The sequence below is a fragment of the Pan troglodytes genome, chromosome X (assembly GCF_028858775.2).
Source record: "Pan troglodytes isolate AG18354 chromosome X, NHGRI_mPanTro3-v2.0_pri, whole genome shotgun sequence".
Taxonomy (NCBI): Eukaryota; Metazoa; Chordata; class Mammalia; order Primates; family Hominidae; genus Pan; species Pan troglodytes.
The window spans coordinates 56,738,138-56,882,316 of NC_072421.2; the positions used below are offsets into that span (position 1 = coordinate 56,738,138).

Below are 144,179 nucleotides of genomic sequence, written 5' to 3' on the forward strand. Positions count from 1 at the left end.
GCTTGAAACCGGGTGGCAGAGGTTGCAGTGAGCCGAGATCGCGCTATTGCACGCCAGCCTGGGCAACAAGAGCAAAACTCCGTCTCAAAAAAAAAAAAAATGTATATATATATAGAAGATAACATTGATAAAATCCGTCTATACTTTGGCTTAGGCAAAGAATTCATGACCAAGAATCCAAAAGCAAATGTGACAAAAGCAAAGATAAATAGGTTGGACTAAATACAAAGATAATAGGTGGGACTATTAAAACAAAAGCCAAGATAATAGGTGGGACTATTAAACTAAAGAGCCTCTGCACAGCAAAAGGAAGAGCGAACAGAGTAGACAGACAACCCACAGAGTGGGAGGCAGTCTTCACAATCTATGCATCTGACAATGGACTAATACCCAGAATCTACAATGAACTCAAACAAATCAGTAAGAAGAAATAACAAAAAATCCCATCAAAAAGTGGGCTGAGGACACGAATAGACAATTCTCGAAAGAAGATATACAAATGGCCAACAAACATATAAAAAACTGCTCAACATCACTAATGATCAGGGAAATGCAAGTCAAAACCACAATGCAATACCACCTTATTCCCGCAGGAATGGCCATAATCAAAAAATCAAAAAAATAATAGATGTTGGTGTGGATGCCATGGAAAGGAACACTTCTACAATGCTGGAGGGAATGTAAACTAGTATAAACACTATGAAAAACAGTGTGAAGATTCCTGAAAGAACTAATAGAAGAACTACAATTCGATCCAGCAATCCTCCCACTACTGCATATCTACCCAGAGGAAAAGTCATTATACGAAAAAGATACTTGCATATGCAAGTGTATAGCAGCACAATTCACAATTGCAAAACTATGGAACCAGCCCAAATGCCCATCACACGAGAGGATAACAAAATTGTTATACATATATATATATATGTGTGTGTGTAACAATATTGTTATATTGTTATATATACATATAACAATATATGTATATATACATATATAACATATATGCACATATATACACATATATAACATATATATACACATATATGTATATACACATATACACATATATGTATATGTACATATATATGTGTATATACATATACACATATGTATAAATATATACATATACGTATATGTATAAATATATACATATATGTATAAATATATACATATATGTATAAATATATACATATATGTATAATATATGTATAAATATATACATATATGTATAATATATGTATAAATATATACATATATGTATAATATATGTATAAATATATACATATATGTATAATATATGTATAAATATATACATATATGTATAATATATGTATAAATATATACATATATGTATAATATATGTATAAATATATACATATATGTATAATATATGTATAATATATGTATACATATATGTATAATATATGTATAATATATGTATACATATATGTATAATATATGTATAATATATGTATACATATATGTATAATATATGTATAAATATATACATATATGTATACATATATGTATACATATATGTATACATGTATACATATATGTATACATGTATACATATATGTATAAATATATACACATATATATAACAATTTTCTTATATATGTATAACAAAATTGTTATATATATGTATAACAATATATGTATAACAATATGTTATATATATAACAATATATGTATTGTTATATATGTGTGTGTGTGTGTGTGTGTGTGTATATATATATATATATATATGATTGAATACTACTCAGCCTTAAAAACAAATGAATTAATGGCATTCGCAGCAACCTGGACGGAACTGGACAGTATTATTCTAAGTGAAATAACTCAGGAATGGAAAACAAAGCATCGTATGTTTTCACTCATAAGTGGGATCTAAGATATGAGGACGCAAAGGCATCAGAATGATAAAATAGACTTTGAGGACTCAGGGAACGGGTGGGAGGGGCATGAGGGATAAAAGACTACAAACTGGGTTCAGTGTATACTGCTCGAGTGATGGGTGCACCAAAATCTCACGAATCACCACTAAAGCACTTACTCATGTAACTAAATACCACCTGTTCCCCAAAAAACCTATAGAAATAAAAAAATTTAAAAATTAAAAAAATTTTAAAAAGAAAAGCTAATTTTCAAAAGAAATCAAATTAATCACCCAACTTCTCAATTTAAAAAACTAAATGAAAACCATTGACTATCACTCAGAGGTGGGTTTAGTTTTATTTTCTATTGTCATCTTTTGATCATTGTAAATTATGAGAGTTGGATCTGTAGCACTTCTCAAATTGGCCTCTATGTTCCTCCAACCTAACAGTGCCCTCTTCTGGCTTCATGATTCACATTCAGCTGGTTCACTGATGTTGAAAAAAAAAGATGATGGAAAAAAAACCTGTTTTGAAACCTGGAATAATAAAGGCTTTAGATCTCCTTTTTAATATAATGAAAACAAACAAAATTCCAGTTGCAAGTATAATGGTGGTTTCCAGCAGCTGGAAGGAGGGTAAAATGGAGAGTTGTTTGATAGGTATGGAAAAGTTCTCGAGATTGGTTGTACAACAATGAGAATATACTTTACCTTATTGAACTGTACACTTAAAAAATGTTAAGATGGTAAAGTTTATGTTATGTATGCTTTACCACAAAGCATATAAACAAATAAATAAATAAATCTAATTGTGGTATAAATAGTCAATGTTGATAGAAGCAACTCTATGTTGGGACTGTTTTCACCTCAAGTCAAATGTTTACCGTAAATTAAACCTAGCTGGAGTTGATAAAATTTTTAATTCCTGTTACTTTACTAACGAGGCACATATTTCTCTTAATTTGCTAAAACTATAGCTATAGAACGACTTAACTGCAACTCTTAATGTCTTTAGTCTTGAAGATTTAGAGACCTATGTTAAAAGACTGTGAAATTGTTACTTCATTTACTTGAATAAATAATAAAATATTCTTCAGTTTCTAAAAATAAAGACTCCAAAGTTTGACTTGTATATCTGAGTGGAAGGCATAACATTTCACTGAGATGAAAGAAAAAAAAACTAGGAAAGGAGCAAATTTGGTGGATTAAGGATAGACCAATGGTTCTCAACTGGGGACAACTGTGTACCCGAGGCGACATCTGGCAATGTTTGGAAATCTTTTTGGTTATCACAACTCGAGGAGTAGGGAGTAGTACTGGCATATAGTTGGTAGAGGCTTAGCTTAGGACATTGCTAAACGGTAAACTCTACAAAGATTGATTTGGCCTCAAATGTCAATAGCACCAAGATTGAGAAACTCTGGGTTAGAATCTTCTTCGCTGACTTTGACCACTCTTTCTCAGCCTTTGCAGCAGACTTCTTTTCTTCTATCTGTCTCTAATTACTCAATATTCTGTTTTTAGCTCAATTATCTTTTCTTTAGATTTTCTCTTGGGGATATAATCCATTCCCTTGTCTTTAACTATCACCTCTATGTTGCTGTCTCCCACATCAGTATGTCTAGTTCCAACTACTCTTCTAGCTCTAAAATACTGCCTCTCTCAATGCCTCCCTCACATCTTTTCATTAAGCTACAGCTACATCTGACTTTTCTGTCTTTATTAGTAGCATTTGGCACAAAACCACGGGGTCATTTATTTCCCAAATATTTACTGAGTACCTAATTTGTGTAAAGGGCTATGCTGGTTACTTGGAGGAAGGTAGAAGGGTGGAGATAAGAGATAGTTATAGTAGTAAATGCTTTACATGTATTATCCCTGGTTATGGAAACACCTTTGCAAGGAAAAAATTATGGCCTGGAAACCAAAGTTCCAAGAATTTAAATAATTACTCAAAGAGCTCAGAGCTTGTAAACAGCAGAGTTTAACAGGAACTTCTACTTTGGCATTAAGGACTAAGCTCTCTCCATTTAAAAAAACAAAAAAACAAACAAAAAGCACTGAGAACAAAGCTGAAGAAGTGTGATCTAGTTTGTCCATAGCTAAAGGGAGATGGATGTGTAGGCTATTTTAATAATGAAGGTCTAAGAAGTTCCAGAAGCCTTTTCTTCTGAGACACGTGGTACTTTCTTCTGGTTACCATAAATCATAGAATATAACATATCATCACTGGTAAGATGGGTCATTATTTTCCATACCTACAAGAAAGAAAAAAAAAGCTGCCAACTAAAGTATAGTGTACCATCAATTGTTAGGTCGCAGAGATTTCCTAGATATTCAAATTTGGGGAAAAACATAATAAGCCTTCAAAAATTACAAATTTGCTTAAAAATAAAGAAAAAATGATCTTAGATTCTATGACATACGGTGAATTCATTTTCCACATTCAATTTCCATGGTTAGTGCTAGTGTGCTATTCTGCACTCTAGTCAACTTACATGTTTGCATATTGCTTTTTAAATGTTTGTAGCTAGTTTCACAGCTCTGTGATGTGCATCTGCAGCTGGCTTGTAAAGCTCTTCAATAATTTATTTGGTTACCGCCCACCCCCGCGTCCCTCCCACACATATAAGCCATTCAGAGTTTACCACTTAAAGGTAAACTTGAATTTCTTCTCATCTTAAAATTGCATAAATTATATTAAATTCTCAATAAATTTATTTACATTTAGTGGGGGTGGGGCGCGATGGAAAAACACTATATTAAATAACGACATCGGTTTTTAACACCCATCCTAATAGAAACATTAAAATAGAATGGGGTAGGGAGGAGGGGTGGAGGCGGAGAAGGGATGTACGTCTCAGGATACAGGAAATACGGTAAGAGCGAAACAGGAGGAAGCCAGCTCTGTGCCTGGAGGGGACTCGCCGCCATCTCAGGTCTCTTGGCTTTGCCAGGGCCCACCGGAGAAAACTGACGACCCGTTTCTGTAATCCTTATGGGAGACCAACCTTGTGCCTCCGGGAGATCCACTCTCCCACCTGGAAACGCACGGGAAGCCAAGCCTCCAAAAAAGCGCTGCCTCCTCGCTCCGCGTTGGGATTATCCGGAAGGAACTCCCAACGGAGGTAGTACCACTCTACCCTCCGCACCTCCTCCTGCATCAGCCGGCCTGAAGTCGCACCCTCCTCCTCCGGAGAAGTAGAGAAATAAATTTCTCCCACCCTAAACCAGGTCAGATTCTTTCTCATCTAGGACATCTAGGCTCTTTGAAACTTATTTATGCATTCTCACAAATTTCCTTCCCCTTTTCCCTGTTCTTTCCATGATTTCAAAATAGAAAAAATAACATGCAGGGATTAAGCAGCTCTTTCACAAAATATGCTTGAATGAAATGATGGATATTTAACGACATTAAATAATTATTTGTAATATTTTAGATGAAATAATTGTAGTTATATTTTCTAAGAAATAGACTTGAATCTTTTGATTTGCTTGAAAGTAAGTCATTGGTGCCAAGGTGGAGGGAAAGTGTAATAAAAATGCTCATGAGTTGATAATTTAAAGCTGGGTGATGTATATGTAGGGATTTATTATATTATTCTCTCTACTTTTGCGTGCATTGGAAAATTTTTTTATTAAAAAAAAAGGCTGGTTCAAGGCCAATAAAAAGCATCTGTTGAAGGCCAGCCTTCAGAAGTGTATGTCTTTCTCTGTGTAAGGCAGGAGAGTTGAATTTTTTTTTTTAAAGCTACAATGTGATAGTCAAATCCAAGTGCCATAATGTTTGCTTGTTCAAGGTATTCAGGAAGGGTGGAGGATGGACCAAGTCACAGCCTGGTAGTAATCATGAGCCATCAAAAAGGAGGAGTAGGGGGGCGGACGCGGTGGCTCACGCCTATTATCCTAGCACTTTGGGATGCCGAGGTGAGCAGATCAGGTCAGGAATTCGAGACCAGCCTGGCCAACACGGTGAAACCCCGTCTCTACTAAAGTTACAAAAATTAGCCAGGCGTGATGGTGGACGCCTGTAATCTCAGCAACTCGGGAGGCTAAGGCAGGACAATCATTTGAACCTGGAAGGCAGAGGTTGCAGTGAGCCGAGATCGCGCCATTGCTCTCCAGCCTGGGCGACAATAGCAAAAAACTACGTCTCAAAAAAAAGGAAGGAGGAACTTTGGGTGGGCCTTAAAGGTTGAGTGACATCTGCCATGTGGAGGGGCAGGGAATGCTTTTCAGGCCGAGGGTTTCCAGAGAAAAGGCAGAATTCTTCTGGAAACAGCTTGGCTATAATTTTGAATCTACAAGAAGGACTAGGAGGTGAAGATAAAGTGCTTCAGGGCCTTAAATGTTATGCTGAGCATATACTTCATTCCAATATCCATCAAGTGCTACTATTTGTATTTTAAGATTCCTATTCTTACTATCAGAAAAGGAATCTCTGATATTTAGATGAACTTTATAGAATGCAAATTATAAAACTGAATCTGACCCAAGTTTTATAGATCCTTTTAATTCAAAGGAGAGAAGCATCTTTTCTTCATTCGTGCAGTAAACCTTTATGAAGCCCTTGCAATGGGTAGGAATTATTCTGAGAGCTGTAGGGGATGGATGGCCAAGGCATAGTGCCTAGTACATAATAGGAGTGAAACAGATATTTCAATAAATAAATCAATGAATGATGGGACAACATTGGTGACCAAAGAAGTTTTAGACATTGGGTTTGGTGGTAATGCACAGAAAAAAAAATAGAAATCTATTTTACTTGAAAGCATCTCCCTGTCATTCCATACAGCTTTACTTCTCACATGTTTACCTCTATTCAAAGGGGTAGTGGAGTGGAAGGTTGCAGGGAGTAGGGAGAAAATTGCTCAGATAGAAAACAAAAGAGCAGTCGGGCGCAGTGGCTCACGCCTGTAATCCCAGCACTTTGTGACGCTGAGGTGGGCAGATCACCTAAGGTCAGGAGTTCGAGACCAGCCTGGCCAATATGGCGAAACCCCATCTCTACTAAAAGTAAAAAAAAAAAAAAAAAAAAAATAGCCGGTCATGGTGTTATATGCCTATAATCCCAGCTACTCGGGACGCTGAGTTAGGAGAATCGCTTGAATCCAGGAGGCAGAGATTGCAGTGAGCCGAGATCATGCCACTGCACTCCAGCCTGGGCGACAGAGCGGGACTCGGTGTAAAAAATAAATAAATAAATAATTTTTAAAAATAAAAAGGAAAAAGAAAAGAAAACAAAAGAACAAAACAATAAGTGCGGTAGCTACATAATTTCCCCTCCAAGTGATTCAAATCACTGATAATTGTAATAATAGCCAATATTTACTAAAGATTTATGTGCCAATTTTCTAAAGGGCTTTGCATGTTATAATTTATTTAATCACAACTCTACTAGAGAAGTTTGTATAGGCCAAGGGAAGTTGTATGACTTGCCACAAGTTACACAGCAAGAGGTGGCTGAGCTGAGCTTTGAACCCAGAACACCTGATTCCAGAGTTTATGCTCTAAACTTCTATATAATACATCCCTTCTAATACTATGTATACAACTGTTTTATAGGAATAAATCATCGAAATAGAGGTATGGGAAGGATAATGATTTGAGGAGACCAAGGGACAAAGAGATGGACAAAAACAGAAAAAATGATGCCACAATATTTTTTACTATTTTTCAGTCTTTGAGCGATTGCAGTATGACTCCATTTCCCTGGTGCATTCATATAATAGTTCACCTGGTGAAAACAATGAAGATTATTTACAATGCTACCCTGCTTTTTCTGGTATCCTGAACCTGGAAGTTGTGCTTTTTAAGGTAATCTCTTTACCAAAAATTATTAAGAGGAGGAAGAGAAAAAAAAGAGTTGGTTTTGACACATTAAAAAGTAGCCAAACAAAACTCAAAAAGATAGCAGCAAATGATAAAATTGAAACTATATTCTACATTATATGAAAACATATTCATAATAATAGTGTAATCTGAAGAAATGTTTTGTTAGATTCACTTGTACTTATAGTTTCTATTATTACTGTGAAATATATCATCTTTTTAACTACATTTTCTAATTGTTTCTAGTAAATGGGAACATGATTGATATTTTTGTATATTTATTTTATATGCTGGAGCCTTCTTAAATTCTGTTTATTCTAATAATGTATAGATTTTCTTGGATTATCTGTTAATTAATTATATTTTGAATAATGACAGTTTCTTTACAATATTTCTTTACCTTGTATTACTGTGCTAGCTAGGATCTTCAGTACAAAGAGGAACAACAGCATTGGTAGAGGATTTCCTTATTTTGTTCCTAAATTCTACAAAAGTTTCACCTTTTTTAGTAGATTGTCTTTCTCAAGTTAAGGAACTTTCTTAATGTTCCTAGTTTGCTGAGAGGTTTTATTACAAATATTATGAAGTTTTTTCCCGTCTATATGTACTGCCACTTTCATATCCTTTCTTCACCATTAATATCACAGTGTGACCATGTGATAAATTACAATAATCAATTTTCTAATGTATTTCTTGCTTTTGCTTTCATCGAGCCTCGTCATTGGATATTTGGTTCCTATTTTAATCATTTTGACTTTTATTTTTATATTGAACTTTCTTCTACTTTCCTTTTGTTGTTCTTTTTCTAATTTATTGAGTTGAATCTTTAGCATCTTAATTTTCAATGTTCTTCTGTAAAATAAGAATTTAGAACTATAAATTTTCTTCTACCACTTTAGAAATATTTCACAGACTTTTATATATAGTATTTTTATCATTCAATATTTATTATTTTTAAATTTCTCTTATGATTTTTTTGACCCATGGTTTGTTTTTTTTCAATTTCTAATCATATGGGATTCCTTTTTTAAAAAATTATATTATGAAATCATTATTCCCATTCTAGTTTAACTTTATCTTATTTTTCTTTTTAAATTTTTTTTTTACATCTATAGACTTTATTAGATGTTCTTTATACAGTCATCTGGTATGTATAAAGAGTGAACAATCATATAAAAGGAAATATGGTCATAACTGATTGAATTAATAAAATCCTGAAACTAAATAACTCATAATTCATTGCACAACATATATTAGATTTCATTAGATCAGTATATAGCTTAGTAGTAAATTCTCCTGATGGCCATAAACCTCTAAGGTGTTGTCATCCTGAAAAATGAAGGAGGGGAGGGAGTTGGTGGGGTGCAGAATGGAGAAACCTTCCATAGTGCTGGTGTGATGTACCCTAAGTTGTAAAGTTATAGGGCATCGCCACCTAGTGGCAGAATTTCATGCCTTGTTCTAATTAAGGGACTTTCCTTGTTTTCCAAAGAGCAATGTGTCTTGTTCACTTTCTAACCATCCCTCTCTGATGCTGTCCTTCCTAAAATCCATGCCTCCTCCCCTACAGTGTAAACCCATCTGCTTTTCATCCGTCAAGCTGTCAAGGATTTGGTTATGACAATTTTTATGTTCACCTAACTTTTTAGTTCCAAGTACTTCGGTTATTTTCAAAGCTACACACAGGATGCCCATATTTTTATAACTCCATCTTATTTGTGAAGGATTATTACTTTGTGCTTTGGCCTAGTTTTTATTCTTACTGCTCAATCTTTTCATAAGTTAAAGTTATTGCAGAGTTAATGCTTTAAAAGGCAGTCCTTAGAGTAAATAGCTAAATGAAATCATTACCAAAATGTACACTTTGGATTTATTAAGATTCTAGAATTTAAAAACAGGAAAAGGTGCCATTAGTGAAAATTCCATCACTAACATTTTGGTACCACTCGTAGAGCATCACATAAATATTCAGACCGTGATAACTCAGTGCAGGAATGTTATTAAGTATGTCCATGCAATCTGGAACTAGGACCAGAGTTGGCAATTGGGGGTCTGAAGGCCCAACATCCCTTACGCTGCTTCCTACACCTTGACAACAGGAAGGCTGAGTGATACTAGGTAGTGCACTACAACAGTGAACATAAGCCAGCCATCTGTTTTTTGCAAAGTATAGTAAAATAGAAAAACAGAACATAGACCACTTCAGAGCAAACAAACATATCCTTCTTCAAGATGTAGGAAAACCATATATTCAAAACCAATCTCAAACTTTAAACAATAAAAGATATCAAACATTTTAAACTGTACAAAGCAAATTAGCAAGATTTTAATGTTGGCAGTTTTAAAATATCACCCATCCAAAACACAAAACAGGGAGATAACCAAGTCTTAGCTCCATCCTAATCAAAGCTGTCATGCAGATCCAGTTCCACTCTTCTCATCTCCAGCAGGTACTTCACTCAAGGAGGTAACACCCAAGGGGAGTAGATGGACCAAAAACAAGAGTGCCACATAGAAGGAAGAGAGGGGACCTTGGACTTTAGCTACTAGTTAGCTATTCAACTTTGATGATATTCAGTGTTTTCCCAAGTTATTTTTTCTCGCTTCTCATCACATAATTTACATTATGCATACTATGTGCCAGAGACAGTTAGTGTTTGACATGTAGTCAGTTAATTTTCACAACTGTGTAAAGTTGGTTTCTATCATTAGCTCTATCTTAGGGCCAAAGAAACTGAAGCACGGAGAGGTTAAATTGTATTCCTAAAGCACTACACAGTGAGCAAATAGATTCAGACCTGTGCAGTCTAACCCAGAATTAGCTCTGAATCACTCTACCATTCTGTCTACAGGACAACAAGCCTGTGTGTTTCAGGCACTTTCATGGTGATTTTTCACACAGGACAGCTTTTGATAATAGAAAGGCCCTCTCTTTCAAATGAAAGGACTTCACTGATGGATTAACAAATTCTCACCTTTTCACCTATGTGAGCCAAATACTAGATCTACTTTCTTAGTCTGCATAACAAGCAGGACGATAACCATAATTTATAATGAACACAAAACATTGATATAGTGTTCAAAGAACTTTTGCACACTTGGTCTCGTTTGGAAAAATGAAGTAATCTGGAAACATAGAATAGGCATACACTGTGACTTTAGGAAGAACTCTCACAAAATCAGAGGTTGCCCTATGTAATATCACACTTTTTACCTTGAGCAGGTGGATAGCCTGGGAGTTCTTGTTATACCTCAATCTTGGTCCATTCTATTTGTTCCCCTGTCCTTCAGCAGTGCCCTTAGGCTTGCTTTAAACATTAACAGCATTCATAAGCATGGTTTCTAGGGTCAGAGCCCAGCCTCCCTCCACCCACCCGGCTCCCTACACACCTTGACAGTGCTCTTTGAGATGCCTCAGTTCTAGTCTCCTTGTAATTGTGCACAGTAGATGTCTGAACAAATAGACCAGAGTCCTGCAAAAGTGATCTTGAAATCACAATTAAAAGAGACTTTGGAGAGATCTACTCAGGAAAATTTTCTGAATAGACAAATGCTTTTAAAGGGGGTTCTAGACAGTCCGTCTTCTCTGCCTCCTTCTGCGAAGTAGGGCTACACTAAAACCTTGTCACAATGTGACCTGAGCAAAACCATTATCAAGTGATTTAGTTGTCTTGAACCAGACAAAAGAAAATTGACATGATTTCAAGATAGGTTTAGAAAAATAATCTGACTAGCAAAAAAAAAAAAAAAAAAATGGGGGGTGGTTCCTAGGGAATTTGAGACTTGATATTTTAGCAAAAATTTAAAGATGCTCTTTATGATACACACATTTCTCATTGCTTTACAAATTTTAAATGTAACACAAATTTGTTTTTCACACTGTTTTGTTAGTTGAGGTAAGGCATTCCTGCCACACACAGCAATGACTCATCCTGGAAAACCAGGGAGGCTGCATATCCTACTGTTCCTTCTCTACTAGCTGTGGCTCCACACTCTCACCTCCACCAAAGAAAGCATTTCAGAATTTAGGGGTGGAAATGATGACAACATTGAATACTTCTATTTTTTTCTTTTTTTTGAGACAGAGCCACTGTCGCTCAGGCTGAAGTGCAGTGGCGCTATCTAGGCCCACTGCAGCCTCCGCCCCCCGGGGTCAAGCAATTCTCCTGCCGCAGCCTCCCAAACAGCTGGGACCACTGGTGCCCGCCACCATGCCCGGCCAATTTTCCGCATCCCTAGTAGAGACGGGGTTTCACCATGTTGGTCAGGCTGGTCTCGAATTCCTGACCTCAGGAGATCTGCCCGCCTCGGCCTCCCAAAGCGCTGGGACCACAGGCGTGAGCCACCGCGCTCGGCCAATGATTCTAATTTATATTTTTAAAAATTACCTTATAATCTTAAAACTTTTAACTGATTAGTATCCAACCCTTAAACTTTATAACAATCATTTCCAAAGTGGAAAAGTCACTGGGATATGGGGAAAAGTATGATTTGTCTTTGTACTTCTATTTTTCTAATGTCTACTTTTCGTTTTCTAGTCTACATGTTAGCACAGGAGTATATGTATTACTTAAGTATACCTATGTTGGAGTGCATACAGAATTTCTTTTTAAATGACAGGATGCAAAATCAAATCTATTTGGATAGCAGTGAAGAGGCTGTTTTTCAATCCTGGCAAACTAGGGGGTGCATACCCCCTTTTTTATTTAGTAGCTTCCATAAGGCTATAACTCATGGAAGTTACATCCTTACATAAACTGATGGGCTATCCAACCAGTGAGGAAGACTGATAAAGTGGCCTCTGAGCTCCAGGAAGTAGTTAAACACTACTAAAAACATCTTGAAAGTTTGGAAAAAAATTTAACAGTAAATGGATTCAGTAGTTATTCAGTATAAGGTTTGGAATAACTCCAGCCATTACAATAGACATTTATTTAAAGTAAAACATCTGCAGACCAAATAATTCTTAAAATTGTTTGTTTCAAGTTTAACCATCTTCATAACAGCTGCATCCACAGACTTCAACTACATGATTACTTCATTGCCCATTCTTCTCTTTCTTTTCTTTCCCGAGTAACCTCTTGCAGATACAGTTCAAGGTAGAAATTTTCCTCTTCATATTTGGTCCACTGCTCTTTAGGCAAGATCTGATGCTTCATGGTCAGGTCCAATGCACTCTTAATGTGACACATCCTGTCATTATAAAGGTTCTCAGGACGCCTTCTTATGGCTTCTTTTATGTCTTCATCCTCATATATTGTATCATCTCTCATTAACCCCAGTTTATTGAATCCTGCAGTATTGTAACACCATTTTCAAATACCATCCAGCCACTTGCCTGATGCTGAAATGGCCTGCTTGCCAGCCATTTTGACCTGCTTTAATTTTTTTTTAATCCTTCTTATAACAAGATACAAAAATTATACACTGGCTGCTCATCCCAACAGAATTTGGCAATATAAAACATTTTCTTTCATTAAATACATAGAAAAAGTGTGGTTATTGATATTTATTGATGTAGTTATTATTGAATTTTATGTTTGTGTTTTTAAAATTTTTATTTTTATTTAATTTCACACTTGAAAAACCAGGAATATTACAAAGAACTCCCAGAATGTCCTTTACCCAGATTCACCAATTAACATTTTATCACGTTTGCCTTATCATTCTGTTTTTCTCTTCCTCTCCTCCTTCTCCTATTTGACAGTAGTTTGCAAATATCATTCTCCTTTACCTCTTAATATGTCAGTGTGTATTTCCTCAGAATGATGATTTCCTCTTATACATCCTCAGTAAATGTGTCACAATCAAGAAATTTGACATTGTTTCAATATTATAATCTACGCCATATTCCAATGTTATCAGTTGTCCCAATAATGTCTTTTGTGGTTATTTTCTTTCCTTGGTCAAAGTGCTAATCCAAGATGATGCATTACATTTACTTGTCATGTCTCTTCAGTTTTTAATATGGAACAATTCCTTGACCTTTCTTTGTCTTTTATGTTTATAGAAAAACAAACTTAGTTTCTCTCATTATATTCTCATAACCCCACTTCTGACACTGATTGTGTGGAAAAAAAGTTTTTCTTTGGCTCTTGTACCACAGCAACCAACACAGAAAGCTTGTGATCAAATGTATTGGGATTTTTTCTCACCAACAGGCAAGCAAACAATTCTGCAGTGGACACCAGCTGGGTGTTCTCCAGTCCAATTCAATTCTGAAGCTATCTCCCTACAGAAAGTATCAGATCCCACAGATTGAGGGCTTAGTCCCACGAGACTGCCTCAACTTTAGACATCAGTTTCAAATCTGGGCCTCTGGAACTTTTAACTGACCAGCTTCAAGTTAGGGTTCCCGCAACCTCTCTCTTTAGGCTCAAATAATTTGCTAGAACAACACACAGAACTCAGGGAAACACTTACTTACATTTACCCATTTATTCATAAAGGATATTTTAAAGGCTACAAATAAACAGCCAGATGAAGAGATACATAGAGTGAGGTCTGGAAGGCTACTGAGCACAGGAGCTTCCATTCCTGTGGAGTTAGGGTGTGCCACCCTCCTGGCATGTGGATGAGTTATTTGTCACCTTTCTGAAATCCTCCACAAATTCAGCTGTACTTTGTCCTCTTGTGCTTTTTATGAAGACTTTATCTGATAGGCACTATTGAAGCATGAACAACCATGTAGAAATGTGACTGGACTAAAGGGTATGATCTAATACCAATAGACTTGGTGGAGAAACCCAGCAAGGCTTGTCTGTTCAGATTCTTCTTGGTTTCTCTGTGCAGCATTCCTTCCTCCTGGGTATGGGGCAGGACTCTTTCTGAAATGGGAGTCTTATGACCCACAGTCAAACTAGGTAGGTCAGAGAATTTCTTTACGACCAGCTCCAAGCCAGAAAGCTGGGTGAAGATTAGAGTATATTTTTAGTTTCTATGGCTTGCCTTTGGGAGAAAAAAAAGCAGGTAAAAGGAGGGCAGGAGAAAGTCAGAGAGAGATTCTGTTTTGTGAAGCCTAAAGTGCCCCACCATTATACATATATATGTGTGTTTGTGTATATATATATATATATAGAGAGAGAGAGAGAGAGAGAGAGAGAGAATGAGAGAAACTGTCTCTCACTTTTATTTCTCTGAAGCTGTTTCAAAGCTGCTTCAGGAACCAAAGACAAAAGACCAAATACTTTAACAAGAGATATGCTTATTGCTTTAGTCACTTAGGAAATAACAAGAGATTTGGGAGTTATAAGCCAGGAACCATGGACAAAAACCAATATATATATATCACAATATCACACATCGACAATTGACACTTGGGTAAATACAGGACACTTATTTCATAGATTGTCCTTTAATTTAAATTTGTGTGCCATTTCCCCATTATTCAGAGTACTCATATTAGCAAAAGCACCACAGAAGTAATGTATTGTTCTCAGGGCATCATAATGGTGGTACATGATGCTGGTTTGACCCTTTAGTAGTAAAGTTAACTTTGATTACTTGGTTAATGTGGTGAATAGTTGCTAGATTAATCCACTTTACAGTTATCATTTTCCTCTTTATAATTAATGATTTTGCTGGGGATACTTTGAGACTATGTAAATATCCTATTCCTCATTAAATTATCATCCACTGGTTTTCAAATCCATTGATAATTCTTGACTGAATCAGATATTGCTATGATGAATGCAAAATGGTAATTTTCAAACTCCATCATTTTTAGTACATTTATTAGTTTATATTCTACATCAAGGTAGAGCTTTTTCTCCATTTATTTGTTTATTAATTACCTTGGACACATAGATTTTTACTTTATTTTAAAAATACCCTATTGTTATTATTTATTTTAGTACCCAAATTGTCTCAGATTTAGTGACTGGCTGCCCATTCAAGTTGGCTCCCCTGTCTTTTGACATGTCTCATCATTCTTAAACACACTTTTTACTTACTTTAAAATTTTTTTACTTCCTTACTTTCAAGCTTGTCTTGTACTTCCTACCCCATTAATCATTTCTCTATAGACCTCTGTTATCTTTTATGGAGACAGTATTTAGAAACTAAGTCATTGTATGTAGCTGTTTTTTAGCTTAACATTTTGTCATTGTTTTCCATTTAAAAGACAATATTGCTTATGTGATAATGATTATTTAGTGTTTGTTGAAACTTGCTTTATGTCCTAGAGAACATGATCAACTAGTGTTTTATGTGTGCCTGGAAAGATTGTGTATCTAATTTTTGCGTGTAGTGTTCTGTTCATTAAATTTAACTGTGTTGTTTAAATCTTCTCTATTCCTAAGTTTTTTGTTTGCTGGACCTATCAGTTACCAAGAGAGTTAAAATCTCCCACTGTATTTGTGTATTTGTCAAATTCTTACACTTTTAACAATTTTTGCTTTGTATACTTGAGGCATTGTTAGTATGTACATACAAGTCTAGAATAGATACATATTTTACAATTTTAGGAACTCTTTTTATCTTTTTGAATGTAAAATTTTTTTGTTTGCTGGGTCTTTTTAATTTTGTAAAATCTTTCTGGGTACCTAGTAGTTGTATACATTTATGGGGTATATGAGATGTTTTGATACATGCAAAGTGTAATAATCACATCATGTACAATGGGGTATCCATCATTTCAAGCATTTATCCTTTGTGTTACAGACAATTTAATTATACAGTTATATTATTATTGACTATAGTCACCCTGCTGTCCTATCAAATAATAGGTCTTATTCATTCTTTTTGTATACCCATTAACCATCCCCACTCTCCCCCACCACCCATTACCCTTCCCAGCCTCTGGTAACCATCTTTCTACTCTCTATCTCCATGAGTTCAATTGTTTTGATTTTTAGATTCCACAAATAAGTGAGAACATGTGATGTTTGTCTTTCTGTGCCTGGCCCATTTCACTTAACATAATGATATCCAGTTCCATCCATGCTGTTGTAAATAACTAGATCTCATTCTTTTTTATGACTGATTAGTACTCCACTATGTATATATACCACATTTTCTTCGTTCATGTATCTGTTGATGAACCCTTAGGTTGCTTCTAAATCTTAGCTGTTGTAAGCAGTGCTGCAACAAACATGGGAGTGCAGATATCTCTTTGATAATACTGATTTCCTTTGTTTGGGGTATATACCCAGCAGTGGGATTGCTGGGTCATATGGTAGCTCAATTTTTAGTTTTTTGAGGAATCTTCAAATCGTTCTCCATTGTGGTTGTACTAATTTACATTCCCATCAACAGTGTACAAGCATTCCCTCTTCTCCGCATTCTTGCCAGCATTTGTTATTGCCTGTCACTTGGATATAAGCCATTTTAATTGAAGTGAGATAATATCCCATTGTAGTTTTGATTTGCATTTCCCTGATGATCAACTACAATGAGTACTTTTTCACATGCCTGTTTGCCATTTGTATATCTTCTTTTGAGAAAGGTCTATTCAAATCTTTGTCACAATTTTGATCAAATTATTAGATTTTTTCCTATTGAGTTGTTTGAGCTCCTTATATATTTTGGTTATTAATTTCTTGTCAAAAGTGTAGTTTGCAAATATTTTCTCCCATTGCACCTATACTTTGTAGACTGTTTGCTTTGCTGTGCAGAAGCTTTTTACTTGATGTGATCCCATTTGTTCATATTTGCTTTGATTGCCTTTGCTTGTGGGGTATTAATTAAGAAATTTTTGCCCAGATCAATGTCCTGGAGATTTTTCCCATATTTTCTTGTTGTAGTTTCATAGTTTGAGGTCTTTGACTTAAGTCTTTAATACATTTTGATTTGATTTTTGTGTATGGCAAAAGATAGCTATCTAGTTTCATTCTTCTGCATATGGATATCCAGTTTTCCCAGCACCAATTATTGAAGAGACTGTCTTTTCCATAGTGTATGTTCTTGGCACCTTTGTGGAAAATGAGTTTTTTAGGTGTGTGGATTTGTTTCTGGGTTCTCAGTTATCTTCCATTGGTCTATGTGTCTGTTTTTGTGACAATACCATGCTGTTTTGATTACTGTAGTTCTGTAGTATAATTTGAAGTCAGGTAATATGATTCCTCCAGTTTTGTTCTTTTTGCTTAGGATAGCTTTGGTTATTCTGGGTCTTTTGTGGCTCCATATAAATTTTAGGATTGTTTTTTCTATTTCTGTGAAGAATGTTTTTTGTATTTTTTAAGTATTGCATTGAACCTGTAGATTGCTTTTTGTGGCATGGACGTTTTAACAATATTGATTCTTTCAATTCATGAACATGGTCTATCTTTCCATTTTTTGGTGTCCTCTTCAATTTCTTTCATCAGTGTTCTACAGTTTTTATTAAAGAGATCTCCCACTTCTTTGGTTGAGTTAATTGCTAGGTATTTAATTTTATGTTTGGCTATTGTAAGTGGAATTACTTTTAAATTTCTTTTTCAGATTGCCCAATGTTGGCATGTGGAAATGCTACTGATTTTCGTATGTTGATTTTGTATCCTGCAACTTTACTGAATTTATCAGTTCTTATAGTTTTTGTGGAATCTTTATGCTTTTCCAAACACAAGATCAAATCCTCTGCAAACAATGGTAATTTGACTTCTTCCTTTCCAATTTGGATGCCCTTAATTTCTTTCTCTTGTCTGATTGCTCTAACTAGGACTTGCAGTATTATGTTGAATAACAGTGGTGACAATGGGCGTCCTTGTCATGTTTCAGATCTTAGAGGAAAAGCTTTCAGTTTTTCCCTATTTGGTATGATACTAGCTGTGGGTCTGTTATATATGGGTTTTATTATGTTGAGGTATGTTCCTTCTATACCCATTTTTGAAGGTTTTTATCATGACGGCATGTTGAACTTTATCCAATGCTTTTTCGGCATCAAGTGAAATGACCATATGGTTTTTGTCCTCCATTGTGTTGATACTATGTATCACCACTGTTGAACCATCCTTCCATCCCAGGGATAAATCCCACTTGGTCATGATGAATAATCTTTTTAATGTATTGTTGAATTTGATTTGCTAGTAGTGTGTTGAAGATGTTTGCATCAGTATTTATCAGAGATATTGGCCTGTTTTTTTTTTTTAATTTGTTTCTGTCTGATTTTGGTATCAGGCCTCATGGAATTAGTTTGGAAGTATCCCTTCCTCCTGTATTTTTCAGAATAGTTCAGGTAGGATTGATATTAGTTCTTCTTTAAATATTTGGTAGAATTCAGCAGTGATGCCATCGGGTCCCAGGCTTTTCTTTACTGGGAGACTTTTTATTATGGCTTTTTATTGGTCTTTTCAGGTTTTGGATTATCTTCATGGTTCAGTCTTGATATGTCATATGTGTAGAGGAGTTTCTCTATTTAGTCTAGATTTTCCACTTTATTGGCATATAGTTGTTCATAGTTGCCATTAATGATCCTTTGAATTTCTGCAGTATCAGTTGTAATGTCTCCTTTTTCATCTCTGGTTTTATTTATTTGGATCTTCCCTCTTTTTTTCTTAGTCTGGGTAAAGGTTTGTCGAATTTGTTTCACATTTCAAAACACCAACTTTTTATTTCATTTACTTATTTATTTTGTATTGTTTTCTTCATTCCAATTTCATTTATTTCTGCTCTGGTGTTTATTATTTCTTTTCTTCCTCTAATTTTGAGTTTAGTTTTCTCTTGCTTTTCTAGTTCTTTAAGATTCATTATTGGTTTCTTTATTTTAAGTTTTACTTTTTTTTTATTTAGGCACTAAATAACTAAACTTATATATAACTAAACTTTATAGCTATAAACTTCCCTCTTAGTACTGCTTTTGCTTTATCCCGTAGGTTTTTGTATGTTGTGTTTCCATTATCATTTGTTTCAAGAAATTTTTCAGTTTTCTTCTTGGTTTCTTCATTGACCCACTGCTTATTCAGGAACATACTGTTTAATTTCCAGGTATTTGTATAGTTTCCAAAATTCTTCTTGTTATTGATTTCTATTTTTATTCCATTGTGGTCAAAGATGCTTCATATTATTTCAATTTTTTTGAATGTTTTAAGACTTGTATTGTGACCTAACATATGGTCATGTGACCTAACATGGTGGCTTTAGAGAATGATCCATGTGCTGAGGAAAAGAATGTATATTCTGCAGCCGTTGGATGAAATGTTCTGTAAATATCTGTTAGGTCCATTTGGTCTACAGTACAGATTAAGTGTGATGTTTCTTTGTTGATTTTCTGTTTGGAAGACCTGCCCAATGTTTCCTTGCTGTTAACATAGCTACTCCACCTTTCCTTTTTTGGTGGTATTTCTTTTTCCATTGTTTTACTTATTCACTTTTTTTCTTTCTTTTATCTTTTACAAAATGTTCTGCCAAAAAATCAATGCATTGATTTGTTTGTTTCTGAATTTACCAATAGAATTTATAATTAGTATTAAGGATAAGCTTTATATATCCAAACATTATCTTTCTTTACTAATTTTTTATTTTATAGAATTTAAACTCTACAGAAAAGTCAAAAGATATCTTTCATGTATTGTAGTGCCATTCTTTTCCAAGGGAGATACATTCCAAAATCCCCAGTGGATGCCTGGTAACATGAAGAGTAATTAATCCTATATAAACTATGTTTTTTTCCTATACATACATATGTATGATAAAGTTAAATTTATAAGTTAGGCACAATACAAGATTAACAACAACAGTAATAAAATAGAACAATTATTACAATATTCATAGTTTATGGATAGAAGACTCATTCTTACCATAGGTCTTAGCAACTTCAACATATGATTTTTTTCTTCCCTTATTAAGTTGAAAACTTCCTCCTTTTCACTTAAAGGAAGCATTTTACAGCTTCTCTTTAGCATATGTGAACTGCCAGCATTATCATTCTTGCACTTTGGGGTTACTATTAAGTAAAATAAGGATTACGTGAACATAAGCACTGTGATACTGCAACAGTTTATTGGATAACCAAGATGGCTAGCAAGTGACTGATGGGCGGGTAAGGAATACAGCGTTGATGTGCTGGACAAAGGGATGATTCACATCTGGAGCAAACATGAGATTTCATCACACTACTCACAGTGGTGTGAAATTTAAAACTTATGAATCGTTTATGGAATTTTCCATTTACTGTTTTCAGACTGCAGTTAATCATGGGTAACTGAAACTGTGGATGAGGGGGGACCACTTTAGATTCATCAGTGCATCAATTTGGCTACATATGGCTTATCTCTTTTTCTAAATACTATATACATATATGTATATATACGTACACACATTTTTTTGCTGAGCCATTGGGAAGTAACTTGCAGATATCATGACACTTCAACCCTAAACACTAAATCATATATCTCTTAAGAACAATTAAATTACTATTACACCCAGAGAAATTTAACATTGATACAATACTATTATCTAATATACTATCCATATCAAGTTCTCACAATTTTCCTAACAATATCCTTTATAGCTTTTTATTTGTTTTGGTCCAGGATCCAGTCAAGGGTCATGCATTGTATTTAGTTGTCATGCTCCTTTTTAGTCTTTTTAAATCTAGAATAGCACCCTCCCTTTTTTTTCTTGTCCTTTTTTTGTGACGTTGCCATTTTTGATGAGTCCAGGTAGTTTTCCTCTGTATGTCTCACAGTATGAAATGTGTCTGATTGTTTTCCCATGATTAGTTTAAGCGTTTTTAGCAAGAAGACTACATGGGCGATGTTCTGTCCTTCTTAGGCACAAAATTCCAGTTTATCCCAAGAGCATAGATACCTTTGGGGATTTTACAGATAGCTAGGTGGGTATTTTTTACTTCCCCCTTAAGAAAGTTACTTTTCTGGACACAGGTCAAATTATGGTTTATAATTTGCACCATATTCCATGTCTAGGTTACCTGTTTACAGAAATGCTCAGCATGAAGAGGAGTTTGTATATCTGTTCTGCCATCACATTTTCCTACCTCAGAGCATTTACTTAGTCCGGTTGGTTGTCTGTCTGTGTATTCACAAACTTTCACAATCAACTCAATAGGGAATAAAGTTTTTTTTTTCAGCAGCTTCATGTGCAGTCTCCTTAAGTACTTTTTCCTATGACTTGGTCACTTTTCTCCCTCTCATTGTATAAAGACTTTCTCATACTACTCTATATTGATCATTTTTAAGAGGCAAATATGATATGATCGAGTTCCTCTCCTGTTATTCTTACCTCCTGACATGTTATCATAGCATCTGGGTCTTCTGTCTCTGGGAAGATAAGCCAGATTTTATTGCATGGATTCTGTATTAGTTTTATATTTCTACCATAACAAAATGATCACAAATTTAGAAATTTAAAAGAACATATTTATTATAGTTCTGGAGGCCAGAAGCCTGCTATGGGTCTCATCAGACCTGATGAGAAGTCAAGCTGTTGACTGGCTGCATTCCTTTCTAGAGGCTCTGGGGGGATATGTCCTGCTCATTTGGTTATTGGCAGAATTCCGTTCCTTGCCACTGTAGATCTGAGATCTGTAGATCTCAGTTCCTTGCCACTGTAGTTCTGTAGATCTGAGATCCCTTTCTTGCTGGCTATGAGCTAAGAGCTGTTCCTAGCTTCTAGAGGCCACCCAAATTCCTTAGATTGTCATCTCTTTTCTCCATCTTCAAAGCCAACCATGGCAAACTGAGTCCCTCTCATACTTAGAATTTCTCCATTTTCTTTTGTCATTACATCTTTCACTGACTCAGCTGAGGAAAGGTTCTCTGCTTTTAAAGATATATGCAATTAGAGTATGCCCACCCAAATAATTCAGAATATTCTCCCCCGTCTCAAGATCCTTAACTTAATCACATCAGTAAAGTTCCTTTTGCCTTATAAAATAACATAGTCATGGATTCTTGGAATTGTGGTGTGGACATCTTTGGGTGGCCATCATTTTGCCTACCACAGATTTTATTATAGCAGCAAGCCATAACCTGACACCGAGTGTGTGATTCATCCATTCTTTTATTCAACCAACACAAATATTAAAGAATGCCTATTAAATTGAGCATGTATTAAATTCCAGGCATTGTTTTATGTGCCAGGGTTACAAAAATATAACATCTAACTCACCAAGGAGTTCATAAACTGGTTTGGTAAGTTCTGTAGATAGAGATTGGCACAGAGTTCTATAAGAGAATACAAGAAGGCACATGAGCAAGACTAGAAGAGCCAGGAATGGCCTCCTGTATTGATCAATATCTAAGCTCAGTCTTTGAAATGAAATGAGGTACTAAGTAAGGATGGATGATTGTAGATGGGTAAAGAACTTCAAGCAGTGAGAAAATAATGACCAAAGTTACAGAACTCGAGGTAGGCTGGTTTTTGGAGGAGGTGAGATGTATGGTAGGTAGTTTTCCTGGAGTGGAGAGATGGAGCTAGATCAGCAAGCTGAAGCATAAACATGAAGACTTTGTGCACTACAAAGGCTCAAGATAGATCTGTAGGAAATGGGAAGTGACTGACAATCTTGAAAGAGAGTGCTGTGTTCACATTTATATTTTATATAGGTCATACTAGTGGCCATGTGGAGGATAGTATAGTAGAGCAAAATTGGGGTAAGAAGATCATTTAAGATGCTTGTATGAAAATCCCGACAAAAAGTGATGAAGGCTTGAACTCAGCCAATGGTAGTTGGGATGGAGCACAGATCAGTGGATTTGAGAAAGTTTTATGAAGTATTATTGATTAGATGGTGTATCAATCAGGGTTCAACCAGAGAAATAAAACCAGTAGGAGATATATATTAAGAAATGTATTATAAAGAATTGGCTTGTGGGGGCTGTGTAGGCAAGCCTGAAATCTGTGGAGTGGGCTTTCAGGAAGGACAGACTGGAACTCCTGGACATGGGCTGAAGCTGATGTCCTCAGGTTAAATTTATTCAGGGAGACCTTAGCTCTGGTCTTAAGGTCCATCAGCTGATTGAATCAGGTCTACCCAAATTATTTAGGATAATCTCCTTTACTTAAAGTTAACTGATTGTAGACAGTAATCACATCTACAAAATAGCTTCACAGCAAAACCTAGTTAAATTGAATAACCGAGGACTCTAGCCTAGCCAAATTGACACATCAAAAGACAATCACAGATGGGATGTCAAGGGAAACAGAATAATAGAGGGTAGTTCTCAAGTATGTGGCTTGAGTATTACATGAAATCACTAACTGAGTTATAGAATACAAGAAAAAGAGCAGGTTTTCAACATTTTCAGTAAGATACCTAGATGGAGGTTCCTGGCAAGCAGGTAAAGATCTGAGATTGCAAGAGAAGTGTTGTCCATATAAATATATTTAGATAACCATCAGCATAAAGGTGATAGATAAAACGAGGAGAGTAAATTAAATAATCTAGAAGAAGGTATATATAGAGAAAAGTTATGGATTGAGAAGGAAATTCTGGGGACCACTAACATTTAAGGATTATCTAGAGAAAGACGAACAGATAAAGGAGTAATAGGATGAGGGGAAAACCTGAAAAAGTCTGATACCGATTAAGAAAAATGTAGTGAACAGCAACATAATATACATTAGAGGGTTCAGTACTGAAAAATATTTATTAATTTGTAAATTAAGTTTATTGGTGAATTTAGCATTAACGGTTTCCGTGTTGTGAGAGCAGAGGCCAGATTACAGTGGGTTGAAGAGTTACTAGGAAGTGCCAAGTTGAGGGTAGCTGGCATACGAGATGGGATGAGAATGGAGGATAAAAATTGGACAATATTTTATAATTAAATGATAACTGTAAGAAGATTAAGACAAGGGAGTATTAAAAAATAATGGTAGGAACTTGCAGTTTTATTAACTTAAAGTAACAAGAAAAGGGGTAGAGACTGAAGATATAGGACATAAGAGAATTCAAAGTTACTGAGAAAGAAAAGAAATAGGCCTGGTTGTTAGAGAGGGTGCAGTGACAAGAGAAGGACTTGTTTTATTCTTTGGATAAGACTAGGGTATTGGTACTCAATGGAGGTAGTATAATCCTGAGAGGGTGATTGGAAAGTTTGTGAAGGGCATTTAAGATAATCATTATTGAAGTGCTTCCTGACATATTGTGGGCAGGGTCAGTATTGCTAAATAACCTGCAATATGCAAGACAGCCTGCACAATGAAATTTTCTATATCCCATACAACTTTTAAATATATCATCAGATTGAACACTTATTTTTGTTAATCTAGACCTTGAATTGAACTCCATTCTATATATATATATAAGCAAGTTTTTAATACACACTAACTTTTCCAGGAATGTAACTACCATGTAATCCAAGGTAAAAACCTTTGTTTTGTTCAGAATCTTATCAAGAATGTTTATCATTTTGGAAAATCGTGATACCTACAAAAACGCTGCTCTTGGATATTTGAAATCCAGATAACAACACACATGCATCAGTCAGTAATTATAGCTGCCACCTTTACAGGCATTCTCTGTATATTTTTTGCATACTTCATTGTCTTCTAGTGTTGTCATGTCCCCACATTTGCATCCTTGTTTTTTTTTTTTTTTTTTTGAGACAGGGTCTCACTCTGACACCCAGGCTCGAGTAGAGTGTCACAGTCCCATCTCACTGCAGCCTCGACCTCCCGGGTTCAAGCGATCCTCCTGCCTCAACCCCCCAAGTAGCTGGGACCACAGGCACATGCCGTCATGCCCAGCTAATTTTTGCGTTTGTTGTAGAAACGGGGTTTTGCCATGTTACCCAGGCTGGTCTCAAACTCCTGAGCTTAACTGATTGTCCGATTCAGCCTCCCAAAGTGCTAGGATTACAGGCATGAACCTCCATGCCTGGCTGCACATTTACGTCTTAAAATACATTATATTTTATTATAAATTACTTTCTTGTTATTTCTATTTCATATTATAGATGTTTTGAAATTTTTATCTTAATATAATAAAGTAAGCATTAAAATATTTAAGAAAGGGAGCCAGATAGAATTGGAAACCATTGGCACAGGAGAAATCAGATAAGAATGAGTGAAAATGCCGATGTTTTAAACAACAATGAAGAGATTTGTGAGAATGGCTAATGCATTATGCTTTGTGGAAGAGGTTACCATAGTTCTAATTCCCAAATCCAATGACTGGATTTTGGGTTTTATCTTGATCCTTCTGCAACGTTTAAAATTCTCTGCTTTCTTCCATTCTACAACATTCTTCTCTTCTAGTTCTCCTTTTACATATTTGGCCATTGTTTCTAACTATTTTTTTCTGAGTACCTCCTCAGCCTAGATCCTTAAATTGAGTGGTTCCTGAATCTTCCTATTTCAATCCTCACTTCTTCTTGGCAATCTCACCCACTGTCCTGGGTTAAATAAAAAATATATATGCAGACGACTTCCAAATCTGTATTTCTAGCACAAGCTTTATGCCAGGCTCAAACTCATGTAGTCACCTGCCTGCTCTTTCTGTGTGATTGCCTTATCACCTTAGACTGAATGTTACCAAAACTGAACTCTTCATCACCCCACCAGCAGCACCACAAACCTCTTTATTCTTTATTGTTTGTACTAGTACTTCTAAGGCAAAAACTAGAGTATATGTCATGTTTCTTCTCTCTTACCTCCACTTTTTAATCTGTCACCAAGTCATAATGGTTATTTCCTCAAAATATTCCATGATTTTTTCTTCTATCTTTCATTTCCAAAACTCTAGTCCCATTCCCCGGTTTGGACCCTCAACATTTTTCTCCTGAATGACAATAATAGTTTTCTAACTGATCTCCTGCCTCCAGTACTGTGTACTGACTCTTGGCACAGCCTTTAGAATAGCCTCTAAAATAAATATCTGATCACATTGCTCCCCTACTTAAAATCCTTTAATGATTTTTTGCTTCCTATGAAAATCCTTTAATGATTTCTTGCTTTCTATGATAATGTCTAAAGTCTTAGCATGACCTAAAAGATTCTGTATGGCATACCTCTTAATCAAGCCTTATCTGTTGCCACCAATTCCTACACCTCATCCCAAACTCACACAACTTTTTTTTTTTTTTGGATTTTATGTGCCACTAGGGTTTTCTTGAACATACTATTATTTCATGCAGATTTCTTTGTACATTTGACTCCCTCTAACATCTTTACACCCTTGTTTACCTAGTGAACTTCATTCTTCAAATTCCTGCTCATTTGTCATAGCCTCAATATTTTTTTTCCTCATCCTCTGTCTTCAGCCTCTAAAAATAATTGCTTCCTCTTTACTATTTCTGTGCCTGGTATTTGTCTATTATTGCACATGTCAAACAATAACTTGGTGAATGTACATTGAATTCTCAGTGTAGTACCTTTCCATCTGGTTGATTAGGAATTTTAAAAAGAATTACAATGCACAACAGAAGTTACTTCATTTGTTTCTAGGTTTTTGCTTTTTATTGTGGTATAAGTCATAGTAAAGTACATAAATCTTAAGTATATAGCTCAATGAATTTGTACATATACTTATATACTAGTGTAAACAACACCTAGATCAAAATATAAAACACTTCCAATACCCTAGAAAGCACATTTTTGTCCTTTTCAAGTTAACATTCACAAAAAGTAACCACTATTCTAACATCTGTCACCATTGATTAGTTTCGCATATTCTTGAACTTTATTTAAGTGGAATCACAGAATATGTACTCTTTTTAAAATTTTAACTATTATTTTACTTGTAGGGGCTACATACGCAGGTTTATTACATGGATGTATTGCACTGACATCCATTCCCTCCTGCCTCTAGTAATCTGCAGTGTTTATTGCTCCCAAGTTTATGTCCATATGTGTTCAATGTTTAGATCCCACTTATAAGTGAGAACATGTGGTATTAGGTTTTCTGTTTCTGCATTAATTCATTTAGGATTATGGACTCCAGCTCCATCCATATTGCTGCAGAGGACATAATTTCATTGTTTTCTGTGGCTGCATAGTATTCCATGGTGTACATGAAACACATTTTCTTCATCCAGTCTACCACTAATGGGCACCTAGGTTGATTTAATGTCTTTGCTATTGTGAATAGTACAGTAGTGAACATACGAGTGCTTGTGTCTTTTTGGTATAATGATCTATTTATTATCAGTTATGTATACAGTAATGGGATTGCTGGATCAATTGGTAGCTCTGTTTTAAAAATTTCTTTGAGAAATCTAAACTGCTTTCCACAGTGGCTGAACTAATTTACATTCACACCAGCAATGTATACGTGTTCCCATTGCTCCACAGCCTCACCAGTAGCTATTGTTTTTTGACTTTTTATAGTAGCCATCCTGATTGGTGTGAGATTTTTTTTATTGTGGTTTTGATTTGCACTTCACAAGACTGTACTCTTTTGTCAGATAGGTTTTTATTTGAAGCCTTATCAGTACCTTAGAACTCTGCTTCACCCTAATGATATCTGTGAGGAAAGAGATATTGAAACAGCTCTTGAGGGGATACTCCAAGAGGAAGGCAAGACTTCAACAACTCTTTTTATTTTTATTTTATTTATTTATTTTTTTGAGATGGAGTCTCACTCTGTTGCCCACTCTGGAGTGCAGTGGCAAGATCTCAGCTCACTGCAACCTCCACCTCCCAGGTTTAAGTGATTCTCCTGCCTCAGCCTCTGAGTAGCTGGGATTACAGGTGCACACCACTATGCCCAGATAATCTCTTGTATTTTTAGTAGAGACGGGGATTTCACCATGATGGCCAAGCTGGTTTCGAACTCCTGACCTCAAGTGATCCACCTGCCTCATCCTCCCAAATTGCTAGGATTACAGGCATGAGCCACCGTACCCAGCCAACAACTCTTGAATCATAAAAATCAGAAAGCCTATGATTATTTGGATGGGTGTCCTCACAGTGAAATATAATGTTTATCTAATGTGTTATCTACTTGAAGACAAAATGAAATATCCAGAAATTTGAAGAGACTGTGGAAGAAGAGATCTTAAACGTTTCCAAGAAAGAAAGGGTGTTAATTTGAAATTAACTCAGTTCTATTCAGTCAACACTTACTGAACACTTGCCGTGTTAGGCACTATATGAGACAAAGGGGACACCCAGATTACTAAACCATGCACCTGTTCTTGAAGACTACTCAGTCTAATGCTGGAGACAAGATCTTTCTGTAAGGAAGAAGCTAAAGCTAGGAAGCACAAAGGATGGATAGTGATCCCAGACACAGAAGGCTTCTTGGAAGATATAGGGCTTGAATTAAACTTACATTATAAATAGGAGGCATTCAGGTGAAGAAAGTTGGCAAGGTATTTAGTTTTCAGTCATGTGAATTTGAGGTACCTGTGAGACATTCAAGTGAAGATGTCCACTAGAATGTCAGAAGTATAGGCAAAGAATGCAGACTTGAATGGTAATCAGCATATAGGTGAGAGTTGTCATCATATAGATGAGAGTTGAAGCCATGGGAAAGTGTATATTGTGAGAAGAAAAAGTGGTCAAGAAGAAAATTTTGAAGAACACAAACATTGAAATGACTGGGAGAGGAAGTGGGTCCTGGAAAGGAAACTGAATTGACAAAAAAAAGTAAAAAAGGTAAGCAGAAAATGAGGATTCCTGAAACCTAAGGGAAGAAACTATCTCAAGAAAGAGGGTGTGGTTAACAGTGTCAAATATTTTTATAAGAGAAGGATTTAAAAGCATCCATTGGTGATGGGGACAGAAGGGAAGGAAAAAAAAAACATTGAGTCTATCAAAGGAGGTCCTGTATTAGTGACTTTGGTAAGAGAAGATTTATTGGCATAGAAGGGACAGAAAAAAGATTGTAGTGGATTGAAGAGTGCATGGAGGAGTGTGAGGAAGTGGGTGAAGATAGGGAAGACATTGCTTCCAGGAATTTGAGCTGTGATGAGTAGCAAAAGGGGAAGAAAGTTATAATAGGAGGGGAACAAGGTTAAAGGAACCATCTTTTAAGATGGAAAAGACTTAAACTTGTTTAAATGTCAGTAGGAAAGATCAAATAAAGAGGAATAGCTGAAGAGAGAGGAAAAAGTGAGTATAATGAATAGTTTGAAGGAAGTGAGATTATATGGGATCCAGAGCAGAGGTGGAAGAGTATGCCTTAGGAGAGGAGGAGAATTGAAGGGAGAAATAAACAGTTCCACAATAATAGTTGGAGACTTAAATACCTTACTTTCAATAATGGATAAGACATGTAAACACAAGATCAATAAAGCGATAGTGAACTTGAACAGCACTGTAAACCAGTAGATATATAACAGACTGTATAGACCTAACAGCACTGTCCCATAGACCTAACAGGCAAGTATAGAACACTTCATCTAACAACAGGAATATACACATTTTTCTCAAGTGCCATGGAACATTCTCCAGGATAGGCCATATATTAGGCCACAAAACAAGCTTCAATAAATTTAAAAAGATGAAAGTCATACAATATCTTCTACAATGACAATGGAAGGAATCTAAAAATCTATAACAGAGGAAAACTGGAAAATCATATAACATTTTTAATAAATGGTTCAAAGAAGAAATCTTAAGGGAAATTAGACAAAATTGTGAAATAAATGAAAATGAAAACATGCCAGAACTTAAGGGACACAGTAAGATCAGTGCTCAGAGGGAAATTTGTAGCTGTAAATGTCAACATTAGAAAAGCAGAAAGATCTTGAAACCTGACTCTACACCTAGAGGAACAAGAAAAATAATAGCAAAACAAACCCAAAACTAGAAGAAGGAAGGAAATAATAAAGATAAGAGTGGAGATAAACAAAACAGAGAATAGAAAAACAATAAAGGGAAAAACAAACCAAAAGTTGATTTTTTTGAAAATATCAACAAAATTGACAAAACGTTACCAAATACCTGAAATAATAAGTAAATCAGAAATGAGAATGGAGCCACATATCTACAACCATCTGATCTTTGACAAACCTAACAAAAACAAGAAATGGGGAAACAATTCCCTATTTAATAAATGGTGCTGGGAAAACTGGCTAGCCATATGTAGAAAACTGAAACTGGATCCCTTCCTTACACCTTATACAAAAGTTAATTCAAGATGGATTAAAGACTTAAATGTTAGACCTAAAACCATAAAAACCCTAGAAGAAAACCTAGGCAATACCATTCACGACATAGGCATGGGCAAGGACTTCATGTCTAAAACACCAAAAGCAATGGCAACAAAAGCCAAAATTGACAAATGGGATCTAACTAAACTAAAGAGATTCTGCACAGCAAAAGAAACTACCATCAGAGTGAACAGGCAACCTACAAAATGGGAGAAAATTTTTGCAATCTACTCATGTGACAACGGGCTAATATCCAGAATCTACAATGAACTCCAACAAATTTACAAGGAAAAAACAAACAACCCCATCAAAAAGTGGGCAAAGGATATGAACAGACACTTCTCAAAAGAAGACATTTATGCAGCCAAAAGACACATGAAAAAATGCTCATCATCACTGGCCATCAGAGAAATGCAAATCAAAACCACAATGAGATACCGTCTCACACCAGTTAGAATGGCAATCATTAAAAAGTCAGGAAATAACAGGTGCTGGAGAGGATGTGGAGAAATAGGAACACTTTTACACTGTTGGTGGGACTGTAAACTAGTTGAACCATTGTGGAAGTCAGTGTGGTGATTCCTCAGGGATCTAGAACTAGAAATACCATTTGACCCAGCCATCCCATTACTGGGTATATACCCAAAGGACTATAAATCATGCCGCTATAAAGACACATGCACATGTATGTTTATTGCAGCACTATTCACAATAACAAAGACTTGGAACCAACCCAAATGTCCAACAATGATAGACTGGATTAAGAAAATGTGGCACATATACACCATGGAATACTATGCAGCCATAAAAAATGATGAGTTCATGTCCTTTGTAGGGACATGGATGAAATTGGAAATCATCATTCTCAGTAAACTATCATAAGGACAAAAAACCAAACACTGCATGTTCTCACTCATAGATGGGAATTGAACAATGAGAACACATGGACACAGGAAGGGGAACATCACACTCTGGGGACTGTTGTGAGGTGGGGGCAGGGGGGAGGGATAGCATTACGAAATATACCTAATGCTAAATGACGAGTTAATGGGTGCAGCACACCAGCATGGCACATGTATACATATGTAACTAACCTGCGCATTGTGCACATGTACCCTAAAACTTGAAGTATAATAATAATAAAATAAATAAATAAATAAAAAAAAAATAAAATTGTTAAATTTATAATATATTAATTTATCCACAGCTAAATAAAAAACAATTAAAAGATCCATTTGGAAAAGGATACACCCTATTAAAGTAAGCCTGATACATGAGACAACAGCTAAAAAAGAAAAAAAAAAAGTAACACAATTGACAACCTAAATAAAGAAAATACTTACACTGAAAGAAAACATAAACAAGACCAAGATCAGGTTATAAAAAAAGAGTTAGTGTATAATGTACTTAAAAACATTGCCTCTGTCAATGAATAAAAAGAATAACATATTAGCGAAGTGCATTAAGGAAGGCAACAGACGAATAGGAAAAAAAATGTGCAAGATTTAGTAAATAAATATAGGAAAACTAAAATGGCCAGGCACAGTTGCTCACTCCTGTAATCTCAATGTTTTGGGAGGGCAAGCTGGGCGGATCACCTGAGGTCAGGAGTTCGAGACTAGGCTGTCCAACATGGTGAAACCCTGTCTCTACAAAAAATTAGCAGACTTGGTGGTGCATGCCTATAATCCCAGTGAATCTGGAGGCTGAGGCATGAGAATCACTTGAACCAGGAGGCGGAGGTTGTAGTGAGCCGAGATTGCGCCACTCCACTCCACCATGGGTGACAAAGTGAGACTCTCCCTGAAAAAAAGAAAAGAAAAGAAAAGAAAATGACCCTAGACACATTTTAGTATTTACATAATGTAAATTATTTAACACAACAGTACTGATTAAACTGTAATAACAATGATAAATAATAATGACTGGCTTTTGATAAGTGTAATTCTCAAATATGATCAGAATTAGAATATATTGCTAAAGAACTTTAGGAAGGTGTTAATTGAAAATTCTAATTATGAGAATTCAGTGTCCACAAGAGACATGTTCTATTTCATAATACATTAATATATTTCCTTATATTAGATTTTTCTGAAGGTTTGTAGAAGTGCATCTTGTACTCTGCAGAGGAATAGGATGACAAATGAACTCAGGGTTAATTGGAATAATTTTAAAATGCATGTTGATTAAATAAGAAGGCAGCATTGATTTCACAGCAACTATATATAACTATTCATTGTGGTTTCATAAACAACAAAAATTGTAACCACTAAACAAACTAATTCTGGGCATCCCTTCCTTCGCTTCGTGCACCATCAATTCAGTGGCCCTTTGCAGTGAGCACTTGACATCCAAAAAACAAAAGAAAACCTAAAAAACAAAATGAGGAACCAACTAAGGAACACCCTTCTCACTTCAGCAGGGCTTCCCCCACTTGACCACATTGGGGAAACCTGCAAAAGTAGGAGGATTCTCTGCTTCCATCATTCCCTCTAGATTATTCTCTCGGAAAGGGAAAAAGAAGAGAAGCGAAGGGAAAGAGAAGGGAAGGGGAGGGGAGGGGAGGAGAAAGGGAGCGGGGAAGGGAAGGTTTGTCTTCAAAAAATCCAACCATTGGGGCTGTAGCATGGTGGGGGGAGCTTGTAGGAAGGAAGGAAGGAAGGAATGCTTGTCTTCAAAAAATACAACCACTGGGGCTGTAGTATGGTGAGGGGAGCTTGTATTTCCGGGAAACAGGGGAGGTGTGTGTGGGTATTGGAGGAGGGTGGCTACAGAATCCTCTATGAACCTGCTCAGGTCTCATAAACAGGAAAACAAGCCACTTGCTTGTGTGCACCACACTTGTCCCTAGGCAGCACACTCCCTCCTGGGAAAGAGATCAAAGTTTGGATTAAAAGCAGCCAGGTCCGCTAGGCATGGTGGCCCACACCTGTAATCTCAGCACTTTGGGAGGCCAAGGTGGGCAGATCGCTTGAGGCCAGGAATCTGAGACCAGCCTGGCAAATATGGTGAAACCCTATCTCTACTAAAATTACAAAAATTAGCATGTAATCTCAGCTACTTTGGGAGGCTAAGGCAAGAGAATTGCTTGAACTCAGGAGACAGAGGTTGCAGGGAGCCGAGATTGTGCCACTGCACTCCAGCCTGTGTGACAGAGTGAGACTCTGTCTCGAAAAAAAAAAAAAGAAAGAAAAAAAGAAAGGCAGCCAGGTCCAACAGGCATCTGCACATTGTTGACCCATCCAGCAGAACAGGGTCGAGAAAGGCATCTGTCGGGATGGGGCAGGACAGGACGAGACAGACTATTGTCTGAGGCATTTGGCTACCTCTCTGACTGGAACCCAGGCACTCATATGTGCCCAGGAATGGGTGGGATATTCCGGATGGGTTCCACAGGTGGCTCTCCTAGAGAGACCCACTTGGCATATTTGATGATGGAGCATGCAGGCTCCCTGGAACGTGATGGCTCACTAGTTAGTACCCCCAGCATCTTGGTCATTCTGCTGAAGTGCATGGGTAGCCAGGCCCCCGGCGGTGCTCAGTTTCTCCTGGGCCCCTCTGTGTTCCTGTGGTGGGTGTGGAAGTGGAGGTTGAGGCTAGAGTGTCTTTGAGGGTGGTGGGGCAGCTGTGCCTTGATTTGATACAGAGCTCTCTGGGCTCCTCAAGCTAAACTCTGGTTTAGCTTGCCAGATACTCAGCCCAGATAATGAATGAGACGGTGGAGGACAAATTATTTTGCCCCTTTAGGGTCTCCAGGCAGACATGCAAAAGCCTGGTGCAGGGCCTTCATACAGAGCCCATGTTGGGTGCAAAGCCATGACCCCGTTGCTCTAAAGGTTGCATGTCCTACCCATACCGCTTGGTACCTGGAGAGCAGCATGGAACACAATGCTCTCAGAATATTGAAAAGGTTTTCTGTGTCTCCACTGAGGGATACTCCTGCCTCAGGCCCTGTGGCTGCCTATTGAGCCATCAGCCCATTCTGGTGACCTGCATGTGCCAGGACAATGTGGTAATCTCAACCAGGAGCTCCAGGTTTACATAGGCCCCCAGTCCTTGGGTAAATCCTTGTGTAAGCCAGCTGGGTGGCTCCCACTTTCTCCTGGAATGGCAGCCCTATGATCCCAGTCCACCTGTGGTGTCCCAGTGGCCATGATTATGTGTCCTTTGTCATTACTTTCTGCACTAGAAGCAGCCACAAAACCTGGAGAGGGCCAAAGGAAGGGCAAAGGCTGGATGCCGAAACAGGATTCCCACAGGGTCTCCAGCCTACCAGGCCTTGGTCATTGGGACCCCTGAGTTTGGTGGTCAACCTGGGACCTAGTGGCTGTTTTCTTTTTCTCCCCACTTTTTCTCTTTCTCCTTCCTATTTTTTTTTTTCACATGGGAAAAGGCGGAGGACCTCGGGGTGGAGGAGCAGGGTTACAGTTATAGTTAGTGTTTGTGGAGCCATACTGCCATCAAGCAGAAACAGTTTCTGGCACTGGGATACAGCTGAGCACCCGTGCTGGGGAAAGCCCAGGAGTGCTAAACAGATGGCGACAAGCCGTCCACAGGCTGAAGCAGGAGGAGAGAGGAACTCCTGACTGGCCCTTGGCCTGTGCTTATTCCCAGGATGGCACCTTGGCTCCACAGCTCTCTCCGAAAGAAAGGGCAGGCAGGGGCACCCCACCATGGGCTCCCCTGGCAGTCTCCAGGGACTTCCAAGCATGACTCGCCCCGCCCCCAGCACCCCGAAGTTCCTTTGTTCCCAGGGAGAATAAGAACCCCTTGGCCCCAGCTTGGACCCAGCCAATGGCACCTTGGAACTCCCCACAAAGGAGACCAGAGTAAACAGCCCCAGTCTCGACCATCAGTGCCCAGTGGCTTCCCTTATGCCCATCACAAGACAGGGTGTCTCTGCCCACTGAGTAGACTGGTCTTGAGGCTGCCGGGTTGTTCTGTCCCAGGGCCTCTAGAGTTGCTGCTTCTCCATGGGGTCCCAATGGCAGGTACACTTCCTTCAAGGGCTTTGAACCCCGGTGGGGGGAAACCCTGCCTTGGGCTGAGTCTACCCAGCCTGGCACATCCTCACTGTTTGTTGTCTGTGCCTGGAAGAAGGCAAGTTTCCTTGCAGCCTGTAGTTCAGAAACACCTTCCACTGGATGTCACTGTGGCTCCACAAATGGCAGTCACCCCTTTTCTTTCCCCCACCTTGCCTTCCTCTCCCTCCTTTTGCTGGCAACCAAACAAAACAAAGACCAGAAAACAGAAACTGGGGCTGGGTGCGGTGGCTGACGCCTGTAATCCCAGCACTTTGGGAAGCCGAGGCAGGCAGATCACTTGAGGTCGGGAGCTCGAGACCAGCTTGACCAACATGGAGAAACCCTGTCTCTATTAAAAATACAAAATTAGCTGGGCGTGGTGGCGCATGCCTGTAATCCCAACTACTGGGGAGGCTGAGGCAGGAGAATCGCTTGAACCCGGGAGGCGGAGGTTGTGGTGAGCCGAGATTGCACCATTGCACTCCAGCCTGGGCAATAAGAGTGAAACTCTGTCTCAAAAAACAAACAAACAAACAAAACAAAATAAAAAAAACAAAGAAACAAACAGGCCAAAGAGCACCCACCTCATCTTCAGCATTGCTCCTCACCTACATGGTCACTTTGGGGAAACTTGCCTTCCTCCTTCCCTCTGGATTCTTCTTTGTGCAGGGGGTCCCAATGAACCAGCCTATCCTCAAGAAATCCCACCCTTGAGGCTGTGGCATGATGTGGGGAGGTTGCACTGGGGAAGGTGTGAGGGGCTACAGGGGGGCGGGTGTGTGGGTGTGTAGGTCTGCATTCCAGCCACTGCAGATTTCTCTATGAATCTGCATAGGCCTCCTAAGAAGGAGACTGGCGCGTGCCTAGAGAAAAAGCAGGAAGATAAGAATGCAGGAAGATCTGGACTGCATCCTTAGGGGTGGCATTGTGACTCTGATTGTCAGAGGTCTCCGTTTTTAACGTTTAACTCCCATCACATCTCAACTTTTTCCTGTCTTCACCTGTGCTTCCAAATGTCCTCAGGCACATATATGTGTCCCTACTCATACTCACTCACAAGCGTCTGCCCAGGCACCTCCACTCATACCCGGGTCCTGTTGTGCAGGCAACTCTCAGAGGGCAGGGTTCTTCAGCTTCCCGGTTCCATCTTGTTCATCTTCCTCATCCCTTGTTGTCTGGCTGCCCAATATTTGCTGGCGGAGGGTGCGGGATGTGGTGGGGGTGGGGACAGCAGGGAGCAGGGCAGCCTCCTGGCCCAACAGGCCTCTGTGCACATGCGGTGCAGACCTGGGCATAAGGGGCTGACACTTTCTCCTGGCTGGTTGGTGGCTCTTCCTCTGTGAAGCCACAGAAGGTCACTCGGGTTGCCACCTGTCCATCTGGGACATTCTGCATTCTTGTTCGCTGTCATCCTCATTGCTCACGTTGATTCTTAGTATACTTTTGGAGTTTTTCTTCCTTCACTTTTTTCTTCTTCACTGTCTTTACTTCTCGTCCACTTCTGGTTTGGGGAGGTCAGGATTCGCCTGGAAGGCAGGGTCCGGTTGGCAAGTGAACATCTTTAGGGAGAACATGCCTTCTTTTCCTCAGGAAATTAGAAAGACCTCAGTTGACTCCTGCCAGATGTAATCGGGGTGCCCCTCTCCTTTCTGCCCTCTCTCCCTAGTGCCATAGGTGGCTGATTACCTCCTTTCCCTGGTGTCCTTTTCCTCTCCGTTTTTCCTCTCTCCTCCCATTTCTGGGGTCCTACCCTTCATTGGCCTTGTAGACTAGGGGCTCGTGGCCCCTTGCGGTTTGCAGATGACATCCAGAGGGTATGGTTTAGCCTGCATCTTTGTCCTCTGTAGCCCCTGCAGACCTATTTGTGGATCAAAGCTTTTGATCCGACTCACAAGGGATCCCATCAACAAGAAGCTTCTTGGTGGTGTGTCCTTTCACTGGGATGTCACTGTTGTCTCTTTGTCACTCGTTATGTATGTCACCACGCATTGAGGCACCCATGAACTCTATCCTTCAGGACAGCTGAGGTGGCATGAAGCTGCCATTTCTTGTTCTTTTTCTCCATCTGGTTCTTCTTCCTCTTCCTCCTCTTCCTCCTCTTCCTCTTTCTTTCTCTTTTCTTTTCTTTTCTTTCTTTCTTTCCACCTCCTCCTCCTTTTTCTTCTTCTTTTCTTCCCTCCTCCTCCTCCTCCTCTCTTCCTTTCACTTTCAGATCTTGGCGAGACAAATGTTCTATGGAGACTGCTTCTTCTGCTCCTTGGTAATGGGGGATGTCCCTCTGCAGTGCTAGGCAAGGAGAAAGCTTCACTTTTGTTCTGAAAGGAGCAGAGATGAAGGTCATCTGTTCAGTTCCTCTGGTCCTCTAAAAAACCACCCATGTGTTACTTTTAAGTGAAATGTCATTCTGAATGCACTTCCTACCAGTACCTCACGATTCATCCTTCTACCTTGTTCTCCTTGAAGACGATCTAATAATGTAATCTTGGCCAGTAGGAGCCTCAGCAAGTTTTCCCCCATTTCCTCTCCTTCCAGTCAAGCCATGTGAACACAACTATCTGGATTTCAGTGTATACAGGCAGGCTGTCTCTGCCATGTGCCACTTTACCCACTCTCACACAGGAAGGCACCCACAAACCATAGACACAGATACACATACACACACTCACTAGGGACCCCAGAAATGAAATCACAAACACACCCGCACACAGAGACACATGCAGACACACACAAACACACACATAGACACACAAACAAGAAACCTCACAGGGGCACAGGGGTGCAGGCCCAAGCATTCTCCCACACAGACACATACACACCACCACAGGCACGAGACTGCCTACAATTTCTCCCACACAGGTTCTAAATGTGCAAAGGGAACAGGAGACAGGGGAGAATTCCTGACTCCAGGCCTGGGCCATCATGCCACTGATTGACGGGCAACTCTGGCCTTCTCCTGAGAATCAATGTGGGAAGTCTGTTACCAGATAGGATCCAGCAGCTGGTGTAAAACTGGAGCATCCTGGGTCAAGCTGCTTAAAAAGGAACCTCACTTTGTGTTAGAGACAGAGAGAGTTCCCTTGGGAGCCTTGGCCATGTGTGATGCCATGAGAATCTGTGGTGTGTGGTGGCATTCCCCAGCACCCCTGAGCCACCCTCCTCCCACCCCCATCTGTGTGAAACCCAGGACAGCCTGAGCAGAGTCAGACTTGAGCAAGTTGCTGAGTGTCCTCTCTGAGAGATACTCCTGCTTCAGGCCCTGTGGTTTCCAGTTGAGCAGTCCACCCATTTTGATGACCTCCATGTGTCAGCCCAAGGCGGTAAACTCTACCTGGAGCTCCAGGCTTTCGTAGGACCCCCAGTCCTGCAGCAGAACCTTGTATAAGCCAGCTGGGTGACCAGCACCTTGTCCTGGGGCCAGTAGCCCTATGATCCTAGTCCTCCTGTGGTGTCCCAGTGATGATCATATGTTTTTTGTTGTTTACTTTCTGCACGGGCAAGAGCCATGAAACCTGCAGAGAGCCAAAGGAAGGGCAAAGGCTGGCTCCCTAAACAGGATTCCCACAGGATCTCCAGCCTACTGGTCCTGGTCCTTGGTCACAGGGTCCCATGAGTTTGGTGATCAATCTGGGACCAGGTGACTGATTCCTTTCACTCCTCTGTCTTTTTTTTTGTTTCTCTTTCCTCTTTACCTTTTTTCACATGGGAAAAGGCGGAGGCCCTGGAGTTGAAGTGGCAGGGTTACAGTTGTAGTTGGCGTTTGTGGAGCCATACTGCCATCAAGCGGAAACTGTATCTAGAAACCGGAGGCAGCTGGGCACAAGTGCTGGGGAAACCCCACGAGCGCAAAAGAGATGGCGGCATGGAGCCCCCAGGCTGAAGCAGGACAAGAGAGGAACTCCAAGCTGGCCCTTGGCCTGTGCTCATTCCCAGGATGCCTCCCTGGTTCCACAGCTCTCTCCGAAAAAAAGGGCAGGTAGGGGCGACCCACCATGGGTTCCCCTGGTCATCTCCAGGTACGGCTGGTCCTGGGTTGCCACGTCTCCAGTATCCCGAAGCTCCTTTGTTCCCCGGGAGGATCGGGGCCCCCTTGCCAACACGTGGCTCCAGCCAAGGGAACCCCGGAACTCCCCACAAAAGACACCAGAGTAAACGGCCCCCGTCTCGGCCAGTGGCTTCGTTTATGTCCATCTCAACATGGCTGCCGGGCCAGCTCCGCCCTCTGGGCTGACTGGTCTTGGGGCTGCCTGGCTGTTCTGTCCCGGGGCCTCTAGAGTAGTTGCTTCTCCAAAGCGTCCCAATGCCAGGTACACTTCCTTCAAGGGCTCAGAACCCCGGTGGGGGAAAACCAGGCTTAGACATAGTCTAAGCACGTCCTCGCTGATCTCTGTTCCTGGCAGAAGGCAGGTGTCCGTGCATCCTGTTGTGTTCAGAAACAACTTCCGCTAGATGGCAATGTGGCTCCACAAACAGCAGTCTTGTCTTTCCCTTCCCCCATTTTCTTTCCCTCTTTCTGTTTTTGGTGCCAAAAACCAAAATAAACACCAAAAAAAAAAAAAAAAGAAAAGAAAGAAAAGAAACTGGCCTAGGAGCACCCATCTCACCTACGGCAGGGCTTCCCATCTATGTGGTCACTTTGGGGGAACCGGCAACAGTAGGATGGGGTAGGGGTGGGGGCCACAGGGAGCAGGACAGCTTCCTGGCCCAACAGGCCTCTGTGCCCACGCGGTGCAGACCCGGGCTTGAGGGGCTGATGCTTTCTCCTGGCTGGTGGCTCTTCCTCTGTGAGGCCACAGGAGGCCACTCATAGTGCTGCCAGCTGTCCATCTGAGGCACTTTGCATTGCAGTTCACTGTCAATCTCATTGCTCACTGATTCTTTGTGCACTTTTGGAGTTTTTCTCCCTTCACTTTTTTCTTCTTCATTCTCTTTACTTTTTCTCCACTTCTGTTTGAGGAGGTCAGGAGCAGGCTGGAAGGCAGGGTCAGCTGGGCGCGGGGACACCGTTAGGGAAAACAGGCTTACTTTTCCTAAGGAAATTAGTAGGACTCTAGCTGACCCCTGCAAGGAGAAATTGGCGTTTCCCTCTCTTTTCTGCCCTGTCTCCATATTGCCGTGGGTGGCTGATTATCTCTTTTCCCTGGTGTCCAATTCCTCCCCGTTTTTCATCTTATTCTTTTTTGGGCGGTCCTTCCCTGCCTTGGCCTTGTAGCCTTGGGGCTTGGTAGCCCCTTGCAGTCAGCTGATGACATCCTCAGGGCAAGGTTCAGCCAGCACCTGTGTTCTCTGTAGCTTCTGCAGGCCTACTTGTGGATCAAAGCTTTTGATCTTACTCAGGAAATACCCCATCAACAAGACGCTTCCTGGTTGTGTGTCCTTTAAGCCGGATGTCAGAAGTGGCTCCGTGCCTCTCGTTGTATGTCACCGCGCATTGAGGCCCCCCTAAACTAGATCCTTCGGGACAGCTACAGTGGCATGGACCTCTCACTTCCTGTTCTCCTTCTGATTCTTCTTCCTCTTCCTCCTCCTACCCTACCCCTCTTCTTTAATTCTTCTCCTTCTCCTCCTTCTCCTCTAGCTCCTCCTCCTCCAACTCCTTCTTATCCTCCTACTCCTCCTTTTTCTTTTTCTTCTTTTTCCTCCTTCTACTCCTCCTCCCCCTCCCCCTGCACTTCCTTCTCCTTTGCCTCTTTTTCTTTTTTTGCTTTTGCTTCTGCTTCTGATTCTGCTTCTGTTTTTCCTTTCACTTGCGGATCTGGGTGGGCACGTGTTCTAGCAGACTGCTTCTTCTTTTGCTCCTTGGTGATGTGGGATGTCCCTCTGCAGAATTAGGCCTGGAGAAAGCTTCACATTCGTTCTTTAAGGAGCACAGATGAAGGTCATGAGTTTAGTCCCTCTGGTCCACCAAAAGGCTACCCACGTGTTACTTTTAAGTAAAATGTCATGGTGAACGCACCCTTTACCCAATACCTCATGGCTCATTGTTATTTCCCATTCTCCTTCTGGATGCTGTAAGTGTAATCCTGAGCCAGTAGGAGCCTTGGCAAGTTGTTTCCTAACTCCTTTTTTTCCAGTCAAGTCATGTGAACACATCGATCTGAATTTCAGTGTGTGCAGGCAGGGTGTCTCTGCCACGTGTTCATTTGCCCACTCTCACTCACACAGGGAGGCACACACAGACACACATGCAGGCACTTACAAGAGACCCCCACAAGAAGAAATAAAATCACAAACACACACACAGAGATACATGCACACCCAGACAAAAACACGCTTACACATACCCACACAAACACACACATACACACACATAAAGTAAGCTCACAAAATCAAAGGGGTACGGGCCCAAGCATTATGGGACACAAACACACATCGCCACAGGCATGCGACTGCCCACATTCTCTTCCACAGGGGTTCAAAATATGCAAACGGGAAAGGGAGACAGAGGAGCATTCCTGCCTCCAGGCCTGAGTCATTATGCCATTTATTGGGCAACTAGGGCCTTCTCCTGAGAATGAATTCGGGAAGTCTGTTATCAGATAGGCTCAAGCAGCAGGCATGAAACTGGAGCATCCTGGGTCAAGCTGCTTAAAAAGGGCCCCCAAACCTTGGCCCTGTGTGATGCCATGAGAAGCTGTGGTACTTGGTGGCCTTCCCCAGCCTCTCTGAGCCACCCTCCTCCCAACCCTACCTCTGTGAAAGCCGAGACAGCCTGAGCAGAGTCAGTCTTGAGTGAGTTGCTGAATGTCCCCGGTGAGGGAGACTCCTGCCTCAGGCCCTGTGGCTGCCTTGTTGAGCTGTCTATCCTTTCTTCGGACCTCCATGTGCCATCCCAAGGTGGTAAACTCTAACTGCAGCTCCAGGCTTTGGGAGGACCCCCAATTCTCCAGCAAAACCTTGTGTAAGCCAGCTGGGTGGCCACTGCCTTGTACTTGGGCGGCAGCCCTGTGATCCCAGTCCTTCTGCCGTTTTCCAGTGGCCATGATTATACGTCCTTTCTCTTTTACTTTCTACACCAGCGAAAGCCATGAAACCTGGAGAGGTCCAAAGAAAGTCAAAGGCTTGCTGCCTCCACAGCATTCCGACAAGGTCTCCAGCCTACTGATCCTTGATCCTAGGGTCCCCTTGAGAGGTGAAAGTCTGATGGCAGCCCTGGCAGCCCTCGCTCGCTCTCAGCGCCCCCTCGGCATTGGCGTCCACTCTGGCCGCGCTTGAGGAGCCCCTCAGCCCGCCGCTACACTGTGGGAGCCCCTGTCTCCACTGGCCAAGGTCGGAGCCGGCTCCCTCAGCTTGCGGGGAGGTGTGGAGGGAGAGCCGCGGGCGGTAACAGGAGCTACTCGCCGCGCTTGCGGGCCACCGGGAGTTGCGGGTCGGCATGAACTCGGCGGGCCCCGAACTCCGAGCAGCCAGTTGGACCTGCCTGCCCAGGGCAGTGAGGGGCTTAGCACCTGGGCCAGCAGCTACTGTGCTCCACTTCTCGCCTATCTCTTCTCCTTAACTTTCTTTTATAATTATGTTTTCTCCTTCCTCTTTGCTTTTTTCACACGAGAAAGGGCGGAGGCCCTCGGATTGGAGGGGCAGGGTTGTGGTTGTACTTGGCATTTGTGGTGCCATACTGCCATCAAGCGGAAACTGTTTCTGGAAACCGGAGGCTGTAGGGCACAAGTACTGGGGAAAGGCCAGGAGCCCAAAAGGGAGGGTGGTGTGGGACCCCAGACTGAAGCGAGACGAGAGAGGAACTCCTCGCGGGCCCTTGGCCTGGGCTCATTCCCAGGATGGCGCCCTGGCTCCGCAGCTGTATGTAAGAACGGGCAGGCGGGGCGGCCCGCCATGGCTTCCCCTGGCAGTCTCCAGGAACTGCCAGGCATGGGTCGCCCCACACTCAGCACTCCGAAACTTTTTTATTTCCCGGCAAGATAGAGGCTTTCTGGCCCCACTGTGGCCCCAGCCAAGGGCATCGCGGAACTGCCCACAAAAGTGACCAGAGTAAACGGCCCCATTCTCTGGCCGTCAGTGGCCAGTGGCTTCCCTTATGCGTATCTCAAAATGGCTGCCGGGGCAGCTGCACCCTGTGGGCTGACTGGTCTTCGGGATGCCTGGCTGATCTGTCTCGGGGCCTCTAGAGTAGCTGCTTCTCCGAGGGGTCCCAATGGCAGGTCCGCTTTGTTCTGGGGCTCTACGCCCGGGTCGGGGAAACCCTGGCTTAGGCAGAGTCCACCCCGCCCCGCCCATCCTCACTCTTCTCGGTGCCTGGCAGAAGGCAAGTGTCCCTGTCCCTGCAGCCTGTTGTCATGTTCAGAATCACCTTCCGCTGGATGGCACTGTGGCTCCGCCAATGGCGGTCACGTCTTTTCCTTCCCCCACCTTGCCTTTATCTTTCTCCATCTGCTGCCGACAGAATAAAACGAACGCCGAAAACAAAAAAAGCAAAGAAACAACGAAAGACACCGGCCAAGGAGCACCCACCTCACCTACAGCAGGGCTCTCCACCTAGGTGGTCACTTTGGGGAAGCCTGCAACGGTAGGAGGGTTCTCTGCCTCCCTCCTTCCCTCTGGATTCTTCTCCGGGCAGGGTTCCCAGTGAACCAGAGAACGTCAAGAAATTCCACCCTTAGGGCTGTGGCTCGGTGGGGGTAGGTCGCACTGGGGGCAGTGTGAGGGGGTACAGGGGGAGGGATATGTGGGTGTGTGGGTCTGCATGCGGGCCGCTGCAGATTCCTCTAGGAATCTGCGCAGGCCGCCTGAGCAAGAGACCAGGCTGCATGCCTGTGCGCACCACACTTGTCCCTAGGTAGCACTCTTCCTCTTGGGGAAGGGATCAAAGTTGGATGGAAAGCAGCCAGGTCCAGCAGGCATCCGCACCTTGTTGAGCCATCGAGCTGCAGGGAGTCGGGCCGGATGTTTCTTGGGATGATGGGACGGGACGGGACGGACTCCTGTCTGAGGCCTTCAGCTACCTCCCTCTCTGGAGCCCAGGCACTCGTCTGTGCACAGTGGTGGGAGGAGCATTCCGGGTGGGTTTCACAGGTGGCTCTCCTGGAGAGAGAGCCTCTTGGCATGTCTGACGGAGCACGCGTGCTCAGTGGAACGTGGTGGTTCACCACTTAGTTGCCAGGCATCTTGGTCCTTGTACCCAAGTGCATGGGTAGCCAGGGCCCAGACTGCCCCACTTCGCCTGGACCCCGTCTGATTTCCTGTGCTGCGTGTGGAGGTGGAGGTTGAGCCTTGAGTATTTTGGGGGAGAAGGGGCTCGGGCGGGGGTCTGTGTTTTGGTTTGGTAGAGGGCTCACTGGGCTCTCGAGCTAAACTCTGGTGCTTGCCGGATATTCAGCCCAGAAAATGCATGAGACCGTCAAGGACAAATTATGCCGCCCATAATTAGGGTCTCCAGGCAGACATAAGAAAGCCTGATGCGGGACATCATACAGTGCCCATGTTGGGATGCGAAGCCGCGACCGCCTTGCTCTAAAGGTTGCATAGGCTACTCATGCCGCTGGGTGCCTGGACAGCAGCATGGAACACAACGCTCCCCGAATATTGCAAATGTTTTCTGTCTTGGCTTGTTACAAATCTTCCTGGATGTGTAGGCCACCCTGGGGACGAGCAGCCCTTCTTAGGGCAGAAAATTCACCCCACGGGTAATGATTCCCACACTGGGGGTGTGTGAACCACTCTCACAAGGAGGAATGTCAATCTCGTGAGCGGGCCTGCACTCTCACGGCATTCCGGGCAGAAGAACCACATGACCATGGAACAGGAGTCACCCCCTTTCTGTCACTTGTCAACAAATGCGGATTTTTTTTTTCCTCATATGTAGGTAGCATGCACCAGGGTGCGCCTCTGGCGGTGCCTAGGGAGAACGCGAGAAGAAAAGAATGCAGGAAGATCTGGACTGCGTCTTTAGGGTTGGCACTGGGACTGTGAGTGTCAGAGGTCCTCGGTTTTAACTTTTAACTCCCATCACATCTCAACTGTTTCCTTGTCAACAAATGTGTGTCCTTTTCTCATAAGTATATACCATCCACCTCGGGGCGCCGCCCTCTGTGCCTAGGGACATCGGGTGAAGTAAGGAACGCAGGAACTTTGGTGTTGTTAGTTTTAGTGTCAGAGGTTCTTGTTTTTACCTTTGAACTTCCATCAGGTGTGAACTATATCCTGTCTTCATCTGTGGTTGCATAGCTCCTCAGGCACATACAAGTATCTTCTCCGGTAATGACAAGCTTCTGCCTAGACACCTTCATTCACAACTGTTTCCCATCATCTAAGCAACCCTCAGGAGATAGTTGTTAAGCTTTCACGTTCCCTCCTGTTCATTTTTCTTATTGCTTTCTCTCTGCCTTCCCAATATTTGCTGATGGAGTGTGCGAGATGGGGTTGAGGTGTGGGCAGCAGGGAACAGGGCAGTCTCCTGGCGCAACAGATCTTTGTGCAGACGCCGTACAGACCCGGGATTTAGGGGCTTATGCTTTCTTCTGGCTGGCGCCTCATCCTCTGTGAGGACACAGGAGGCTACTCATAGGGCTGTCAGCTTTCCATATGATGAACTCTGCTTTCCAGTTTACTCTCTAACTCATTGCTCACTCTGATACTTTGTGTACTTTTGGAATTTTCCTCCCTTCACTTTTTTCTTCTTCACTGTCTTTACTTTTCGTCCCCTTCTGTTTATGGAGGTCACAATCAGCCAAGAAGGCAGTGTCAGTTATGCACGGGGACATGGTTAAAGAAAACAGGCTTACTGTTTCTAAGGAAATTAGAAGGACTCCAGCTGAACCCTGCGAGGAGAAGTTGGCATTTCCTTATTCTTTCTGCCGTGTCTCCATATTGCCATGGGTTGCTGATTACCTCTTTTCCCTGGTGTCCGATTCCTCCCCATTTTTCATCTTTTTCTTTTGGGTGGTTCTTCACTGCCTTGGTTTTGTAGACTTTGGGCTCGGTGGCCCCTTGCAGTCAGCTGATGACATCCTCCGGGTAAGGTTCAGCCTACACTTGTGTACTCTGTAGTTCTGCAGGCCAATTTGTGGATCAAAGTTTTGATCCCACTCAGGAAAGATCCCATCGACAAGAAGCTTCTTGTTTGTATGTCCTTTAAACGGGAGGTGACCTGGGGCTCCTTGTCACTCATTGTGTATGTCACCATACATTGAGGTCTTCCTTAACTAGATCCTTCAGGACAGCTACAGTGGCATGGACCTCCCACTTTCTGTTCTTGTTCTCTTTCTGGTTATTCTTCCTCTTCCTCCTCCTACTCTACTTCTTTAATTCCTCTTCTCCTCTTTTTTGTTTTCTTACTCCTCCTCCTCCATCTTCTCCTCCTCCTCCTCCTCCTTCTTCTTTCCTTCTCCTCTTCTTTTGCCTCTTCTTCTTTTTTGTCTTTTGCTTTTGCCTCTGCTTCTCTTTTTCCCTTCACTTTCAGATCAGGACAGACAAGTGTTCTAGGAGACTGCTTCTTCTTTTGCTCCTTGGTGATTCAGCATGTCTCTCTGCAGTACTAGGCCTAGAGAAAGCTTCACTTTTGTTCTTAATTTAGCACTGATGAAGGTCACCAGTTTAGTCTCTCTGGTATACCAAAAACCTTCCCACATGTTGCTTTTAAGTGAAATGTCATGGTGAACAAATCCTTTACGCAGTTCCTCATGGCTTGCTGTTATTTCCTGTTCTGTTTGTGGATGCACTAGGTGTGTAATCCTGAGCCATTAGGAAGTTTGGCAAGTTGTCCCGTGTCTCCTTTTTTTCCAGTCCAGCCATGTGAACACATTGATCCGGATTTCAGTTTTTGCAGGGTGTCTCCACCACATGCCCATTTGCCCACTCTCACTCACAGAGGCAGGCACCCACAGACCACAGACACAGACACAATACATACACTCACAAGGGACCCCCCGACCAGAAATTAAATCACAAACACACACGCACATGGAGACTCATGCACACACAGACACAAACACACACTTTAAACACGCCCAAGCGGACACACACAGATACACACAGACACACACACACACACAGAAGTAAGCTCACACTAGTACAAATGTGCAGGTTTAAGCGTTATCGTACACAGACACACGCAACACCTCAGGCACGAAACTGCCCACAATGTCTTCCACTCGGGCTCTAAATGGGGCTGTAAATGGTGGCGTGTGGCCCTCAAACTGAGGCGGGACAAGAGAGGAACTCCTTGCTGGCTCTTGGCCTGCCCTCATTCCTAGGATGGCGGCCTGTCTCCACAGCTGTATGTAAGAAAGGGCAGTCGGGGCGGCCAGCTATGGCTTACCCTGGCAGTCTCCAGAAACTGCCGGGCATGAGTCGCCCAACACTCAACACGCCGAAGCTCCTTTGTTTCCTGGGTGGATAGGGGCTTTCTTGCCCCACTGTGGCCCCAGCCAAGGGCATCCCAGAACTGCCCACAAAAGAGACCAGATTAAACGACCCCATTTTCTGGCTGTCAGTGGCCAGTGGCTTCCCTTATGCGTATCTCAAAATGGCTGCTGGTGCAGCTCCACTCTGTGGGCTGACGGGTCTTCAGGCTGCCTGGCTGATCTGTCTCGGGGCCTCTAGAGTAGCTGCTTCTCCAAGCGGTTCCAATGGCAGGTACGATTTGTTCTAGGGCTCTAAACCCCAGTCGGGGAAACCCTGGCTTAGGCAGAGTCCACCCAGTCCCGCACATTTTCGCGGATCTCTGTGCCTGGCAGAAGGCAAGTGTCCCTGCAGCCTGTTGTCATGTTCAGAAACACCTTCCGCTGGATGGCACTGTGGCTCCACAGATGACAGTCACGTCTTTTCCTTCCCTTCCCTTGCCTTTGTCTTTCTCCATTTGTTGCGAACAGAATAAAACAAACACACACACACAAAGCGAAGAAACAAAGAAAGAAACGGGCCAAAGAACACCCACCTCATCTACAGCAGGGCTCCCCACCTACGTGGTCACTTTGGGGGAAGGTGCAACAGTAGGAGGGTTCTCTGCCTCCCTCCTTCTCTCTGGATTCTTCTCTGGGCAGGGGTCCCAGTGAACCAGAGGAGCCTATCCTCAATACATCCCACCCTTATGGCTGTGGCATGGTGGGGGTAGGTCGCACTGGCAGTGTGAGTGGGTACAGGGGGAGAGGTGTGTGGATGTGTGGCCCTGCATGCAGGCTGCTGCAGATTTCTCTAGGAATGTGCTCAGCTCCCCCTAGGCAAGAGACCAGGCTGTATGCTGAGGTGCAGGACACTTGTCCCTAGGTAGCACTCTTCCTCTTGGGGAAGGGACCAAATCTTGTATGGAATGCAGTCCGGTCCAACAGGCTTCCGCACATTGTTGACCCATGGAGCAGCAAGGAGTTTGGCTGGATGTTTGTTGGGATGCGACTGGACTGGAAGGACTCGTGTTGGAGGCCTTCAGCTACCTCTCTCTCTGGAGCCCAGGCACTCATCTGTGCCCAGGGGTGGGAGGGGTATTCCAGGTTGTTTTACAGGTGGCTGTCCTGGAGAGAAAGCCACCTGTTATGTCTGACTGAGCATGCGTGCTCACTGGAACGTGGTGGTTCACCAGTTATTTGCCCCGGCATCTTGGTCATTCTGCATAAGTGCATGGGTAGCCAGGTTCCAGACAGTGCTCGCCTTCTCCTGGGCCTGTCTTTGTTCCTGTTCTGCGTGTGGAAGTAGAGGTGGATCCTGGAATGTGTTGGGTGGGAGGGTGGTAGGGCGACTGTGCCTTGGTTTGATACAGAGCTCTCTGGGGTCCTCAAGCTGAACTCTGGTGCTTGGGGGATATTCAGCCCTAAAAATGAATGAGTCGGTCGAGGACAAATTTTGCCGGCTCTTTAGGGTCTCCAGGCAGACGTAAGAAATCCTGATGCGGGCCATCATACAGCCCGCTTCTTGGGATGCGAAGCCATGACCGCGTTGCTCTAAACGTTACATATGCTACCCATGCCGCTCAGTGCCTGGGCAGCAGCATGGAACACACAGCTCTTCAAATATTGCAAATGTTTTCTGTCTTTGCTTGTTACAAATCTTCCTGGATGTGTAGGCCGCACTGGGAATGAGCAGAGCTTCATAGGACAGAAAATTCGTGCCACGGGTAATGATTCTCACACTCATGAGAGTGTGAACCACTCTCACAAGAGGAACATCAGTCTCGGGTGTGGGCCTGCACTCCCAGGGCATTCCAGGAAGAAGACTCACATGACCATGGAACAGGAGTCACCCCCTTTCTGTCACTTGTCAACAAATGCGGATTCTTTTTTCACATGTAGGTAGCATGCACCAGGGGGTGCTTCTGCCCCTTCCTAGGGACAAAGGGAGAAGAAAAGAATGCAGGAAGATTTGGACTGTGTCTTTGGGGTGGCATTGCGACTCTGAGTGTCAGAGGACCTCGTTTTTAACTTTTAACTCCCATCACGCTTCAACTTTTTCCCATCTTCATCTATGCTTCCGTAGTTCCTCAGACAAATACTCGTATCCCCACGCACACTCACAAGTGTCTGGCCAGACACCTTCATTCACCTCTGGGTACAGTCGTCTAGGCAACTCTCAGGGGGCAGTTTTTCAGCTTTCCCTTTCCTTCTTGTTTACCTTTCTTGTTGCTTTCTGTCTGGCTTCCCAATATTTGCTGATGGTGTGTGCGGGATGGGGTTGGGGTTGGGGCAGTAGAGAGCAGGGCAGCCTCCTGAACCAACAGGCCTCTGTGTAGTCGCGGTGCAGACTTGGGCTTAAGGGGCTGACACTTTCTTCTTGCTGGTGGCTCTTTTTCTGTGAGGACACAAGAGGCCACTCACAGAGCTGCCAGCTATTCATTTGGTGCACTCTGCATTCCAGTTCCCTCTCAACCTCATTGATTTCTCTGATTCTTTGTGTACTTTTGGAGATTCCCTCCTTTCACTTTTTTCTCCTTCACTGTCTTTACATTTTGTCCACTTCTGTTTGGGGAGGTCAGGAGCAGCCTGGAAGACAGGGTTGACTGGGCGCGGGGACACCCTCAGGGAAAACAGGCTTACTTTTCCTAAGGAAATTAGAAGGACTCTAGCTGACCCCGTGAGGAAAAATTGGCATTTCCTTCCCCTTTCTGCCCTCTCTCCATATTGCCATGGGTGGCTGATTACCTCTTTTCTCTGGTGTCTGATTCATCCCTGTTTATTATCTTTTTTTTGGAGGTGGGTGGGGGGGTCCTTCCCTGCTTTGGCCTTGTAGACTTGGTGCTGGGTGGCCCCTTGTAGTCGGCTGATGACATCCTCAGGGCAAGGTTCAGCCTGCACCTGTGTCCTCTGTAGCTTCTGCAGGCCCATTTGTGGATCAAAGTTTTGATCCCACTCAGGAGAGATCCCATTGACAAGAAGCTTCCTGGTTGTTTGTCCTTTAAAGGGCTGTGACTATGGCTCTTTGTCCTTTGTTGTGTACATCACCATGCATTGAGGTCTTCCTGAACTAGATCCTTCAGGACAGCTACAGTGGCGTGAACCTCCCACTTTCTGTTCTTTTTCTGCTTCTGGTTCTTCTTCATCTTCCTCCTTCTAATCCTCATCTTTAATTCTTCTTCTCCTCTTTTTTATCCTCTTGCTCCTTCTCTTCCAACATCCTCTTCTTCTCCTTCTCCTCCTCCTTCTCCATCATCTCCTCCCTCCTCCTTCTTCTTTCTCCTTCTTTCTGCTTCTTCTTTTTCTTCTTCTTCTTCTTCTTGTGCCTCTGCCTCCTCCTCCTTTGCCTCTTCTTTTTTTGCTTTTGCTTCTGCTTCAGCTTTTTTTTCCCCCTTCACTGTCGGATCTGGGCGGGCAAGTGTTGTAGGAGACTGCTGCTTCTTTTGCTCTTTTGTGATGTGTGATGTCCCTCTGCAACATCAGGCCTGGAGAAAGCTTCACTTTCGTTCTTAAAGGAGCACAGATTGAGGTCACCAGTTTAGTCCTTCTGGTCCACCAAAAAGCTGCCAACATGTTACTTTTAAATGAAATGTCGTGGTGAATGAATGCCCCCTTTACCCAGTACCTCATGGCTCACTATTATTTCCCGTTCTCCTTCTGGATTCTCTAAGTGTGTAATTCTGAGTCATTATGAGATTTGTCAAGTTGTCATCTCTCTCCTTTTTTCCAGTCCAGCCATGTGAACACATTGATCCGGATTTCAGTGTGTGCAGGCAGGGTGTCTCTGCATGTCCATTTGCTGACTCTCACTAACAAAGGTAGGCACCCACAGACCACAGACACAGACACAATGCACGCACTCACAAGGGAACATGAACCAGAAATGAAATCACAAACACACACGCACACAGACACATGCACACACAGACACAAACACACACGTTAAACAAGCCCAAGCAGACACACGCACACACACTCACAAACACACAGAAGTAAGCTCACACTAGCAAAGGGGTGCGGGCTTAAGCATTGTTGTACACAGACACACACCACCACAGGCCTGAAGCTACCCACAATCTCTTCCACATGGGCTCTAAATGTGCAAAGGGGAACTGGGGACAAGCAAGCATTCCTGGCTGCAGGCGTGGGTCATCATGCCATTTATTGGGCAACTAAGGCCTTCTTCTGAAAATAAATGCAGGAAGTCTGTTATCAGATAGGCCCAAGCAGCAGGTGTGAAACTGGAGCATCCTGGGTCAAGCTGCTTAAAAAGGGACCCCACTTTGGGGTAGGGGTAGATAAAGTCCCCTTGGGATCCTTGTCCCTGTGTGATGCCATGAGAATCTGGTGTGCGGTGGCCTTCCCCAGCCAACCTGTGCCACCCTCCTCTCACCCTTGCCTGTGTGAAAGCCAAGACCGCCTGAGCAGAGTCAGACTTGAGTGAGGTGTTGAGTGTCCCCTGTGAGGAGACTCTGGCCTCAGGCCCTGTAGCTGCCTGTTGAGCGGGTGGCCCCAGTGGCCCATTCTGGTGACCTCCATTTATGATCCCAAGTTGGCAAACTCTACCTGCAGTTCCAGGCCTTGGGAAGTCTCCTAGTCTGGGGGCAAATCCTTGTATAAGACAGCCGAGTGGCCAGCGCCTCGTCCTGGAGCTGCAGCCCTATGATCCCAGTCCTCCTGTGGTTTCCCAGAGGCCATGATAATGTGTTCTTTGTCTTTTACTTTCTGCACCTGCGGGAGCCATGAAACCTAGAGAGGACCAAAGGAAGGGCAAAGGCTGGCTGCCTCCATAGCATTCCCGCAGGGTCTCCAGGCTACTGGTCCTTGGTGCTAGAGTCCCCTGAGTTTGGTTGTCAGCCTGGGACCAGGTGGCTTGTTCCTTTCTCTTCTCCTTGTCTTTTTTATTTTTTTCTCCTTCCTCTTTATTCACATGGGAGAAGGCAGAGACCATCAGCTTAGAGAAGCAGGGTTATGGTTGTAGTTGGCATTTGTGGAGCCACACTGCCATCAAGTGGAAACTGTTTCTGGAAATGGGAGGGAGCTGGGCACAAGTGCTGGGGAAAGCCCAGGGGCACAAAACAGATGGTGGCATGGGGTCCCCAGACTGAAGCAGGATGAGAGAGGAGCTCCTCACTGGCCCTTGGCCTGGGCTCATTCCCATGATGGTGCCCTGGCTCCACAGCTGCATGTAAGAAAGGGCAGTTGGGGCAGCCCACCATGGCTTCCCCTGGCAGTCTCCAGGAACTGCCGGGCATGAGTCGCCCCACACTCAGCACCCCGTAGCTCCTTTTTTTTTTTTTTTTTTTTTTACCAGGAAGATAGGGGACTTCTGGCCTTACTGTGGCCCCAGCCAAGGAGGGCAAGCTGTAACTGCCCACAGAAGAAACCAGAGTAAACCACTTCATTCTCTGGCTGTCAGTGGCCAGTGGCTTCCCTTATGCGTATCTCAAAATGGCTGGGGGGCAGCTCCACCGTGTGGACTGACTGGTCTTGGGGCTGCCTGGCTGCCCTGTGTCAGGGCCTCTAGAGTAACTGCTTCTCCAAGGGGTCCCAGTGGCAGACACTCTTTGTTCTAGGGCTCTAAACCCCAGTTGGGGAAACCCTGGCTTAAGCAGAGTCCACCCAGCCCTGCACATTTTCACTGATCTCTGTGCCTGGCAGAAGGCGAGTGTCCCTGCAGCCTGTTGTCATGTTCAGAAACACCTTCCTCTGGGTGGCACTGTGGCTCCGCAAATGGCAGTCACGTCTTTTCCTTCCCCCACCTTGCCTTGTCTTTCTCCATTTGCTGCCAACAGAATAAAACAAATGCCAAAAACAAAAAGCAAAGAAACAACGAAGAAACTGGCCGAGGATCACCCACCTCACCTACAGCAGGGATCCCCACCTACGTGATCACTTTGGGGGAACCTGCCTCCCTCCTTCCCTCTGGATTCTTCTCTGGGCAGGGTACCCAGTGAACCAGAGGAGTCTGTCCTCATGAAATCCCACCCTTAGGGCTGTGTCATGGTGGGGGTAGGTTGTACTGGGGGCAGTATATGGGGTACAGGAGAGGGATGTGTGAGTGTGTGGGCCTGCATGCAGGCCACTGCAGATTCCTCTAGGAATTGGCCCAGGTCCCCAAAGCAAGAGACCAGGCCTCATGATGGCATGCACCACACTTGTCCCTAGGTAGCACTCTTCCTCTTGGGGAAGGGACAAAATCTTGGATGGAAAGCAGCCAGGTCCAACAGGCATCCACACATTGTTGAGCCATGGAGCAGCAGGGAGTTGGGTCGGATGTTTGTTGAGATAGGACTGCATGGGACTGACTCCTGTTCGAGGCCTTCCCCTACCTCTCTCTCTGGAGCCCGGGCACTCATAGGGGTCCAGGGGTTGGAGGGATTTTCCAGGTTTTTTCACAGGTGGCTCTCCTGGAGAGAGAGCCACTTGTCGTCATGTCTTACTGAGCGTGCATGCTCACTGGAACGTGGTGGTTCACCAGTTATTTGCCTTGGCGTCTTGGTCATTCTTCCCATGTGCATGGGTAGCCAGGGCCCAGACAGTGCTTGCCTTCTCCTGGGCCCTATCTTTGTTCCTGTTCTGCGTGTCGAAGTGGAGGTTGAGCCTGGAGTGTGTTGGTGGGGGGTGTGGTGGAGTGTCTGTGCCTTTGTTTGATACAGAGCTCTCTGAGGTCCTCAAGCTAAACTCTGGTGCTTGCCGGATATTCATCCAGAAAAATGAATGAGACAGTCGAGGACAAATTATGCTGCCCCTTTAGGGTCTCCAGGAAGACATAAGAAAGCCTCACTTGGGCCATCATACAGAGCCCATTTTGGGATGCGAAGCCATGACCGCGTTGCTCTAAAGGTTACATATGCTACCCATGCTGCTTGGTGCCTGGGCAGCAGTATGGAACACACAGCTCTTCGAATATTGCAAATGTTTTCTTTCTTTGCTTGTTACAAATCTTCCTGGATGTGTAGACCACACTGTGAATAAGCAGAGCTTCATAGGACAGAAAATTCACCCCATGGATATTGATTCCCACACTCAGGGGTGTGTGAACCACTCTCACATCACAAGAGCAGTGTCAATCTCGTGTGTGGGCCTCTACTCTCAGGGCATTCTGGGAAGAAGACCCACATGACTATGGAACAGGAGTCACCCCCTTTTGGTCACTTGTCAACAAATGCAGATTCTTTTCTCATAAGTAGGTAGCATGCACCACGGGGCACCTCCAGCCCTGCCTAGGTACAATGGGAGAAGAAAAGAATGCAGGAAGATCTGACTGCGTCTTTAGGAGTGACATTGCAACTCTGAGTTTCAGAGGTCCTCGTTTTTAACTTTTAACTCCCATTACATCTCAACATTTTCCTGTCTTCATCTGTGCTTCCAAAGGTCCTCAGATACATACACATCACACCACGCATACTAACAAGCACCTGCCCAGACACCATTCACTCCCAGATCTGGTTGTCTAGGCAACTCTTAAGGGGCAGTTTCTCAGCTTTCAGGTTCCCTCTTGTTCACCTTTCTTGTCGCTTTCTGCCTCACTTCCCAATATTTGCTGGCAGATCGTGCGGATGGGGTTGGGGTGGGCGCAGTGGGGAGCATGGCAGCCTCCTGGCCCAACAGGCCTCTGTGCAGACATGGTGCAAACCCGGTCTTAAGGGGCTGACGCTTTCTCTTGGCTGGTGGCTCTTCTTCTGTGAAGCCACAGAAGGCCACTCACAAGGCTGCCAGCTGTCCACCTGGGGCACTCTGCATTCCAGTTTGCTCTCAACCTCATTGCTCACTCTGTTTCTTCGTGTACATTTGGAGTTTTCCTCCCTTCACTTTTTTCTTCTTCACTGTCTTTACGTTTTGTCCACTTTTGTTTGGCAAGGTCAGGAGCAGCCTGGAAGTCATGGTCGACTGGGGGAGGGGTCACCCTTAGGGAAAACAGGCTTACTTTTCCTAAGGAAATTAGGATAACTGTAGCTGACCCCTGCGGGGAGAAATTGGCATTTCCCTCCCATTTCTGCTCTGTCTCCGTATTGCCATTGGTGGGTGACTACCTCTTTTCCCTGGTGTCCAATTCATCCCCATTTATTATCTTCCTCTTTTTTGGGGGGGTCCTTCCCTGCCTTGGCCTTGTAGACTTGGGGCAGGGTAGCTCCTTGCAGTCGGCTGATGACATTCTCAGGGCAATGTTCAACCTGCACCTGTGTCCTCTGTAGCTTCTGTAGGCCTATTTGTGGATCAAAGTTTTGATTCCACTCAGGAAAGATCCCAACGAAAAGAAGCTTCCTGATTATTTGTCCTTTAAGCGGAACGTGACCAGTGGCTCCTTGTTCCTCATTATGTATGTCACCATGCATTGACGTCTTCCTGAACTGGATACTTCAGGACTACTACAGTGGCATGGACCTTTCTGTTCTTGTTCTCCTTCTGATTCTTCTTCCTCTTCCTCCTCCTACTTTTTTTCTTTAATTCTCCTTTTTTTATCCTCTTGCTCCTCCTCTTCCAACTTCATCTTCTCCTCCATCTTCTTCTACTCCTATTTTTCCTCCTCCTCCTCCTTCTTCTTCTTATTGTTGTTGTTGTTCTTCTTCTTCTTCCTCTTCCTCTTCCTTTCCTTCTCCTTCTCCTTCTTCGTCCTCCTCCTCCTCTGTCTCTTTTTTTTTCTTTTTAATTTTTTTTTCTTTGCTTTTGCCTCTTCTTATGCTTCTTTTTTTCACTTCACTTTTGGATTTGGGTGGGCAAGTGTTCTAGGAGACTGCTTCTTCTTTTGCTCCTTGGTTATGCTGGATGTCTGTCTGCAGCACTAGGCCTGGAGAAAGCTTCACTTTCTTTCTTACAGGAGCACAGATGAAGGTCATCAGTTTAGTCGCTCTGGTCCACCAAAAAGCTGCCCACATGTTATATTTAAGTAAAATGTCGTGGTGAACGCACCCTTACCTCGTACCTCATGGGTTGCCATTATTTCCCATTCTCCTTAAGGATGTTGGAAGTGTGTAATCCTGAGCCATTAGGAGCTTTGGCAACTTGTCCTCTGTCTCTTTTTTTTCCAGTCAAGCCATGTGAACACATTGATCTGGATATCAGGGTGTGCAGGCAGGGTGTCTCTGCCACGTGTTCATTTGCCTACTCTCACTCACACAGGCAGGCACCCACAGACCACAGACACAATGCACTTACTCACAAGGGACCCTGCAACCAGAAATAAAATCACAAACACATGCACACAAAGAGACACATGCACATGCAGACACAAACACTCATGTCAAATACGCCCAAGCAGACACACACACACAAACACACACAAATTAACACACTAGCAAAGGGGTGTGAGCTCAAGCATTATTGGACACAGACACACACACCCCACCACAGGCCCAAAACTGCCCACAATCTCTTCCACACTGGTTCTAAATGTGCAAAGCAGAATGTGAGACAGGCGAGCATTCCTGGCTCCAGGCCTGGGTCATCATGCCATTTATTGGGCAACTAGGGCCTTCTCCTGAGAATGAATGTGGGAAGTCTGTTATCAGATAGGCCCAAGCAGCAGGTGTGAAACTGGAGCATCCTGGGTCAAGCTGCTTAAAAATGGACCCTGCAACCAGGGTAGGGGCAGAGAAAGTCCCCTCAGGAGCCTTGTCCCTATGGGATGCCATGAGAATCTGTGGCACGTGGTGGCCTTCCCCAGCCTCCCTGAGCCACCATCCTCCCACCCCGCCTGTGTGAAAGCCAAGACAGCCTGAGCAGAGTCAGACTTGAGTGAGTTGCTGAGTGTCCCCCGTGAGGGAGACTCCGGGATTCTGTGACCTCCATGTGCCATCCCAAGGTGGTAAACTCTACCTGCAGCTCCAGGCTTTGGAGGACCCTCAGTTCTGGGGAAAATTGTTTTGTAATCCAGCTGAGTGGCCAGCGCCTTGTCCTGGGGTGGCAGCCCTGTGATCCCAGTCCTCCTGTGGTTTCCCAGAGGCCATGATTATGTGTCCTTTGTCTTTTACTTTCTGCACTGGTGGGAGCCATAATACCTGGAGAGGACCAAAGGAAGGGCAAAGGCTGGCTGCCTCTACAGCATTCTGCAGGTTCTCCAGCCTACAGGTCCTTGGTCCTAGGGTCCCCTAAATTTGGTGGTCAACCTGGGACCAGGTGGCTGGTTCCTTTGTCTTCTCCTTGTCTTTTTTTTCTCCTTCCTCTTTACTTTTTTCACATGGGAAAGCATGGAGGGCTTCAGCTTGGAGGGGCAGTTGAGGTAGTAGTTGGCATTTGTGGAGCCATACTGCCATCAAGCGGAAACTATTTCTGGAAACGGGAGGCAGCTGGGCACAACTGCTGGGGAAATCCGAGGGGCACAAAAGAGAAGGTGGTGTGTGGCCCCCAGACTGAAGCTGGATGAGAGAGGAACCCCTTGCTGGCCCTTCGCCTGGGCTCATTCTTAGGATGGCACCCTGGCTCCACAGCTGTCTTTAGGAAAGGGCAGTCAGGCCGGCTGTGAGCAAGCAGAGCTTCATAGGACAGAAAATGGCTTCCCCTGGCAGTCTCCAGGAACTGCCAGGCGTGAGTCACCCCACACTCAGCATCCTGAAGCTCCTTTTCCTCCCGGGAGGGTAGGGGCTTCCTGTTCTCCCTGTGGCCCCCCAAGGGCACCTCGGAGCTGCCCACAAAAGAGACCAGGGTAAACAGCCCCATTCTCATCCGTCAGTTGCCAGTGGCTTCCCTTATGCACATCTCAAAATGGCTGCTGGGGCAGCTCCACCCTGTGGGTTGACTGGTCTGCAGGCTGCATGGCTACTCTGTCTCTGGGCCTCTAGAGTAGCTGCTTCTCCAAGGGGTCCCAACGGCAGGTACGCTTTGTTCTAGGGCTCTAAACCCTGGTCGGGGAAACCCTGGCTCAGGCAGAGTCCACCCAGCCCCGCATATTTTTGCTGATCTCGGTGCCTAGCAGAAGGCAAGTGTTTCCGCAGCCTGTTGTTATGTTCAGAAACACCTTCTGCTGGATGGCACTGCGGCTCCACAAATGGCAGTCATGTCTTCTTCTTCCCCCACTGTGCCTTCGTCTTTCTCCATTTCCTGCCAACTGAACAAAACCAACACAAAAAAACAAAAGCAAAGAAACAAAGAAAGAAACTGTCCAAGGAGTACCCACCTCACCTACAGCAGGTCTCCCCACCTATGAGGTCACTTTGCAAAAACCTGCAACAGTAGGAGGGTTCTCTGCCTTCCCCCTTCCCTCTAGATTCTTCTCTGGGCAGGGGTCCCAGTGAATTAGAGGATCCTATCCTCAATACATCCCACCCTTAGGCGGTGGCATGGTGGGGGTAGGTTGCACTGGGGGCAGTGTGAGGGGGTACAGGGGGAGGGGTGTGTGGGTGAGTGGGCCTGCGTGTGGGCCCCTGCCGATTCCTCTATGAATCTGCACAGGTCTCCTAAGAAGAGACCAGGCCGAATGCTGGTGCACACCACACTTGTCTCTAGGCAGCAGTCTTTTTCTTGCTGAAAGGTTAAAAGCTTGGATGGAAAGCAGCCAGTTCAAACAGGTATCCACACATTGTTGACCCATCCAGCTGCAGGGATTCAGGCCAGATATTTCTTGTGATGGGACTGGATGGGATGGACTCTTGTCTGAGACCTTCAGCGACCTCTCTCACTGGAGCCCAGGCACTCATTCGTGCCCAGAAGTGGGAGGGGTATTTCTGGGTGAATTTCACAGTTGGCTCTTCTGGAGAGAGAGCCACTTGGCATGTCTGATAGAGAGCATGCATGCTTACTGGAACGTGGTGGTTCACCAGTTAGTTGTTCTGGCATCTTGGTCATTCTGCCAAAGTGCATGGGTAGCTCGCTTTCACCTGGGCCTGTCTGTGTTGCTGTGCTGCGTGTGGAAGGAGAGATTTTATGTGGAGTGTTTTAATTTGTGGTTGGGCAATTGTGCCTTGGTTTGATACAGAGCTCTCTGGGGTCCTCAAGGTAAACTCTGGTGCTTGCTGGATATTCATCCCGGAAAATGAATGAGATGGTCGAGGACAAATTATGCCGGCCCTTTAGGGTCTCCAGGCAGACATAAGAAAGCCTGACGTGGTCCATCATACAAAGCCCATGTTGGGATGCGAAGCCATGACCGTGTTGCTCTAAAGGTTACATATGCTACCCATGCTGCTCAGTGCCTGGGCAGCAGCTTGGAACACAGTGCTCTCTGAATATTGCAACTGTTCTCTGTCTTTGCTTGTTACAAGTATTTCTTGATGTGTAGGCTGCACTGGGAACAGGCAGAGTTTCACAGGACAGAAAATTTACCCCATGGGTAATGATTCCCACAATCAGGGGTGTGTGAACCACTCTCACAAGAGGAACGTCAATCTCGTGTATGGGCCTGCACTCTCTGGGCATTCCGTGGAGAAGACCCACATGACCATGGAACAGGCTTCACCCTATTTCTTTTAATTGTCAACAAATGCAGGTCCTTTTTTCATATGTAGCATCCACCACGGGCGCACCTCTGGCCCTGCCTAGGGAAAACGCGAGAATAAAAGAATGCAGGAAGATCTGGACTGTGTCTTTAGGGGTGGCATTGTGACTCTGAGTTTCAGAGGTTCTCGTTTTTAACTTTTAACACCCATTATGTCTCAACTTTTTCCTGTCTTCATCTGTGCTTGCATAGGTCCTCAGGCACATCCATGTACCCCCACTCATACTCACAAGTGTCTGCCCAGACACCTTCATTCACACCTGTGTCTGGTCGTCTAGGCCGCTCTCAGTGGGCAGTTTTTCAGGTTTCCGGTTCCCTCTTCATCTTTCTTGTCCTTTTCTGTCTGACTTCCCAGTATTTGTTGGCATAATGTTCAGGATGGGGTTGGGGTGGGGGCAGCGGGGAGCAGGGCAGCCCCCTGGCCTAACAGGCCTCTGTGCGGATGCGGTGGAGATCTGGGATTATGGGACTGACTCTTTCTCCTGGCTGATGGCTCCCTCTCTGTGAGCCCACAGGAGGCCACTTGGGCTGCCAGCTGTCCACCTGGAGCACTCTGCATTCCAGTTCACTCTCAACTTCATTGCTCACTCTGATTCTTTGTGTAGTTTTGGAGGTTTTCTCCCTTCACTTTTTTCTTCTTTACTCTTTTTACTTTTCATTCACTTTTGTTTGGGGAGGTCAGGATCAGCCTGGAAGTCAGGGTCAACTGGGCTAGGGAACACCCTTAGGGAAAACAAACTTATTTTTCCTAAGGAAATTAGAAGGACCCCAGCTGATCCCTGCAAGGAGTGATTGGCATTTCCCTTTCCTTTCTGCCCTCTCTCCATATTGCCATTTGTGGCTGATTATCTCTTTTCCCTGATATATATTTCCTCCCCGTTTTTCATCTTCCTCTCTTTTTGGGGGTCCTTCCCTGCCTTGGCCTTGTAGGCTTGGGGCTCAGTGGTTCCTTGCAGTCTGCTGATGACATCCTCAGGGCACTGTTCAGCCTACACCTGTGTCTTCTGTAGCTCCTGCAGGACTATTTGTGGATCAAAGCTTTTGATCCCACTCAGGAAAGATCTCATTGACAAGAAGCTTCTCGGTTGTGTGTCCTTTAAGTGGGACATGACCGGTGGCTCCCTGCCACTCGTTGTGTATGTCATCACACATTCAGGTCCCCCTGAACTAGATCCTTCAGGAGAGCTACAGTGTCATGGACCTCCCACTTCCTATTCTTTTTCTCCTTCTGTTTCTTCTTCCTTTTCCTACTCCTGCTCCTCTTCTTTATTGTTCTTTTCCTCCTTTCCTCCTCCTCCTCCTCCAACTCCCTCTCCTTCTTCTTCTTCTTTTTCTTTCCCTCTTCTTCTTTCTTCTTCTTCTTCCTCTTCTTCCCCTTCCCCTCCTTCTCCTTCTTCATCTTCCTCGTCCTCTTCTTCTCTCCTTCTTTCCTTTTCCTCCTCCTTTTCCTTCTTCTTTTCTTCTTTGACTTCTCTTTTTGCCTTCTTTTTCTTTCTCTCCTTCTTTTCTATTTCTCCTTCTACATCTTTTTTTCTACTTTTCTTCTCCTTCTTCTTCTACTTGTTCTTCTTTCTTTCCTTTTTTTTTCACTTTTGGATTTCTGCATGCAAATGTTCTAGCAGATTGCTTCTTCTTCTCCTTGGTGATGGGGGATGTCCTTCTGCAGCTCTAGGCCTCAAGAAATGCTTCACTTTTCTTCTTAAAAGAACAGCGATGAAGGTCACCCGTTCAGTCCTTCTTTTCCACCAAAAAGCTGTCCTCGTGTTACTTTTAAGTGAAATGTCATGGTAAACACACCCTGTACCTAGTACCTTATAGCCCACCATTCTTTCCTGTTCTCCTTGTGGACTCTCTAAATGTGTAATCCTGAGTCAGTAGGAGCCTCAGCAATTTGTTACATTGTTCCCCTATTGCCTTTCCTTCCAGTCAGGCCAGGTGAACAAAACGATACGGATTTCAGTGTGTACAGTCAGGCTGTCTCTGCCACGTGCCAATTTGCCCACTCTCACTCACACAAGCAGGAACTCACAGACCCCAGACACAGAACACATGCACACACTCACAAGAAACCCCACAACCAGAAATGAAATTACAAAACCCATACACACATGGAGATACATGCAGATGCAGACAGAAACACACATGCAGACACACACACGCAGGCACACTGACACATAAAGTCACACATATACAACCAGACCAATAAACAGGTAACCTCACATGGGCACAGGGTTGGGGCTCAAGCATTCTCACACTTAGAGGTAAACAAACACACAAAGCCACAGGCATGAGACTGCCCACACTGTCTCATACAGGCTCTTAATCTCTGACAAGCAATGGGCTATGGGCAAGCATTCCTGGCTTCAGGCCTGGGTCCTCATGCCATTGATTGGGCAACTTGGCTTTCTCCCAAAAATGAATGCGGGCAATCTTTTATCAGAAAGGCCACAGCAGCAGATGTGAAACTGGAGCATCCTGGGTCAACCCGCTTAAAAACAGACTCCCCTTTCAGATAGAGGCAGAGAGAGTCCTGTTGGGAGCCTTAGCCCTTTGTGATGTCATGGGAATCTGTGGCAACGTGGTGGCCTCTTTGAGTCCCCCTAAGCCACATCCTCCCACCCCTCCCTGTGTGAAAGCCAGGACAGCCTGTGCAGAGTCAGACTTGTGCGAGTTGCTGAGCGTGCTTTCTAAGGGATACACCTGCCTCAGGTCCTGTGGCTCCCTGTTGAGCAGTCTGCCCGTTCTGGTGACCTCCATCTGCCAGCCCAAGGCGGTAAACTACCTAGAGCCTTTGGGAGGACTCCTAGTCCTGCAGTAAAACCTTGTGTAAGCCAGCTGAGTGACCAGCACCTTGTCTTGGAACGGCAGCCCTTTAATCCCAAGCCTCTTGTGTCCCAGTGCCCATGATTATCTGTCATTTGTCTTTTACTTTCTGCAGGAGCAGGAGACGTGAAACCTGGAGAAGGCCAAAGAAGGGCAAAGACTGGTTGCCTAAACAGTATTCCTGCAGGGTCTCCAGCCTACTGGTCCTTGGTCATTGGGACCTGTGAGTTTTGGTGGTCAACCTGGGACCAGTTGGCTCGTTCCTTTCTCTCCCTCCTGCCTTTTTCTTGTTCTCCTTCCTATTTGCTTTTTTCACATTGGAAAAGGTGGAGGCCCTCAGGGTGGAGGAGCAGGGTTACAACTGTACTTGGCGTTTGTGGAGCCATAGTGCCATCAAGTGGAAATTGTTTCTGGAAATGGGAGGCACCTGAGCTCATGTGCTGAGGAACGCTCAGGAGTGCCAGACAGATGGTGGTGTGGAGCCCCCAGGCTGAAGCTGGGAGAGGAACTCCTGTCTGGCCCATGGTCTATGCTCATTCCCAGGATAGCGCCCTGGCTCCACAGCTCTCTTTGTAAGAATGGACAGGCAGGGGCGGCCCACCATGGGTTCCCCTGGCAGCCCCCAGAGACTGCTTGGCATGAGTTGCCCCACCCCAGCATCCCAAAACTTCTTTGTTCCCAGGGAGGATAGGGTGCCCCTGTCCCTGCGTGGCCCCAGCCAAGGGCACCCCTGAACTCTCCACAAAAGAGACCAGAGCAAATGGCCCCAGTCTCGGCCGTCAGTGAACAGTGGTTTCTCTTAAACCCATTTCAAGATGGGGAAGCTCCGCCCACTGGGCTGACTGGTCTTGGGGCTGCCAGACTGTTCTGTCCCCGGGCCTCTAGCTTAGCTGCTTCTTCATGGAGTTCCAATGGCAGGTACACTTCCTTAAGGGCTCTGAACCCCAGTGGGGGAAACCCTGGCTTGGGCCTAGTCTACCCAGCCTGGCACATCCTCACTGATATCTGTGACTGGAAGAAGGCAAGTGTCCTTGTAGTCTGTTGTCAAGAAACACCTTCCGCCGGATGGCACTGTGACTCCACAAATGGCAATCACCCCTTTTCCTTCCTCCACTTTGCCTTTCTCTCCTTCCTTTTGCTGCCAACCAAACAAAACAAACACACACAAAAAAACAAAGAAACAAAGAAACTGCCCAAGCAGCACCCACCTCATCTTCAACAGGGCTCCCCACCTATGTGGTTACTTTGGGGAAACTTGCAACAGTAGGAGTGATGTCTGCCTCTCCTACCCTCTGGATTCTTCTCTGGGCAGGGGGTCCCAGTAATCCAGAGGAGCCTATCCTCAAGAAATGCTATGCTTTTGCTGTGGATTTGTAGCACCGGGGGCAGTGTGAGGGGGTAAAGGGGGAGGGGTGTGTGGGTGTTTAGGCCTGTGTGTGGGCCGCTGCAGATTCTTCTATGAATCTGCACAGGTCTCCTCAGAAGGAGACTGGTGCCTGCCTAGGGAAAACATAGGAAGAAAAGGATGCAGGAAGATCTGGACTGTGTCCTTAGGGGTGGCAAGGTGACTTTGAGTGTCAGAAATCCTCATTTGTAATATTTAACTCCCATCTCATCTAACTTTTTTCCTGTCTTCATCTGTGCTTCTATATGTTCTCAGGCACATACATGCATCCCCACCAATACTCACTAAAAGGTGTCTGCCCAGGCACCTGTGCTCACACTCAGATCCCCACATCTAGGTAACTCTCAATGGGAAGGGTTCTTCAGCTTCCCGGTTTTCTCTTATTCATTTTTGTTCTCCCTTTCTGTCTGGCTTCCCAGTATTTGCTGGTGGAGTGTGTGGGATGGTGTGGGGGTGGGGGCAGTGTGGAGCAGCGCAGTGTCTTGGCTCCACTGGCCTCTGTGTGGACCCAGTACAAACCCTGGCCTAAGGGTCTGATGCTTTTTTCTGGTAGGTGACTCTTCTTGTACGAAGGCACAAGAGGCCATTTGGGCACCCACCTTTCCACCTGGGATATCCTGCATTTCAGTTCACTCTCAACCTCATTGCTCACCCTGATTCTTTGTGTACTTTTGGAGTTTTTCTTCCTTCACTTTTTTCTTCTTCACTCTTTACTTTTCATCAATTTCTGGTTTAGGGAGTTCAGGATCAGCCTGCAAAAGCAGGGTCGGGTGGGCACAGGAATGTCCTTAGGGAGAGTAAGCCTACTTTTCCTAAGGAAATCAGAAGGACCCTGGCTGAACCCTGGGGGTGTAAGCAGCATCCCCCTCCCCTATCTGCCTTCTGTCAGTGTTGCCATAGGTGGCTCATTACCTCCTTTCTCTGGTATCCATTTCCTCCTCGTTTTACATCTCTCCTCCCACCCATTTCCGGGGTACTTCCCTGCCCAGGCCTTGTAGATTAGAAGCCTGTGGCCCCTTGCAGTGCGCTGATGACATCTGGAGGGCATGGCTCAGCCTGCACCTCTGTCCTCTGTAGCTTCTCTAGGCCTACTTGTAGATCAAAGCCCTTGATACCACTCGGAAAAGAACCCATCAACAAGGAGCTTCTTGGTGTTGTGTCCTTTCACCGGGACATCACAGGTTTCTCTTTGCCACTTGTTGTGTATGCCACCATGCAGTGAGGCACCCCTGAACTAGGTCCTTCAGGACAGCTGCTGTGGCGTGAAGCTGCCACTTCTTGTTCTTGTTGTCTTTCTGGTTCTTCTTCCTCTTCCTCCTCCTCCTCTTTTTTCTTCTTCTTTTTCTTCTCCTCCTTCTCCTTCTCCTTCTCATTTTTCTCCTCTTTCTTCTCTTTTTCCTTTCACTTTTGGCTCTTGGCGGGTCAAGCATTACACTGAGACTGCTTCTTCCTCTGCTCCTGGTGATGCAGGATGCCCCTTTGCAGAACAAAAGTGAGAAAGGCCTCATTTGTTCTTAAAGGAGCAGATATGAAGGTCACCAGTTCAGTCCCTCTGGTGTTCCACAAAGGCGCCAATGTGTTACTTTTCATGAAATGTCACCATGAACCCACCCCTTAACCTGTTCCTCATGGCTCACCATTCTTTCCCATTCTCTTTGTGGATGCTCTAAATGTGTAATCCTGAGTCCCCCTTTGTCTTTTCTTTCAATCCAGCCATGTGAACACAACGATCCAGATTTCAGTGTGTATAGGCAGGCTGTCTCTCCCACGTGCCCATTTGCCCACTCTCACTCACACAGGCAGGCACTCAGAGACCACAGACGCAGACACAACCACATGGACTCACAGGGAAACCCCGACAACCACAAATATAATCACAAACACACATGCACAGGGAGATACACACACACACAGACACAAAGACATACACTAACACATGCACACTCACAAACTCATAGACACACACACGCACACACACACACACAAATCCTCACACAGGCCCAGGGGTGCGGGCCCAAGCATTCACCCACACAGACGCACACACACATGTGTCGCCATAGCCACCAGACTGCCCATGAACTCTCCCATAAAGGCTCTCAGTCGGCCACAGGCAATGGGCTATGGGTGAGGATTCCTGGCTCCAGGCCTGGGTCATTATGCTGTTAATTGGGCACCTAAGGCCTTCTCCTGAGAATGAATGCGGGAAGTCTGTTATCAGATAAGCCCCAGCAGCCAGTGTGAAACTGGAGCCTCCTGGGTTAACCTGCTTAAAAAGGGACCACACCTTGGGTAGAGGCAGACAGTCCCCTTGGGACCCTTGGCCCTCTGTGATGCCATGGGAATCGGTGTTGCGTGGTGGCCTTCCCCAGTTCCCCTAAGCCACCCTCATGTCACCCCTCCCCCCCACCCCATGTGAAAGCCAGGACAGCCTGCACAGAGTCAGACTTCAGTCAGTTGCTGAGTATCCCCTCTGAGGGAGACTCCTGCCACACGCCCTGTGACTGCCTGTTGAGCTGTTCGCTCATTTTGGTGACCTCCATGTGCCAGCCCAAGGTGGTAAACTCTATCTGGAGCTCCAGGCTTTGGGAGAACCACCAGTCCTGCAGCAAAACCTTGGGTAATTCAGCTGGGTGACCAGCACCTTGTCCTGGGGCGGCAGCCCCATGATCCCAGTCTTCCTGTGGTTTCCCAGTGGCCATGATTGTGTATCATTTGTCTTCTATTTTTCTGCATGAGCATAAGCCATGAAACCTGGAGAGGGCCAAAGGAAAAGCAAAGGCTGGCGGCATAAAGAGGATTTCCGCAGTGTCTCCCGCCTACTGGTCCTAGGTCGTAGGGTCCCTTAAGTTTGGTGGTCAACCTGAACCAGGTGGCTGGCTCCTTTTTATCCTCCCTGTCTTCTTTTTGTTTCTCTTTCCCTTTTCTTTTTTTCACATTGGAAAGGGTGGAGGCCGTCGGATTGGAGGGGCAGGGTTAAGCTTGTAGTTGGCCTTTGTAGAGCCATAGTGCCATCGAGCGGAATCTGTTTCTGGAAACTGGAGGCAGCTGGGCATGAGTGCTGGAGAAATCCCAGGAGCACGAAAGAGATGGTGGCGGTGTGGGGCCCCCAGGCTGAAGCTGGACGAGAGAGGAACTCCTGGCTGGCCCTTTGCCTTTGCTCATTACCAGGATGGCACCCGGGCTCCACAGCCCTCTCCGAAAAAAGGGCAGGAAGGGGCGGCCCTCCATGGGTTCCCCTGGCCATCTCCAGGAATTGCCGGGCAGGAGTCGTCCCGCCCACAGCACCCCACAGCTCCTTGGTTCACTGGGAGGAGCGGGGACCTCTGGCCCCAGCGTGATTCCAGGCAAGGGCACCCCAGAACTCCCCACGAAAGAGACCAGTGTAAACGACCCCAGTCTCGGCCGTCAGTAGTCAGTGGCTTCCCTTAAGCCCACCTCAAGATGGCTGCCAGGGCACCTCCGCCCTCTGGACTGACTGGTCTTGGGGCTGCCTGGCTGCTCTGTCCCTGGGCCTCTAGATTAGCTGCTTCTCCGTGGGGTCCAAATGGCAGGCACACTTCCTTCAAAGGTTTAAAACCGCGATGGGGGAAACTGTGGCTTAGTCAGAGTCCACCCAGCCCGACATATTCTCGCTGAAGTCTGTGCCTGTCAGAAGGCAAGTATCCCTGCAGCCGGTCGTGTTCAGAAACAACTGCCGCTGGATGGCAGTGTGGCTCCAGAAATGGCAGTCACTGATTTCCCTTGCTTTTCTCTTTCTCCTTTTGCTTCCAACAAAACGAAACAAAACAAAACAAAAAGAAAAGAAAGAAAGAAAGAAACCGGCCAAGGAGCACTCACCTCATCTAGAGCAGGACTCCCCACCTACATGGTCTCTTTGGGGAAACCTGCAACATGCGAAGGGCTCTCTGCCTCCCTCCTTCCCTCTGGATTCCTCTCTGGGCAGGGGTCCCAGTGAGCCAGAGGAGCCTATCCTCAAGAAATCCCACCCTTGGGGCTGTGGCATGGTGGGGATAGGTCGCACTGGGGGCAATGTGAAGGGATATGGGGGAGGGGTGTGTGAGTGCATGGGCCTGCTTGTAGGCCACTGCTGATTACTTCTCTGAATTTGCACAAGCCTCCTAAGGAGACCAGGCTGCCTGCTTGTGCGCACTACGCTTGTAAATAGGGAACACACTGTTTCTTGGGGAAGGGACAAAAGCTTGGATCAAAAGCACCCAGGTCCAACAGGCATCCATAGATTGTTGACCCTTCTAGCAGAAGAAGGTCGGGCCAGGTATCTGTCAGGATGAGACTCGACAGATTGGACACCTGTCCCAGGCCTTCAGCTACTTTTCTTACTGGAGCCCAGGCACTCATCCATGCCCAAGAGTAGGAGGGGTATTCTGGGTGGCTTCCACAGGCGGCTCTCCTAGAGAAAGCCACTTGGCATAGCTGATGGAGCATGTGTGCTCACTGAATGTGATGGCTCACCAGTTAATTCCCCGGGCATCTTAGTCATTCTGCCAAATACATGGGTAGCCAGGCCCCAGCCATGCTCACTTTCGCCTGGGCCTCCTCTGTGTTCCTGTGCTGGGCATGGAAGTGAAGGTTGAGGCTGGCGTGTCTTTGCAGATGGTGAGGTGGCTGTTCCTTGGTTTGATACCGAGCTCTCTGGGCTCCTCAAGCTGAATTCTATTGCTTGTCAGATTATTCAGTCTGGAAAATGGATGAGACAGTGGAGGACAAATTGTGCCACCCCTTTTGGGTCTCCAGGCAGAAATGGGAAAGCCATGCATGGGTCCTTCATACAGAACACTTGTTGAGATGCAAAGCTGTGGCCTCATTGCTCTAAAGGTTGCATGTCTTACCCATGCCTCTCAGTGACTGGAGAGCAGCATGGAACACAACCATCTCAGAATATTGCAAATGTTTTCTTTCTTCGCTTGTTACAAGTCTTCCTGGATGTGTAGGCCGCACTGGGAACGTGCAGAGCTTCAGAGGAGAGAAAATTCACCTCACGGGTTATGATTCCCACACTCAGAGGGGTATGACCTACTCTCACGAACGTCAGTGTCATGCATGGGCTTGCACTCTCAGGGCATTCCAGGAAGAAGGGCAACAGTACCATGGAACAGGAATCACTCCCTTTCTGTCACTTGTCAACTAATGTGGATCCTTTTCTCATGTGTAGTAATCACCATGGGGGCACCTCCAGTGCCTGCATAAGGAAAATGCAAGAAGAAAGGAATGCAGGAAGATCTGGACAGAGTTCTTCGGGGTGGCATTGGGAGTCTGAATGTCAGAGGTCCTCATTTTTAACATTTAACTCCCATCACATCTCACCTTTTTCCTGTCTTTATCTGTGCTTCCATACATCCTCAGGCACATACATGTATCCTCACCCATAGTCACTCAAAAGTGTAGGCCCAGGCACCTCCCGTAAAACCTGGATCCCATTGTCTAGACAACTCTAACTGGGCAGGGTTCTTCAGCTTCCAGGTTCTCTTTTGTTCATCTTTCTTGTCCCTATCTGTGTGGCTTTCCAATATTTGCTGGCAAAGGATGCAGGATGGGGTGGTGGTGCGGGCAGTGGGGACCAGGGCAGCCTCCAGGCTTGCCAGGCCTCTGTGCCAATGTGGTGCAGACCTGGGACTAAGGGGCTGACTCTCTTGGCTGATGGCTCTTCCTCCTCTGTGAGGCCACAGGAGGCCACCTGGGCTACTACCTGTCTACTTGGTACACTCTGCATTCCAATTCACTCTCATTCTCATTGCTCACTCTAATTCTTTGTGTACTTTTGGAGTTTTTCTCCCTTCACTTTTTTTTTATTATACTTAAAGTTCTGGGGTACATGTGCAGAACACGCAGGTTTGTTACATAGATATAGACGTGCCATGGTGGTTTGCTGAACCCATCAACTCGTCACCTACATTAGATATTTCTCTTAATGCTATCCCTCCCCTAGCTCCCCACCCCATGACAGGCCCCGGTGTGTGATGTTCCCCTCCCTGTGTCCATGTGTTCTCATTGTTCAACTCCCACTTATGAGTGAGAACATGTGATGTTTGGTTTTCTGTTCTTCTGTTAGTTTGCTGAGAATGATGGTATCCAGCTTCATCCATGTCTCTGCAAAGGACATGAACTCATCCATTTTATGGCTGCATAGTATTCCATGATGTATATGGGCCACATTTTCTTTATCCAGCTTATCATTGATGGGCATTTGGGTTGGTTCCAAGTCTTTGCTATTGTGAACAGTCCCGCAGTAAACATATATGTGCATGTCTCTTTAGAGTAGAATGATTTATAATCCTTTGGGTATGTACCCAGTAATAAGATTGATGAGTCAAATGGTATTTTTAGTTCTAGATGCTTGAGGAATTGCCACACTGTCTTCCAGAGTGGTTGAACTAATTGACACTCCCACCAACAGTGTAAAAGCATTCTTATTTCTCCACATCCTCTTCAGCATCTGTTATTTTCTGACTTTTTAATGATCACCATTGTAACGGGCATGAAATGGTATCTCATTCTGGTTTTGATTTGCATTTCTCTAATGCCCAGTGATGATGAGCTTTTTTATATGTTCATTGGCTGCATAAATGTCTTCTCTTGAGAAGTCTCTGCTCATATCTTTTGCCCACTTTTTGATGGGGTTGTTTGTTTTTTTCTTGTAAATTGGTTTAAGTTCTTTGTAGATTCTGGATATTAGCCCTTTGTCAGATGGGTAGATTGCAAAGAGTTTCTCCCATTCTGTAGGTTGCCTTTTCACTCTGATGATAGTTTCTTTTGCTGTGCAGAAGCTCTTTAGTTTAATTATATCCCATTTGTCTATTTTGGCTTTTGTTGCCATTGCTTTTGGTGTTTTAGTCATGAAGTCTTTGCCCACGCCTGTATTCTGAATGGTATTGCCTAGGTTTTCTTTTAGGTTTTTTATGGTTTTATGTTTTAGGTTTAAGTCTTTAATCCATCTTGAGTTAATTTTTGTATAAAGTGTAAGGAAGGGTTCCAGTTTCAGCTTTCTGCATATGGCTAGCCAGTTTTCCCAGCACCATTTATTAAATAGAAAATCCTTCCCCATGGCTTGTTATTGCCAGGTTCATCAAAGATTAGGTGGCTGTAGATGTGTGGTGTTATTTCTGAGGCCTCCATTCTGTTCCATTGGTTTATATATCTGTTTTGGTACCAGTACCATGCTGTTTTGGTTACTGTAGCCTTGTAGTGTAGTTTGAAGTTAGGCAGCAAGATCCTTCCAGCTTTGTTCTCTTTGCTTAGGATTGTCTTGGCTATTTGGGCTCTTTTTTGGTTCCATTTGAACTTTAAAGTAGTTTTTTTCTAATTCTGTGAAGAGAGTCAGGGGTAGCTTGATGGGGATAGCATTGAATCTATAAATTACCCTGGGCAGTATGGCCATTTTCATGATATTGATTCTTCCCATCCATGAGCATGGAATGTCCTTCCATTTGTTTGTGTCCTCTTTTATTTCATTGAGCAGTAGTTTGTAGTTATCCTTAAAGAGGTCCTTCACATCCCTTATAAGTTGGATTCCTAGGGATTTTATTCTCTTTGTAGTAATTGTGAATGGGAGTTCACTCATGATTTGGCTCTGTGTTTGTCTGTTCTTGGGGTATAGGAATGCTTGTGATGTTTGGACATTGATTTTGTATCCTGAGACTTTGCTGAAGTAGCTTATCAGCCTAAGGAGATTTTGGGCTGAGATGATGGGGTTTTCTAAATATACAATCATGTTATCTGCAAACAGAGACAATTTGACTTCCTCTTTTTCTAATTGAATACCCTTTATTTCTTTCTCTTGCCTGATTGCCCTGGCCAGAACTTCCAATACTGTGTTGAATAGGAGTGGTGAGAGAGGGCATTCTTGTCTTGTGCCAGTTTTCAAAGGGAGTACTTCCAGTTTTTTCCCATTCAGTATGATATTGGCTGTGGGTTTGTCATGAATAGCTTATTGTTTTGAGATACATTCCATCAATACCTAGTTTATTGAAAGTTTTTAGCATGAAGGCTGTTGTATTTGTTGGAGGCCTTTTCTGCATCTATTGAGATAAGTGTGTGGTTTTTTGTCATTAGTTCTGTTTATGTGATGGATTAAGTTTATTGATTTGCATATGTTGAACCAGCCTTGCATCCCAGGGATGAAGCCGACTTGATCGTGGTGGATAAGCTTTTTCAAATGCTGCCTAAAATCCTCTTTCTTTGTTGTGTCTCTGTCAGGCTTTGGTATCAGGATGATGCTGGCCTCATAAAAGTTGGGGAGTTAGGGAGGATTCCCTCCTTTTCTATTGTTTGGAATAGTTTCAGAAGGAATGGTACCAGCTCCTCTTTGTACCTCTGGTAGAATTCGTCTGTGAATCCATCTGGTCCTGGACTCTTTTTTGGTCAGTAGGCTATTAATTGCTCCCTCAATTTCAGAGCCTGTTATTGGTCTATTCAGGGATTCAACTTCTTCCTGGTTTTGTCTTGGGAGAAGGTACATGTCCAGGAACTTATCCATTTCTTCAAGATTTTCTAGTTTATTTGCATAGAGGTATTTATAGTATTCTCTGATGGTAGTTTGTATTTCTGTGGGATCAGTGGTGATATCCCCTTTATCATTTTTCATCACATCTATTTGATTCTTCTCTCTTTTCTTCTTTATTAGGCTGGCTAGAGGTCTATCTATTTTGTTGATCTTTTCAAAAAACGAGCTCCTGGATTCATTGATTTTTTTGATGGGTTTTTCTTGTCTCTGTATTCTTCAGTTCTGATCTGATCCTAGTTATTTCTTGCCTTCTGCTAGATTTTGAATTTGTTTGCTTCTGCTTCTCTATTTATTTTAAATGTGATATTAGGTTGTTGATTTTAGATCTCTCCTGCTTTCTCTTGTGGGCATTTAGTGCTATAAGTTTCCCTCTCCACACTGCTTTAAACGCATCCCTGAGATTCTGGTACGTTGTGTCTTTGTTCTCATTCATTCAAGGAACATATTTATTTCTGCCTTTATTTCGTTATTTACGCAGTAGTCATTCAGATGCAAGCTGTTCAGTTTTCATGTAGTTGTGTGGTTTTGAGTGAGATTCTTAATCCTGAGTTGTAATTTGATTGCACTGTGGTCTTAGAGACTAATAATTTCCGTTCTTTTGCATTTGCTGAGGAGTGTTTTACTTCCAATTATTTGGTCAGTTTTAGAATAAGTGCAATGTGCTGCTGAGAAGAATGTATATTTTGTTGATTTGGGGTGGAGAGTTCTGTAGATGTCTATTAGGTTCACTTGGTCCAGAGCTGAGTTCAAGTCCTGGATATCCTTGTTAATTTTCTTTCTCGTTGATCTATCTAATATTGACAGTGGGGTGTTAAAGTCTCCCACTGTTTTTGTGTGGGAATGTAAGTCTCTTTGTAGGTCTCTAAGAACTTGCTTTATGAATCTGTGTGCTCCTGTATTGAGTGCATATATATTGAGGATAGTTAGCTCTTCTTGTTGCATTGATTTATTTACCATTATGTAATGTCCTTCTTTGTCTCTTTTGATCTTTGTTCATGTAAACTCTGTTTTATCAGAGACTAGGATTGCAACCCCTGCTTTTTTTTGCTTTCCATTTGCTTGGTAAGTATTCCTCCATTCTCTTTTGTTGAGCCTGTGTGTGTCTTTGCATGTGGGATGGGTCTCCTGAATACAGCACACCAATGGGTCCTGACTCTTTATCCAATTTGCCAGTCTGTGCTTTTAATTGGGGCATTTAGCCCATTTACATTTAAGGTTAATATTGTTATGTGTGCATTTAATCCTGTCGTTATGATGCTAGCTGGTTTTTTTGCCTGTTAGTTGATGCAGTTTCTTCATCATGTTGACAGTCTTTACAATTTAGTATGTTTTTGCAGTGGCTGGTACTGGTTGATCCTTCCATGTTTAGTGCTTCCTTCAGGAGCTCTTGTAAGGCAGGCCTGGTGGTGACAAAACCTCTCAGCATTTGCTTGTCTGTAAAGGATTTTATTTCTCCTTTGCTTATGGAACTTAGTTTGGCTGAATATGAAATTCTGGGTTGAAGATTCTTTTCTTTAAGAATGTTGAATATTGGCCCCCACTCTTTTCTGGCTTGTAGGGTTTCTCCCGAGAGACCTGCTGTTAGTCTGATTGGCTTCCCTTGTAACCCAACCTTTCTCTCTGTCTGCCCTTAATATTTTTTCTTTCATTTCAACCTTGGTGAATCTGACAATTATGTGTCTTGGGGTTGCTCTTCTCAAGGAGTATGTTTGTGGTGTTTTCTGTATTTCCTGAATTTCAATGTTGGCCTGCCTTGCTAGATTGGGGAAGTTCTCCTGGATAATATCATGAAGAGTCTTTTCCAACTTGGTTCCATTCTCCCTGTCACTTTCACGTACACCAATCAAATGTAGTTTTGGTCTTTCCACATAGTCCCATATTTCTTGGAGGTTTTGCTCATTTCTTGTTACTCTTTTTTCTCTAATCTTGTCTTCTTGCTTTATTTTATTGAGTTGATCTTCAATCTCTGATATCCTTTCTTCTGCTTGATCCATTCAGCTATTGATACCTGTGTATGCTTCACGAAGTTCTTGTGCTGTGTTTTTCAGCTCCATCAGGTCATTTATCTTCCTCTCTAAACTGGTTATTCTAGTTAGCAATTCATCTAACCTTTTTTCAAGGTTCTTAGCTTCCTTGCATTGGGTTAGAACATGTTCCTTTAGCTTGGAGGAGTTTGTTATTACTCACCTTTTCAAGGCTACTTCTGTTAATTTTTCCAACTCATTCTCTGTCCAGTTTTGTTCCTTTGCTGGTGAGGAGTTATGATCCTTTGGAGGAGAAAAAGTGTTTGGTTTTTGGAATTTTCAACCTTTTTGTGCTGCTTTCTCCCCATCTTCATGGATTTATCTACCTTTGGTCTTTGAAGTTGGTGACCATCAGCTGAGGTCTCTGATTGGATGTCCTTTCTGTTGATGTTGATACTATTCCTTTCTGTTTGTTAGTTTTTCTTCTAACAGTCTGGCTCCTCTGCTGCAGGTCTGCTGGAGTTTTGCTGGAGGTCCACTCCAGACCCTGTTTGCCTGGGTATCACTAGCGGAGGCTGCAGACCAGCAAAGATTGCTGCCTGTTCTTTCCTCTGGAACCTTTGTCCCAGAGAGACACCTGCCAGATGCCAGCCAGAGCTCTTCTGTATGAGGTATCTGTCAGTTCCTACTGGGAGGTGTCTCCCAGTCAGGATACATGAGTGTCAGGGATTCACTTGAGGAGGCAGTCTGTCCCTTATCAGAGCTCAAATGCTGTGGTGGGAGATCTGCTGCTCTATTCAGAGGTACCAGGCAGGGACGTTTAAATCTGCTGAAGCTGCACCCCCAACTATCCCTTCCCCCAGGTGCTCTGTCACAAGGAGGTGGGGGTTTTATCTATAAGTCCCTGACTGGAACTGCTGCCTTTTTTTTCAGAGATGCCCTGTGCAGAGAGGAGGGGATCTGGAGAGGCAGGTTGGCCACAGTGGCCTTGCTGAGCTGCGGTGGGCTCCACCCAGTTCGAACTTTCCAGCAGCTTTGTTTACACTGTAAGGGTAAAACTGCCTACTTAAGCCTCAGCAATGGCATATGCCCCTCCCCCCACCAAGCTCCAGGGTCCCAGGTCAAGCTCAGAGTGGTGTGCTAACAGCAAGAATTTCAAGCCAGTAGATCTTAGCTTGCTGGGCTCCATGGGGTTGGGACCCGCCGAGCCAGACCGGTTGGCCCCCTGGCTTCAGCCTCCTTTCCAAGGGAGTGAATGGTTTTGTCTGGCTGGACTTCTGGGTGCCACTGAGGCATGAATAAAAAAACAACTTTTGTGGCTAGCTTGGTGTCTGCCCAAACGGCCACCCAGTTTTGTGCTAGAAACCCAGGGCCCTGGTGGCATGGGCACTGGAGTGAATCTCCTGCTCTGCGGGTTGTGAAGACCATGGGAAAAGTGCAGTGTCTGTGCTGGAGTGCATGGTATAGTCCCTAATGGCTTCCCTTGGCTAGGAGAGGGAGTTCCCTGACACCTTGCACTTTCTTGGTGAGGTGACACCCCTACCCTGCTTTGGCTCACCCTCCTTGGGCTGCACCCACTATCCAACCAGTCCCAGTGAGATGAACCTGGTACCTCAGTTTGAAATGCAGAAATCACCCATCTTCTGCATCGATCTCGCTGGGAGCTGCAGACTGGAGCTGTTCCTATTCCACCATCTTGCCAGCCTCCCACTTTTTTTTATCTTCACTGTCTTTACTTTTAGTCCACTTGTGGCTTGGGGAGGGTCGGGTGGGCACAGGCACATCATTAGGGAGAACATGCTTACTTTTCCTAAGAAAATTAGATGGATCCTGGCTGACCCCTGAAGCGCATAATCAGAATCCCCCTCCTCTTTCTGCCCTCCCTATTGCCATAGGTGGCTGATTACCTCTTTTTCTTGGTGTCCGGTTTCTCCCCATTTTTCATCTCTCCTCCCATTTCCAGAGTCCTTCCCTCCCTTGGCCTTACGTACTAGGGACTTGATGGCCCCTTGAAGTGTGCTGATGATATTCAGAGGGCAAGATTTTGCCTGCACCTTTGTTCTCTTTTGCTCCTGCAGGGCTACTTGTGGATCAGAGCCCTTGATCCCACTCAGAAAGGACCCCATCAATGAGAAGCTTTTCAGTGGTGTGTCCTTTCACCCGGACGTCACTCATGTCTCTTTGTCACTTGTTGTGTATGTCACCACGCAGTGATACACCCCTGAACTAGATCTTTCAGGACAGCTTTGGTGACACGAAGCTGCCACTTGTTGTTGTTCTTTTTCTCCTCTTTCTTTCTTCTTCTTCCTTTTTCCTTTCACTTTCAGCTCTCTGCGGCACAAATGTTCTATCGAGACTGCTTCTTCTTCTGCTCATTGGTGATGGGTGTGTCCCCTTGCAGCACCAGGCCTGGAAGGAGGCTTCACTTTCATTTTTAAAGAAGCAGAGATGAAAGTCACCAGTTCAGTTTCTCTGGTGAACAATGAGAACACTTGGACACAGGGTGGGGAACATCACACACCGGGGCCTGTCTTGCCGTGAGGGGAGGGGGAGGGATAGCATTAGAGATATACCTAATGTGAATGACGAGTTAATGGGTGCAGAACACCAACATGGCACATGTATACATATGTAACAAACCTGCACATTGTGCACATGTACCCTAGAACTTAAAATATATATATAAAACACCACCCAGGAGTTACTTTTAAGTGAAATGTCATCGTGAATTCATGGATTTTCCAGTACCTCTTGGCTCGCTGTTTGTCCCCATTCTTTTTGTGGACTCTGTAAATGTCCAATCCTGAGCCAGTGGGAGCCTTGGCAAGTTGTGTCCTGTTGCCTTTCTTTCCAGCCCAGCCATGTGAACACAACAGCGATCCACATTTCAGTGTGTACAGGCAGGCTGTCTCTGCCACGTGCCCATTTTCCCACTCTCACTCACACAGGCAGATGCCCACAGACCACAGACACAGAGACACCCACACACGCACTCAGAAGGGACTCCACACCCCAAAACATAATCACAAACACACAAGCAGAGAAACACACAAGAAACTTGACACGGGCACAAGGGTGTGGGCCCAAGTGTTCCCCCACACAGACATGTACGCACATGCACCCCCACAGGCATAACACTGCCCACAAACTCTCCCATACAGGCTCTGAATCACCACTTGCGATGGGCATGCTTTTTTGTCTCCAGGCCTGGGTCGTCATGCCATTGATTGGGTAACTTGGGCGTTCCTTTGAGAATGAATGCAGGAAGTCTGTTATCAGATAGGCCCCAGCAGTTGGTGTGAAACTGGAGCTTTCTTGGTCAAACTGCTTAAAAACTTACACTCGGAAAGGATCCCATCATCACAAAGCTTCTTGGTTGTGTGTTTTTTCACGGGGATGTCACTGGTGTCTCTTTGCCACTCCCGTTCATTGTCATTGCTTCTTCTCAGTCTGATTCTTTTGTCTTTTTTTTTGTTTTTCATTTTTTATTTTCACTGCTTTACATTATTTTTAACATAATTGGTATCAGTTTCAGTTTTTTTCTTTTGTGTTTTTCAATTTGTTCTTTTACTTTTTTATTTAGTACTTTCAGATTGTAATTGATTTTTGCATTTTCTTTCTATCATTTTTTCTGGACCGAAGGTAGTCATTTTAGGTGGTGAATTTTTCTTCTTCCCAGTGGTGGATTCATAGTGATATCTTATCTTCTTTTAATTTTATGGTTTTTGAGTCTTTTTTTATTGAGTTGTTTTTGAGTGGTTATTGAATGGCTTTATTGAATGTTATATGAAATATTTTTTCTCCATTTATTTTACTCTGTAACTTTTTTTTTTTCGTGGCTTCTCAGGGCACTTAAGAGACAGTTTTATTAAAGTTGATTATATATCAGTTAGGGATTATTAAGTTGTTATTTTAAGAAGATCATTTCTCTTTTGCATCATATGTTTTAATTTTCTTTTGCTTATTGTTTAAGTGACCCAAGTTATGAACCACATTTTTTTTTTTCTGAGAGGGAGTCTTGCTCTGTTGCCTAGGCTGGTGTGCAGTGGTGTGACCTTGACTCATTGCAACCTCCACCTCCCTGGTTCAACCGATTCTTCTGCCTGAGGCTCCTGAGCAGCTAGGACTACAGGTGCATGCCACCATGCCCAGCTGATTTTTTGGTACTTTTAGTAGAGATGGTGTTTCACCATGTTGGCCAGGATGGCCTCCATCTCTTGACCTCATGATCTGCTCACCTCGGCCTCCCAAAGTGCTGGGATTACAGACCTGAGCCACCATACCTGGTGAACCACATCTTCTCTTTCGCTGTTCACCTTAGACTCTTGATCATATTTTGGGGTATTTCTTTTTTTTTTTAATTTGATCAAATGTGATAGTAAGAAATGCCATATTTTATGTCATTAATAGCTAATAGAGAATATATTTTTGGAATATATATTTAACCTTTACTTCATTCTATAATGCTTTTTACATTTCTGTCATATCTTATACACAATTTTTACTACACTGAGAAATTTATTCTTAAAGTAGTGATAAATCAACTCATTTTAATATAAATTCATGATTTTATAGACTATATGACTTGGCTTAAATAGATCTTTCTGAGAAATCAGGAAAATTTGAAAGTCATCAATAAATTATTTACTCTTTGATAATGAAAATATTTTAATAAAAATGCTAAAAACACTTAATTTTAAACCGAAATATAGCATAGTATCTGGTAAAGAGATTTAAACCTATGTTGCAAAGATGATTAAAATGATTCATATGCAATGACCCTTTATAGAGATTCATTTAAATTAAAATTTATTTTTCTACATCAAAATGAGGAGATCATCATGACTAAGAAATTTTGGATTACTAAATTCTTAAAAAATTGTCCACTTTTAAAATTCTATTAAGGTACAATAAATCAAACATATATTAGTTTTCTTTATCATTTATAGAAATTTAAAGTATGATAACAGGTATTTCTTGTTGAGGTGATTAGCTTGTCTCTCATACATTGGTGTTTGGAGAATTGTTTACTGCAACATTTGAAATGGTAATCCACAAATTGTTTAACTTTTTTATTATACCATCTGAGAATATGTTTGCATATTTGTGAAAACAATTGGAAACTGTCTCAGTTATGTTCATTTTGAGAATTACTATGTTTTGGTGGACACATTTGCTGGAATTTTGTGCAGATATTTTTAAAATATTTAAGTTTATGTGGTTACTATGAGATATTATTAAATAAATAAAACATGTCTGGAGTAATGTGTATAATACAAACTCATTTTTTGTAACAACAAACAGAAAGAGTTACATGTTGGTAAGTATATGTGTCTTTGATTGGTTATGGAAAAAATTATTAGGCATTTATTCCATACTTTTAACATCTTTTAAACTCCACAGATTTAGAATTGTTTTTCTGGAAGAAATTGTTAATCTTCTCTTTTATACATTTTATGTTGTTTTCCTCATTTTAATGCCTTCGTATTATATTTCTAAATATAATTTTCTTTTATAAAACATGCAAACTTTATACAAACAGCATAAGTAAACTTAAAGACTATTTATATACAATGTGGTTCCATTTAAAAGATAGATAATGGATGCCATTAATTCATAGAATATATAATACATTTCTTTATGTTAATACAGAAACAAAGCCTGATAGAAATATAGTCAAAGAACAGGCAATTCATAGGAGACAAAAATATATGGCCAATAATAATAATAAATATAGTTGACTTTAATATTAGGTCATCATATTTGCCACAATCAAAAAAGTCTCCAGAATTCTCAGTTTTAGAAAGGATTTGGTTAAATATCTACTGTCTATAAAATTGTACGTTTCTAAAGTATTTTATCTATATCGTAATTTTAATGTTTGTAAGTTTTGACTTGTGTTTTATTTGTAGAATATATGGAAATAATTCTACATATCAATAAATTGGCTTTTTTGTAGTAAAAATGTTGCAAGCATATTAAATATCTTTCAACAGAATGATTTTAAAATTATACTGTAACACGATGCAATATTTTGAAGCCATTGAAATATTGAGACTGATCTATTTTTATATTAAAAATTATTAAGACATTTATAAGTGAATAAAAACAAATTGCAGAAGTGTATGCTAGGATGATCTAATTTATATTATAAACTCCAAATCTAAATTATTATATTATTATAAATACTATGTATGTGTACATTTAAATAGAAATAAAAAGGTCTAGACAGAATTGATAACTATGTTTTCTTCTGGAAATAGGAGAAAGACTGAGGAATGGTAAAAGTTTAGCAGTAAGAAGAATTATGTCTATGTTGTTTGAATTATATACAGCTAGATTGTATTCATGTATTTATTCATGTATTGTGTAAATAAATAAATAAATATAAAATTTCCAAGGAATATAGGAGTTTGTCAAGGGGCTATGAGGGAACAATGAGGCTGATTGATTAGTTTTGTAAGCCTAATAAAACAAGAGTAATAGCGGTAGACATCCCTGTACTTTTTGGGGGAGAAATATGCCTAAGATAATAGAAACATCTGGTCCACCTAACAGATAAATTATTTTGCATTCAAATACATTAGATACCAAAAAGATGCAGGTTATTGGCATTGTATGCCTTTGATTTAATATTTATTAAGCACTCATCTAATAATTTTGCATTCTCTTTAACTTGCTTAATAGGGAAAGTGGGGTGTTTTCTGCTCAACAGACATATCTGACCTGTATGATAATGGAATTTCTCATTATAAGTCAATAAACTTTTGTTCTCTTTCTGTATCTTTCAGTCTTATGATGTAATCAGCGTGATTTCACTTCCTGAATTTCGATGAATTCTAAGACATGGGCAAGATTGTGTTGTAAGACCTCTGAGATTTAAGGCCATGCCCTGGATCATGGTGAACTTACCAAAGCATACAATGCCTGTGAGATGGTCCTGCAGCAGCCAACCAGTGCACTCTTTTGGTGACATCCTGTTCTTGTTGTATAACTTTATATTCCTATAAATCCATTAAGGCCCCAATAAAGTTTGTCTCTAAGTGCTGTGTTAGATCTATATGACTACATCTAGTAAATTGTGAATTTTAAGTAAATATTTTATAAGAACTCCTATGTAAAGCATTACTAAAATTAGTGTTGAAATATGATCTTCTTCCTACATTTATTCATTTATTTATGTCTATTTATTCATTTATTTTAGTGAAAAATATAAGGAAAGTAGAGGAAGGTTAAATCCAAAAAAGAATTGTTTCCAGTACACTTTCTTTAATTTGCTGTCAGTTTTTGCATGGAATCTACATCTTTTTATGCTAATCCTCATCCTAGTATTTTACATCTTAACTATTTTTTTCTGACTGAAATGGTTGATGTGCTTGTTTTTTGTAATTTTCTACTTTCCTTCTAAAACGCTTAGTATTGAACAAATAGAATATCCTAATTAAAAACATCAATAAATATTATGGTGAAAAAATACAAGTAAAATGGGAAAACATTAGATAGCAGCTTTCAATATTTCATATAGTTCATAAATGTTTCAGGAATTACAAGGTTATAGAAAAAAATTTATAGACTATAATAATTTCCAGGGATATAAAAAAATAAAGCTTCTACCTTTGAATTGTAATAAAAGATAAACAGACTTGAAAGCATATATTATATCTGAAAATGTCAGATAAACTTGGCTTATAAATTAAAATATAAAATAATAATACAATTTGTTCAAATAAGTAATTAAAGCTGACATTGTAAAATGAATATTTAGAGAGATTGTGAAACCTGAGTATTTTACCCAATCCTCTGAAATTAGTCCCTAGCGTCAGAATTAAAGAATCTGAAAAATCACAAATGGAGGTATGGTGACATTTATGTATATTCTAGAGTTATGTTATGCACACTTAATAAATTATAGACAGTTATTTTAAAGATTGTATAATATTACTATTCACACATTAGAGTTTTAAAACTTTTGAGCCAGCCTGAACATCACAAACAGTAAACACAGACTTCTTTAAAAGGACATCTGGTGAAAGGCATTTTATGCATCAGAAGGCACAGTATTATAAAGATGACAACACTCTTCAAAATAATCAAAATATTCAATGCAACCCTTATCAAAATTAAGGTTGCCTACTTTGAAGAAATTTATAACCTGATTCTAAAGTTCATATGAAAATGTAATGGACCCAGAATAGCCAAAACAATCTTGAAGTATACAAAGTTTGAAGAGTCACATTTCCAAATTTTAAAACTTATTACAAAGCTACAATAAACAAGTCTATGTGGTACTGGCATAGGATATAAATATTGATCAATGAAATAAAATCCAAAGTCCAGACATAAGCCCTCACAAAAGTTAATTTGCAGCCAATTAACTTCTGACAAGGAGGCAAGACAAAAGGGGAAATAACTATTTTCAACAAATGGTACTGGGACAACTTGGTATCTACATGCAAAAAAAAAAAAAAAATAGAAACTTCCACCCCTACCTCATGCAAAATACAAAAATTAACTCAAAATAGGCCAAAGACTCAAATATAAGGGTTACACTATAAAACTCTTGGGAGGAAATATAGAATAAATTTTTGTGACCTTGAATTAAGTATTAGATTTTTAATTCTTACACCAAAGCACAAGTTAATAAAGGAAAAAATAGATAAACTGGACATAATTAAAATTGAAAAAAAATTTGCTTCAGTGAACACAGTCAAGAAATTTGAAAGACAGCCACAGTGCAAGAATATTTTTGCAAATAATATGTCTCATAAATGACTTGTATCTAAAATATATAAGACCAGACATGGTGGCTCATCCTGTAATCCCAGCACTTTGGGAGGCTGAGGCAGTGGGATCACTTGAGGTCAGGAGTTTGACACCAGCCTGGCCAACATGATGAAACCCCATCTTTACTAAAAATACACACACACAAAAAAATTAGCAGGGTGTGGTGGTGTATGCCTGTAATCTTAGCTACTCAGGAGGCTGAGGTGGGAGGATAGCTTGAACCTGGGAGGCAGAGGTTGCAGTGAGCCAAAATTGCACCAATGCACACTCCAGCCTAAGCAACAGGGCAAGACGTCATCTCAAAAAATAAAACAAAATAATAAAATAAAATAAACAGTAATTACCGCTAAATAATAAAACAAACAATAAACCAATTTTATAACGAAAGGATCTGAATAGATTCTTCTGTAAAGAAGACATACAAATCACAAATTACACATGAGAAGATGCTCAACACTATTAGTCATCAGGGAAATGCAAATCAAAATCACAAAGAGACAGCAATTTATACCCAGTAGGATACTTATTATTATTATTATTTTAAATAGCAAAATAATAAATGTTAGAGAGAATGTGGGAAAACAGGAACATGCGGCATTGTTGCTGGTAATGATAAATGGTGCAGCCACTGGGCAAACAATTTTGTGGTTCTTCTCTAAGTTAAACATAGAAATAATGGCTGGGCGTGGTGGCTCACACCTGTAATCCCAGCACTTTGGGAGGCTGAGGTGGATGGATCACCTGAGGTCAGGAATTCGAGACTAGCCTGACCAACATGGTGAAACCCCATCTCTACTAAAAAATATAAAAAATTAGCCCAGCTACTCAGGAGGCTGACGCAGGAGAATCCCTTGAACCTGGGAGGCAGAGGTTGCAGTGAGCCGAGATCCCACCACTGCACTCCAGCCTGGGCATGACAGAGCAAGACTCCATCTCAAAAAAAAGAAAAAAAAAAAAAAAAAAAGAAATAACATGCTACCCAGCAATTTACTCCTGATACATAGCCAAAATAACTAAAAAACAGGTGTTCAAACAAAAATTGTACAGGACGGTTTACAGCAGAAATATTTGTACTAGGAAAATGTGGAAACAACTCAAATGCCCATCAACTGGTGAATGGAAAACAAAATGTATATTCACACAATGGAATATTAATTTAGTCATATACAGGAAATAAGTATACATACTGCCAGAATAAACCTTGAAAGCATTATGCCAAAAAAAAAAAAAGGAAAATAATTCTTGCCTGGTGGTCTGGGAAAAGCAAAAGCATTATGCTATGTGAAAAAAGCCAGTCACACAGTACCATATATTATATAATTTCATATAAATAAAATGTCCACATGAGGTAAGTCTATAGGTTCAGAAAAAATATTTGCTTAAGGATGGAGTTTCCCTTAAGTTATGATTGAGAATTGATGTCTAAGGACTGTGTGATTTTATTCAGGGTTAATGAAAATGCATAAGAATTGACTGTAGTGATATTTACACATATCTATGCTTATCTATAAATATCCAAAACCATTGAACTGTACACTTTAAATCACGGATTGTATTATATGTGCATATCTCAAGTTGTTTAAAACAATAGATGTCTGGCTAGCACCTCCCAAGGCAGCCTCTCCCAACTTTTATTTTATTTTTTGAGACGGAGTTTTGCTCTTGTTGCCCAGGCTGGAGTGCAATAGTGCAATCTTGGCTCACTGTAACCTCCACCTCCCAGGTTCAAGGAATTCTCCTGCCTCAGCCTCCCGAGTAGCTGGGATTACAGGCATGCACCACCACACCCAGCTAATTTTGTATTTTTGGTAGAGACAGGGTTTCTCCATGTTAAGGCTGGTCTCGAACTCCTGACCTCAGGTGATCCGCCCGCCCCTTGGCCTCCCAAAGTGCCGGGATTACAGGCGTGAGCCACCATGCCTGGCCAGCCTCTCCCAACTTATTAAATTCCTATGCAGCAAGATGGCAAAATGGAATTCTTCAGCACTCATAACCTTGCAGAAGTATCCATTTGAACAACTATTCATGCACAAAATTACCTTTACAAGGCCTAAAGAAACCAAGTGAGAGATTACAGCACCTGGGTATAGCAAATAAAGAAAGATGCATTTAAGAGTGGAGAAAGGGCAGATCATTTGAGGTCAGGAGTTTGAGACCAGCCTGGCCAACATGATGAAACCTTGTTTCTACTAAAAATACAAAAATTAGCCGGATGTGGCGGCAGGCACTTGTAATCCCAGCTACTTGGGAGGCTGAGGCAGGAGATTCGCTTGAATCTGGGAGGTGGAGTTTGCAGTGAGACAAGATTGGGCCACGCACTCCAGCCTGAGCGACAGAGCAAGACTCCATTTCCAAAGGGGAAAAAAATAGAGTGGAAAAAGGACAGTTTTACATTATGCACATCACCCCTCCCCCAACTCTAAGTAGCACAGCATGGAGAAAGATACACATCTATGAGGGGAAGAAGAAAAAGCTTAGTACTGGACTTCCTCAAACCCCCAAACTGGGCCCATTCCAGTAAAACCTTGCACCAGAGAGGCCCCCTTAGCCCCAGGTTCCAGGCTGGTACATGCAGACTGAACTTCCAGGCCTACCTTGGCACTAGGTAGGATCCTGCAGACCCAGGCTCTAGGCCTGCACAACAGACTTGAATTCCAAAACTGCCCCAGCACCAGGTTGGCTCCAGTGGCCCCAGGCTTCAAACTGGTACCAGCACCGGACTTCAGGCCTGTCCCAGTGCCAGATTAACACACTGGCATCAAACACCAGGTGGGGACCCATGAAGATATGGTCAATGCCTTCCCAGTGCCAGGCTGGTCTCATGGTCCCACCTTTCAGCTAACCCAGGGTCTAGGCCCTCCCAAATAGACCTCAGTGCTGGGCAGGCCCTCATAGACTTAGACTCCAGAGTTGTCCATGTGTACCCATATACAAGGCCAGTATCCAAGGCCCCAGGACCTAGGCCAGACTTTGCTGTCTTAGAATCTAGGCCAGCAACTGTATACTCAGCCTCAAGGCTGACATCAGTGAACATGACTCCAAGCTTGTTCCCATATTCCCAGGCTTCAGGCCAGCCCAGTGGGCTCCAGGCTCCAGACTAGCCCCTGCAGACCCAGGCTCCACACTAGACTTAACAGTAGGCCAGCCTCAGGCTCCAGGCTGGTCCCTGTGGGCTTACACTTCAGAGAACTCAGAGTCCAGGCCTGTTTCAGCAGACCCAGTGTTCAGGCTTATTCCTGTATACTCTGGTGTCAGACCATACCCCTTGGACTGAAGTTCCAAGAACACCCCTGTAGACTCAGAATACAGGTCAGCTTCTGTGGATCCAAGATCCAGAGCCACTCCTTCATCCTTAGGTTACTGGCTGGCCCAGTGTCAGTCCAGTTTCTGTGGACTCAGACTTCAGACTCATCCTAGTGGAAACAGATGCCAAAGTGCCTGGCAAGCTCCTGCAGACTCAGGGTCAAGTCTCATCCCAGCTCCAGGTCAGCCCCTGTGGACTTAGGCTTGAGGTTGGCCATCATAGATACAGGCTCTAGGCCTGCCCTCATGGACCCAGGCTTCAGATTCATCCCTGCAAACCTCACCATTGTTGAAGTCTAGTCCACTGGGTCCAGGTGTCAGACCCAATACCACAGACACAGACACTATACTCAGCTGCCTGCTGACCCAGATACCAGACCTACATGCCTGAGGACTCTGCAAGCAGGCTCACCCTCAAACCTTGCCAGATGGCATGCTCAGAATCCCTGGATAGGCTGACTGCTGAAGGGTTTTACCTGATAAAGCCAGTCTGCAAGGACTGGAATAAGCCCTTACTTCAGATGTGTAGAAATAAACATATGGCAGTAAGAAATAGGAAAAGCCAGGGAGACATAACATCACCACAATAATACAATTTCTCATTAGCTGAAACAAACAAACAAAAAAAATAGAGATATATGAACTGCATGACAAAGAGTTCAAAATAATTAATTTTAAGGAAGCTCAGCAAATTTCAAAAAACTACAGATAATTCAATAAAATCAGAAGATAAATGATCAGAATGAGAAATTTAACAGAGAGATTGAAATTATTTTTAAAAGCCCACAAATTCTGTGGCTGAAAAATACAATGAATTAAGTGAAAAATGCAATAAAGTGCATGAACAGCAGAATTTATGAAGCAGAAGAAAGGATCTAGGAATTTAGATGACAGGTTATTTGAAAATATACAGTCAGAAAAAAATAAAAAGAAATTAAGAAAGTTTACAGATTTTACAGGGCAACATCAAAAGAAGAAGTCTTCATGTGATATGATTTAAAGGAGCAGAGAAGGACAAAGGAGTAGAAATTTTATTTAAAGAAATAATAGTGAAAGCTTTTCAAATCTGTGAAAAGAAATAAATATCCAAGAACAAGAAGGTGAAAAGTCTCCAATGAGATTCAGTCTAAAGAGGACTAATTCATATTATATTCAATCTGTTACAAATTATGGACAAAGACAGGATGTTGGAAGCAGCAAGAGGAAGAAACGAATAACATAGAAGGGAGTTTCAATAAGGCTAGAAGTGGATCTTTCAGCAGAGGCTTTACAGGCCAGGAGAGAGTGAAATGATATATGCTAAGTACTAAAAACAAAACTTAACCAAGAATATTTTAACCAGCAAAGCTGTCCTTTGGAAATAAAGAAGAGATAAAGACATTCTCATATTAACAAAGCTTAAGGAGTTCATTGCCACCAGATCTATCTTACAAGAAATGCTAAAGGGAGTTCTTCAATCTGAAAGAAATATATGCCAATTATTAACACAAAAACATATGAAAATATAAACATATTAATCCCTTCCCCATAAAGAGAGATAAACTCACTGCTGAGTGTTGTTTACTTTTCTTCTGATATCCTCTAACTTAAATACTATAATGTGAATCACACTGATTACATCACAAGACTGAAAGACACAGAAAGAGAACAAAAGTTTATTGACTTATAATGAGAAATTCCATTATCATACAGGTTGAGCAGAAAACACCCCGCTTTCCCTATTAAGCAGCTTAAAGAGAATGCAAAATTATTAGATGAGTGTTTAGGAAAATGTGGCACATATACACCATGGAATACTATGCAGCCATAAAAAAGGATGAGTTCATTGTCCTTTGTAGGGACATGGATGAAGCTGGAAACCATCATTCTGAGCAAACTATCACAGGGACAGAAAACCAAACACCGCATGTTCTCACTCATAGGTGGGAATTGAACAATGAGAACACTTGGACACAGGGCAGGGAACATCACACACCAGGGCCTGTCATGGGGTGGGGGCATGAGGGAGGGATAGCATTAGGAGAAATATCTAATGTAAATGACGAGTTAATGGGTGCAGCAAACCAACACGGCACATGTATACATATGTAACAAACCTGCACGTTGTGCACATGTACCCTAGAACTTAAAGTAGAATAATAATTTAAAGAAAACAAGCTCACATACTGATATAAAGTCAATACATCTTTTGTTACATTATAAAGGAATAAGAGAGGAAATGAAACAAAGATATTTGCTTAATATATGTATATTATACATAATATACATATATATAATCTTAATTTTAACACATAGAAAAGAAATACTCATGACAATTATGGTCTTTTTTTCCTTAATTGGTCATGTGGTCATAGCTGGTATTTTGAACAACCTATTTCTACAACCCATTCTGTATTCTCTTTGCTTGCAGCAAGCACCTCAGCCAAATGTAATTCCTTACCTGCTGGTGTGATCCAAACCTTCATTCCTGAAGGGTTTGGGCCATTTGTTGTTCTGCCTGGATTGGGTCATTGTAGTTTTCCATTGACCCTTAATCATAGGGTGTGGTAATATTAAGAGACTCCCTAGAAGATCTTCTGTATTCCATAAATACTCTTTCTTACCTCCACTGGGGTACGGTAGTCTACCTTCTCCTTGGTAGTTTGGACCAATTACATAGGTCACTAGGCAATTTGCCACTTTGTTGGTTGCAGGAGGAATCAGATGCAACCACTTATTATTTGCCTTAGGAAGGATATCTTGGCATGCCCCAAACCACATAACCCCTAGAAATTTTAAAGAGGTTGAAGTCTCCTGAATTTTAGTTGGATTTATTTTCTACCTTCTGAAATGCAAATGTCTTAGCAATAAGTGCAAAGTATTTGTTACTTTTTGCTCATTAAGTCCAATCAGAAAATGTCTTCAATGTAATAGGTCTGTGAAATATCTTGTGGAAGAGAAAAACAATCAAGATCCCTTTAAACTAAATTATGATGTAGTGCTATAGAGTTAAGACACTCTTGAAATAGTACAATAAAGATTATTACTGGTCTTTGCAGCTGACAGAAAACTGGTTCTGGTGGACATTATGGACAAATTTGGAGAAAAGGTGTTTGCCAGATTATTAACTGCCTAGCAGGTACCAGGAGATGTGTTAATTTGCTCAAGCAGTGAATCCACATCTAGTGGAAGAGTTTCCATTGGAATCACCACTTGTTTAATTTTATGATATTCCACTGTAGTTTTCCAAGACCCATCTCTCTTCTGCACGGTAAAATAGAAGAGTCGAATGGGGAATGTGGTAGGAATCAACATCTTTGAATCTTTCAAGTATTTGATGGTGGCATTAATGTCTACAATCCTTCCAGAGATGCAGTATTGCTTTTGATTTACTATTTTCCTTGGGATACACGACTCTAATTGCTTCTATTTGGCCTTTCTCACTATAATAGCTTTCACTTTTCTGGTTAGAAAACCAGTGTTGAGATTCTTCTAGCTGCTAATTATTTCTATTCTAATGATGCATTCTGGAACTAGAGAAATAACCACAGAATGGGATCAGGGACCTACTGGACTCGCTGCAAGATAGACCTCAGCAAAGACTTCATTGATCACCTGACCCCCATAGCCCTTACTCTGACTAGAGAGCCTCCCCTTCATTCAAGGGTTTCTGTGTTTGTAAACTGGATGAAGCCTGAAAATTAATTGAGTGTTGTGGTGTTTTTTTTTTTGCTTTTATGATTCAAATTAGACTTTCGTTTATTTGACCTGGACATTTTCTGCTTATACAGATCAAGTAAAGACTTAGTAGCTTTCTCATCTATTTCACTTATGGAAACACAATTAACTAGCCAACACCATAGTTCTGTGTGAGTCAGATTATTCTGATTGGGGCTTTTACACTGCTGTCCATTACAGTAATTATACTAACCTTTCTTTTAATGATTGCGTGCCGCAACTTCACCCCTGCTATCTCAAGATCCAATTATACCTATTGCATTTAAGTTTTCCAATTGAGTGATTGCAGGTTTCACCGTAAGATCTGTCCTACAGAGAAAAGCAATCATGGAGCTCTTCAAGGATGCTGGGGATCCCCTCACAAATCTATTTCCCAAAGCACTGGTGAAAGTTACACTTTCTAGACTCTTCCAGTGTTGATGACTAAGCCTTAAAAGACAAATATACTCTAGTATTTTAATCTTCCTAATCCTGTGAATTTCTTCTTCTCCATTAAACCAAGGGTGTTTGGGTATTTCCAAGTCACTCATAATTGGCTGTCTTTTTTTTAAACATGAATTTATTCAGCCCATAATTCCAGAAGTTGCATAAATGAGTTAAAAAACAGCAGAGACTGTATCTGTGTGGTATAGGCTTTAAGAGCAATGACAGCTCAAGAAATAGGAGCGAGCAATGTAGGGAAGGAAAAACTATGAGCTGTTTTATTAGATATATGAGTCTAAAATTTAGATGAGTGTTATTAAAGGAGAAAAGGTATCAAAGGTATGAAGATCATACTTGAGGAAATTCCCAGAGAAAGACTTTAGTATAGATAATGCAATACAATCAGGAAATAGTTATCTGATGATTAATTTTAAAAAATACTACTTTTAGTAGACTGTTATGCAGTAAAATGGGACAATAGTGGTCACAGACTTAATAAAGATTAAACTAAGTGACCAAAAAGGTGATTATGCAGTAAAATGAAAGAATAGTGGTAACAGACTGTTAATAAGGCTTAAATTAAGTGATCAATTAAGTAATTATTAAATAATTATTTTTTAAAATTATACTTTAAGTTCTGGGGTACATGCGCAGAATGTGCAGTTTCACATGCACAGGTATACACATGCCATGGTGGTTTGCTGCACCCATCAACCCATCACCTACATTAGGTATTTCTCCTAATTCTATCCCTCCCCTAGCCCCCCACACCCTGACAGGCCCCAGTGTGTGATGTTCCCCTCCCTGTGTCCATGTGTTTTCATTGTTCAACTCCCATTTATAAGTGAGAAAATGTGGTGTTTGGTTTTCTGCTCTTGTTTTAGTTTGCTGAGAATTATGGTTTCCAGTTTCATCCATGACCCTGCAAAGGACATGAACTCATTCATTTTTATGGCTGCATAGTATTCCATGGTGCATATGTGACACATTTTCTTTATCCAGTCTATCATTGATGGGCATTTGGGTTGGTTCCAAGTCTTTGCTATTGTGAATAGTGCCACAATCAGCATACGTGTGCATGTGTCTTTATAGTAGAATGATTTATAATCCTTTGGGAATATACCCAGTATTTAGATTTCTGGGTCAAATGTATTTCTGGATCTAGATCCTTCAGGAATTGCCACACTGTCTTCCACAATGGCTGAACTAATTGACGCTCCCACCAACAGTGTAAAAGCATTCCTATTTCTCCACATCTTCTCCAGCATCTGTTATTTTCTGACCTTTTAATGATCACCATTCCAACTGGTGTAAGATGGTATCTCGTTGTGGTTTTCATTTGCATTTCTCTAATGACCAGTGATGATGAGCTTTTTTCATATGTTTGTTTGTTGCATAATGTCTTCTTTTGAGAAGTGTCTGTTCATATCCTTCGCCCACTATTTGATGGAGTAGTTTGATTTTTCTTGTAAATTTGTTTAAGTTCTTTGTATATTCTGGATATTAGCCCTTTTGTCAGATGGATGGATTGCAAAAACGTTCTCCCATTCTATAGGTTGCCTGTTCACTCTGATGATAGTTTCTTTTGCTGTGTAGAAGCTTTTTCATTTAATTAGATCCCATTTGTCAATTTTGGCTTTTGTTGCCATACCTTTTGGTGTTTTAGACATAAGTCTTTGCCCATGCTTATGTCCTGAAGGTATTGCCTAGGTTTTCTTCTAGGATTTTTATGGTTTTAGGTCTTACATTTAAGTCTTTAATCCATCTTGAGTTAATTTTTGCATAAAGTGTAAGGAAGGGGTCCAGTTTCAGTTTTCTGCATATGGCTAGCCGGTTTTCCCAACACTGTTTATTAAATAGGAAATTCTTTCCCCATTGCTTGTTTTTCTCAGGTTTGTCAAAGATCAGATGGTTGTAGATGTATGGTGGTATTTCTGAGCCCTCTCTTCTGTTCCCTTGGTCTATATATCTGTTTTGGTACCAGTACCATGCTGTTTTGGTTATTGTAGCCTTGTAGTGCAGTGTGAAGTCAGGTAGTGTGATGCCTCCAGCTTTGTTCTTTTTGCTTAGAATTGTCTTGGCTATGGGAGCTGTTTTTTCATTCCATATGAAGTTTAGTGTATTTTTTCCAAATCTGTGAAGAAAGTCAGTGGTAGCTCAATGGGGATAGCATTGAATCTATAAATTACTTTGGGCAGTAAGGCCATTTTTACTATGTTGATTCTTTCTATCCATGAGCATGGAATGTTCTTTCATTTGGTTGTGTCCCCTTTTATTTCCTTGAGAAGTGGTTTGTAGTTCTCCTTGAAGAGGTCCATCACATTCCTTGTAAGTTGGATTTCTAGGTATTTTATTCTCTTAGTAGCAATTGTGAATGGGAGTTCACTCATGGTTTAGCTCTCTGTTTATCTATTATTGGTGTATAGGAATGCTTGTGATTTTTGCACATTGATTGGATCCTGAGACTTTGCTGAAGTTGCTTAACAGCTTAAGGAGATTTTGGGCTGAGACGATGGGGTTTTCTAAATGTACAATCATGTCATCTGCAACAGAGACAATTTGACTTCCTCTCTTCCTATTTGAAAACGCCTTATTTCTTTCTTTTGCCTGATTGCCCTGGCCAGAACTTCCAATACTATGTTGAATAGGAGTGGTGAGACAGGGCATTCTTGTCTTGTGCCAGTTTTTAAAGGAAATGCTTCCAGTTTTTTTCCCATTCAGTATGATATTGGCTGTGAGTTTGTCATAAATAATTCTTACTATTTTGAGGGACGTTCCATCAATACCTAGTTTATTGAGAATTTTTAGCATGAAGGCTGTTGAATTTTGTTGAAGACCTTTTCTGCATCTATTAAGATAATCAAGTGGTTTTTTTCATTGGTTCTGTTTATGTGATGGATTACATTTATCAATTTGCATATGTTGAACCAGCTTTGCATCCCAGGGATGAAGCCAACTTGATACTGGTGGATAAGATTTTTGATGTGCTGCTGGATTTGGTTTGTCAGTATTTCACTGTGGATTTTCACATTGATGTTCATCAGGGATATTAGTCTGAAATTTTCTTTTTTTGTTGTATCTCTTCCAGGTTTTGATATCAGTATGTTGCTGGCCTTATAAAATGAGTTAGGGAGGATTCCTTCTTTTTCTATTGTTTGGAATGGTTTTAGAAGAAATGGTACCAGCTCCTCTTTATACCTCATCTAGAATTCTGCTGTGAATCTGTCTGTTCTTGGACTTTTTTTGGTTGCTAGGCTATTAATTACTTCCTCAATTTCAAAACTTCTTATTGGTCTATTCAGTGATTTGATGTCTTGCTGGTTTAGACTTGGGAGGATGTGTATTTCCGGGAATTTATCAATTTCTTCTAGATTTTCTAGTTTATTTGTGTAGGAGGTTTATAGTATTCTCTGATGGTAGTTTGTATTTCTGTGAGATCACTGGTGATATCCCTTCCATCAATTTTATTGCATCTTTTTGATTCTTCTCTACCTTTTCAGAAAACCAGGTCCTGGATTCATTGATTTATTGAATGGTTTTTCACCTTTTCAGAAAACCAGATCCTGGATTCATTGATTTATTGAATGGTTTTTCATGTGTCCATCTCCCTCAGTTCTGCTCTGATCTTAGTTTTTTCTTGTCTTCTACTGGCTTTTGAATTTGTTTACTCTGGCTTCAGTAGTTCTTTTAATTTTGATGTTAGGGTGTCGATTTTAGATCTTTCCTGCTTTTGCTTGTGGGCATTTAGTGCTATCAATTCCCCTCTTTACACTACTTTAAATATGTCCCAGAGATTTTAGTACCTTGTCTCTTTGTTCTCACTGGTTTAAGAACATTTTTATTTCTGCATTAATTTTGTTATTTACCCAGTAGTCATGCAGGATCCGGCTTTTCAGTTTCCATGTTGTTGTCCAGTTTTGAGTGAGTTTCTTAATCCTGAGTTGTAATTAGTTGTAATTTGATTGCACTGTGGTCTGAAAGACTGTTATGATTTCCATTCTTTGGCATTTGCTGAGGAGTGTTTTACTTCCAATTATGTAGTCAATTTTAGAATAAGTGCGATGTGGTGCTTAGAAGAATGTATATTCTGTTGATTTGGGGTGGATAGTTCTGTAGATGTCTATTAGGTCCACTTGGTCCAGAGCTGAGTTCAAGTTTTGAATATCCTTGTTAATGTTCTGTCTCATTTATCTGTCTAATATTGACAGTGGGGTGTAAAAGTCTCCCACTATTATTGTGTGGGAGTCTGTCTCTTTGTAAGTTAGTAAGAACTTGCTTTATGAATCTGAGTGCTTCTGTATTTCTGCATATATGTTTAGGATAATTAGCCCTTCTTGTTGCATTGATCCCTTTACCATTGTGGTAAAGGGATGAATGTGGGCCCGCCTTGCTAGGTTGAGGAGGTTTTCTTGGATGATATCCTGAAGAGTGTCTTCAAACTTGGTTCCATTCTCCCCATCACTTTCAGGTACACCAATCCAATGTAGATTTGGTCTTTTCACATAGCCTCATATTTCTTGGAGGCTTTGTTCATTTCTTGTTATTCTTTTTTCTCTAATCTTGTCTTCTTGCTTTATTTCATTGAGTTGATCTTCAATCTCCGATATCTTTTCTTCTGCTTTATCTATTTGGCTATTGGCACTTTTATATGCTTCATGAAGTTCCCGTGCTGTTTTTTCAGCTTCATCAGGTCATTTATATTCTTCTCTAAACTGGTTAATCTAGTTAGTAGTTCCTGTAACCTTTTATCAAGTTTCTTAGCTTCCTTGCATTGGGTTAGAACATGCTCCTTTAGCCTGGAGGAGTTTGTTATTACCCACCTTCTGGAGCCTACTTCTGTCAATTCGTCAAACTCATTCTCCGTCCAGTTTTGTTCTCTTGCTGGTGAAAAGTTGTGATCCTTTGGAGGAGAAGAGGCATTCTTGTTTTTGAAATTTTCAGCCTTTTTGCACTGGTTTCTCCCCATCTTCTTGTATTTATTTACCTTTGGTCTTTGATGTTGGTGACCTTCAGATGGGGACTCTGTGTGGATGTGCTATTCCTTTCTGTTGGTTAGTTGTATTTCTAACAGTCAGGCCCCTCTGCTGCAGGTCTGCTGGAGTTTGCTGTAGGTCCACTCCAGACCCTGTTTGTCTGGGTATCACCAGCGGAAGCTGCAGAACAGAAATGATTGTTTCCTGTTATTTCCTCTGGAAGCTTCATCCTAGAGGGGCACCTGCCAGATGCCAGCCAGAGCTCTCCTGTATGAGGTGTCTGTCAGTTCCTACTGGGAGGTGTCTCTCAGTCAGAATACACAGAGGTCAGGGACCCACTTGGGGAGACAGTCTGACCCTTATCAGAGTTCAAATGCTGTGCTGGGAGATCTGCTGCTCTCTTGAGAGCCATCAGGAAGGGATGTTTTAGTCTGCTGAAGCTGTGCCCACAGCCACCCCTGCCCTCTGGTGCTCTGTCCCAGGGAGATAGGGGTTTTATCTGTAAGCTTCTGACTAGGGCTGCTGCCTTTTTTTTCAGAGATGTCTTGCCCAGAGAGTAGGAATCTAGAGAGACAGTCTGGCCACAGTGGCCTTGCTGAGCTGTGGTGGGCTCCACCCTGTTCAAACTTCCTGGCAGCTTTGTTTACACTGTGAGGGTAAAACTGCCTACCCAAGCCTCAGCCATGGTGGATGCCCCTCCCCCCACCAAGCTCGAGTGTCCCAGGTTGACATTAGACTGCTGTGCTGGCAGTGAGAATTTCAAGCCATTGGATCTTAGTTGCTGGGCTCCGTGGAGGTGGGATCTTTTAGATCTTTCCTGCTTTTGCTTGTGGGTATTTACTGCTTGGCAGGTGGGACCTGCCAAGCCAGACCACTTGGTTACCTGGTTTCAGCCCCCTTTCCAGGGGAGTGAATAATTCTGTCTCACTGGAGTTCCAGGCACCACTGGGGTATGGGGGGAAAAAAACAAAAAACAAAAAACAAACAAACAAACAAAAAAACTCCTGCTGCTAGCTCAGTCTCTGCCCAAATGGCATCCCAGTTTTGTCCTTGAAACCCAGGGCCCTGGTGGCATGGGCACTGTAGTGAATCTCCTGGTCTGCGAGTTGTAAAGACTGTGGGAAAAGCCCAGTATCTGGGCTGGAGTGCACCATTCCTCAGGCACAGTCTTTCACAGCTTCCCTTGGGTAGAGGAGAGAATTCCCCAACCCCTTGCACTTCCCAGGTGAGGTGATGCCTCACCCTCCATGGGCTGCACCCACTGTCTAACCAGTCCCAATGAAATGAATCAGGTATTTCAGTCGGAAATGTAGAAATCACCTGCCTTCTGTGTTGATCTCACTGGGAGCTGCCGACCAGAGATTTTTCTATTTGGCCATCTTGCCAGCCAGCAATTGCCCATCTTTTTGATCCACTTTTCAGCCAGGAAACTACACCAACTGTTAGAGCCCTTTCTAACTCCCCAAGCTGCAACATTCAATACAGAATTTCTACTTGGTGGTCACAAATGAACAAATTCAGCCTGACGCAACTTTATATTTCTTCCACCTCCATTTCATACCTTAATATGCATTCCCAGAAAAGTGCCCTGAATATCTACTTGTATCGATTAGAAAACTTAGGTTTATTTTTGAAGTGTGAAGTACTCCTTCATGGGTCACACTTTATTCCATACATTTAGGGATCTGCTGGAACTTGATTCTATTTATGGATCTAGAAGCAAAGTTGGGTGGTGACGGTTGGTCCCAAGGAGAATCAGCATTGTCATGCTTGGAAACTGCCTCTATGGAGACTATTATCATTCCATTAGACAGAAGTGGAAAGGCCAATACCACTATGAGTGGGGACAGTGCTACTACTGGGAGATTGAAAGGCTACTTCCACTGGCAAAACAACAAAACAAAACAAAACAACAACAACAAAACACTTCATTAAAATTTAAAAGCTCAATGTCTCTTGCGTCATTGAGTTTTTCTATGCATCACCATCTCAATTTACATGATCCCATTTTTTCCCAGTCTGTGACTCACTTTCACATTAGATACCCTGAGAGGCTGGCATTTAAACTCTCTTTGTAATTCAGGAAATTCCATGATAAGAACATGTGTTTGATTTTCATTATGTTCAGTCCTGTGGCTACAGGAGATAAGCTTCTCTCTCAGAGCATAGCTTAAAACTCTTAGGTCATTTATGCAGTTCCTAAGGTAGGAATTCAAATCCCTGAGCTTATCCTTTAATTTTTTAATCACTTTGTCCATTGACATTAGGAGAAACCAACCAATGTCATTATATTTCTTAGTTTTCCACAAATGTTCAAAAGTATTATATACAGAGTCACTAAATTCCTTGACTCTTATATGTGGTTGATTAGAACTATAAAATAGTAATATTTTGCATATGTCTATAGACGGATCACACCATGGATTATTACTGCTCTCTATACGATCTTGAATAGGGAGTCCTTAGCATTTTAAAATCTAACCAAATTAGTAAATTCCAGAAACTCTAAAGCCAATTCAGGAAACTTATCCTTAAAATTGTGTTGCTCTAGAACCACTTCTGGTACCAAAATCTGTATTATTCATGGTTCTTCAGAGAAATAGAATGAAAAGTAGATATATATAAGAAAAAAGTTATTATGGGAATTGGGTCATGTCCCACAAAATATCATTTGCAAGTTGGAGAACCAGGGAAGTTTATGCTATAGCTCAGTCCAATTCTGAAAGCCTGAGACACTGGGGGGACACAGTTTCAAGTACCAGAGTCTGAAGGCTGAAAAATGTAGAGTTCTGACCTCCAAGCATACAAGAAGTTGGGTTTCCCTGCTCAAAAAAGAGAGATAAGTTTGCCTTTCATCTGCCTTTTTGCTATATTTGGGCCGCCAACCAATAAGATGATGCCCACCCACATTTGGTGAGGATAGATTTTCCTTACTCAGTCCATTTATTTAACTTCCAATCTCTTCTGGAAACACACTCACAGACATAAAAAGGAATAATGCTTTACCCACTACGTTGGTATCTCTTAACTTAGTTAAGTTGATGCTTACAACTAACCAGTACAGTGATCATCTCTGACCACTGGCCATGACCATCTTTAGCACTCAGTGAGTTGCCATGTGCCTGAAACCACTCTCTTCATATAAACTTTTCTCATATTCTTTTTTAGAGTTCAAGCCCCTACTCACTGTAAGATACCTAGAAAGAAGAAAAAAAAATCAGTAAATATGACAGCAATATTTACATCTCAGAGAAGTAATCTTTTTATTAGGTCAGTGCAAAAGTAATTGCGATTTTGACACTACTTTAGATGACAATAACTGCAAATTACATTTGCACCAAACCAGTAATTTGTGGAATGGTTTGTCTTCTTTATTGCAATCTTCCCATTCAAGACTGAGCTTGGAAACTTGTTCTTGTAGAATTAAATTATCATATATATATATATATATATGTGTGTGTGTGTGTGTGTGTGTATATGTATATATGTATGTGTATATGTGTGTGTATGTATGTGTATGTATATATATATATATATATATATATATATATATATATATATATCTTAGACAAGATCTTGCTATGTGGCCCAGGCTGGAGTCCAGTGGTGCAATCTTAGCTCAGTGCAACCTCCATTTCCTGGGCTCAGGTGATCCTCCAACCTCAGCTTCCTGAGAAGCTGGGACTACAGGCCCACACCCAGTGAATTTTTTTGTTTTTAGTAAAGATGGGGTTTTGCTTGTTGCTCAGGTGGGTCTTGAACTCCTGGGCTCAAGTGATCTGTCTGCCTCAGCCTCCCAAAGGGTTGGGATTACAGGTGTGAGCCACCACAACCAGCATTAAATTATTTTTCTAAATCAAAAAATAATTCCACTCAGAAACATTTTGTAACCGTTTGTGGATATGGAATGAATATTAAACATGCTAATATAAACAACTGAATATAGTTTATTTTTATTTTATTATTATTATACTTTAAGTTTTAGGGTACATGTGCACAACATGCAGGTTTGTTACATAGGTATACATGTGCCATGTTGGTGTGCTGCACCCATTAACTTGTTATTTAGCATTAGGTATATCTCCTAATGCTATCCCTCCCCCCTCCCTCCACCCCACTATAGAACCTGGAGTGTGATGTTCCCCTTCCTGTGTCCATGTGTTCTCATTGTTCAATTCCCACCTATGAGTGAGAACATGCGGTGCTTGGATTTTTGTCCTTGTGATGATTTGCTGAGAATGATGGTTTCCACTTTCATCCATGTCCCTACAAAGGACATGAACTCATCATTCTTTATGGCTGCATAGTATTCCATGGTGTATATGTGTCACATGTTGTTAATCCAGTTTATCATTTTTGAACATTTGGGTTGGTTTCAAATCTTTGCTAATGTGAATAGTGACACAATAAACATACATGTGCATGTGTCTTTATAGCAGCATGATTTATAATCCTTTGGGTATATACCCAGTAATGGGATGGGTGGGTCAAATGATATTTCTAATTCTAGATCCCTGAGGAATCGCCACACTGACTTCCACAATGGCTGAACTAGTTTACATTCCAACCAACAGTGTAAAAGTGTTCCTATTTCTCCACATTGTCTCCAGCACCTGTTGTTTCCTGACTTTTTAATGATTGCCATTCTAACTGGTGTGAGATGGTATCTCATTGTGGTTTTGATTTGCATTTCTCTAATGGCCAGTGATGATGAGCATTTTTTCATGTATCTTTTGGCTGCATAAATGTCTTCTTTTGAGAAGTGTCTGTTCATATCCTTTGCCCACTTTTTGATGGGGTTGCTTTTTTCTTGTAAATTTGTTTGAGTTCTTTGTAGATTCTGGATATTAGCCCTTTGTCAGATGAGCAGGTTGCAAAAATTTTCTCCCATTTTGTAGGTTGCCTGTTCACTCTGATGGTGGTTTCTTTTGCTGTGCAGAAGCTCTTGAGTTTAATTGGATCCCATTTGTCAATTTTGTCTTTTGTTGCCATTGCTTTTGGTGTTTTAGATATGAAGTCCTCGCTCATGCCTATGTCCTGAACGATATTGCCTAGGTTTTCTTCTAGGGTTTTTATGGTTTTAGGTCTAACATATAAGTCTTTAACCCATCTTGAATTAATTTTTGTATAAGGTGTAAGGAAGGGATCCAGTTTCAGCTTTCTACATATGGCTAGCCAGTTTTCCCAGTACCATTTATTAAATAGGGAATCATTTCCCCATTGCTTGTTTTTGTCAGGTTTGTCAAAGATCAGATAGTTGTAGATATGCAGCATTATTTCTGAGGGCTCTGTTCTGTTCCATTGGTCTATATCTCTGTTTTCATACCAGCACCATGCTGTTTTGATTACTGTAGATTTGTAGTATAGTTTGAAGTCAGGTAGTGTGATGTCTCCGGCTTTGTTCTTTTGGCTTAGGATTGACTTGGCAATGCAGGCTCTTTTTTGGCTCCATATGAACTTCAAAGTAGTTTTTTCCAATTCTGTGAAGAAAGTCCTTGGTAGCTTGATGGGGATGGCATTGAATCTATAAATTACCTTGGGCAGTATGGCCATTTTCACGATTTGATTCTTCCTACCCATGAGCATGGAATGTTCTTCCATTTGTTTGTATCCTCTTTTATTTCATTGAAATGTGGTTTGTAGTTCTCCTTGAAGAGATCCTTCACATCCCTTGTAAGTTGGATTCCTAGGTGTTTTATTCTCTTTGAAGCAATTGTGAATGGGAGTTCACTCATGATTTGGCTCTCTGTTTGTCTGTTATTGGTATATAAGAATGCTTGTGATTTTTGCACATTGATTTTGTATCCTGAGACTTTGCTGAAGTTGCTTATCAGCTTAAGGAGATTTTGGGCTGAGACGATGGGCTTTTCTAGGTGTACAATCACGTCATCTGCAAACAGGAACAAGTTGACTTCCTCTTTTCCTAATTGATTGCCATTTATTTCCTTCTCCTGCCTGATTGCCCTGGCCAGAACTTCCAACATTATGTTGAATAGGAGTGGTGAGAGAGGGCATCCCTGTCTTGTGCCAGTTTTCAAAGGGAATGCTTCCAGTTTTTGTCCATTCAGTATGATATTGGCTGTCATTTTGTCATAGATAGCTCTTATTATTTTGAGATAAGTCCCATCAGTACCTAATTTATTGAGAGTTTTTAGCATGAAGGGTTTTTGAATATTGTCGAAGACCTTTTCTGCATCTATTGAGATAATCATGTGTTTTTTTTCTTTGGTTCTGTTTATATGCTGGTTTACGTTTACTGATTTTCGTATGTTGAAGCAGCCTTGCATCCCAGGGATGAAGCCCACTTGATCATGGTGGATAAGCTTTTTGATGTGCTGCTAGATTCGGTTTGCAGTATTTTATTGAGTATTTTTGCATCAATGTTCATCAAGGGTATTGGTCTCAAATTCTCTTTTTTTTGTTCTGTCTCTGCCAGGCTTTGGTATCAGGATGATGCTGGCCTCGTAAAATGAGTTAGGGAGGATTCCCTCTTTTTCTATTGATTTGAACAGTTTCAGAAGGAATGGTACCAGCTCCTCCTTGTACCTCTGGTAGAATTCGGCTGTGAATCCATCTGGTCCTGGACTTTTTTTGATTGGTAAGCTATTAATTATTGCCTCAATTTCAGAGCCTGTTATTAGTCTATTCAGAGATTCAACTTCTTCCTGGTTTAGTCTTGGGAGGTATATGTGTCGAGGAATTTATCCATTTCTTCTGGATTTTCTAGTTTATTTGCATAGAGGTGTTTATAGTATTCTCTGATGGTAGTTTGTGTTTCTGTGGGATCGGTGGTGATATCCCCTTTGTCATTTTTAATTGCGTCTATTTGATTCTTCTCTTTTCTTCTTTATTAGTCTTGCTAGTAGTCTATCAATTTTGTTGGTCTTTTCATAAAACCAGCTCCTGTATTCATTGATTTTCTGAAGGGTTTTTTGTGTCTATTTCCTTCAGTTCTGCTCTGATCTTAGTTATTTCTTGCCTTCTGCTACCTTTTGAATGTGTTTTGTTCTTGGTTCTCTGGTTCTTTTAATTGTGATGTTAGGGTGTTAATTTTAGATCTTTCCTGCTTTCTCTTGTGGGCATTTAGTGCTAAAATTTCCCTCTACACACTGCTTTTAATGTGTCCCAGAGATTCTGGTATGTTGTGTCTTTGTTCTCCTTGGTTTCAAAGAACATCTTTATTTCTGCCTTCATTTCGTTATGTACCCAGTAGTCATTCAGGAGCACATTGTTCAGTTTCCATGTAGTTGTGTGGATTTGAGTGAGTTTCTTAATTCTGAGTTCTAGTTTGATTGCACTGTGTTCTGAGAGACAGTTTGTTATAATTTCTGTTCTTTTACATTTGCTGAGGAGTGCTTTACTTCCAACTATATGGTCAATTTTGGAATAGGTGTGGTGTGGTACTGAAAAGAATGTATATTCTGTTGATTTCGGGTGGGAGTTCTGTAGATGTCTATTAGGTCCACTTGGTGCAGTGCTGAGTTCAATTCCTAGATATCCTTGTTAACTTTCTGTCTCGTTGATCTGTCTAATGTTGACAGTGGGGTGTTAAAGTCTCCCATTATTTTTGTTTTTTTAAAATTTATTTTACTTTAAGTTTTAGGGTATATGTGCAAAATGTGCAGGTTTGTTACATATGTATACATGTGCCATGTTGGCCTGCTGCACCCATTAACTCGTCATTTAGCATTAGGTGTATCTCCTAATGCTATCCCTCCCCCCTTCCCCTACCTCACAACAGACCCCAGAGTGTGATGCTTCCCTTCCTGTGTCCACGTGTTCTCATTGTTCAATTCCCACCTTTGAGTGAGAACATGTGATATTTGGTTTTATGTCCTTGGGATAGTTTGCTGAGAATGATGGTTTCCAGTTTCATCCATGTCCCTACAAAGGACATGAACTCTTCATTTTTTATGGCTGCATAGTATTCCATGGTGTATATGTGTCACATTTTTTTTAATCCAGTCTATCGTTGTTGGACATTTGGGTTGGTTCCAAGTCTTTGCTATTGTGAGTAGTGCCACAATAAACATATGTGTGCATGTGTCTTTATAGCAACATGATTTATAATCCTTTGGGTATATACCCAGTAATGGGTTGGCTGGGTCAGATGGTAAGTCTCTGTACGTTACTAAGGGCTTGCTTTATGATTCTGGGTGCTCCTGTACTGGGTGCATATATATTTAAGATACTTAGCTATTCTTGTTGAATTGATCCTTTTACCATTATGTAATGGCCTTCTTTGTCTCTTTTGATCTTTGTTGGTTTAAAATCTGTTTTATCTGAAACTAGGATTGCAACCCCTGCCTTTTTTAGTTTTCCATTTGCTTGGTAGATCTTCCTCCATCCCTTTATTTTGAGCCTATGTGTGTCTCTGCATGTGAGATGGGTTTCCTGAATACAGCACACTGATGGTTCTTGACTCTTTATCCAATTTGCCAGTCTGTGTCTTTTAATTGGAGCATTTAGCCCATTTACATTTAAGGTTAATATTCTTATGTGTGATTTTGATCCTGTCATTATGATATTTGCTGGTTATTTAGCTCGTTAGTTGATGCAGTTTCTTTCTAGCCTTGATGGTCTTTACAATTTGTCATGTTTTTGCAGTGGCTGGTGCTGGTTTTTCCTTTCCATGTTTAGTGCTTCCTTCAGGATCTCTTTTAGGGCAGTCCTGGTCATGACAAAATCTCTCAGCATTTGCTTGTCAGTAAAATATTTTATTTCTCCTTCACTTATGAAGCTTAGTTTGGCTGGATATGAAATTCCGGGTTGAAAATTGTTTTCTTTAAGAATGTTCAATGTTGTCTCCAACTCTCTTCTGGCTTGTAGAGTTTCTGCCAAGAGATCAGCTGTTAGTCTGATGGGCTTCCCTTTGTTGGTAACCTGACCTTTCTGTCTGGCTGCCCTTAACATTTTTTCCTTCATTTCAACTTTGGTGAATCTGACAATTATGTGTCTTGGAGTTGCTCTTCTCCAGGAGTATCTTTGTGGTGTTCTCTGTATTCCTGAATTTGAATGTTGGCCTGCCTTGCTAGATTTGGGAAGTTCTCCTGGATAATATCCTGCTGAGACTTTTCCAATTCGGTTCCATTCTCCCTGTCACTTTCAGGTACACCAATCAGACATAGATTTGGTCTTTTCACATAGTCCCATATTTCTTGGAGGCTTTGTTCATTTCTGTTTATTCTTTTTTCTCTAAACTTCTCTTCTTGCTTCATTTCATTCATTTCATCTTCCATCACTGATGCTCTTTCTTCCAGTTGATCGCATCGGCTACTGAGGTTTGTGCATACGTCACATAGCTCTTGTGCCGTGGTTTTCAGCTCCATCAGGTCCTTTAAGGGCTTCCCTGCATTGGTTACTTTAGTTAGCCATTCGTCTAATTTTTTTCAAGGTTTTTAACTTCTTTGCCATTGGTTCAAACTTCCTCCTTTAGCTCGGAGTAGTTTGATCTTCTGAAGCCTTCTTCTCTCAACTCGTCAAAGTCATTCACCATCCAGCCTTGTTCTGTTGCTGGTGAGGAGCTGCATTCCTTTGGAGGAGCAGAGGCACTCTGATTTTTAGAGTTTCCGGTTTTTTTGCTCTGATTTTCCCCATCTTTGTGGTTTTATCTCCCTTTGGTGTTTGATGATGGTGACGTACGTTTGGGTTTTTGTTGTGGATGTCCTTTCTGTTTGTTAGTTTTCCTTCTAACAGTCAGGACCCTTAGCTGCAAGTCTTTTGAATTTTGCTGGAGGTCCACCCCAGACCCTGTTTGCCTGGGTATCAGCAGTGGTGGCTGCAGAACAGTGGATATTGGTGAACTGCAAATGCTGCTGCCTGATCGTTCCTCTGAAAGTTTTGTCTCAGAGGAGTACCTGGTCGTGTGAGGTGTCAGTCCACCCCTACTGGGGGGTGCCTCCCAGTTTGGCTACTCGGGGTCAGGGACCCACTTGAAGAGGCAGTCTGCCTTTTCTCAGATCTCAAGCTGCGTGCTGGGAGAACCACTACTCTCTTCAAAGCTGTCAGACAGGGACATTTAAGTCTGCAGGGGTTACTGCTGCCTTTTCTTGTCTGTGCCGTGCCCCCAGAGGTGGAGCCTACAGAGGCAGGCAGGCCTCCCTGAGCTGTGGTGGGCTCCACCCAGTTCGAGCTTCTGGCTGCTTTGTTTACCTACTCAAGCCTCAGCAATTGCAGGCACCCCTCCCCCAGCCTCGCTGCCACCTTGAAGTTTGATCTCAGACTGCTGTGCCAGCAATGAGTGAGGCTCTGTGGGCGTAGGACCCTCCGAGCCAGGTGCGGGACATAATCTCCTGGTGTGTCGTTTGTTTAGCCCATTGGAAAAGTGCAGTATTATGGTGGGAGTGACCCGATTTTCCAGGTGCCATCTGTCACCCTTTTCTTTGACTAGGAAAGGGAATTCCCTGACCCCTTGCACCTCCCGGGTGAGGTGATGCCTTGCCCTGCATTGGCTCATGCACAGTGTGCTGCACCCAGTGTCCTGCACCCACTGTCTGGCACTCCCCAGTGAGATGAACCTGGTACCTCAGTTGGAAATGCAGAAATCACCCATCTTCTGCATCCCTCATGCTGGAAGCTGTAGACTGGTGCTGTTCCTATGTGGCCATCTTGGCTCCACCCCGATTATTTAATATAGTTTATAAAATGCAAGACTATAGAAATATGAAACAAAAATATTAAAAATTATGAATATACATAAAACAAGGCTACATGAAGAGATTTTTAAAGTTTCTGAATTTAAAGAAATAATATTGTAGGCATATTCTCTCAAAATCTATCATACAAATTAAAATATTAATCACCATGCCTAAAGGATTTGTTTTGGAATTTAACAATGTGACCATAAATTTTACCTGCAAATATTAGTGTGGTAAAATAGTCAAGGAAAAACAATTATAACTAATTTTAGGAGGCCGGGCATGGTGTCTCACACTTGTAATCTCAGCACTTTGTGAAGCTGAGGTAGGCAGATCACTTGAAGCCAGAAGTTCGAAGCCAGTCTGGCCAACATGACAAAACCCTGTCTCTACTAAAAATACAAAAATTAGCCTGGTGTAGTGGTGCACACCTGTAATCACAGCTACTTGGGAGGTTGAAGCACAAAAATCTTTTGAACCCAGGAGCTGGAGGTTGCAGTGAGCCAAGATTGTGCCACTGCATTGCAGCTTGGGTGATAGAGCAAGACCCTTTGTCAAAAAAATTAATTTTAGAAAAATCTTTATGTACATTAAAACATAAGAAAGACACAATAATTTAAGTAATGGATTAATGACATAGAAATGTGCGCATGAGTCAGTTCAACAGGATCTAAAACCCAGGAATGGACATCAGCTTATATAAGGATATGGAGGTGAGATTTCAAATTCATTGAGAAAACTGTTTCATTCATTAAATTTTGTTAAGAACATTTGGCTAATCATATAGGGAAAAACTCAAATTAGTTTTTTTTCTCACACCATAAGCATAAATGCAAAACATCAAATTGTATTTTTTTTTTTTGAGATGGAGTCTCACTCTGTCACCCAGGCTGGAGTGCAGTGGTGCGATCTTGGCTCCCAGGTTCAAGTGACTCTCCTGCCTCAGCCTCCCAAGTAGCTGGGACTACAGGTGCCCACCACCTGTAGAGATGCTGTTTCACCATGTTAGCCAAGCTGACCTTGAGCTTCTGACCTCAGGTGATCCACCCGCCTCAGCCTCCCAAATTGCTGGGATGACAGGCATGAGCCACCATGCCCAGCCTCAAATTGTAAAAATATACAAAGATAATATTTGTCAATATATTATTGTAGGATAGGTATAATCCCTGAAATAATAATAATTTACTCTGTTAAAATGTATTAGTTTAAAGCCTACTATGTCACAAGTGCTGTATCAAGTACTGGGAGTATAATGATGAGTAAAATAACAGTCAATGTAGCTTATAGTATAACATGGAGGGAAGATAATTAAACAAGATATAAAGCATGGCTGAATTCAGGTGCTAAAATTATACACTCAGAGATCTCTCATCTTTCAGTTCACTTTTTCACTGTTCACTTTCTGCCAGGCTGTCTCTTTGTAGTGAGAAAGAGGACACCAGCAGCACCTTCAGGATTATATCACATTAAGCTCACACACTAAGGAGAAGAAGCAATCTCTTTCCCAACATTCCATATTAATTGTTTAAATAATACTGTTGTTGATCCTGCTTGGATTGCATACCATTCATGAATTCATGAATCCACCAGAGTGGGTGATCTGATTGGTCAGCCTAAGGCTATGAAATTACCATTATGGAAAGAAGAGTTCAGTTTCAGTATCTTGATTGACGACTTCACCAAGTCATTGGTAAATGGGTAAAGAAGGATTTCTTTTTTTAAAATTTTACTTTAAGTTCTGAAATACATGTGCAGAAAGTGCAAGTTTATTACATAGGTATACATGTGCCATGGTTGTTTGCTGCACCTCTCAACCCATCATCTAGGTTTTAAGCCCCACCTGCATTAGGTATTTGTCCTAATGCTCTTTCTCCTCTGGCCCCCACTTCCCTACTGGAAGCCATCATTCTCTGTAAAGAATGATTTCTAAAAGGAAAATACACAATGCAGCTTAAGAAGTAACAAATGGAGAAGTAATTTTAGCAGGATAGCACACTAGCATCCTCCCACAGTAATAAAAATTTGGCAACCATTGACAAAGAGAAGTGCCTTTTTGTAGCCTTGAGTCCCAGTTAGAATGTTGCAAAACCCCAGTGGATCCCAAGACTGAGGAGGGCTGTTTGAGAGAACAGGCTTGCACCCAGGTGGTAGGCTCACCAACCATGGTCCCACCTACCGACCCAGAAATGACATTTTCCTCAAGTGGACTTGATTATAACATGATTTGGGTCTGTTGCTGCCACCAGAACCACCTGCTAAGAGACCTGGGAAGAGTCACACTCACTATGCCTTGGATGACAGGCCTGCCAAATCTTGTCCCAGCTGTGAACTCTAAAATGGCTCTGTAACCCAGCTCCATCTCCTCTTGGCCATCATCTACAAGTAGTCTTTCTTGCTCAGGGATGCGCAGGGTGTCATGCCTGTCCATGTCCCCAGAAGCAGTCTTGTAAATTTCAGTCCTACAGCAGATCCCCAAACGAATATGTTACTTGGCTTCAGATTCTTTCTTCTGCTGTTTAAGAGCAGTGTTGCCTGACTAGGGACCTTCCAGAAGACATCACTGCTCAAAGCCAGGCCCAATGACCTCAATGCCGTTGTGCAGTATAAAACAGTTCTGTAATCCAGCTCCATTCTCTCCAGCCACAGAGAAAAAGTAATCCTGTTGACTCAAGGACCCACCAGAGATGTACTTTTTAGTTTTTTTGGAGACAGACCCAGTGACCTCAATCCAACTACAGATTATGAAACAGCCTTGTGTCATGGCTTCAGCTCTGCTAAACCATGGTCTGGGACCAGTTCTGTCTATTCAGTGACCCACCCAGTGTCCCAGAAATATGCCTCCTGGGGGCCCAGAGGGAGTCATATCCATCTACACAACTGATAACAGGCCTACTGTGAACCCAACAGCAGCTGCATGACACAGCTCTAACTCCACTTAATTTCAATCTCAGAGGAAAATCCATCATAAAGGGACCTAAGGTCTTTACCTGGTAAAATCAGTCAGTAATGACTGGAATAGGAGTTTTCTCCTTCAAATGAACAGGCACCAATGCAAGGCTACACAAAGAAGAATCAGACAAACATGACACCCCTGAAACAAAATAAAACAATAAAAAACCAATAAACCTCCAGTAATTGACCCAAAAAAATTGAGATCTATGAATTGCCTGTCAAAAATTCAAAACAATAATCTTAAAGAAGCTCACTGAGATGCAAGAAGACACAGATAGGCAACTAAACAAAATCAGGAAAACAATGCATGAAAAAAATGAGTTTACTGAATATATACCATTTTACAAACCACAAGAAGAAATCCTGGAGCTGAAGAATACAATAACAGAACTAAAAATACAATAAGAGAGATTCAATGGCAGAGTCAATTGTGCATAATAAAAAATCAATGAACTCAAAGGTCATTTAAAGGTACAAGAGATTTTGGATTACATGGATGAATTACATAGTGGTGAAGTCTGAGATTTTAGTGCACTTATCACCCGAGTAGTGTACATTGTACTCAATATGTAGTTTTATATCCCTCCCTCCTTTACTTTTTAATGTAATACTGTTTATTTAACTTCAAAAACATTTCAGCATTCTAAACATACAAAAAATGGAACGTTGCATATCATGTTTAAATACAGAAGGCTTTTGAACTTTCATTGATTATGTGGCTCTTCACTTTGCTGACAATGAAGAGTTCTACAGTTTGTTTAAAAGCTACCACACTTAATTAAAATTAAATAAATAAATAGACCAAAAGAAAACTTCTCATGCAAGTTGACACCCTCTCTGTCCACAGCTAAGATGGCAGCAAAATGCTATATCACTATATACAGAAATAAGACAACCTGAGATGCCCAGTGGGATGCCCACTGCAGAGTCAACAGGTCCAGCCTCCTGGTGAATACCCTGAGCTACAGCACCTCCAAAAAGCATCTTCTCCACAACCTCAATGCCAAACAAGCAAGGAGCATCAAGAGTTTGTCTTGGTTCTTTTGTTCTTTTTACAAACCATAGATATATACAGTTGATAACTCAGGACTTCTAGCCAATAACCATATAGTTAATAGCACCTTACAAAAAAAAATGTGGGAGATCTGGCAAGATGGCTGAATAGGAACTGCTCCAGTCTGCAGCTAACAAGACCAACACAGAAGGTGGGTGATTTCTGCATTTCCAACTAAGGTACCCAGTTCATCTCAGTGGGACTGGTTAGGAAGTGGATGCAGCCCATGGAGGGCAAGCAGAAACAGGGTGGGGCATCACCTCACCCAAGAAGTGCAAGAAGCCAGGGTGCTCCCTCCCCCAGCCAAGGAAAGCCATAAGGAACTGTGCTATCTGGCCCAGATGCTACAATTTTCCCACTGTTTTTGCAATATGCAGACCAGGATATTCCCTAATGTGCCTACACAACCAGAACCCTGGGTTTCAAGCACAAAATTTGGCAGCTGTTTGGGCAGACACTGAGCTAGCTGCAGGAGTTTGTTGTTGTTGTTGTTTTCATACCCCAGCAGTGCCTGGAACCCCAGTGAGACAGAACGGCTCACTTCCCTGGAATGAGGGTTGAAACTAGGGAGCCAAGTGATCTTGCTCAGCAGGTCCCACTCTCACAGAGCCCAGCAAGCTGAGAACCACTGATTTGAAATTCTCGCTGCAAGCACAGTAGTCTGAAGTCGACCTGGGATGATCAAGCTTAGTAGGGGGAGGGGTGTCCACCATTATTGAGGCTTGGGTAGGCGATTTTCCCCTGACAGTGCTAAGGGGGCTGGGAAGTTAGGACTGGGTGGAACTCGCCATAGCACAGCAAGGAGGTTGTGGCCAGACTGCCTCTCTAGATTCTTCCTCACTGGGCAGGCCATCTCTGAAAGAAAGGGAGCAGCCCCAGTCAGGGGCTTATAGATAAAACTTCCAACTCTCTGGGACAGAGCAACTGGAGGAAAGGGTGGCTGTGGGTGCAGCTTCAGTGGACTTAAACTCTTCTGCGTGCCAGATATAAAGACAGCAGCAGATCCTAACAAGGAGGATTCTCCAAACACAGAGCTTGAGCTCTCCTAAGGGACAGACTATCTCCTTAAGTGGGAACCTGACTCCCATGCCTCCTGACTAAGAGACATCCCAGCATGGGTCAATAGACGCTTCATACAGAAGAGCTCTTGCTGGCATCAGGCAAGTGTCCCTCTGGGAAGAAGCTTCCAGGGGAAGGAGCAGGCAGCAATCTTTGCTGTTCTGCAGCCTTTGCTGGTGATACCCAGGCAAACAGGATCTGGAGTGGACCTCAAGAAAACTGCAGCAGACTTGCAGAACAGGGGCCTGACTGTTAGAAGAAAAACTAACAAACAGAAAGCAATAACATCATCATAAACAAAAAGGACACCCCCCACACAAAAACGCCATCCAAAGATCATCCGTCTCAAAGATCAAATGTAGATGAATCCACGAAGATGAGAAAAAAAGAGCACACAAATTCTGAATATTTAAAAAACCAGAATGCCTCTTCTCCTCCAAAAAATTGCAACTCCTCACCAGCAAGGGCACAAAACTGGACAGAGAATGAGTTTGATGAATTGACAGAAGTAAGCTTCAGAAGGTGGGTAATAACAAATTCTTCCGAGCTAAAAGAGCATGTTCTAACCCAATGCAAGGAAGCTAAGAACCTTGATAAAAGGTTACAGGAATTTCTAACTAGTATAACCACCTTAGAGAAGAACATAAATGACCTGATGGAGCAGAAAAACACAGCAAGAGAACTTCGTGAAACATACACAAGTATCAATAGACAAATCAATCAAGCAGAAGAAAGGATATCAGAGATTGAAGATTAACTTACTGAAATAAGGCATGAAGACAAGATTAGAGAAAAAAGAATGCAAAGGAATGAACAAAGCCTCCAAGAAATATGGAACTATGTGAAAAGACCAAAGCTTCTTTTGATTGGTATGCCTGAAATTGATGGGAAGAATGGAACCAAGTTGGAAAACACACTTCAGGAAATCATCCAGAGGAACTTCCCCAAACTAGCAAGACAGGCCAACATTTAAATTCAGGAAACACAGAGAAGTCCACTAAAATATTCCTCGGTAAAAGCAACCCCAAGACACATAATTGTTAGATTCTCCAAGGTTGAAAAGAAGGAAAAAATGTTAAGGGCAGCCAGAGAGAAAGTCAGGTTACCCACAAAGGGAAGCCCATCAGACTAACAGCAGATCTCTCTGCAGAAACCCTACAAGCCAGAAGAGACTTGGGGACAATATTCAACATTCTTAAAGAAAAAATTTTCAACCCAGAATTGCATATCCAGCCAAACTAAGCTTCATAAGCAAAGGACAAATAAAATACTTACCAGACTAGCAAATGCTGAGAGATTTTGTCACCACCAGACCTGTCTTACAAGAGCTCCTGAAGGAAGTAATGAATATGAAAATGAAAAACCAGTACCAGCCACTGCAAAAACACACCAAAATATAAAGACCCAAGACACCATGAAGAAACTGCATCAACTAATGTGAAAAATAACAAGCTAGCATCACGATGAAAGGACCAAATTTACACATAACAATATTAACCTTAAAGGTAAATGGGCTAAATGCCCCAATTAAAAGACACAGGCTGGCAAACTGGACAAACATTCAAGACCCATTGATGTGGTACATTCAGGAGACCCATCTCACATGCAAATACACACACAGGCTAAAAATAAAGAAATGGAGGAATATGTGCAAAGCAAATGGAAAGTAGAAAAATCAGAGGTTCAAATCTTAGTCTCTGATAAAACAGACTTTAAACCAGCAAAGATCAAAAGAGGCAAAAAAGGGCATTACATAATCATAAAGGGATCAATGCAACAGGAGGAGCTAACTATCCTAAATATATGTGCACCCAGTACAGGAGCACCCAGATTCATAAAGCAAGTTCTTAGAGACCTACAAAAAGACTTAGATTCCCACACAATAATAGTGGGAGACTTTAACGCCCCACCGTGAATATAAGACAGATCAACGAGAGAGAATATTAACAAGGATATTCAGGACTTGAACTGAACTCTGGACCTAGTGGGCCCAATAGACATCTACAGTACTCTCCACCCCAAATCAAAAGAATATACATTCTTCTCAGCACCACATAGCACTTATACTAATATCAACCACATAATTAAAAGTAAAACACTCCTCAGCAAATGCAAAAGAATAGAAATCATAACAAACAGTCTCTCAGACCACAGTGCAATCAAATTAGAACCTAGGATTAAGACAGTCACTCAAAACTGCACAACTACATGGAAACTGAACAACCTGCTTCTGAATGACTACTGGGTGAATAGCGAAATTAAGGCAGAAATAAAGATGTTCTTTGAAACCAATGAGAACAAAGAGACAAGGTACCAGAATCTCTGGGCAGAGCTAGAGCAGTGTGAAGAGGGAAATTTAGGGCACTAAATGCCAACATCAGAAAGTGGAAAAGATCTAAAACTGACACCCTAACATCACAATTAAAAGAACTAGAAAAGCAAGAGCAAACAAATTCAAAAGCTAGCAGAAGACAGGAAATAACAAAGATCAGAGCAGAAATGAAGGAGACAGAGACATGAAAAACACTTCAATAAATCAAGGAGCTGTTTTTTTATTATTATACTTTAAGTTTTAGGGTACATGTGCACAACGTGCAAGTTAGTTACATATGTATACACGTGCCATGCTGGTGCGCTGCACCCACTAACTCGTCATCTTGAAGAGATTAACAAAATAGACGGACCACTAGCTAGACTAATAAAGGAGAAAAGAGAGAAGAATCAAATAGACACAATATGAATGATAAAGGGAATCCAAATACTGATCCCACAGATACAAACAACCATCAGAGAATACTGTAAACACCTCTATGCAAATAAACTAGAAAATCTAGAAGAAATGGATAAATTCTTGAGCAAATACACCCTCCCAAGACTAAACCAGAAAGAAGTCAAATCCCCTAATAGACCAATAAGAAGTTCTGAAATTGAGGCAGTAATTCATAGCCTACCAACCAAAAAAAATCCCAGAAACAGATGGATTCACAGCCAAATTCTATCAGAGGTACAACAAAGAGCTGGTACCATTTCTTCTGAAACTGTTCCAAACAATAGAAAAAGAGGGACTCCTCCCTAACTCATTTTATGAGGCCAGCATCATCCTGATACCAAAACCTGGCAGATACACACAAACAAAAAGAAAATTTCAAGTCAATATCCCTGATGAACATCGACGTGAAAATCCTCAATAAAATACTGGCAAACTAAATACAGCAGCAATCAAAAAGTTTATCCACCATTATCAAGTTGGCTTTATCCCTGGGATGCAAGGCTGGTTCAACATAAGCAAATCAATAAATGTAATTCATCACATAAACAGAACCAATGACAAAAAACACATGATTGTTTTGATAGGTGAAGAAAAGTCCTTCGATAAAATTCAATATCTCTTCATGCTAAAAACTCTCAATAAACTAGGTATTGATGAAACATATCTCAAAGTAATATGAGCTATTTATGACAAACCCATAGTCAATATCATACTGAATGGGAAAAGCTGGAAGCATTCCCCTAAAAAACTGGCACAAGACAAGGATGCCCTCTCTCACCACTCCTATTCAACATAGTATTGGAAGTTCTGGCCAGGGCAATCAGGCAAGAGAAAGAAATAAAGCACATTCAAATAGGAAGAGAGGAAATAAAATTGTCTTTGTTTGCAGATGACATGATTATGTATTTAGAAAACCTCAACGTCTCAGCCCAAAAACTTCTTAAGCTGATAAGCTGATAAGTAATTTCAGCAAAGTCTCAGGATACAAAATCAATGTCCAAAAATCACAAGCATTCCTATACACCAACAATAGACCAACAAAGAGCCAAATCATGAGTGAATTCCCATTCACAATTGTTACAAAAATACCTAGGAATAAAATTTACAAGGGATGTGAAGGACCTCTTCAAAGGAAACTGCAAACCACTGCTCAAGGAAATAAGAGAGGACACAAACAAATGGAAAAACATTTCATGCTCATGGATAGGAAGAATCAATACTGTGAAAATGGCCATACTGCCCAAAGTAATTTATAGATTCAATGCCATTATCATCAAGCTCCCAGTGAATTTCTTTGCAGAATTAGGAAAAACTACTTTAAATTTCATATGGAACCAAAAAAGAGCCTGTATAGACAAGATAATCCTAAGCAAAAAGAACAAAGCTGGAGGCATCACACTACCTGACTTCCAAATATACTACAAGGCTACAGAAACCGAAACACCATGTACTGGTACCAAAGCAGATATATAGACCAATGCAACAGAACAGAAGCCTCAGAAATAACACCACACATCTACAACCATCTGATCTTCAACAAACCTGACAAAAACAAGCAATCAGGTTGAAGATTCCCTATTTAATAAATGATGCTGGGAGGGCAGGTGCTGTGGCTCACGCCTGTAATCCCAGCACTTTGGGAGGCTGAGGTGGGCGGATCACCTGAGGTCAAGAGTTCGAGAACAGCCTGGCCAACATGGTGAAAACTCATTTCTACTAAAAATACAAAAATTAGCTGGGCTTGGTGGCAGGCCCCTGTAATCCCAACTGCTTGGGAGGTTGAGGCAGGAGAGCCACTTGAACCTGAGAGGCAGAGGTTGCAGCCAGCTGAGATTACGCCATTGCAATCCAGCCTGGGGGACAAGAGTGAGACTCCATCTCAAAAAAATAAAAATAAATGGTGCTGGGAAAACTGGCTTGCCATATGCAGAAAACAGATACTGGACCCCTTCTTTATACCTTATACAAAATTTAACCCAAGATGGATTAAATACTTAAAAGTACAATCCCAAACCATAAGAACCCTAGAAGAAAACCTAAGCAATACCATTCATCACATAGGCATGGGGAAAGACTTTGTCACCAAAACACCAAAAGCAGTTGCAAATAAAAAGCCCAAATTGACAAATGGGATCTAATAAACTTAAGAGCTTCTGCACAGCCAAAGAAACTATCATCAGAGTGAACAAGCAACCTTCAAAATAGGAGAAAATTTTTGCAAGCTACCCATCTGACAAAAGTCTAATATCCAGAATCTACATGGAACTTAAACGAATTTCAAGAAAAAAAACAAACCACCCCATCAAATTTTGGGTGAAGTATATGAGCAGACACTTCTCAAAAGAAGACATTTATGTGGCCAAGAAACATATGAAAAAACAAAGCTCATCATCACTGGTCATTAGAGAAATGCAAATCAAAACCACAATGAGATACCATCTCATGCTAATTAGAATGGCAATTATTAAAAAATCAGGAAACAACAGGTGCTCACGAGGCTGTGGAGAAATAGGAAAACTTGTACACTGTTGGTGGGAGTGTAAATTAGTTCAATCATTGTGGAAGACAGTGTGGCAATTCATCAAGGATTTAGAAACAGAAATAACATTTGAACCAGCAAGTAAATCATTCTACTATAAAGACACATACAGATGTATGTTTATTGCAGCACTATTTACAGTAGCAAAGACTTGAAACCAACTCAAATGCCCATCAATGATAGACTGGATAAAGAGAATGTGGCATATATACACCATTGAATACTATGGGGCCATAAAAAAGGAATAAGATCATGATTTTTGCAGGGGCATGGATGAAGCTGGAAGCCATCCTCAGCAAACTAACACAGGAACAGAAAACCAAACACCACATGTTCTCACTCATAAGTGGGAGTTGAACTATGAGAACACATGGGCACAGGGACGGTAACATCACACACTGGGGCCTGTCGGGGGCTAGGGGGCAAGGGGAGGGAGAGCATTAAGACAAATACCTAATGCATGTGGGGCTTAAAATCTGGATGATGGGTTGATCGGTGCAGCAAACCACCATGGCACGTGTATAACTATGTAACAAACCTGTACATTCTGCACATGTATCCCAGAACTTAAAATAAAAAGAAAAGAAAGTATTATCTCCTTGTCTATTTTTTGAAAGAGTTTGAGTAGAATTGGTATTAGTTCTAAAACAAATGTTTAGTAAAATTCAGCAGTGTAGCTATTGAGTCCTGTGCTTTTCTTTGCTGGAAAACTTTTTACTATGGCTAAAATCTTAATTTTTTTTTTCTTTTTTGAGACAGAGTCTCACACTGTTTCCTAGGCTGGAGTGTAGTGGCACAATCTTGGCTCGACGCAACCTCTGCCTCCCAGATTCAAGCATTCCCCTTGCTTCCGCCTCCTGACTAGCTGGGATTACAGGTGCACATCACCACGCCCAGCTAATTTTTGTATTCTTAGTGGAGATCAGGTTTCACCATGTTGGCCAGGCTGGTTGTGAACTGCTGGCCTCAAGTGATCCACCCACCTTGGACTCCCAACGTGCTGGAATTAGAGGCATGAGTCACTGTGCCAGGCCAATCTCATTGCTTCTTATTGGTCTATTCAGATTTTGATTTTTTTTTAATGTTTCAATCTTGATAGATTGCGTATGTCCAGGAATTTATCTACTTTTTTTAGCTTTTCCAATTTACCACCATATTGTTGCTCTTAGTAGTCTCTAATAATCCATTGAATATCCGTAAGATCAGTTGCATGGTCCCTTTTTTTATCTCTGAGTTTATTTGTTTGGATCTTTATTTTCTTAGTCTGGCTAAAGGTTTATCAATATTTTTATCTTTTCACAAAAAATCTTTTTATTTTGTTGATCTTTTATATTTTTGTTTCAACTTTATTTCTGCTCTGGTCTTTGTTATTTCTTTTCTTCTATGAATTTTGGTTTTGGTTTTTTCTTCCTTTTCTAATTCTTCAAGATGCATTGTTATGTTGTTTATTTAAAGTTTTTCTACTTTTTTGGTGTAGGTGCTTATTGCTATAAACTTTCTTCTTATCACTGTTTTCACTGTCGTCCATTGGTCTTGGTAGGTTGTATTTCCATATTTCCATTTTATTTATTTATTTATTTATTTATTTAATTTTTAGACGCAGTCTCACCCTGTCGCAGTGACGCGATTTCAGCTCACTGCAAGGTCCGCCTCCTGGGTTCACGCCATTCTCCTGCCTCAGCCTCCTGAGTATCTGGGACTACAGGCCCCTGCCACCATACCCAGCTAAATTTTGTATTTTTGGTAGAGATGGGGTTTCACCGTGTTAGCCAGGATGGTCTCGATCTTCTGACTTCGTGATCCGCCCGCCTCAGCCTCCCAATGTGTTGGGATTACAGGCATGGGCCACTGCACCCGGCCCGTTTGTTTTAACTTTTTACAGAAATTTTTCTTAACTTCTTTACTGAGTCACTTGTTATTCGGGAGCTTTTTTTCTTATTTCCCTGTGTTTGTATAGTTGGTACAGATACTTTTGTTATTGATTTTAATTTTGGTCCATTGTGATCAAAGATGGTTAATATTATTTTAAAAGTTTTTTTTTAAGACTTTTTCTGTGACCTAACATATAGTCTATTGTTGATAATGTTCTATGTGTTCAGGAGAAGAATGTGTATTCTGCACCCGCTTGATGAAATATTCTGTAAATCTCTTAGGGTCATTTGGTCTATAGTGCAGATTAAGTCTGATATTTTTGTTTATTTTCTATCTAAATGACCTGTCTAATGCTGAACGTAGGGTCTTGAAGTCTCCAGCTATTACAGTTTTGGGGCCTATCTCTCTCTTTAGCTCTAATAATATTTGCTTTATATCTGGGTGCTTCAGTGTTGGGGGTGTATAGATTTACAATTATTATGTCCTCTAGTTTAATTTATATCTCTATAATTATATAATGACCTTCTTTGTCTCTTTTTATAGTTTTTGTCTTCAAATCAGTTTTGACTGAGAGAGGTATAGATACATCCCTTTATTATCATTCTATGTGTGTCTTTATAGGTGACATGTGTTATTTGTAGGGAACAGATCTTTTGGTCTTCTTTAAAATAAATCTATTCAGCCACTCTATGTCTTTTGATTAGGGAGTTTAGTGCATTTACATTCAATGTTCTTATTAATAAGTAAGAATTGGCTGGGCACGGTGGCTCATGCCTGTAATCCCAGCACTTTGGGAGGCTGTGGTGGGCGGATCACTTGAGGTCGAGAGTTTGAGGCCAGCCTGATCAACATGGAGAAACCCCATCTCATATACATGTATATATATACACACACACACGGACACAAACACACACACACACACACAATTAGCCAGATGTGGTGGCATCTGTAATCCCAGCTACTTGGGAGGCTGAGGCGGGAGAATCGCTTGCATCTGAGAGGTGGAGGTTGCAGTGAGCCGAGATCATGCCTTTGCACTCCAGCCTGGGTGACAAGAGTGAAACTCCGCTCAAAAAGAAAAAAAAATTAAGAACTTACTCTTGCCATTTTGTTATTTGTTTTCTGGTTGTTTTGTGGGTCTTTTTTTTCTTCTTTCTTTTCTGTCTTCCTTTTTGTGATGGTGATTTTCTCAGGTAGTATGTTTTATTTATTTATTTTTTTAACTTTTTGTATATCTGTTGTAGGTTTTTTGATTTGAGGTTACCATTAGCTTGCAAATAATATCTTATATCCCATTATCTTAAATTAACACTGATTGCAAAAACAAACAAGCAAAGAGGAAGCTAATGAAAACTCTATAGTTTGACTTTATCCCCCCTCTACTTTTTAACATTTTGCTTTTTCGACTTAAACATTATTATATTGACTATGTCTTAAAGTTGTAATTATTTTTGATAGGTTCATGTTTTACTGTTTCTACTCAAGGTATGAGTAGTTTACACAACACAATTTTAGTATTATGAACTTACTATTACCAGTGAGTTTTGTACCTTCAGATGACTTCTTATTGCTCATTAAGAGCTTTTTTTCCAAATTAAGGAAACATTTGTTGCATTTCGCATAGACATGTCTGGTGTTGATGGAATCCCTCAGGTTTTTTTTGCATGGGAAAGTCTTTATTTCTCATTTGTGTTTGAAGCACATTTTCACTGGAGATACTATTTTATAATAAAAGTTTTTTTTTCTTCAGAACTTTAAATGTCATGCCACTCTTTCCTGGTCTATAAGGTTTTACTGAGAAATCTGCTTCCAGATATATTGGAGCTCCTTTGTATGATTTATTTATTTATTTAGACAGAGTTTCACTCTGTCTCCCAGGCTGGAATGCAGTGGCGTGAACTCGGCTCACTGCAACCTCTGCTTACTGGGTTCAAGTTATTCTCCTGCCTTAGCCTCTGGAGTAGCTGAGATTACAGGCACCCGCTACCATGCCCAGCTAATTTTTGTATTTTTAGTAGAAACAGGGTTTTGCTATATTGGCCAGGCTGGTCTCGAACTCCTGACTTCAAGCAATCCACCCACCTCAGCCTCCCAAAGTGCTGGGATTACAGGTGTGAGCCACTGTGTCTGGCCTATTTGTTACTTTTCTCTTCCTGCTTGTAGGATTTTTTCTTTATCCTTGACCTTTGGGCATGCATTAGTCCATTTTCATGTTGCTGATAAAGACATACCCAAGACTGGGAAGGAAAAGAGGTTTAATTGAACTCACAGTTCCACATGGCTGGGGAGCCCTCAGAATAATGGCCAGAAGTGAAAAGCAGTTCTTACATGGAGGCAGCAAGAGGAAATAAGGAAGAAGCAAAAGCAGAAACCCCTGATAAATCCATTAGATCTCATGAGACTTATTCACTATCAAGAGAATAGCACAGGACAGACCAGCCCCCATGATCCAATTATCTCCCCCTGGGTCCCTCCCACAACACGTAGGAATTCTGAGATATACAATTCAAATTGGGATTTGGGTGGGGAAACAGCCACACCATATCATCCCACCCCTGGACCCTCCAAATCTCACATCCTCACATTTCAGAACCAATTATGCCTTTTCAACTGTCCCTCAAAGTGTTAACTCATTTTAGCATTAATCCAAAAATCTATAGTCCAAAGTCTCATCTGAGACAAGGCAAGTCCTGTCCACCTATGAGCCTGTAAAATCAAAAGCAAGCTAGTCAGTCCCTAGACACAATTGGACTACAGGTATCGGGTAAATACAGCCATTCCAAGTGGGAGAAATTGGCCAAAACAAAGGGGCAGTCCAGTTTTAAAGCTCCAAAATGATCTCCTTGACTCCAGGTCTCACATCCAGGTCATGCTGATGCAAGAGTTGGGTTCCCATGGTCTTGGGCAGCTCTGCCCCTGTGGCTTTGCAGGGTACAGCCTCCCTCCCAGCTGCTTTCGTGGGCTGGCATTGAGTGTGACTTTTCCAGGTGCATGGTGCATGCTGTCAGTGCATCTACTATTCTGGGATCTGGAGGATGGTGGCCCTCTTCTCACAGCACTACTAGGTAGTGCACCAGTAGGGACTCTGTGTTGGGGTTCCAACTCCACATTTTCTTCCACACTGCCCTAGCAGAGGGTCTCCATTAGGGTCATGTCCCTGCAGCAAACCTTTGCCTGGGTATCCAGGTGTTTCCATACATCTTCTGAAATCTAGGCAGTGGTTCCCAAACCTCAATTCTTGACTTCTGTGCACCCTCAGCCTCAACACCACTTGGAAGCTGCCAAGGCTTGGGCCTTTCACCCTCTGAAGCCACAGCCTGAGCTCTATATTTTCCCCTATCAGCCACAGTTAGAGTGGCTGGGATACAGGGCTCCAAGTCCCTAGGCTGCAGACAGCACGGGGACTCTGGCCCTGGCTCATGAAACCACTTTTTACTCCTGGGCCTCCAGGCCTGTGATGGGAGGGGCTGCTGTGAAGGTCTCTAACATGCCCTGGAGACATTCTCCTCATGCTCTTGGGGATTAACAGTAGGCTCCTTGCTAGTTATGGAAATTTCTGCAGCTATCTTAAATTTCTCCTTAGAAAATGGGTTTTTCTTCTCTACTGCATCGTCAGGCTGCAAATTTTCTGAACTTTTATGATCTGTTTCCTTTTTAGAATGGAATACTTTTAACAGCACCCAAGTCACTTTTTTAATGCTTTGCTACTTAGAAATGTCTTCTGCCAGATACCCTAAATAATCTCTCTCAAGTTCAAAGTTTCACAAATACCTAGGGGAGGGGCAAAATGCCATCAGTCTCTTTGCTAAAACATAACAAGAGTCACCTTTGCTCCAGTTGCCTACAAGTTCCTCATCTCCATCTGAGACCACCTCATCCTGGACCTTATTGTTCGTATCACTATCGGCATTTTTGTCAAAGCCATTAAATAAGTCTCAAGGAGGTTCCAAAGTTTCTCACATTTTGCTGTATTCTTCTGAGCCCTCCAAACTGTTCCAACCTCTGCCTGTTACCCAGGTCCAAAGTCACTTCTACATTTTTGGTTATCTTCTCAGCAACACCCCACTCTACTGGTACCAATTTACTGTATTGGTTTGTTCTCACACTGCTAATAAAAAAAATCTGAGACTGAGAAGAAAAATAAGTTTAATTGGACTTACAGTTCCACATGCCTAGGGAGGCCTCAGAATCACGGCAGGAGGTGAAGGGCACTTCTTACATGGCAGCAGCAAGAGGAAATGAGGAAGAAGCAAAAGCAGAAACCCCTGATAAATTCATCAGATCTCATGAGACTTATTCCCTATCATGAGAATAGCACAGGAAAGACCAGTCCCATGATTCAATTACCTCCCGCTGGGACCCTTCCACAACATGTGGGAATTCTGGAAGATACAATTCAAGTTGAGATTTGTTTGGGGACACAGGCAAACCATATCAGGGAGTTTGATTTGTAAAGCCTTGAAGTAGTCTAATTTTGGTATATCTGCCTGGTGTTCTGTAACCTTCTATTACGTAAATATTGATATCTTTCTTTAGGTTTGAAAATTTCCTCATTATTATTTTTTTAAATAAATATTCTACCCCTATCTCTCTCTCTCTACTTCCTTTTTAAGGCCAATAACCCTTAGATTTACCCTTTTGAGGCTATTTTCTAGATTTTGCAGGCAAGATTCATTTTTATTCTTTTGTCTCCTCTGACTGTGTATTTTCAAATAACATGTTTTCAAGCTCATTAATTGTGTCGTCCACTTGATCAATTTTGCTCTTGAGAGGCTCTGATGCATTCTTTAGTATGTCAATTGGGTTTTTTAGTTGTACAGTTTCTACTTGATTTTTAAAGTTATTTCAGTGTATTTTAAAAAAATTTTAATGGGATTCTGAATTTCTTTATTGTATTATCTTGGATTTTTGGGGGTTTCCTCAACACAGCTATTTTGAATTCTTTCTGTGAGATCACATATCTATATCACTCTGAGATCTGTCACTGGTGCCTTATTTAGTTCATTTGGTGAGGTCATGTTTTCCTGGATTGTCTTCATGCTTTGGGATGTTCATCAATGTTTGGGCAGTGAAGAGTCAGATATTTATTGTAGTCTTCACAGACTAGGCTTGCTTTATCCACCCTTTTTGGAAAGGCTTTCTAAGTAGTCAAAGGGAATTGAGTGTTGTGATTCAAATCTTTGGTTACTGCAGTTACATTTGCATTAGGGGAGAACTCCAAGCCCAGTAATGCTGTGACTCTTTTGGACTCACAGAAGTACTTCCTTGGTGGTCTTGGGTACAATCTGGGAGAATTCTCTAAATTATCAAGCAAAGACTCTTGTTCTCTTCCTTTTCTTTCTCCAAAACAAGTGGAGTCTTTCTATCTGTGCTTAGCTGCCTGGAGATGGAGGAGCGGTGACACAAACACCCATGTGGTAACAACTAGTGAGACTGTGCTGGCCACATGCAAAGCCAGCATAGTACTGGGTCTCACAAAATGCCCACAGAGACCACTGCCTTGCTACTGCTAATGTTCACTCAAGTCCCAAGAACTTTTTAGTTAACAGGTTGTGAATGAAACTAGGTTTGTGTCTTTCCCTTCAGAATGATGAGTTCCCTCCACCTGCCAATCAACCAAAGGTGGTCTAGAAATGCCATCCAGGAGTTAGAGCCTGTAGTTGGAAACCTTAGGAATCTGCTCAGTGCTCTATTCTACTGTGGCTGAGCTGGCACCCAATGCCACAAGACAAAGTCCTTCTCACTGCCTCCTCTGCTTTTCTCATGCTGAAGGTGTCTGTCCTTGTGTCCATCACTGCCCCAGGCCCACAGAAAATACTGCCTGGCTACTGCTGATGTTCACTCAAGGCTCATGGGCACTTCAGTGAGCTTCTGGTAAATGCCACCAGGCTTGGGTCTCTACCTTCAGAGCAGTGGGCTTCTTTGAGGACCAGCGTGGGTCCAGAAATGTCATTCAGGGGTCAAGGACTAGAATCAGTGACCCCAGAAGCCCACTTTGTGCTCTACTCCACTGTGGCAGAGCTGGTGCCTAAGCTTCAAGACAGTGTCCCTTTGCTCTTTCTACTCCTTTCCTCAAGCAGTAGGAGTCCCTTGCTATGTCCCCCACAACTGGAAATGTGCTGGGTCACACCTGAAGTCAGCAGGGCTCTGGGCCTCACCCAAAGCCCACAGTGTGTATAGCTAGGCAAGTACTGATGTTTATTCAAGAATCAAGGCCTCTTTAGTCAGCAGGTAATGAATCCTGGCAGGATTGTGTCTTTTCCCTCAAGGCAATGGGTTTCCTTCTGGCCCAGGGTGTGTCTAGAAATGTCATTTTGGAGCTAGGGGCTGGAATGCGGGCCTCAGGACTCTGCCTGGTGCCCTATTATGCTGTGGCTGAGCTAGTATCCCAGTTTCAAGACAAAGTTTCCTATATTCTCCCCTCTCTTCTGCTCAAGCAGAAAGAAAGAGTCTCTCCCAGAGTTAGAAGCTCTTCTGCCTGGGGTTGAAGGAGGGGTTATGCATGTACTCCTTGACTGCCCCAGCTGGTGTCTCACTAGGTCTCATACACCCCAAGTCCACTGGCTATGAGCTCATATGGCACCAGTACTTGTTTGGAAATTGCAGTTATTGTGACCCCGCCTATCTTTCAAGTTCTTTTAGGGCCCAAAGTGCTATTTAGCCCATGGTGGTAGGGCTAGCCGGAACTCAGCTTGCAAACGCTGAGATAGACAAATTCCCTCTGGCTTGGGCTGGTTTAAATTTTCTCTCCATGGGTGCTGTCTGAATTTTGCCGTATGTTTTTTTCTGTTATGACAAGGCAGCACTGAGTTCCAATGCAAAGTTTCACAGTCACTGCCCTCTCTCCCCCTCAAGCACAGGGATTTTCTCTTTGTGCCAGGAACCATTGCTGGCTAATCTGAGGGGTGGTGTCAGTAACTTAAGGCTGTATTTTCTACCCTCTTCAGTGCCTCTTTCCTTGATGTGATGTTAAAATCAGGTACTGTGACCACTCACCTGATCTTTGGTTCTTATGAAGGTGCTTTCTTGCATGGGTAGTTGTTCAATTTGGTGTTCCTGTGCCGGGGGGTGATCACTAGAGGGTTCTATTTAGCCATGTTGCTTTGCCTCCTCCTTCCATCTGATTGTTTTATACATGAACATCTGTATTAGCAATTACTAATAAATTTGAATACATGATACATAGAAAGTGTAAAGTCTCTGTAATACCATCCTCCACACCCACAATCACTTGTGGTATCTACTATTAATGATTTGCTTATAATTTCCATTTTTTGGAGCTAAAAGGGCAACACTCTACATAATATTCTGTGATTTTTTTATTCTATGATACATTAACAAAAGGTTTTACTGTTACTACACATCAGTGTATACAGCTCTTTCTCATATCTTTCTAATAGATGTGCCACATTTATTTAATAAATTCTATATTAATGAAAATTTTGTATTTTCCCAATATTTTGCTATGTCACAGAGATTATAGTGTTTTGTAAGCTCTGCCAGAGACTGGACATCAGTAAGAAACTAGAGTATTATTTGATGGCATTATGGTCAGAGAACACAGGAAATCCTGAACACAGCCTCAAAGTGATTAGTGTAGCAGTATAAGTAACAGTGTGATAAGTGAGAATAAAGACATTTATCCAAAATTACTTAGCATTTTGGCAATAGACTCCATTTTGGAGATAAATAAGAGGAGCTTATTCAAATAAGAGGAGCTTAACATGTGTACCTGCCCCTTTATCTTATATCAAACTGGTTAGTTTCAGAAAAATGCAGATATGTATAGTTATTTCACACATACCTTAGGGCCCTAGCTTAATTTCAGCTCTTACCACACTTTTGGTATATGAAAAAAAGTAAATAAAAATGTCTCACCTGTGTGATAATTTTTTTTGCAGTGGTTGTTTAATGTGCAAGCAGTTGTCTTCAAATCTGATGAATCCATAACAATTTCTTCTCCACTGGTGAAGGTGGGGAGAAGTAATGGAAAAAACTATCTAGAGGAATAAAGATTAACTTTGAATCAGAAGTAATCCTCTCCCTTTATGATTATTTTTCATGCTAACCCATTATGCTAAGATCCATGTGTATGGCAGTCATACCAGATAGCAATAACTCAACTTAGCGTACACTGAGAATGACATGGTGGTCTAAAAAATAATGTATATTCAAAGTCCCAAGCTAAGGAATCTGGGAGTGGTTAATCCAGAGATTCACTTTTTTATCTATGAAGGACATCTGAACCCCTGGCCCATTTTTGGAATACACCTGTACAGGGGATTGGGGCCCTTTGTTTTGGGTTAAATGGTGGTTACAAGGAGAAGGTTGCTAGGTGGAGGGTGCTAAGTGAAAATGCTATATAAACAGCATGCATTTTACAAATAGTTGCAGTCTTCCTGTCCAGCTCACCAGCACTGGACATGCCTTGTATGTAAGTCTCCCCAGTAAAATGTATGTCTCATTTACTGGCTCTGGGTCTTTTCCTTGTCCTCTTGGACATGGTGCCATCCCTGTTAGAGTTACTAAGGAGCTTGAGGCTCAGCCCACCAGCCCTCTTGCAGAGAAATTGCAGGTGTCAACCCCTTTAGACTAGTATGAAGGCCAAGACCCCAGAATCCCAATAAGAGCAATGGTAGCCAGGATGTCTGGAGATTGAAGGCCACATTTAGAACTAAATGTATATTGGAAACCTAGGAATAAAGAGACTATCCTTGTATTAGTGGATACTGGAGCCAAATGCACTCATATATGGTATCATTTATCACTTCTAAGGTCCTATAGCAGCAACAGATGGTTATGGAGTGGGGTCAGACAGGTTGAACTAGTATTACAGGTTGGCAGACTGCCACCAAAACCATATTTAGTATACATAGCTCCCATCTCAGAATACATCTTGAGAAAGGATATCTTATTAGGCTTGACCCTCCAAATAACTATTTTGGAATTTCAGCTGAGAGTTAGGATGGCAAAGCATGTGATCGGGGAAATGTAAAATGGACACTGGAGCTGTTGCCATACCCTTGGTAAGTAGTAGCACTGAAGCAGTATCATCTGCCAGGGTTTAGGGGGCATAATGAGATCAATGGGGCTGTTAAGAAGTTAACCCTGGTAGGAATTATAAGGCAGCACACAATCCTGTATGGCCTGTGTGAAAAGCTGATGGGACATTGAGAATGACAGTAAATTACTGAGAATTAAATAATGTGGTCCTTTCTCAACATTTGTGGCTGCATCCACTATCACCTCTATTTGATGAGAATAAGAGAGGCCCTTGGCACATAACATTTTGTTATCAATTTACCAAATGTCTTCAGCATCCCCATTGCCCCATATAGTCAAGACTAATTTGCATTCTCCTGGGAAGAACAATGGACCTTTATCATCTTGCCCAAGGAATATTTGTATAGCCCCAGTATCTGTCAGGGCTTAGAGACAACAGACCTCAGTTGACGGGCCACCTCGAAGGAAGTACAAGTTTCTCATTGCATTGATGATATTATGCTAACTCCTGAGTCTTTCCAGCTTATGAAATGCATCCTCCACCTTGCTGTCTCAGTTGGTGAACAGAAGATGGGCAGTCAGTGCAAAGTCCAGGATTCAGGCTTATCAGTCAAATACTTGGAGGTCATCTGGTCAGGTAAGACTAAAGTTATTCTGTCTGCCATTATAGATAAGGTGCAGGGTTACCCACATCCTACCACACTAAAACAGTTGCAAATCTTCGTAGGCCTTCTAGGTATAGGTGTCCTTTTATTTCCAATTTAGCACAACTGCTTAGGCCCCGTAAGTCTTAGTCAAGAAGGGGGCCCACTGGGCCACAGAGGAGAATGTGGCCTTTGAATGAGAAAAAGTCACAGTGAAACAAATACAGTTCTTGGGAGTTATAATGCACAGACAGCCCTGTGAATTGGACATAGCCAGTTACCTCGAGGGGTTTGGTTTGGGTCAGTGCTAAAGGCAAGGACATAAACATGTGCCTTTAGAATTCTGCTCCCAACTATGGAAGGGGGCTGAAGTTAGGTATAGTGTCATGGACCAACAACTATGCACTACATACTATGCCTTACAAAAAGGGGAAGACATTGCACAGGGGGTCCCAGTGATAATTTGCACTCAATATCCCATAGCAGGTTGGCTGAAGGATAACTTCCCATAACCAAAGTCTGGAAATGCCCAGACACAGACTGTGGCCAAATGGCATGCCTACTTGCAACACAGGAGCACATTAATTAAAATCCCTTTGAGTGCAGAACTTCATTCGGTGTTTGGCCCTGGCACCTATGTGATGACCAAAACACAGTCTTTATATTTATTTATTTATTTATTTATTTATTTATTTATTGAGATGGAGTCTCGCCCTGTCACCCAGGCTGGAGTGCAATGGCATGATCTCGGCTCACTGTAACTTCTGCCTCCTGGGTTCAAGCGATTCTCCTGCCTCAGCCTCCTGAGTAGCTGGGCTTACAGGCACCCACAACCATGCCCAGCTAATTTTTGTATTTTTAGTAGAGACAGGGTTTCACCATGGTGACTAGGCTGGTCTCGAACCCCTGACCTCATAATCCACCCGCCTCGGACTCCCAAAGTGCTGGGATTACAGGCGTGAGCCACAGCACTCGGCCAGAAAGTCTTTAATGAAAGTTACTGAGACTCCACAAATCTCCGTCATACCGGAGGGACAGGATCCAATTCCTGACCAGGTCTGGTACACAGATGGCTTATTACAAAGTAATTCTTGCACCTGGAACACAGTGGCCACTCAGCTGTCCACTGATAGTACTTGACTTGATACTGGCAAAGGACATAGCAGCCAAATGGGCTAGTCTTTCAGTCACTTGGATGATTCTCCTCCATGAGCTGGACCCAACAGACCTATGTAATGATAGCTGGGACATTTTTAAGGGACTCATGGTGTGGCCACTACAATGGGAAGCAGAGGATTGGATTATAGCAGGTCGCCTACTTTGGGGTGCCAACATGTGAAAGGACATTCTCCATTGCATCCTGGGGATGCATATAATGCTCTACCATGGGAATACCCACACTACATCTACACCATTGGAAATCAACAGGCAGACAAAGTAGCCCATAGGAGACTTTGCCTCCTAAAGGGTTTACTGGCTACATAAGAAGACAGAAAATCAGGGAGAATATACTTTTTGGGTCAGAGCAAATAATTGGGACCTGCAACTGTGATATAAAGGCATAGTACTCATCTGTCATTAATATCCTACTTGTGCACAGGAATGCCATAGGCCTTTATTGCACAATACTGGGCAGATAACCTGGGGCCAGAGCCTAGTGCAAGTGTGGCAGGTAGACCATATAGGACTTTTGCCTTTATCTGATGACTGCCCCTATGACTTGACTCATGTGAACACCTGGACAGGGCTACTGTGGACATATCCCAGCAAGCATGCCACTGAAAAAGCCACTATAAAAGGTCTAGAGCAGCTGTGAGTGGTCTATGGCATCCCCACTGATATCAACAGTGACCAGGGCTCACACTTTACCAGACACAAACTGCAGAAATGGGCAGGGGCCCTGGATATACAATGGCATTTCCACTTGCTATACAAACCTACAGCAGAGGGTCTGATTGAACGAGTGAATAGATTGTTGAAGCAACAACTCTGGCAGGAGACATGTTCTCTAGCTCTGTGGACATGCTGCTACCAGCAGCCATTCACACCTTGAATGAACATGCACATTCTCATCACTCCAGTGCATACACTTTTCTGATGCAAAGGCTTGATGTCATCTTCAGGGTCCAGGTGGACAACGTAAGGGATAGTATACTTTATCCCAACCTGGGACTTAATATTATATGGATATTTGTTCCCTCCAAATCTCATGTTGAATCTCTCACTTCAATATTTGAGGTGGGGCCTAGTGGGAGGTGTTTGGGTCATGGGGACAGATCCCTCATTGGTGTCATCCCCATGTTAATGAGTGAGTTCTCATTTTATTAATTAATGTGAGATCTGGTTGTTTGTCTGGTCCCTCCTCCTCTCTCTCATCTTCTTTCTCACCATGTGATATGTGCCCTTCCCCTTTGCCTCTCACCATGATTGTAAGCTTCATGAGGTCTTACCAGAAGCAAATTCTGTTGTCATGCTTCTTCTACAGCCTGCAGAACTGTGTGCCAAATAATCCTTTTTAAAAATACAGAACGCAGCCTCGGGTATTCCTTTATAGCAACATGAAATGGACTAATACACAAGGTAATTTGCTATTGCTTTTGCAACAAGACCTACCCACTGGGGAGCATATCATTCTGTGGTGTTGGACATAGCAAACCATCCCCAGAGGGTCTGTTTTTTCTGGCCCATAGGGAAGAACCTAGAACAGGATATAGAGTTAATAACCATTTCATATCCTACCCCCCTTTGTGCTTCTAAAATAATGAATTCAAGTTCTCCCTTGTGCAAGGGGATGATCATCCTTTCATTAAGGAACATTATAGTACCCCTACTGTTTTACCTGTCTTCCCGCAATGCACTGCAAAGGGGATCAAATCCACTTGGCATTGTAAACCAGACACCAGGCTGCTGCCAGGGGTGGTGCTTTCTCAGAATGACACAACTTCCTGTGTCTTGTTCAATAGTCATAACTTACACTTTCTTGTAATCACTAAACATCTCATCTTTCTTTCTTTCTTTCTTTTTTTCTTTTTTGAGGCCAAGTTTCACTCTTGTTGCCCAGGCTAGCCTCCATCTCCTGGGTTCAAGCAATTCTCCTGCCTCAGCCTCCCAAGTAGCTGGGATTACAGGCATGCAGCACCACACCTGGCTAATTTTGTATTTTTAGTACAGACAGGTTTTCTCCATGTTGGTCAGGCTGGTCTCGAACTCCGGACCTCAGGTGATCTGCCCTCCTTGGCCTCCCAAAGTGTTAGGATTATAGGCCTGAGCCACGACACCCAGCCAACATCTCACCTTTCATCCATAGATAGTGTGCAGCAAACCTCTTCACTGAATGGATGCAGTCTCCTGAACAAAACAGACTGTTGCATCTGTTTTGTCTCTCTCCTTCCTTGTGGGCCTGCCATTGTGTATCCACATTGCTGACCTGAGTGCTTGGAGCCACTTCTTTACTTGGCATAATGACCCTCACCCATTTTCCTATAGTAATAACAGCAGCTCATGCAATAAGTTTCCCACCATCAACGAGATAAAATGACATGTTTTTCACCTACTACAGGAGCAGATTAATCTTATCCCACTGTGGGGTTTGCTATACACAATGGGCTCAGGTGGATGATGGGAGTACAGATACAAGTAGTGGTTTGTGTACCCTTATGTATTGAAAAGCATGATAACAACATACCGAAAGCTAAAATCCATAATATGGGATGGCTACTCTTACAGACCAATCTCTTCAGATAACCGGTGATATGTAACTGGGGTGGCAGACAGACTGTCTCCACTTGGGGGCCCACCCCTTCCCTTGAGGATGACAATGGGCATGCTGCATCCATGGCTGGCCTTACTTACCCTATCATTGGACCAGTAGATGCACTTGAGAGCATCCTTCCTTACTTGCTGGGATGGATTGTGACCTGTTTAGAAGTTATTCCTACTAACTGGGAGAGTGTGAAAACCAGGCTCCACCAGAAGCATACAATCTGCTGGTTTTATCACTTGGCCACTTTTGTCCCCCAATTCAGGGCAATAAAAATAGAGATGCACATCGAGGCCCTGGCTAAACATATGGCTGCAGCATTCGATGATACCTGCCATGCTATTACTCTTCTCACTGAAGAAACATCTCCAATTAGACGTGTTACTTTGCAAAATTGCATGACCCTGAACGTCTTAACTGTCACCCAGAATGGAACCTGTGTATTAATTAAAACTTAATGCTGTGTATATATCCCTTAATACTCTCACAATGTAACCCAGACCATATGGGCCCTAAATACCAATATTTCTGCCATAGAATGTCAATCTTTGCACACTGTAATGTCTTGGTTTAATCAACTACCAAGTGTTTGGGAAAACTTTCCATACAGTATGATTGTTATTGTATTCATTACTTTGTTTCGTTGTTGCAGTTGCTAGTGCTGCTGCAGCATCTGGCTGGAATGCTTCTCTGAATACCTCGCCCCAGAGAAATCATGGAAGAATAGCACGATATGAATGTGAGAAAAAGAAAAGAATGTGAGGGCCATTCAAGGGTATGCTCGAAGGAAGGAGTGTATGACAGATGTACCTGACAGCAATAATTTATCTGAAGCATGCCCAGATAATGATCTTATGTTATAAAAAGAATCCCATGCTAAAGAATCCCAAGCTAAAAATCTGGGAGTGGGGCCGGGAATGGTGGCTCATGCCTGTAATCCCAGCACTTTGGGAGGCCGAGTTGGGTGGATTATGAGGTGAGGAGTTTGAGACAAGATTGGCCAACATTGAGAAATCCCATCTCTACTAAAAATACAAACAATTAGCCAAGCTTGGGGGGTGGGGCCAAGATGGCCAAATAGGAACAGCTCCAGTCTACTGCTCCCAGCATGAGTGATGCAGAAGATGGGTGATTTCTGCACTTCCAACTGAGGTACCACGTTCATCTCACTGGCGAGTGCCAGACAGTTGGTGCAGGACAGCGGGTGCAGCACACTCTGCTTGAGCCGAAGTGGGGCAAGGCATCACCTTCACCTGGGAAGTGAAAGGGGTCAGGGAATTCCCTTTCCTAGTCAAAGAAAGGGGTGACAGATGGCACCTGGAAAATTGAGAGACTCCCACCATAATACTGCACTTTTCCAACAGGCTTAGCAAATGGCACACCAGGAGATTATATCCCGCACCCAGCTCCGAGGGTCCTACGCCCACGGAGCCTTGCTCATTGCTAGCAAAGCAGTCTGAGATCAAACTGCAAGGCTGCAGCAAGGCTGGGGGAGGGGCGCTCGCCATTGCTCAGGCTTGAATAGGTAAATAAAGCAGCTGGGAAGCTCGAACTGGGTGGAGCCCACCACAGCTCAAGGAGGCCTGACTGCCTCTGTAGGCTCCACCTCTGGGGGCAGGGCACAGACAAACAAAAAACAGCAATAACCTCTGCAGACTTAAACGTCCCTCTCTGACAGCTCTGAAGAGAGCAGTGGTTCTCCCAGCATGCAGCTGAGATCTGAGAATGGGCAGACTGTCTCCTCAAGTGGGTCCCTGACTCCTGAGTAGCCTAACTGGGAGGCACCCCCCTGTAGGGGCGGACTGACACCTCACACGGCTGGGTACTCCACTGAGACAAAACTTCCAGAGGAACGATCAGGCAGCAGCATTTGCAGTTCACCAATATCCGCTGTTCTGCAGCCACCACTGCTGATACCCAGGTAAACAGGGTCTGCAGTGGACCTCCAGTAAACTTCAACAGACCTGCAGCTGAGGGTCCTGACTGTTAGAAGGAAAATTAACAATCAGAAAGGACATACACACCAAAAACCCATCTGTATGTCACCATGATCAAAGACCAAAGGTAGATAAAACCACAAAGATGGGGAAAAAACAGAGCAGAAAAACCGGAAACTCTAAAACCTCCCCTCCTCCAAAGGAACGCAGCTCCTCACCAGCAACGGAAGAAAGCTGGATGGAGAATGACTTTGACGAGTTGAGAGAAGAAGGCTTCAGAAGATCAAACTACTCTGAGCTAAAGGAGGAAGTTTGAACCAATGGCAAAGGAGTTAAAAACTTTGAAAAAAATTAGACGAATAGATAACTAGAATAACCAATGCAGAGAAGTCCTTAAAGGACCTCATGGAGCTGAAAACCACAACACGAGAACTACGTGATGAATGCACAAGCCTCAGGAACCAATGCGATCAACTGGAAGAAAGGGTATCAGTGATGGAAGATGAAATGAATGAAATGAAGCAAGAAGAGAAGTTTAGAGAAAAAAGAATGAAAAGAAATGAACAAAGCCTCAAAGAAATATGGGACTATGTGAAAAGACCAAATCTACGTCTGATTGGTGTACCTGAAAGTGACGGGGAGAAAGGAACCAAGCTGGAAAACACTCTACAGGATATTATCCAGTAGAACTTCCCCTATCTAGCAAGGCAGGCCATCATTCAAATTCAGGAAACACAGAGAACACCACAAAGACACTCCTTGAGAAGAGCAACTCTAAGACACATAATTGTCAGATTCACCAAAGCTGAAATGAAGGAAAAAATGTTAAGGGCAGCCAGAGAGAAAGGTCAGGTTACCCACAAAGGGAAGCCAATCAGCCTAACAGCTGATCTCTCGGCAGAAACTCTACAAGCCAGAAGAGAGTGGGGGCCAATATTCAACATGCTTAAAGAAAAGAATTTTCAAACCAGAATTTCATATCCATCCAAACTAAGCTTCATAAGTGAAGGAGAAATAAAATACTTTACAGACAAGCAAATGATGAGAGATTTTGTCACCATCAGGCCTGCCCTAAAAGAGTTCCTGAAGGAAGCACTAAACACCGGAAAGGAACAACTGGTACCACTCACTGCAAAAACATGCCAAATGGTAAAGACAATCGATGCTTGGAAGAAACTGCATCAACTAACGAGCAAAATAACCAGCTAATATCACAATGACAGGATCAAATTCACACATAACAACACTAACCTTAAATGTGAATGGGCTAAATGCTCCAATTAAAAGGCACAGACTGGCAAATTGGATAAAGTGTCAAGACCCGTCAGTGTGCTGTATTCAGGACACCCATCTCATGTGCAGAGACACACATAGGCTCAAAATAAAGGGATGGAGGAAAATCTACCAAACAAACGGAAAACAAAAAAAGGCAGGGGTTGCAATCCTAGTCTCTGAAAAAACAGACTTCACACCAACAAAGATAAAAAGAGACAAAGAAGGCCATTACGTATTGTAAAGGGATCAATTCAACAAGAAAAACTAACTATCCTAAATATATATGCACCCAATACAGGAGCACCCAGATTCATAAAGCAAGTCCTGAGTGACCTACAAAGAGACTTAAACTACCACACAATCATAATGGGAGACTTTAACACCCCACTGTCAACATTATACAGATCAATGAGACAGAAAGTTAACAGGTAAATCCAGGAACTGAACTCAGCTCTGCACCAAGTGGACCTAATAGACATCTACAGAACTCTCCACCCCAAATCAACAGAATATACATTCTTTTCAGCACCACACCACACCTATTCCAAAATTGACCACATAGTTGGAAGTAAAGCACTCCTCAGCAAATGTAAAAGAACAGAAATTACAAGAAACTGTCTCTCAGACCACAGTGCAATCAAACTAGAACTCAGGATTAAGAAACTCACTCAAAACCTCTCAACTACACGGAAGCTGAACAACTTGCTCCTGAATGACTACTGGGTACATAACGAAATGAAGGCAGAAATAAAGATATTCTTTGAAACCAATGAGAACAAAGACACAACATACCAGAATCTCTGGGACACATTCAAAGCAGTGTGTAGAGGGAAATTTTAGCACTAAATGCCCACAACAGAAAGCCAGAAAGATCTAAAATTGACACCCTAACATCACAATTAAAAGAACTACAGAAGCAAGAGCAAACACATTCAAAAGCTAGCAGAAGGCAAGAAATAACTAAAATCAGAGCAGAACTGAAGGAAATAGAGACACAAAAAGCCCTTCAAAAAATTAATGAATCCAGGAGCTGGTTTTCTGAAAAGATCAACAAAATTGATAGACTGCTAGCAAGATTAATAAAGATGAAAAGTGGGAAGAATGAAATAGATGCAATAAAAAACAACAAAGGGGATATCACCACTGATCCCACAGAAATACAAACTACCATCAGAGAATACTATAAACACCTCTACACAAAAAAAGTAGAAAATCTAGAAGAAACTGATAAATTCCTAGACACATACACTCTCCCAAGACTAAACCAGGAAGAAGTTGAATCTCTGAATAGATCAATAACAGGCTCTGAAATTGAGGCAATAATTAATAGCTTACCAACCAAAAAAAGTCCAGGACCAGATGGATTCAGAGCCGAATGCTACCAGAGGTACAAGGAGGAACTGGTACCATTGCTTCTGAAACTATTCCAATCAATAGAAAAAGAGGGAATCCTCCCTAACTCATTTTATGAGGCCAGCATCATCCTGATACCAAAGCCTGGCAGAGACACAACAAAAAAATGGAAATTGAGACCAATATTCTTGATGAACATTGATGCAAAAATCCTCAATAAAACAGTGGCAAACTGAATCCAGCAACACATCAAAAAGCTTATCCACAACGATCCAGTGGGCTTCATCCCTGAGATGCAAGGGTGGTTCAACATACGAAAATCAATGAACGTATTCCAACATATAAACAGAACCAAAGACAAAAACCACATGATTATCTCAATAGATGCAGAAAAGGCTTTTGACAAAATTCAACAACACTTCATGCTCAAAACTGTCAACGAATTAGTTATTGATGGGACTTATCTCAAAATAATAAGAGCTATCTATGACAAACTGACAGCCAATATCATACTGAATGGACAAAAACTGGAAGCATTCCCTTTGAAAACTGGCACAAGACAGGGATGCCTTCTCTCACCACTCCTACTCAACATAGTGTTGGAAGTTCTGGCCAGGGCATTCAGGCAGGAGAAGGAAATAAAGGGCATTCAATTAGGAAAAGAGGAAGTCAAATTGTCCCTGTTTGCAGATGACATGATTGTGTATCTAGAGAACACCATCATCTCAGCCCAAAATCTCCTTAAGCTGATAAGCAACTTCAGGAAAGTCTCAGGATACAAAATCAGTGTGCAAAAATCACAAGCATTCCTATACACCAATAACAGACAAACAGAGAGCCAAATCATGAGTGAACTCCCATTCACAATTGCTTCAAAGAGAATAAAATACCTAGGAATCCAACTTACAAGGGATGTGAAGGACCTCTTCAAGGAGAACTACAAACCACTGCTCAATGAAATAAAAGAGGATACAAACAAATGGAAGAACATTCCATGCTCATGGGTAGGAAGAATCAATATCGTGAAAATGGCCATACTGCCCAAGGTAATTTATAGATTCAATGCCATACCCATCAAACTACCAATGAGTTTCTTCACAGAATTGGAAAAAGCTACTTTAAAGTTCATATGGAACCAAAAAAGAGCCCGCATCGCCAAGTCAATCCTAAGCCAAAAGAACAAAGCTGGAGGCATCATGCTACCTGACCTCAAACTATACTACAAGGCTACAGTAACCAAAACAGCATGCTACTGGTACCAAAACAGAGATATAGACCAATGGAACAGAAGAGAGCCCTCAGAAATAATGCTGCATATCTACAACTATCTGATCTTTGACAAACCTGACAAAAACAAAAAATGGGGAAAGGATTCCCTATTTAATAAATGGTGCTAGGAAAACTGGCTAGCCATACGTAGAAAACTGAAAATGTATCCCTTCCTTACACCTTATACAAAAATTAGTTCAAGATGGATTAAAAACTTACATGTTAGACCTAAAACCATACAAACCCTAGAAGAAAACTTAGGCAATACCATTCAGGACATAGGCATGGGCAAGGACTTCATGTCTAAAACACCAAAAGCAATGGCAACAAAAGCCAAAATTGACAAATCGGATCTAATTAAACTAAATAGCTTCTGCACAGCAAAAGAATCCACCATCAGAGTGAATAGGCAACCTACAGAATGGGAGAAAATTTTTGCTACCTACTCATCTGACAAAGGGCTAATATCCAGAATCTACAATGAACTCAAACAAATTTACAAGAAAAAAACAAACAGCCCCATCAAAAAGTAGGCAAAGGATATGAACAGACACTTCTCAAAAGAAGACATTTATGCAGCCAAAACACACATGAAAAAATGCTCATCATCACTCGCCATCAGAGAAATGCAAATCAAAACCATAATGAGATACCATTTCACCCGAGTTAGAATGGTGATCATTAAGAAGTCAGGAAACAACAGGTGCTGGAGAGGATGTGGAGAAATAGGAACATGTTTACACGGTTGATGGGACTGTAAACTAGTCCAACCATTGTGGAAGTCAGTGTGGCGATTCCTCAGGGATCTAGAACTAGAAATACCATTTGACCCAGCCATCCCATTACTGGGTGTATACCCAAAGGATTATAAATCATGCTGCTATAAAGACACATGCACACGTATGTTTATTGTGTCACTATTCGCAATAGCAAAGACTTGGAACCAAGCCAAATGTCCAACAATGACAGACCAGATTAAGAAAATGTGGCACATATACACCATAGAATACTATGCAGCCATATAAAAGGATGAGTTCATGTCCTTTGTAGGGACATGGATGAAGCTGGAAACCATCATTCTCAGCAAACTATCGCAAGGACAAAAAACCAAACACCGCATGTTCTCACTCATAGGTGGGAATTGAACAATGAGAACACATGGACACAGGAAGGGGAACATCACACACTGGGGACAGTTGTAGGGTGGGGGGAGGGGCGAGGGACAGCATTAGATATATACCTAATGCTAAACGACGAGTTATTGGGTGCAGAACACCAACATGTCACATGTATACATATGTAACAAACCTGCATGTTGTGCACATGTACCCTAAAACTTAAAGTATAAAAAAAAAATTAGCCAAGCTTGATGGTGGGCACCTGTAATCCCAGCTACTTGGGAGGCTGAGGCAGGAGAATTGCTTGAACCCAGAAGGCGGAGGTTACACTGAACCGAGATTGCACCATTGCACTCCAGCCTGGGTGACAGTGTGAGACTCCATCTCAAACAAAAAAAAAAAAAAAGAATCTGGGAGTGGCTAGCCCAGAGATTCACTCCTTATGTATGAAAAACATCCAAACCCCTAGTCTGTCTCATTGAATGCAGGACAAACAGGGAGTTGAAGCCCTTTGTTTCAAAAGCAAGTTTTAGACTGTAGCTTACTCTAAGCCACTCTTTGAGAAGAATCAAAGTAAAACAATAATTGTGGATGCCGAAACCCTTAGAATAGCCATAATTAAAGACAAAAATAACAAAAAAATTTTGGTTTTTTCTGTGACATATAGCAACTTAACATAATAATTATAATTATTACAGATAAGTTATGCTAAGATACATCAGAACACTAGAAATTCCATAGAATCCTGAAACACATATTAATAATACATTTATATAAATATACTCCCAAAAGATTAAACACCATTTCATGTTTGAAAATGCTTCCTATACATTTTTGTTTAAATTTTAATTTTTGCGGGTACATAGTAGGTGCATATATTTAGGAAGTACGTGAGATATTTCAGTACAGGTATGCAATATGTAATAATCACTTCATGGAAAATTGGGTATTCATCTCATCAAGCATTTATCCTTTGTGTTACAATCAATCCAGTTACAATCTTTCAGTTATTTTTAATTGTATGATTAAATTTTTATGGACTATATTCCCTCTATTGTGCTATCAAATACTAGATCTTATTCATTCTCTATTTTTTATACCTATTCCTACTTTTTTCCTATTTTCCTACCACCTTTCCCAGCTTCTAGTAATCATCCTTCTACTCTGTATCTCCATGAGTTTAATTATTTCCATTTTTAGATTCCACAAATAAGTGAGAACATGTGAAGCTTATATTTGTGTGACTGACTTATTTAACTTAACATAATTGTAACCACCCAATGGGTTCATCTTGCCTGCTGCCTAGAAGGAGCTGATTTATCAAGACAGGGGAATTGCAATGGAGAAAGAGTCATTCATGCAGAGCCAGCTGTGTGGGAGAATAGAGTTTTATTATTACTCAAATTAGTCTCCCTGAGCATTTGAGGATCAGAGTTTTTAAAGATAAATTGGTGGGTAGTGTCTTGGGATGTGGGGAGTACTGATTGGTCTGGTTGGAGATAAAGTCATAGGGGGTTGAAGTACCTTTTTATTGCTGTCTTCTGTTCCTGGGTGTGATGGCAGAACTGGTTGAGCTAGATTACTGGTCTGAGTGGTGTCATTGAGTGAAAGGTCTACAAAATATCTCCGGCATTGATCTTTGGTTTTACAATAGTGATGTTATTCCCAGCAGCAATTTGGGGAGGTTCAGACTCTTGGAACCAGAGACTGCATGACCCTTAAAGTGTAATTTTTCATCTTGTAGTTCTTTTTTTAGTCCTGTAAAGGCAGACTGGTCCCCACTAAAGAAGGGAGTCTTTTTGAGAAAGAGCAATTATCAATTTTGTTTTAGAGTCAAACCATGAACTGAATTCTTTCCCAAAGTTAGTTCAGCCTATGCCCAGGAATAAACAAGGACAACTTAAAGGTTAGAAGCAAGATGGAGTCAGTTAGGTCTGATTTCTTTCACTGTGATATTTTCCTCAGTTATTTTGTAAAGGCGGTTTCATAATGACCTCCAGTTCCACTCATGTTCTTGCAAATGACAGAATCTAATTCCTTTTTATGGATCAATAGTACTCCATTGTGTATATGTATCACATTTTCTTTATTCATTCATCTGCTGATGGACATTTAGGTTGCTTTCAAATCTTAGCTATTGTGAACAGTGCTGCAACAAACACGAGAGTGCAGATATCTCATCAATATACAAATTTCCTTTCTTTTGGATATATACCCAGCAGTGAGATTACTAAATCATATGGTAGCTTTATTTTTGGTATTTTGAGGAACCTCCAAACTGTTCTCCATAGTGGTTATACTCATTTACATTCCCACCAACAATGCATGAGGGTTCCCTTTTCTCCAGATCCTTGTCAGCATTTAACGGCTTGACTTTTGTATAAAAGCCATTTTAACTGGGGTGAGATGACATCTCATTGTAGTATTGATTTGCATTTCTCTGATGATCAATAATATTGAGCACATTCTCACATGCGTGTTTGCCATTTATATGTCTTCTTTTGAGAAATGTCTATTCAGATCCTTTGCCCATTTCAAAATCAGAATATTAGATTTTTCCTTATTGAGTTGAGCTCCTTATATATTGTGGTTATTCATCATTTTTTAGATGCATAGCTTGCAAATATTTACTCCCATTCTGTAGGTTGTCTCTTTGCTGATTGTTTCCTTTGCAGTGCAGAAACTTCTTAACTTGGTGTGATCCCATTTTTCTATTTTTTGCTGCCTGTGCCTTTGGGTATTACTCAAGACATTTTTGCCTAGAACAATGTCCTACAGAGTTTCTCCATTTATTTTTCAGATAGTAGTTTCATAGTTTGAAGTCTTAGATTTAAGTCTTTAGTTGACTTTTACTTGATTTTGGTATAAGGCAATATATGGTCTAGTTTCATTATTGTGAATATGACTATCGTGTTTTCTCAGCATTATTTATTGAAGAGACTGTCTTTTCCAGAGTATATGTCCTTGGAACCTTTGTTGAAAAGGGGTTCACTGTTAGTGTGCAGATTAGTTTCTGGGTTCTCTATTCTGGTTCATTGGTCTATGTGTCTGTTTTATGCAAATACCATGCTGTTTTGGTTACTATAGCGCTGCAATATTATTTGAAGTCAGGTAATATGATTGCTTCAGTTTTACTCTTTTTGCTTATAATAGCTTTGGCTATTCTGGGTTTTTTTGTGATTTCATATAAAAGATAGGATTGCTATTTCTATTCTGTGAAGAATGCAATTGGTATTTTAATAGAAATTGCATTGAATCTGTAGATTGCTTTTAGTAGTATGGACATTTCAACAACATTTATTCATCCAATCTATGAATATAAAATATCTTTCCTTGTATTCTCTTCAGTTTCTTTCATCAATGTTTCATGGTTTTCATGAAATTTTGCACTTTTTTGTTAAGTTAATTCCTAGATGTTTTTATTTGTGTCTATTGTAAATGAGATTACTTTAAAAATTTCTGATTGTTCACTGTTGGCATATAGAAATGCTACTGATTTTTTAGTGTTGATTTTGTATCTTGCAACTTTACTGAATTTGTTTATTAGTTCTAAGAGTTTTTTGGTGGAACCTTTATGTTTTTTTCCAAATATAAGATCATGTCATCTGCAAACAAGGATGATTTTACTTCTTGCATTTTAATTTGGATGTCTTTTAATTCTTTCTGTTGTCTGACTGCTCTAATTAGTATTTATCACTATGTTGAATAACAGTAAAGAAAGTGGGCTTTCTTGTCCTGTTACAGAGATAAGAGAAAATGCTTTCAGTTTTTTCACATTCAGTACGATACTTGCTGTTGTTCTGTCATATATGGCTTTTAAGATGTTGAGGTATGTTTTTTTTTAAATTATTATTGTACTTTAAATTTTAGGGTACATGCGCACAATGTGCAGGTTAGTTACATATGTATACATGAGCCGTGCTGATGTGCTGCACCCATTAACTCGTCATTTAGCATTAGGTATATCTCCTAATGCTATTCCTCCCCCCTCCCCCCACCCCACAACAGTCCCCAGAGTGTGATGTTCCCCTTCCTGTGTCCATGTGTTCTCATTGTTCAATTCCCACCTATGAGTGAGAATATGTGGTGTTTGGTTTTTTCTTCTTGCGATAGTTTACTGAGAATGATGATTTCCAATTTCATCCATGACCCTACAATGGACATGAACTCATCATTTTTTATGGTTGCATAGTATTCCATGGTGTATATGTGCCACATTTTCTTAATTCAGTCTATCATTGTTGGACATTTGGCTTAGTTCCAAGTCTTTTCTATTGTGAATAGTGCCACAATAAACATACATGGGCATGTGTCTTTATAGCAGCATGATTTATAATCCTTTGGGTATATACCAAGTAATGGGATGGCTGGGTCAAATGATATTTCTAGTTCTAGATCCCTGAGGAATAGCCACACTGACTTCCACAATGGTTGAACTAGTTTCCAGTTCCACCAACAGTGTAAAAGTGTTCCTATTTCTCCACATCCTCTCCAGCACCTGTTGTTTCCTGACTTTTTAATGATTGCCATTCTAACTGGTGTGATATGATATCT

The 144,179-nt window shown here is 41.9% G+C and overlaps 2 protein-coding genes across 3 annotated transcripts; one reads left to right on the forward strand and one right to left on the reverse strand.

Annotated features, from left to right (window-relative positions):
• Positions 1–4,425: 4,425 nt before the first annotated feature.
• Positions 4,426–82,226, forward strand: NBDY (negative regulator of P-body association). 2 transcript variants are annotated; one of them, XR_010154777.1, is made up of 3 exons: positions 4,426–5,113; positions 7,560–7,696; positions 81,975–82,226. XR_010154777.1 is itself a non-coding variant. In XM_063804489.1 (2 exons), the coding sequence occupies exon 1, from the start codon at positions 4,878–4,880 to the stop codon at positions 5,082–5,084; it is 207 nt and encodes a 68-aa protein (XP_063660559.1). In that variant the 5' UTR covers positions 4,759–4,877; the 3' UTR covers positions 5,085–5,113; positions 7,560–7,696. The 2 variants fall into 2 exon arrangements, 1 of the variants encoding a protein (XP_063660559.1); XM_063804489.1 differs by lacking the exon at positions 81,975–82,226 and having other exon boundaries at positions 4,759–5,113.
• LOC743898 (cytochrome b-c1 complex subunit 7-like) lies at positions 12,621–13,081 on the reverse strand. Its single transcript, XM_054676988.2, has one exon. It carries the CDS (start codon positions 12,982–12,984, stop codon positions 12,745–12,747), a length of 240 nt encoding a protein of 79 aa, XP_054532963.1. The 5' UTR covers positions 12,985–13,081; the 3' UTR covers positions 12,621–12,744.
• Positions 82,227–144,179: the final 61,953 nt, after the last annotated feature.

Bases quoted from the DNA above. Each gene is read 5' to 3' on its own strand.
- LOC743898 (XM_054676988.2), bottom strand. From the start codon at position 12,984: ATGAGAGATGATACAATATATGAGGATGAAGACATAAAAGAAGCCATA.
- NBDY (XM_063804489.1), top strand. From the start codon at position 4,878: ATGGGAGACCAACCTTGTGCCTCCGGGAGATCCACTCTCCCACCTGGA.